We start from the raw sequence: 144,179 nt of genomic DNA on the forward strand, positions 1-144,179 counted from the left end.
TTTTCCTTTGCTTTTTTTTGGGAATGTTTGCCTACAGACGACAGCATTTTCAAAACAAACCTTATTCACGGATCTGTGAAAATGACTAAAAACACTGCACCATTCGTTCCAGGCCAGTTGACGATGCTATTTTGTAAAGAAATGCTTTGCGACTGCACACTATTAGACTGAACACAGAATATGCATGCACTTTATGCACTTTCCTAGTTTGCATAGAAGCAAAAACAGTATAATTTTAAAAAACCTGCTCTAGGAAGCCTGATTTAAGAGTTTGCATTTTCAAAAATGCCATTGTTATATAAATGAATGGTTAGCTAATGGCTAACTTGGATCATGTGTCCCTTAAAAACCAATCACATTATAGCCTTGATGTTGAGTTTGCCGAGAAGTGCTGTGAGCTGAATCACTGTCACAAAAAGTCAGTGACTTCTCTCAAAAAACAGCATTTTTTTTCATGTGTACTCTAAAAATTAGTTAAATCCAAAAGTTTCAAAAAATGTAATTATTAAAATCACTGTACTATAAAAATAATAAGACGTTTCGGTGTCTATCCAAACACCATCAGTTGTGAAAAAAAATCCTATTAATAATTTTTTTATTATTTTAATGTTTTAACACCTGATGATTTAGTTATGAATATACACAGACAGATTAAATCCTAAAGTATTGTTCAGTGAGAAACATGTTGAAGATAGGCTGTCAATTCTTTAAATGATAAGCCGTACTCTAAAAAGCTGTTTATTCAGTGAAGCCTCTCCTCTACTGAAATCCATTAAAAAAAAAAACAGCCTCTGGTCTCCTTTCTCACGTAATGCCAAAGCAGAAGTGTTAGCTATTATGCTTTTTTTGCTAAAATGTTGCAGGCTTGCCTTCTAGTGGCTTTGGTTCTATTCGTTTCTTTTTCCTTCCCTTAGGCATTTTCATATTCTCTGCATATTCTCTCCAGCAGTGATGCTATTAAAATAGCCTTAAATGACTAGAGAACTGTGCATCTAAAAACCTAAGAGCAATCACAAAAACACATCTGTGTCCCAAAAACAAAACCTCTGCCACTCAGAAATACTGAGTGAACATGTGCTGCGATGAAACAAGACACGAACGAGCTCTGCCAAAACCCCCGAGCAAGGGCACGATGTCCCCAGCCTCCACCCACAGCCCGATCTGATCTGTGCTGATGAGACCGTGTCCACGGGACGCCTCCAACTGAACTCGGCCAAACTGGAAGGTTACAAATATTAGCAGTCAGTCTTAACCAACACAGGACCTTTCTCTTTTCTAACATGACAATGCCTCTGTGTATAAGACAAGGCTCAGAAAAAAATGATCGATTGAGTCAGTGTGGAAGAACTTGACTGGTCTGCTGAAACCTCTGCTGTGACTTTAAATACAGACCTTGAGCCAAACACCAGTGAAATCATTTGAGACACCTCCAAAACTGTTGCAACAGAGATGGAAATAAAAATTTTTAAATACATGAATTACATGAATGACTTTTCCTGTTCTAAAGAAGGAGGAGTCCCAATACTTTTGTCCATATATATGTGCATAAATTGTAGGTAAAGGTTCACTCACAGTTAGAAGGAAATGGACAGTAAAATTTTGAAGACCAAAACCCAAGTAAAACACTAAAATATGGAGCAGGTACATCATGTAAACGTTCAAAATAAACCAAATCCTACTAGCCCCTCAAACTTGCTTAGTAACTACATATCTTTAATATGTAATGTTTCAGAGCATTGTTTTTTTCATAGTTCTCTTATTTTAGTTTATATATATATATATATATATATATATATATTTATATATGCTTTTGGATCACCTACATCTGCCTGCTGCTTACCAGGTAGCTAAGAGGTATGTCAACAGCCCATATCCTTACACCAGTGCCGTGCAGGCTCTTGAACAGAGATACGGTCAACCAAGACAGTTAATTCAGAGCGAGCTTAGAGCAATTCTTAATGCTCCAGCTATTCGACCAGGTGATGCACAGGGATTTGACGACTTTGCAGCAGCTGTTAACACACTGGTGGGCATGTTGAACACTATGGAAGGGCCATCTAGATACAAGCTGCAGTGTGGTTTCCATGTTGACACTTTATTGACCAAACTTCCTGTCAGTTACAGAGACTCCTTCATAGAATACTGTCTCAACCAGCACATTATCGTCAGTGGCAGTTCTAGAACTTATACATTGTGAGAATTTTCTGAGTGGCTGGAAAGGAAGTCCCAGGCCAGGGGCGTCATGCATTCATGATTTTTGAGGGGGCACATTTTGGGGGGGGGGGGGGGGTATAAGTCATTCTACAAAAGCACTGTATAACTGATATAGGCTTATTTTTTTTATTATTTTTTTTCCTTTTTATTCAAAACAATTCCAAACATGCTTAATATATCAGGAAATATCTCGTTTCTCAAATATGTGTAGGTAAACGCGCTTTGCACCTTTATAGATTGCTATTTGATCAATATATGGAAATGTAGTGTAATCTATTAACTACACATAAAAACCTGACTTTTTACTTAAGTGCCATATCATGCCATAAAATATTTTTAATACGACTGAATTTGCATTTAATGTAAATTTTAATAACAATATTGTAAGATACTTATTTTAACACTTTCATTTTACAGAGAGTAAAGAACATTTACATTATCAAAAAACATTTTCATTCAGTCTAGCCAGAGTTCAGGCACTCTCAAAAACTCCCATTAAAATCACTGAAGCACTTTACATTATGAAACGAATATCTTACTTACATTCGTACGCACATCTGCACTTTTTGTTGTTTCTGATGAGAGAATTCGCTAAATAATTCAGTCAGCGAGCAAGTGAACAAAACACTGCGTTTCAGTGATGACTCTTCTGGACGTCTCTGATTGGCCATTGCATCCATAAGCGCAACAGAATAGTTTCTGATTGGTTATCATGAAGCGTTGTATGAACGCGTCTGTCTCTGGCTCAGCGCCAGCCAGCGAATGCAGATTTGAATTTAGCAGCTGATGCTGTGCACTGAACGATCTAATCACACCGCTGTGATTGTATCAAATATATAAAAAATATTATTCTGCAATTTTTTTTTTTCGTTTGGAAGCTGCATTTAAAATCCACTTGGCTCAGAAATCTGAGGGGGCACGTGCCCCCTCACTTCGAATGGGCACGACGCCTCTGTCCCAGGCCATTCAGATATCTCGACGGGTAACAGGGCTAATGCATGAACATTACCTCAATGCTTGTGCAGCTTTTTGCAGGTTGAACCACACTCAAAGAGGATTGTGTAAAGGACCACAATAAATGCTGGAGGTGTGGACGAGGTCACAAACCAGACAGCTGTACTCTTAAGAGAGCGTGTTCTACATGTGGGGGACTCCACCTGCCTGTTCTACATGAAGTTGCAGTTGCTATGGAGAATCAGAGCATACTAACGGTGAGGACAACCAATTCTCAAGTTTACTTGGATCAAACCAGTCACTCAGTCATGCTGAAAGTAGTCCCAGTGAGACTTCGCAGCGGCAAAAGGTTTCTGGACACTCATGCAGTGTTGGACGACGGGTCTGAAAAAACAATCATACTACCTGCAGCAGCCAAACATCTGCATTTAGAAGGACTTGAGGAAGTGCTGGCTCTTCGAACAATAAGACATGACCTTGTTCACCTGAGAGGTACCACCGTCTCCTTTGAGGTATCAGCTCTGTCACACCTTAATGTAAAACACCAGATTCAAATGCTGTCATGGCTCTTTTAAGAGCCACAGAACGCCGCTTGATTAAGGACACTAACCTGGCAAATGTGTATAACAAGGAGATAGTGATGGGAAGTTCGATTCTTTTCGGTTCTTTCGGACTGTTCGATTCAATAAACCGGTTGAAAAAACCGGTTCACCGGTTCTTTTACGCTCGACGTAATGACGTCATTGGCGATGACGTAATGGCATCACGTCTATCAAACATTCAAATATATAAAATCAGTAATCATAACTTTAGTCAGTTAAAAACCTCATAATCATGAAAAGTTTACAATTAAGTTTTGCAACAACGCACCCAAATACAGTAACAGCAATAATGTGCATATGAGGATTTAAGTCTTGAAGATATAAATTAAACAAATTAGGTGTCATCAGCGCAGAAACCACTATACATAAACAATTGCAATGAATTTGTTATTAAATGAACTTACGTTTCGCCAGAATGCCCCTTCATTCAAGCCCTCGGTTTACCCGCACTCATAACATTAGCACATAATCACTCTAACCGACACGTGCTGCAGTTCAGTATCATCAGCTGCTCTACTCGTGTTCATGTTCTGTTTACTACAAACTCAATTTGTGAATGTGTCATCATTAACTATAAATACAGTACACATATTTCATAAATCATCCCTTATTCCTATTAAACATAGAGTCTTTAGAGTTCTTAATTATTGTCCAACTTCCCTGAAACCCCCTCTGGCCTATACATAATCTACAATATACAGATTAGAAACATTCATCTTAAAAAATAAAAAATAAAAAAATAATAATAATAATAAAAATGTATATAGATCTTTTATCACACTTTCCGAAATACTTTACACGCATGCGCAGTAGCATCAGTTCATCGGTTCTCAAATCGGACGCGTCCGAAAGAAACGGTTTTCGTTCAGTGTACTGGTGATCCGAAAACCGATGCAACCGGTTCTTGACTCGAGAACGAGAATCAGCTCATCGGTTCTCAAATCGGACGCGTCCGACAGAAACGATTCTCAGTTCAGTGTACTGGTGATCCGAACACCGATGCAAGCGGCTCTTGACTCGAGAACGAGAACTGCTCCAGCAGAGGGCGTGTTCGTTCGTCATCTGGCTCGGCTCGGTGTTCATCTTGATCTTCAGTTCGGTCTACACAGCAGTTCAGTCAGTGTACTGTTTGAGTAAATGAATCACTCCGTGATATTGGTTTATTCTGACTCAGAGGGAGTGTCAGTCACGTTAAAAAAGTTAACATCTTAAGTAATTTGTGGATTAATGCTTATTGGAGACGTGAACCGTTTCAAACGATTCAGTTCAATTTGGTGAACTGGTTCAACCGGTTCACTAAGAAGAGCCGGTTAAATTGAACGATTTGTTCACGAATCGGACATCACTACAAGGAGATACACAAACTTGAAGAGGCTGGATATGCAGTCCGGATAACCAGTGCAGAAGCAGCCAATTCCACTGAGTCATGGTTTGTTCCTCACCACATTGTGCACCACAAAGGCAATGTCTGTGTGGTGTTTAATTGCTCTTTCAGCCATCAGCAGACAATCTACTGCCTGGTCCCACCCTTGGTCCACCACTGCTGGGAGTCCTGCCTAGATTCAGACAGTATGCTGTTGCCATAAGTGGAGACATACGAGCCATGTTTCACCAGATCCGACTGCTACCTGAAGATCAGCCACTGCTCCGCTTTATTTGGAGGGACATGGAAAGAGAGCGCACCCCTGACATCTATGAATGGAGAGTATTACCATTTGGGACCACATGTAGTCCGTGCTGCGCCACATATGCTCTCCAGAGGCATGTCAGAGACAACACTGAGGGCAATGAAGAGGTAGTTGAGTCTATCCAGCAGTCTTTCTATGTGGACTGCTTACAGTCACTTCAGTGTCAGCATCAGGCTAAGAAACTCATTGACAAAATGAGAACATTGTTGACTACTGGTGGTTTTGACATAAGGCAGTGGGCTAGCAATGTTCCTGATGTGATTGCTCACCTACCCTCCGAAGCAAAATCAGAGGGCTGTGAACTGTGGTTGTCAGCAAATAAAACTGATCCGCAAGAGTCAGCACTTGGATTGATGTGGCACTGTTAATAAGACACTTTCAGTTACAAACACAAACCTGTCTCTACAAATGGTGAAACCTCAATGAGAACTGTTAATCGCATCCTGGCAAGCCAGTATGATCCACTCGGATACATCATCCCCTTTACTACAAGGGCCAAAATTCTGGTTCAAACATTATGGAATAGAGTTGAAAGCTGGGATGAACCTCTACCAGCTGTCCTCCTTTCAGAATGGGAGGCATGGGAAAAAGAGCTTCCAAACCTACAAAGAATAACAATACCTAGGTGTTACACACCAGCATGCAACAACACCTCCTCAATTCTTGATATACATCTTCTGTGATGCTTCAGAGAAAGCATATTGCTCTGTGGCATATTTACGGGTAGAAACGGATGACTCCATCCAAGTTGTGTTTATCATGGCGAGGTCACGCGTGGCACCTAAGAAGCAACTTTCTGTGCCACGCCTTGAACTCTGTGCAGCATTGTCTGGTGCTCAGCTTGCCAAAACACTGAATACCGAACTTACTCTCAACATTAGACAGACAGTCATGTGGTCAGACTCAACCACCGTGTTACACTGGATAAAGTCTGAATCATGCACCTACAAAGTTTTCGTAGGCACACGATCAGTGTTGATCGAGGTGGAGGGTATCTTGAATTCGAAGCCCCTGGGGTATGCATCGTCTGATATAGCGGATCCTGACCCGATTACCCCCAATTTGCTACTTATGGGGTGGCGAGATGCTTCCCTACCTCAGGCTGTCTATGGACCGAGTAATCTGCTTGGACGGCGTCGCTATACAGTCATGGCCAAAAGTTTTGAGAATTACATAAATATTAGTTTTCAAAAAGTTTGCTGCTAAACTGCTTTTAGATCTTTGTTTCAGTTGTTTCTGTGATGTACTGAAATATAATTACAAGCACTTCATACGTTTCAAAGGCTTTTATCGACAATTACATGACATTTATGCAAAAAGTCAGTATTTGCAGTGTTGGCCCTTCTTTTTCAGGACCTCTGCAATTCGACTGGGCATGCTCTCAATCAACTTCTGGGCCAAATCCTGACTGATAGCAACTCATTCTTTCATAATCACTTCTTGGAGTTTATCAGAATTAGTGGGTTTTTGTTTGTCCACCCGCCTCTTGTGGATTGACCACAAGTTCTCAATGGGATTAAGATCTGGGGAGTTTCCAGGCCATGGACCCAAAATTTCAACATTCTGGTCCCCGAGCCACTTAGTTATCACTTTTGCCTTATGGCACGGTGCTCCATCGTGCTGGAAAATGCATTGTTCTTCACCAAACTGTTGTTGGATTGTTGGAAGAAGTTGCTGTTGAAGGGTGTTTTGGTACCATTCTTTATTCATGGCTGTGTTTTTGGGCAGAATTGTGAGTGAGCCCACTCCCTTGGATGAGAAGCAACCCCACACATGAATAGTGTCAGGATGCTTTTCTGTTGGCATGACAAAGGACTGATGGTAGCGCTCACCTTTTCTTCTCCGGACAAGCCTTTTTCCAGATGCCCCAAACAATCGGAAAGGGGCTTCATCTGAGAATATGACTTTGCCCCAGTCCTCAGCAGTCCATTCACTATACTTTCTGCAGAATATCAATCTGTCCCTGATGTTTTTTTTTTGAAGAGAAGTTGCTTCTTTGCTGCCCTTCTTGACACCAGGCCATCTTCCAAAAGTCTTAGCCTCACTGTGCGTGCAGATGCGCTCACACCTGCCTGAGCAAGCTCTGCACTGGTGGCACTCTGATCCTGCAGCTGAATCCTCTTTAGGAGACGATCCTGGCGCTTGCTGGACTTTCTTGGACGCCCTGAAGCCTTCTTTACAAGAATTGAACCTCTTTCCTTGAAGTTCTTGATGATCCTATAATTGTTGATTTAGGTGCAATCTTAGTAGCCACAATATCCTTGCCTGTGAAGCAATGCAATGATGGCTGCACGCGTTTCTTTGCAGGTCACCATGGTTAACAATGGAAGAACAATGATTTCAAGCATCACCCTCCTTTTAACATGTCAAGTCTGCCATTCTAACCAAATCAGCCTGACATAATGATCTCCAGCCTTGTGCTCGTCAACATTCTCACCTGAGTTAACAAGACGATTCCTGAAATGATCTCAGCAGGTCCTTTAATGACAGCAATGAAATGCAATGGAAAGGTTTTTTTGGGGATTAAGTTAATTTTCATGGCAAAGAAGGACTATGCAATTCACCTGATCACTCTTCATAACATTCTGGAGTATATGCAAATTGCTATTATAAAAACTTAAGCAGCAACTTTTCCAATTTCCAATATTTATGTAATTCTCAAAACTTTTGGTCACGACTGTAGACACAGCCAAGTGATCCCCGATCACTTCTGGACCCAGTTCCTCAGAACATCACACCATACCTAGCAGTCGATCAGGTTGTATTGATTGCAGATTCCTAACTTCCCAGAGCCCAATGGCCTGTCGGTAAGATAACCAGAGTCCTACCAAGTAATGATGGTGCAATCAGAGCTGCTGAGGTGGACATTAAAGGCAACACATCCATCCGCCATGTAGCCAAACTGATTGTGCTACCAGAAATGCCTGAAGATTAGCTTGTTGCACCAATTGCTAAGCTGGACATTTTGTGGAGTTACAAATTTCCTGTGTAAATTTGTGGGGCGGCTGTACAAAATTCCCTGCCTCACGCATGCGCGAGTCGAGCTTGTCCAGACTTGTTTGGTGCATGCGCAAAAGTTTTCAGTTCGACAGCATCAAGCAGTAGTTTGATACAGAGTTTCCCTGGCTTTATTCCTTTAAAGTCTGTTTTCCTTTGTGTGGTATTGCTGTGCATTAATAACTCCGTAAGTAATAATATTTATTATCATAGTAGATGTGTTTCATAGTGTGTTATAGCGTAATTCAGTTTATTTTACCTCAGGAAAATGATTGCATAGATATAAATACCATAGCTGTAATCCTCACGTATATGACAAATTATTTGTTTATTTGCAATTGAAGACGCTTATTTATTTGTATAAGAGCGTTGCTTGTCATGTGTGTCAATCTAAATATTTATTTAGTCTCTGACCAGCATTTTAATAATTATTACAATGAGCACACGGGAGCGCTAGAACAGCGCGCGCACACAGTGTAATTTGACACCACTTGTAAGCAACAGCAGTCCCGGGGGGTATTCCAGAAAGCAAGGTTAACTTACCATTTGGTAAATCATAACCTCTGGGTTGATTTACCCCAAACCCGCATACCATGAGTATGTCGGTTCCAAAACACCTGAGAAGAGTTAGTTTAATCAACCTCCTACTGGTTACCCAGAGTTAATGCGCGTGCATAAAGGCATTTTCAATGGATCGCCGATTTCACGAGTCAAAATGGAAAATGACAACGAAAAAAAAAGAGCGGCATACTTTACTGAGGCGGAGTTGGAGGTTTTAATGCACGCATACGAAGAATTCAAGCCAATAATAATGAAAAAAAGCAATACGGCTGCATGGGCTAAAGAAAGAGAGTTGGCTTGGCAAAAAATAACGGACAGAGTAAATGCGTGAGTGTATTAAATTGCAAATTTTATATTGCCTCCCCTTTTATTATAGTGCACAATAATTAAACACCCCTTCCGCATCCTTTTGACTGTTAAATCACTACGAAAGCATTTGCTTTTCCTGCCATTCATTTCTTCAGATTAAAATAGTGTATATTGACTAGGAATATATGGTTTCTTATTTAATAAGGTGTAATCCTTCTGGAGCCAGAAGAACTTTGAGCCAAGTCAAAATGAAACACAAAAACATTCTGCAAAAAGGTAATATTTGATTACACAATTACTGAACTATTTATTAAACACGATTTAGTATATTCTTTCTGTCATGTAGCTAATAGAAAGAAGGCTGAAGCCCGTCTAACTGGCGGGGGCCCACCACCACCTCCCCTAACCCCATCTGAGGAGCTGGCTCTGTCCCTTAATAAAGGGCGACCAGTGGTTGCTGGCATTCCAGGGGGCACTTCATCACACACACCATGCACCACAAGTAACATGGTGACATGTAAGTTTGCCACTGTGATTTGTTCTCATTATGACTTAATAAATTACTCTCTGTCACTTATAAAGGCTTTTTGAACATGCTTAACGTTTTTATGCAGGCTTACATTATTTAACTACATATGATGTATAGGCTACTGTGGTCTTAGTTATATTGCTTTGATATTTTTTCCTGCATTATTGGTTTCTCTTTGATAATATTGAGAATTGTATGGGTTGTATTTTCTTATAGATACTGACAGAGGGATTGTATTATTGGACCCTACAGAAAGAACACAGTCTGTCACAGCTGTAAGTGTTTTGTTGTCAGGTACCTTTAGTTGCTTTTAGATATTTTTTATGTTTATTTTTGCCAGATAATGTATACTTGCATATTTCCACTTAAGGATGAAGATGACGATGAAGAGACCACATCTGCTGTGACAGAAGTGGACAATGCTGGTAGATCCACTGAGGTATGATGCACACCATTATAATGTATGCCCCCTTTTTACATTAGAGTAACAAACTGTCATTGTCCTTTCACAGTACATACCTGGGGATTTGCCCACAGATGAAGGTCCTTCAACCTCAATGCACAATCTAACCAGAGTAAGAATTTGAGTGCAGTTGTCCATATTTTACTTTTATTGTCTGACAGAATCTCATTCATTAAACTTTTTTTGCCTTCCTAGTTGCCAGCAAAGGAGCTGTATAAGGTCCATCTTCAAAAACAAATAAGAAAAAGTGACATGGAGATGGACCTTATACAGCTTCAAATTAAAAAAGCAAAACTTGAAATTGAATTACTGGAGCATCGCCTTAAGGTGAGAACTTCTGATTAATCTGTTGCATGTTAAAAGTGTTGTGTATATAAAGCATTGTAATAAAAAAACAACAAATTTTATTTCAAGCTTGTTTTGCTTCATTTTATTTCATTTTTACTTTCATTGTTTTGCAGGAAATCAAGAAATGAACTGCAGAGCAGACCAGTGCAAACATTTTAATAAAAGTAATTTTGACAAATCCTGTCTCTCAATAGTCTTCCATCTCTGTTGTGTGCAAAACCCTGTTGGGGTTCCTCTGGGCCATCTTCCTCAATCCAAGGAGGGTGGCTCTCTCCTCTTATAGTGGCAATGTTGTGAAGCACAACACAAGCCACTATGATGTCGCATGCCCTCTCTGGACTGACCCGGAGCCCACGCAGACACTGAAACCTAGACTTCAGGATCCCTATGGTCATCTCCACCTTGGCCCGTGTTCGGCTGTGAGCCAGGTTAAAGCGGGTCTGTGGTCCGGGATCAGGTTCAGGGTAGGGTGTCATTAAATAGGGCAGACAAGGGTATCCTCTGTCCCCCAGCAAGTAACCATTGTACTGTCCTGTAATGATTCAAGTGTACAATACAAATATAGTAAAAAAAAAAAAATTATACAGCAAAACATACCCTCCTGAAATGCCTGACATAATGATGACTCGCGTAAAATTCTGGCATCATGCACAGATCCTGGCCATTTTGCCTCCACATTAGTAATGATGTGGGTTGCCTCACATATTACCTATAGTTAGTGGGAAAAAGTAATGAGTTTAATGATTTTAACAAGACAAAAAATTAGGAACACAAAATGAAATTGTTACCTGCACATTGATACTATGAATGGATTTCCTATTAACATAGTCTCCCTCATTTACTGAAGGAGCTTTAATAGGAATGTGTGTGCCATCAATGCACCCAATTACATTTGGAAATCCTGAAATAGAAAGTCATATATGGAAGTTTAAAGTGTGTGTGTGTGTGTGTGCAGGATGAATACATGTATAGATATAAATAGTATGACTACATATTTAATATGCGTCATAGATTTTACTACAAAGGACAAACCTGCCACTCTGTGGAATTCCTCTTTAATAACACGCAGAGGTTTATGGCCAGGGAACTGTACAAATGTGTGTAAGAATCGTTTAAGTGCCTGACATACTGTGCGAATGGCTCTACACACAGTTGCCTTTCCCACATGCTCTGCATCGCCCACATTGTACAAAAAATGCCCTGACGCGAAAAACCGAAGTGATATGCACAGAATGTTCTCTGTTCTAAGCGCAGACCCGCGGTTTGTGACATTTGCAATATGTGGTCTCAAGAGATGTGTTAAATAAATTAACGAATCTTTTGAAAATCGATAACGCTCTTTCAAATAATCATTAGGAAATGAAAATACATCAATTCGCGGTCTTATAACTCTCTCCCGGCGAAAAAAACCTCGTATAATTTGTGCCTCCACGTCCACAGGATCGTCATCAAAAGGGCACGCCATACTCAGTAACCTTCTGAAACAAACTAACCCTGGAACATAACCTGCTACCGAGCAGGTTATCTTCAGAGAGTAAGTCCCTATGGTTACATACATACCCAGAAAGTTACCTCCATTTTTGGAACCGAAAGTTGAGGTTATCCACTAACTTACCCTTAAACTTACCCGGGTATGTCACATAACCTGCTTTCTGGAATACCCCCCAGGTCTGTTAATAAAGCTGCATTTAGTGTTCATATGTGAAAATAAGCTCTTGTTTATTTTGGTTACTATTGCCTCAGACAATTAGTTCTATTAAGCCAGCTGAGTTATAGTGAGCACAGAATATCCCACATATTTCCTTTCTCTGTATACTATATGACATTATATTGTCTGTCTGGGCCACTGCTCAGGACTATGCCCCTAAAAAAAGAAAGAAAGGAAAGAAAGCTATATCATCTGATCACACTTTACAACTTGTGAATATAAAATATAACCATATGCGTCTTTCGAAGCACAACCAAACAGGTTTTACAGGAAAAAGCCAGTTTCAGGCCCTTAAGTTTTTCTAATTCACACAATAAATATGTCAATGAAAGTTTGTACGCTGCTAACTAAACCAAGCCGTGGAGGAACAGGAGTGTTGTTCCTAATGAAGGCTGGAGCAGTCTGTGCGGGTTTGGAGCGCTGTTTGTTTGTGTTTGTGAGGAACGGCTGGGGGTCGCAGGTATAAAAGAGCTTCAGATTTGGGGAGAGAGTCTGACAGCATGTTGGGGCCCTGCGCACCACTCATATTCATCTGAAAGACAACAGAGACCTCTTGACAGAACGAAACCACATACAAAAAAATGTTTACATCCTGCAAACACTATGATTGCAACAAAAAAGCAAATCATATCAATCTCGCGTCTTTTGATCACACTTTGTTTGTGCTTTTGTCAGATGGTAAGTGGGGAATTTACTCAGGGGTGATTCCAGATATTTCGAGCGGATTCTTATGGTGTAGAGGCTTTATAAATATAGTGAGGATGTTATACAAATAATACAACTCTGGAGGTCACAACATGACATGCTAATGAACAGCCGTTCAGTCCCAGTGCAACACAGAACATTTCTGAGTCTGGATCCAAAACCTCAGATCTGGCTCCAGTATATCCTGAATGTTATTCCAGTTTGGATGCTGTTTTCCATCTTCTGTCCTGGCCCTCGATTCCAGCATCGTTTAGTTCATCAACTTTTTGTATGTCTATTCACCTATTCCTAAAATGTCATTATAAACATTATAATTTAAATAAATGGAAAACATGTTATACTAAAACTGCAAGCAAGTTAAAAATGTAATGGTTTCACTTCATTTTAAGGTGATGTTGTCACAGTTACACAAATAAGTACAGAGTATGTATTTATTATTGGTTAACGGTTCAGAGTTGCTTGAAATTATGCTTTATTATGCTGTTATTTGTAACATGTAACGATTTAAAAAATAAGTTGGCACTCAATGCATGATTGCAAGTTTACAATTCTAAATGATTAATTGAATTAAAGCTTTTGAATGGCAAAAAATATTTTATGAGTTCTGTTGACACAATCTTAATCGTTATATTAAAGTAATATATTGGGATATGTAAGCTCAAATGTATTCATATTATTTAAATAAGTCATTTAATAAGTAAAAATAATAATGAAATATTATAGTTTACTTTGGAAATTGGGCACTAGATTTCTAGTTCCCAGGATAGGACTGGACACGGTGAATAAATGTTGACATTAAGTGTTATTTATAGTTTTTTTTTTTAAACAGTATGTAAAGAACTGCTAGTGTTTAAACGATATGCACAAGACACGCACTTTTTGTTGGCATGTATATAACAGCCTACGCACCTACTCTTCACCCCTTAACCTACCAATTGCATATCAAATAAATTTTTGCATATAAATAGTAGCTACGCCAGAAAGAAACAGTAAATCGTGCAATTGAAATGCACATTCATGAGATCGGGTTAAAAATAAAATGTGTTCACACACTTCTATAAAAATCCCTTAGAACTGTGGTGAGTAACCCAAGTCTAAAACACACGGAGGCATGACCCTTTATAACCCAATCTGAAACATGCAATTGAAAATACGAAACGGTTCTGTATTTAAATGTGCATTTCTGAGATAGAGAGACGCTTCTGTGTCTCTTCTGCCAGAAGAGGGACCAATCCGCCTTCAGAAGTCTCGCCAGAAGTCCAGGCTCCGGATCCAGACGCCGGATCTTACCGACGCCCCGCGGTTTTTAATCATGCCTCTCTGTCAGAGTTTGAGAGCAGCAGGCTGACAATGATTTCCTCCGTGATTACGCACAGGGCGCGTCCCCGCGGGGATGGGGCCCCCTCTGGAGCCGTCCTCGTGGCTTTGGGGGCCTCGCTTCCATTTTCCATTATTATGTGGACTACCGGAGCGACAGCGCAGAGCGAGACCTCGCAGGTTGGTGATGAGGAGGGAGCTCGCATGTTTTGCCCGACTCTCTTTTTCCCTTTTTAGAAAATACTCAGTCCTGATTCTAAGATGAAATAGGAAAATTGACCGTCTAAATAAGTCTTTAGCTCGTGCCAGTGTACGGAAATAATTAATTTCTACTCGTTTTTCGCTTTATTAGAATTTTTGTCGCACATTTACAGCGGCGTTCGAGATCAATCGTGCAATGTAACAGATAATATCAAACATGTATATGAATGATCAGCAGATGGATGTGACATTTTAACAGCTGCTCCAAACAGACACATCTAAACCAGCAGGAATTGACCAGCACCACTGTGATTTTACCATGTGTCATGCTGAATGAGCTTTATGATCACATTAGAGGTGATATAGAAACATATGTGTGTTCTTCAGCGGGTTTCTGTAGGATGTCGCGCCGTAAACAAGCCAAACCAAGAGCTCTGAAAGGTAAGTGATCATTAAAACTGAATATTGTAGGATGTCAGACACCTTCTCACGGTAAATGCATGCGTTATACAACACCGTTTGATTCCAGCAGTGCGCAGATATCAACAACTATAAGCCCAAAGATTTGCTTATTGATGTGCAAAGGTTTAGAATGAATCAGAAACCTAAAGTAGAAAGCATGCCACTCTGCGCTGTGTTTTATGTGCTGTGTTCGTCTCTCGTTGGAGAGTTCAGGACGATACGTGCATGCTGGAAGTGATGATATAAGATCTGGATGTTAAATCGGCATCCAAGTTTGGAGTGACACGTCACGTGACTGGAGGGGAATAAACATCAGGACGTGAATCGTTTGACCATTACAACATATTTGTCGCATTGGATTTAATAACTTTCACTCTCACACACAACTCAATCAAACAGAGGATTTTTACATTTTAAAAATTTTGAATTTTGAGAAAAAAAAAGACTATTTCTGTTTTAATGATTAATTCTGACATTATGAATAAGCACTGTAAAATAATGCTATGTTATAATTCCACAAAATAGTTAAATAACTGGTTAATTATGCTTGGATCCACTTTATATTATAAGTGTCTTTATATAATACACTGTTTTTTTTCTCGTTCTCGTGATTATAGATGGCATAAAAGCAAAACTACAGAGATGCTTGTCATAATTTTGTTATTTCGTTAACACTTTATTTTAATTTGTCCTTGTTACATGGTACATATACTCACTATTATAATAACAATTAATTATTACATGCAAGTAACCCTAATCCTAACCATGCAGTACATGTAGTTAATTAATATTCCTCTATTACATGTATAATTACACTGTAACAAGAACACCTTAGTGTAACCGTTTTATCTGAATTTAAACATATGCAAGATTTAGTCCATCTTTTCTCTATTTGTTAATGAGGGATTTGTGGACACATTCATGCAAGATTTATTTGATTTGATTTATTATTTATTTTTGAAAAAGATCAAATTAGACTCTAAGGAAGAGATGGCTGCTCAGATTTGGCACAGAAGGCCTTGAGTAGCATGCTGTTACTAGTGTTATTATATTTGTAAATAATCGACCTGTAAAAGTGTCAGCGCACAGCACTAAATGTGATGAGGTCAGCGAGGGTGTGTGAAATCCTGTCCTCTGTCATGAAGACACAAGCTAGTTTAAATACGTATGAGCCATGGGTTTGGATTTTTATTACAAAAATTGTATTACCTTTTTTCTCACATGGTTATTTTAATCTATAATGCAGTGGACAAAGGTGACAGCTTTATTGCTCAAGGGAATAATTGTCCACAGGCCAAAGACATTCAACATCCGCTCATATGCAAACACTTTCTCCTCTCACACTGACATTTACTCTGAGCCGCCTGTCTGCATCACACACACACACACACACACGCACGCGCGCGCTGGCTGTCTTTGGCTGTGGTTTGCCGTGTTTGCTGTGCCACATTCCTCTCTGTCTCTGAGACAAAGCTCCTGATGGCTGTAAACGAGACATTTATGTTCATCAGTTGGATGCTTTTCGAGGTGCATTGTGAATGTACTGTTTGGATACTTGTATTGTTTGTAGGTTTCTTTACTGTTCCCTGTTGAATAATACACCATCAACAGTATCGTATGCATTTAAGTTAACAAACATGATCATAGGTGTGGGTTCCTGTTAGTTGTCCTTGAAATTTCAAATTTTCCAAAATGGGAATGTTTGGAGCAAAAAGCTTAATTTGCCTATATACTGTATATATATTTTTTAAGAACAGTAATTTCTGATTTTATTTTCTTTATCAAAAAGTATATCTATAAAGTTCTTTAGAGGTTTTTAAATTAGATCAGTATTTTTGCTCTCTCTATTAACAATACAGTAAAAATTCACATGCACAAATCAAAAATCTCAGTGTATCTGTCATAATAAAGAAAATAAAGCCATATTTAAAGACAGAAAACCCCAAGTAATTCAGAATCTTATTATATTATTATTTTTTAGAAAAAAAAAATCACAATTGCTTCGCTGCTTATTCATATTTGTATAGAAGTTTTCTTCAGTCAATCTACGGTCGCCCTAAAAAAGATAGAATTTAACAATTTAGAATTCTTAAAACACTTCTCCTAATATATACATGTATGTATTTCTGCATATAAATATACTCGGTACACACATATATTATGTAAACACAAATTTAGATTTTGGATGTGATTAATAACGATTAATACATTTCACTGCACTTATATAAGTCAATGGGGACCAGAAACCTTTAGGTTAGCAACATTATTTAAAATATCTTCTTCTGTGTTCAGCAGAAGAAAGAAACTCATAACAGGTTTGGAACAGCTTGAGGGCAAGTAAATGACTGAATTTTCATTTTTGGGTGTACTATCCCTTTAATATTTAAAGATCTGGGATGCAAAGGTAGTTATTTTAGTTTGCAGTAAGGGTGAGCCAAAGAGCACAATTATAATTTCTCCAGCTCTCCATTCTGTCAGTTATGAGCCCTAGAGTATGAAATATACTGCCAGACTCTTCGGTATACTCTAGGAAGACTGTCTGGCGTAATGTTGCTTTTGAATCACATCTACTAAATGGCAAATAACTAAAATAATAAAGTTTTGGATTGTTTAGGCGGAAGTTTACTGTATCTTTGTGCTTGAGCAGAAAGCCTGCCTTTGTACAGCTATTGGCCTTTCAGCTTAATTGTGTCAGATGGAGGAGATCTTTTTAAAGGTGCTTTTCAAAGCAGTGTTGTGCACTGTCAGTCAGTGCCAGGGACCAGCGGGGAGGTCTCGTCAGGCGTCCCTTTCCTCTGTGCCAGGAAATGAAAGTGCAGATAGTGGAGGTATAATGGAGACCGCAGGGGTAGAGCTGAAGTCTCCTCCCAGAAAGCCTAATTTCTCATGGAGCAGGTGGGAGTCTTTGTTCTCCTTGTGCTTCAAAAATCCATTTAGGTTTCCACACCTGGCATACAGGAGGAACATTTCCTGTTTAATGGGTAGAGAATGAGTCTCTAATAAAGTGACAGTTACATTTTGCAGCACAAGATCTGTTTGTGGAACACTGGTACCAGTAAAAATCGCTTTATTGGCATATAAGATTTTTTGTGATTGTAGGCTAAATGTGGGTTATTTGTATGCTACACGTTGACTGGAAAGTTGCCATTTTTACAGTACATAAAAAAGGATTTTTAGAAATCACATTAACCAAAAGCGACCGTAATCACTATATACACTGAGGAAGCACCATTTGGGGATTGCATCCTCAAATTGTGGTCAACAAGAATGAATTTTCATTCTTAAACGATCGTTCCCATTCTTAAAATGTAAAGTTGCTAAGCTTGAATCACATTGTCATTTCAACCACAGAGGAATTTGTAAAAGTTAAATAAGTATATATTTCAACTATGAATGTTTTTGCATGTTAATTCAGTGTTCAGTGTCATTTTAAGACCGTGTGAATGTATTTGGTCACGGTGGATTAGATCTGCTACACTGCTGCTGTTATTGTGCTACATTGTGCTGGATGAATAGGTATATCTCAATCCTGCAACAGATCTAGACAGGTGGTGCTGGGGGAGGTGGAGGGTTACAGTGAACATTTAAATGTTGAGCAAGCTAATCTCATTGGCTTCAGAATCAGCAGAGCCCAATCAGCTTGCACCATGTAGTAAATTATGTGATTGCCGGCTCATTGCCTGTAAAGGAATGATCAGCCTGCACCATCTGGAGTTTCATGATTTAGCTAGATACATATTATTGAATGTTCTGATGTCTCCATAGTTGATAATCATTATATACTTAGTTTAAGGTATATCTAACAGGCAATATTTTTAACTTCAGTGCTGTATGAGAGTACTGCCTTTACTTTTGACTGTTTATTTGTAATTGTACAAACATCTTATAATGGGTATTATTGTTTATTAAATAATATTGTTCAATAAATAATATTCTACATAAATAATAGTATTGGTGTAGAAATGGTCTGTGTGTTAGCGATGGGGATTTTTGTTCCGCCATTAGATGGTGACGAGACCGTTTTTAAGAGTGGGTCAGCAGTAAAGACTTTTATATTGAAAGAGAGTCAAACAGGTTTGTAAATGAGGAAGTAATTTTTTCTTTCAAGGACAGCCAACAAATAAACTGAGCAGCGCTGTCATTTGGAAATCACCCTTAACAGATGAAAGGATAGTATGACAAAGATATTCCTCAGCGGACATTCAAACTAATGTTTTATTGTGAATATGAGATTGAGCTGAAACATTAATGTTGTATCAGATGCATGGAGTCCATCTCTCTCACTTAATGCTCTACATAATACAGTGAGCTTTTAATACACTAATACAATAAGCTTTCAATGAAGCAACTCAATGTTCCTTCGTTACTTGATCAAAAGTGACGTTTTTTAATTTGTAAAAGAGGCTGGGGCTCATCTGTTAGACTGTCAAACTGAGATTTATTTTTCTTTCAAACTGATAGAGAATTTCCATACAAGGCACTTCAAAGAAATACAAGGACACTGTGCAGTTAGTGGTTTATGATGTGGATAACACAATACTGTTGCTGTATGGTTAAGGTTAATAAATGTGACATTTTATATGGCATAGTCTTTTATAACATTTCTCTGATTATGTTGCATATTCCAGAATGATACCACCTTTATACACACATACTAAACGCATTCAAATTCTGTTTCTTGAGCATGGAATGAATTAATTTATTCATCAAAGATACTTATTTTAAACAGAATGCATTACTAGAATGCATGTGTTCCATATAGAGTTGTCTTCAAGTAGTTTTCAATTAGGTATGCAAGTAAATTAAAAAGTTATTAAACAAACAAATGTAAAGCCATACACCAGAAATCGTGAAGTTTCTCAATGCACTTACGAACTTTATGACTTAGGGTGCTTTCACATCTCTAGTTCGGTTCATTTGGTCCGAACCAAGGGCAAACAATTATACATTGTAGCATTTTTCAGCTTTTTTGGTTCCTTTTCACACCACACTAATTGCTTTGGTCGGGACCAGTTGAAACGAACCAAAATGCAGTCACATGACAACATCCACATCACTCATTGGCCATGAGGTATTTCCTAAACTGCTTTTCGATTGGTCAGAATTTACGTGCGGGAAAATTCCAACATAAGAGGAAAAGCCAGCAAACGACACGGAGACAACACTACTATGGAGAGATGACTGCGCGGGCTGGTTTTGTCCCTGGCCATAATCTATTACATTGTTTGTATTAGTGTTGGGCGATATGGTCATTTTTCAAATCGTCATATCGTCAGCCCGTGAGATCGACGATACACAATATTATCGAACTGTGGCATTAAACTCAGTTAGTGAGGGCTCGTTTAATATATTGCACATACAGTATATAGGCCGTTTAGATTACTTGTTAAAGTGCAATGAAATACCTTATATCTGCAGACGATGTACGTCTGTTTGTGAATGGAGACTTTGTAATGGCCAAAACTGTATTTTGCATGCATCACATTATAGTGCGGTGCGCATGAAAATAATAACAAGGCGGCAGATTGAACTTATTATCCATAGTGGTTCTCACGTAGTTCTTCTACGTCATCACCACATAGTGTGTTTTATAAGTTAAGTGATCAGTCTTTAAGAAAAGGACTACGTGAGAACCATGCACTATGGATGAATTCGCTCTGCCGCCAACTCAACGTTTTCTATCTCTTTCATTTCATGGATTTAACGAATTATCCGAATCAAAGCGTTACAACTTCACTGACTACATGCTGTAATCCTCCTGCGCGTGCGAGGTGTGTGTGTGAAATGCGGGCAGTGAAATTAAGTGAAATAGCTGGGCAGTTTAAAAGCCGAATTATAATAAGCAGCCTAATAAAAATTAAAATAATAGTTATTATTATTATAATCTAATACATTAATAGGAAAATGAGCCTAATATCGTCTTGATTATCGACAGAGAATTCTGCTTATGTCAATATCTCTGACGATCGTCGATACACGATACTATCGTCTATCGGCACAACCCTAGTTTGTATACACCACAATATGCAAAAAATACATTTCTATAATGAAGCGCGGATGCGGCTTGAAAACAACGTTCTAATGCACTGCAAACGGCGAGCGGGAATCGCTCGTAACTTCAAGCGGAGGCGTGCATTAATTCTTCTTAACGCTGACATGCTCATGGTCATCTGACCAAATTTCTATGAGGCTCCGCACCTCCTCACTACTCCAAGTTTTTCCACGAGCTGCCGTGCTAAAGTGCAAACTGTCAACAAACACTTCCTCATCCCATAATGCACAGCGCAGCTGACTACGGCATCTGGTGTGAAAGCACCCTTACTAAAGTTATCCAGACAAAAACAGTGAGTGTGTTTTATTCATTTATTGATGTGTTTGATTATTATTAATGACATATCTGGGAACAGCAGGTCTGATAGTCTGCATTTGTACCACAAGAGGCTTATGAAGCTTGCATCCGTGTGATTTTTCAGCTAATATTGAACTTTTCAGTTGAAGAAAAGTAAAAAGAATGTGAGACTGAAGCTACCAGCAGCAGTTGTTTAAAGTATTAGCATCATACTAAATTTTAATGTCATTATTTTAACTAGCCCTTAGAAGATTCCAGCACTTCTACAAATGTGTCCCAGAGATCATCTTCACTTTTAAAAAGGTCCATTATGTGGACATGTAATGCTTTAATGTGTCCCTGCTCATTTCTGTGTGCCATGAAAGTCAACCCAGATGGTTAATGTACATGAATCTGATTTGCATGTGGCAGTGCAGTGCGTATGGATGTCTAGGAGCGGATGTGAGCTATGGTGGTTCAGTAGATGAATGCCTCCTGTCATGCATGTGGCGTTCAGCAGCGGTGAGCAGTAATCAGGTCATGAGTGAGTCCAGCGGATCTGCTGCTTCATTTGTCTCATGTAAAGGTCAGCTCTCATGTGTGTTTATTTTAAAGCTCATATGGATGGTGGTACCTGTGAGCCTGTCAGCCGTTAGCACAGCAGCGGCGCTGGTGTGAAGACATAAATACAGTACGACGGATGGAGAAAGCATCTGATATTTCAGGCCAGCAATGGTCAAACTGTGATATTTCATATTTGAGAGTTTTTTCTTTCAGATCTAAAAGATGTTAGAAAACAGGAATTTAAGATGCAGTTCTACCAACTCCTTTACCTTTTGAAGAATATGCTAATAATTTCATCAAAATAAGAGGGATCATAAAAGTTCTTATTTTATATTTAGTACTGTCCTGAATACACTGTTACACATAACCGACATCTCAATTTACACAAATTACCAAACGTTTCAAATGATTGCAGAATAATCCCCCATGATCCCTTTTATTTTGCTAAAATTATTAATATCTTGCAAATTCTGCATGGGGTATTTAAATTTATGAGCTGAAATGAGTGTTAAAAAAGATAGATTTACAGAAAATAAACACATTTTGGGATTAAGCTTTTAGAGTTTGTGATCAGTTACGTTTTTGGTTTTTGGTACAATAATATGCAATTGTAGAATAAAATCAAATTTTTTAGATCAAGTAGACGGTTTTCTTAAAGGTATAGCTACTAATTAAATCTTTAACAGTGTAATTATATTACTGTAGTAATTACTCTCTCTAAAAAGTAACCTCCACTAGTTGAATAATACAAGGATAGACATGAAACTACTCTTTTATTTATTTTAAATAAATAAAATAAATTATTCATGATGAAGTATTTAAAGGGAGAAAACGCATCAATTAAAACATATTTTAACATATGTCAATTTTTGATGTTACAGTAAATCCACTATTAGTTTACTTGGAATTGTTCTGTAGTCTATACAGGCTCTCTCTCTCTTATAAAATTTGCCTTCTTTTTTTTTAATGCTCTGGTTGGTGTTGTTCTTGAAGAGAATATGAGTCCAGGAGTGCATTAGACTGAGTGTGTGTGTGTGTGTGTGTGTGCGTGTGTTAGAGAGAGAGAGAGAGCCTGGCCGATTAGAGAAAGAAGATCGATACACAGAATGAACTTGCTGCTGGAGGAGTTCGAGAAAGGACGGGAAAGAGAAATCACTTATTCATGGCATTTGCTGTATAGATACAGCAGCACACATTTTTCAAGCTCTTAAAGGTAGAACTTGCCTCCGGTTTGGGGTCATGGTCACCCTGTTATGGTTTATTATATGATAATGACTGAATGCACATTACTTCTTGTTTATTAGACTCTGTTACAGTAGAATGAATGACATAACCAGTGACACTCAATAGAAGTATGTCTTTAAAGGTCTCCTTGTCAGCAGGACAGGACAGTGTGAGACTTGTGTACGTTAGTCTCGTTACATGAAAAGCAGTGCAGGTTTCAGACTGTGACTTTATGCTATAAACGGAGAACCAAGGAGATTGTCTAAATGCTTGTGTTTTAGAGAGTTCAGTAACTTTGCTCATTGCACTGCTTTGTGTGGTGGCTCCTGGAGAGCGGTCAAATCCTCAAACGTCCCGTTATTGATCCGTCTCAGTGCGGTACACATCAATGACAGCATCTCTAGAGGATACTTGCACATAGATTGTAAAAGTTCAAACCTTACAGCTGGTAGATTGAAAATAATCTTAAAATAACAGCTTGGTGCAGGTCATCTTTCGATGAGTTTGTTCACAGTTTGCTGATGCATTGACTAGTTATTCGCCTCAATTAACCATTATGTAGTATAATCTTTGAGTGAAACATCCATAATGCTACATGACTGCATTCATGAGTATTCATGAGTATTTTATGTAAAATGCGGTTCATTTAAGGCTGTATCAAATATCATTTCATCAGATGGTGGTGAAAGAGTAGAAGGATGCAGGAAACCTAGAATAATTTTTTTCTGAGTGCCAGTGAACCAGTTTGGCAAGAAGATGTGAAGAGATGTGTGCAGAAATAGTTGGATTTTCTCTTGCTGGAGAGTATTTGAGCATAAAGTATTAGTTGTCATGCGAGAGAGGGAATACAGAACTAAACACCATCTATCAAGAAGCTGAAATCACACCACATGTTACTGAGAAGTTGAGTATTCTTACCAAGAAGCTGCTATTTTTGTGCTTTGAGACTGTGAGCCATTAGATAGATCCTTGAGGAACAGATTCCCTGATGGAGAGAGAGTGAACGGATGCTTTGACTAGTTGATGCATTTATTTTTGTATCATAAGGGTCTGTATTAAAGTTTGTACCAACACCGATAGAAGAGTTATACCAGATTATTATTGAATATTAAGAATGAGCGGAAAAATAAGACAAAATAAATCAGCATGCTCATTTAAAGAAGACTTGAAAGTGCGATCTATAAAACCCGTAAGCATAAAGACAAACATCATAGCAAACCAAAGTGAATTTTGGTATATACTTAAGGGCTGTAGAACACGTTTTTCCATTCTAATGCGCTACTTTCACGTTTTTGTTGGCAACTGTTTTATTTGATGGCAACATGACAAAGGAGGCATTCTGCATGCTCACATTTTTCATTTAGAGTATGTGTAAGATGAACACAAACAGACATGGCTGAGCAGAATAAACCAGTCGTGACAGTAAGAACTTTTCGCTTGTGATTGTGTCCGGCTGGGAGAAGAGCCTTCTTTAAGGGTGCTTGACACTCTCCTCGATGAAAGGTGGTTTTCTACCAATATGGAAGTACAAGATGAGATTTGACACATTATTAGCACTTGTCTGTATCTTGTTCAGAGAGACCTTGATATAAGATAATGAGTTCAAAGCTAGTAAATTGGAGATGCTGTCAGTGCCACACCTAATCTGTTTGGCAGCCTTTTACAGTCAGTGATTCCTCCAGTGACTTGAAACACATATATTGAAGAATCTAGAGTACAATAATAATACTGAGCAGGAGGATATTCCCATTGTGGTCCTGGTCACCTCCCCTGGTTTATTTTGTGATGATGACCAGCAGTACATTAGGACTGTGTGATAATGGGAAACAGGGTTGATCGTGACTATTTTGGTCAAAAATGTAATATAAAGTATAACAATATTAAATAAATGTCATTTATAAATTTTTGCATTTTCATGCAAGCACAAATACAGAGAACATTGACTTGCATGGTTTGCTCACAGATTACAGCGAACAGTGCAAACGATCACGAAAGAAAACAAACTGGCCATGTTACACTTTTATTTGTGCAGAATATCGTAACATAAATCGCTAAACTCCAACATAAGTGTTTTCCAGTGTTGTCAGCTCATCAGTGGTTGCCAGTTTGGGAAGATTACTTGGCCAGATAATGTATAAATTTTAAAAGCTCTGATCGGGGGATTAATCTGATGACATCTGGCAACCTTAGCCATGAAAGCCTGTAAAGGCTTGTTACCAATGCAAGATGACGCAAATGTCAAATTAAAATGAAACATTTCAGGATAAATAACCAGTGGGGATATATTAATATTAATAAATGGAGAAATTGTGACCATGGTTAAATTGCGATTCATCATGCAGCCCTATCCCATATGTGATCTACCATTCCTGGAGGAACACATTCCAGAATTAATTTAATAGAAGATACTGAAAAACACCCCTAAAGCCAGACCTCTGGCATTTTAGGTGCTACTGAGTGGATTTCTAATCTATGTGGAGCGCTGCTCATATAAGACAAACATTTTGTTCTGGGGAATGAGCAGGACAACATTGAATTAGAGACGAACAGCCACTCAAACACATGGAGCTTTTCTTTCTCCTCTTGCTTAATGCATTATCAAATGCAGTACAACAAGAATACATTGTTGTTTCCAAAGGACAATCCATGACAATTTGTCTGCAACAGGGGCTGGTAGATAAAATTGCCTTCAATTGTCTGGTCATACTGAACAAAATCAATGTTTTTTGCTAATAAAAAGAAATGCAAGAGCAATCAATACAATTATTGCTTGAGCACAAATTATCTCTGAAAATGATGTTTTAATATGTCTGCTTGTCTACTGGAATAATGTGAGAATAGATCTTAAACTATTGAGGATCATCTCTCATCCTGTGGTCCCTCAGATCCAGACACTTCTGCAGAGATTGAGTCAAAGGATGAAGGGAAAGGCCATCTGAGGAGCGACATCTGTCCTGAGGAGGAGGAAGAGGAGGAGGAAGAGCCCCTGAACACTCTCACTCCACACAAGAGTCATCAGTGTCACCTCACAGGTAAATAATGACCACACTGTATAGATGCTTCATTAAATTACACAACTTTGCATGACGCATAGGCCAAATAGACAACAGAGAGTTTTTGAACTGTGCAAATGTAAAAAAAATTTGCACAAGCTGCTTCCTCAAAGGAGGACACTTTGCAGGATTTGTAAAGCCAGGATAAAAACTGAAAAATAATCCTAAACCGGTGGAGGAAAAAAAAAATCAACATTTCCATAAAGTGAAAATATTTTCCCTCTTAAATTGATTTCCATGTACATCTTTTTTTTACTTTTATGAATGCACATTTCCTTATTAAATGCATTGCAGCTAGAATAATGAAATGAAACTAGTCAACAAAATCCACTTTTGCACTGCAGAAGTGGCACGGAAGCTGCATCTGAAGTGGATTTAGATTAGTATTTACACACTGTTTATGCAGCTCAGAGATGCCATGAATGCATTTACACTGCAGTTGCATTTGCTTATGAGATTAATGTTTTAAATATAAGATGTACTAAATATAGTACTATAAAATGATATTTAAATATGAAAGTAGATTGTGCTGTAGGTGGTGACTGGTCTTAATGAGTGAGTCACTGATTCACTATCTCAACCAATTCGTTCAAAACAGCTGATTCATTCAGGAATGAAGCAAGTGACTTGTTGTTTTCTTAACTGCATACTACTAATACTACTATGTCTGCCATAATAAAATATGCTAAAAATAGTAAGAGTAGTGTACAGATATGCAGTTTTGACTTTAGCAATTATGAATATCTAACTGAATCACTGACTCACGCGATTCATTCATAAATGCTGAATCAACTGTGTTGATCAAGAGATGCAATGCAATGATCATTTAGATTGATTAGATATTAAATTGGGTCTCTTTCTTTTGCTGAAAATAAAAGAAAATCTTTCAAAGAATGTGGGTAATCAAGTAATAGTATTTTTTCCAATCTATGGAACTCAAATGCTACTGACAGCTGTTTGGTTACCAACAAAACATCTACAAAACATCTTTGGTTTGGTCCGTAGGTTGGAGATTTTTTTATTCAGTACTTCCGTCTCATTGATTTGGCTGGATTTGATCAGTGACTACCTCTGCTGACTTCTGCCATCAGAGCAGCCTCTCATTAAAAACCCCCATTTCTCTGACAAATAAGTGTTAATTGTTCACTACTTGAGACGGTGGTTTAAATGAGCTCCCTGTGGAGGCCAGCAAGAAGAATGTAATAGACATTTTAGAGTGGTGCATAACTGAAGAAGAGCAGAGAAGTGTGCAGGTGAAAGCAAGTTTAGAAGTAGCTCAGCGTGAATGATTAAATGAGTTGCTTCTTCAAAAGGGTCTGATTTAAAGCTGTGCTGTGATGAGGAGCTCGCGTAGTAACGTAGTAACGCGTAGTAACATATTTAGTCTTAAAAGAACAAAACACAGTAACAGCTCATGGTTTATTTCAAGACACAAATCACTAAAAGTTGAATTTTATAGAAGTCAGGAACCACATATTCATCAGGTGACATTTGTTTTTACCAAACCAGGGTTAATATTGTTAACTAAAACTGAAAAATAAATAAATAAATTTAATTTGATGTACTAAAACAAAAAAAATCATAAAAAAACTGTATAGTCACATGTATAGTCATAATATAGAGGTAAAAAATAGAATATCATGGAAAAGGTCATTCTTTTTTGATAAAAAAAGCAAATGTTCTTATATTCTAGATTCATTGCACACAAACTCAAATAATTCAAGAGTTTTTTTGTTATAATTCTGAGGTTACGACTTACAGCTTGGGAAAATTTTAAATTCAGTATTCCATTTTGATCTTGATTAGTTTGAATAATTTTGAGTATAAATACTGGGCTAGTTTAGAACATGCAATCACAATTATGGGAAAGGCTACTGACCTGACAGTAGTACAGAAGGCAATCATTAACACCCTTCACAAGGAGAGTAAGCCACAGAAGGTCACTGCACTGAGTGCTGTATCAAAATATATTCATAGAAAGTTGATTGGAAGGAAAAAGTTTGGTAGGAAAATGTGCACAAGCAACAGGGATTACCACAGACTTGGGAAGATTTTCAAGGAGCTTCACAAGGAGTGGATATAGAGAGTCACCACACTCAGACATCTTCAGGAAAAGGGCTACACCTGTCACATTCCTAGAACCTGGACTGTTGCTCAGTGGTCCAAAGTCCTTTTTTCAAATGAGTAAATTTAGCATTTAATTTGGAAATCAAGGTCTGGAGTCTGGAGGAAGACTGGAGAGGCACAGAGTCCAAAGTCCAGTGTGAAGTTTCCGAAAGTCAGAGATGATTTGGGAGCCGTGACGTCTGCTGGTGTTGGTCCATTGTGTTTTATCAAGTCCAAAGTCAATGCAGCCATCTTCCAGGAGATTTTGGAGCACTTTATGATTCCATTTGCTGACAAGCTTTATGGAGATGCTGATTTTATTTGAAATGTCTTGGAAAAGTTAATTTATTTCAGTAATTCAAATTGTGAATTAAATTAAATGCACACAGACTGTAGTTTAAGTTTCTGGTTGTAACGATAAAACCTTCATATTCATCCGGAAGAAGGAGGCGGGAACCGGCGGACGATCAACAACATTTTAATAAAGCAAAATAAACACAAAACCAGCGCACCAGCCCCTCACGGACGACTGGTGCGCGCAAATAAAACCCAAAACACAACTAAAAGCCCAGGCCTGGTCCTCTCTCGTCCTTCACTGTCGTCGCTCCAGTTTTATATCCTTCCATCTCCTCCATGGGCCTCGAGACCGGTGGGACGAACAGGTGTAGTTCATCTCCAATCACTCCCCCGGCCTCGCTCCCATGTCCCTCGGCCCCGCCCCACTCGTCACATACCCCCATCGCCCCTCGCAGGCCGGGGGGTACTCCCGAGACTGCGCTCTACTCCCCCCCCCCCCCCTCCCTCCGGGGGGGCCGCTCCCGGGGACCTGCGGGAACCTGGGGGTAGGACAGGCGAGGCGAGAGAAAAGGAGATGGAAGGAGGAGCGACAGAGACGAGAGAGGGGAGAGAGGAAAAAAAAAGAAAAAAAAAAGAAAAATTCCGGTTCCCAGACGCACCGCTGCTCGGCCCTCCACCAGCTGGGCGATCTCCTCCGCGGTGCCTGGCGGTGGCACTGGACGGCCCTCGGCGGACGGCACGACACTCCTCCGCCGCCCGGTGGACGGCGACGGCTCCTCCGGTTTTGGGCAGCCGGCAGGAGTCCCCCGTTCCCTGCTCCTCCCCGTTCCGGCGGATGGCAGCAGGCTCCGGCCACCTGGCGAACGGCGCCGACTCCTCCGCTCCCTCACGGACGGCAGCCGTCCCTCCACATCGTGGGCGGCCGGTAGCGAGCTCGCCCGTCCCCGGCAACTCGCTCCAGCCCACCGCCTCGAGCGTCCATGGCGGCACACTCCTCGCCAGCTCGTTGGCACCGCGGATTCACCACAGCGGCGAGGGATCTTCAGCAGCGCGTCCCTCCTTCTCCCGGGCTTCGGCACCACTGTAACGATATCAACCTTCATATTCATCCGGAAGAAGGAGGCGGGAACCGGCGGACAATCAAAAACATTTTAATAACAAAATAAACACAAAACAGCGCACCAGCCCCTCACGGACGACTGGTGCGCATAAAATAAAAACCAAAACACAACTAAAATCCCAGGCCTGGTCCTCTCTCGTCCTTCACTGTCGTCGCTCCAGTTTTATATCCTTCCATCTCCTCCATGGGCCTCGAGACCGGTGGGACGAACAGGTGTAGTTCATCTCCAATCACTCCCCCGGCCTCGCTCCCATGTCCCTCGGCCCCGCCCCACTCGTCACATACCCCCATCGCCCCTTGCAGGCCGGGGGGTACTCCCGAGACTGCGCTCTACTCCCCCCCCCCCCTCCCTCCGGGGGGGGCCGCTCCCGGGGACCTGCGGACAATCAAAAACATTTTAATAACAAAATAAACACAAAACAGCGCACCAGCCCCTCACGGACGACTGGTGCGCATAAAATAAAAACCAAAACACAACTAAAATCCCAGGCCTGGTCCTCTCTCGTCCTTCACTGTCGTCGCTCCAGTTTTATATCCTTCCATCTCCTCCATGGGCCTCGAGACCGGTGGGACGAACAGGTGTAGTTCATCTCCAATCACTCCCCCGGCCTCGCTCCCATGTCCCTCGGCCCCGCCCCACTCGTCACACTGGTTCTTTTAATTGTAATGATTTTGCCTCATTTAACAAAAACCCATTAATCTCAACAAATTAGAATACTTAAATGGTTAGTTCACCAAAAAAATGTCATTAATAACTCACTCTCATGTTGTTCCAAACCCGTGAGACCTCCGTTTATCTTCAGAACACAGTTTAAGATATTTTAGATTTAGTCCGTGAGCTCTCAGTCCCTCCATTGAAGCTGTGTGTACGGTCTACTGTCCATGTCCAGAAAGGTAAGAAAAACATCATCAAAGTAGTCCATGTGACATCAGAGGGTCAGTTAGATGTTGTTGAAGCATCGAAAATACATTTTGGTCCAAAAATAACAAAAACTACGACTTTATTCAGCATTGTCTTCTCTTCCGTGTCTGTTGTGAGAGTTCACGATGCTCCTGACGTATGACGCTGCTGACGTGTTTTCTGGTGCGCCCAATTACAAAGATAACACATCAGCAGCGTCATACATTATTAGATTCATTAATTACATAATTTTAATTTTTAGGTGAAATAACCCTTTAAGACAAAAAAAAAAAAAAAAATATATATATATATATATATATATATATATATATATATATATATATATTCTGGTCTCTTGTTTCTCATCTTCCTCTTGACAATATCCCTCATCTGAACTCATCTGAAAAGATGACTTTGGACCACTGGTCAACAGTCCAGTTCTTCTCCTCCTTATCCCAGGTAAGACGCCTCTGACGTTGTCTGTGGTTCAGTAAATCTCTTGACACGTCTGTGTGTGGTGGCTCTTGATGCCTTGACCCCAGCCTCAGTCCATTCCTTGTGAAGTTCACTCAAATTCTTGAATCGATTTTGCTTGACAATCCTCATAAGACTGCGATTTTCTTGGTTGGTTCCACACTTTTTCTTTCCACTCAACTTTCTGTTAACATGCTTGGATACAGCACTCTGTGAACAGCCAGCTTCTTTGGCAATGTATGTTTGTGGCTTACCCTCCTTGTGAAGGGTGTCAATGATTGTCTTTTGGACATCTGTCAGATCAGCAGTCTTACCCATGATTGTGTAACCTAGTGAACCAAACTGAGAGACCATTTTGAAGGTTCAGGAAACCTTTGCAGGTGTTTTGAGTTTATTAGCTAATTGGCATGTCACCATATTCTAATTCATTAGATTAATATGGGAGCCAAAATCATCACAATTATAAGAACCAAAGACTTAAACTACTTCATCCTGTATGCATTGAATTTATTTAATACACGAGTTTCACAATTTGAGTTAAATTACTGAAAATAACTTTTCCAAGACATTTTAATTTGCGACTGCAATTAAAATGTAAAGGATTAATAAAAACTATAAAAGTACCTCAGTGATATTAAAACCAGTGACTTTCAAAATGTGCAATTAATTTGTCAATTGATTAACTCTTACATTTAAATCTTCAAATTAATGGAAACAACAAAGTCAATATTTAAAATATTTGGTATTTTATAATGTTTGTTCAGTGGCATCTGCTGTTAATGAAGGCCAGTATCACGGATTCCCATACTCAGGTAGATTATATTTGATATATTTCCTGAACAGTGCTACAGGGAACCCTGGCTAAGGGTGTGTGAAACAAATTTCTGAATTTCATGAGAGAATGAAACACAAGACAGAACTAGTAAGAGATGTCACGTGTTGCCTCGATCAATGGCTGCCGTTGTCTCTGCCTGGTCCAGAGGAGTTTCAACTCCTCTCTGTGCACTTAAGCCATGACCACTGCATTGCGTTATGGGAATGGGCCGATGGATCCACCCGTGTCCCTGATGTGATTGGACTATTGATCGTGCTAATGCAGAACTGCAGAGAGAGAGAGAGAGATGGCTATAGGAATGTGTCCCGCAGGACTTGCTGTCTTCCACAGGAACAGGAAAGAAATAATGCCTGCACCCTCCAGCATATTCCTCATACTGACCCCTACCTGACGGCTGTGAATGCTGGTGTGGGGCTGAAGCACTGCGTCCCCGCTGAGGTTGGTAGGAACGCTCCCCAGAGGGGCTGGGATAGGAATGTTTACCCCTGAAAGCTCTCAGCGTCGGTGGGGTTCTGGCTCCGGGCCGGCTGAGGATTGAGTTTCTGCGTCTGGTTTCAGCATCCTGCCGCTTCAGCCGCTGCTGTCCTCAGGGAGGCTGGAAATGCAACAGCTGTCCATCTCCGCATAAACGCTCAGCGATAAAGCTCCTCAAGGTCACTAGCATGGGCTTTTAACAGATACCTTCTGTGGAATTGTAAACTGTTGTGAGGCACTTTTCTCTGCTCATGTATTTAAAACATAATCTCCTTTTAAGGGTTTGTTGCTCATTATTAAGGGTATGTTTAAGGATTAAGCTTAAAGGAATAGTTCACCCAAAAGTGAAAATAAACTGAAAATGTCCTCACCCTCAAGCCACCCAAGATATAAATGAGTTTGTTTCTTCATCAGATTTAGAGAAATGTAGCATTGCATCACTTGCTGATCAGTGGATTCTCTTCAGTCAATGGGTGCCATCAAAATTAGCTTTTGTCTTCACAGATATTAACTGATGGACTGTGGATTATTGTGATGTTTTTATCAGCTGTTTGGACTCTCATTTTGACGGCACCCATTCACTGCAGAGGATCCATTGGTGAACAAGTGCAACATTTCTCCAAAACTGTTGCTATGAACAAACAAACTTATCTTGGATAGCCAAGGTACATTTTGAGTAGATGTTTATTTTAAGGTGAACGGTTTTCAAGGTTAACTAAAAATGATTGTTTATATAAAAATTATTAAATTTGAAACTTTAAATGAAAACATTGTTCAAGTAATTTGATTTAAAAATTGATTTAAATTTTCAAATAAACAGCCTTATCAGCAGGCAGAATTCACTGAACTCCTCCCATTATCTTTTGAGAGTGAAAAATGCACCTGATTAAGGTTTGGGGAACTGTTTAAATGTGTAATGGATCTGATGAACCCACAGGCTAAGGATCCAATTATGAGAGGCTTATTGATAAAAGATAATACAGTGTATGAAGTAAAAGTTGAAGTACTCCTGTCTACTTTTAAATCTTCTTAAAGTGCTATAGTTTAGTTTGTTTCAGTTTCATATTCTCCATTCTAGTGCTTGAGTGTGTATAAAAGAAGAGAGGAGTCTAATATGACTGAGAGCTTAAATAGACCAGAGCTCACTCTGACATTATGAGAGATCAACTGGACAGTAATCTGAAGATTAGTAATTGTACACATTAAACATGCATGGTTGCATTTAAAATTTGTTAGCAACATATTTCATATTCTATCAAAAGATTTCACTCAAATCAAAGTGTGCATGTATTTGTGATGACAACACGTTGTATAAAAAGTGTTAACATTTGTAAAATGTTCAAATAAATGAAAATACAGTTGTTTTTATTTACTTTCAAACTGCTACAGCAGCAGAGAAGATGCACTTTGCACTAATTTGCTTGCTTATATTTTACAGTTGTGCTCATAAAGTACACTGTACAGATGTGGACACAGTCATAGTAAATTCAAAGTGTTTTAGCTACTTTTAGAAGGTGCAAATAACATTTAATAATTTCTCTGTGCAATTACCCATATTTAACGTGTGAAGACTGAAGACCATCAACTGTACCTTTGCGACTCCATCGTGCAGGGATATAAGTATTGCTTTTTATTTGTCCTCTTTCTTACTCATTATTTCACTTCTGTTTTCAGTTTTTATAACAAATTCTTACTACTACTACTACATTTATTCTGTACACTGTTTTTCAGTGTAGGTCAAGACTGCATGGAAGCTCCAGATTTGTCTAAATAAAATATCAATATTTTTATCATTCCAACAGATACAGATACAGATATTGTCTTTTCTGCACACATTTCAGGTATCGAATCTACTGTGGAATTTAGAGGTTTATGGAGTCACCCCAGCTTTAGGCCATCAATGTGTGTGATGTATTCTGCAATGACAAAAAAAAGTGCTTAATGGGAAGGTAAATTCTAGAAAATGTAGGAAAAAAAAAAGTCCAACCACAGTTCATAAAACAACACATAATTTCTGCCATGACAGGTTGTAGGATCGTCGGCCTGTGCTAGGGTCACAAATGAATGAACTCCTCAGTGATGAATCCATCACTTCAACAATTCAGAGATATTGGAGTTATCTTGCACTTGGCAGTGTTGTTATGAATGTGTATCTGAATGTGTGCCGCAGTCTGAGTGTGTTCAGTGCTGCCCATGTTAAAGCCAAAGTGTCATTAGATATTCAAAGCAGCTCCAGTCTCAGGAGACATATCTATTCCTCTTCCTTGTGCTCTCTCTCTTTCCGTCTCCTGAGCATCCTATCCTGCTCCATATAAACTATTCATTGAGCTTTGTCAACCAGCCATAGCTCATCTCTGTAAAGACGAAAATATAGAAAAACAGGTGAGCTATTTTTCTATCTGTCTTTCTGAACTTGAGGCAGTGGCCAAAGAGTTTCCACTTTGATTCCTACAGAGTGCATTACTGGCATTTTGTTCGGGAAGTAGTTTTTCCCCTATGAATCATGAAAAACTGATTTTGAAGCAAAAAAGTAAATGAAAATCAGACACAAAGACAAAGGTATAATACAAAACTCTAAACGTAATGGCTTTAAATAATTACAATTCCATGAAACATCAACAAACGTGAATTGAATTAAAAATGGAGAAATATAAACATTATTTTTAAATTATTGGTTGTCTAATTGGTGGCCATTTTCGGCACTTCATTGGAACGGGTGGAGCTAAAGATCTCTTTTAGTGCACTTCGCTCACTGCGACTCTCTGATTGGTGGAATGTTCTGTAGAGCATCATGGGTAATGTAGTTTTTACAAAACCATATACTAATTAATGCAAATAGATGGGTTTAACAAAAGCATATACAATCAATAAAAACATTGTCCTGCTTTTAAAATTGTAATAGTTCCCTTATTATTCCCTGTTGAGTTTTTACTTCTTAAACCTGAGTTTTGCACTCTGGCAACCGTGATATCACCAAGTACAACATGTTCCTGGAGCAACATTCCAATCAACCCATCAGAATTGAGATGTAAATTTTCAGAAAATATCAATTTTAGACTTACAATCAGGGTTAGGTGCTTCTACAACCTTGTTAAAAAGCTATCATTTCCCACTGAATTTAGGAATACATTTTGGGTAAGGTTAGGTATAGAGGTAGGGATTGGGTTAAGTCTATATTTTTGGATAATAATGTTGATCCAGGATCATAAAAAGATGTTGATCCAGGAACATGTCTTGCTTGGCAAAATCACGGCACCATTGCACTCTATTAGAAGCAACTTAACAAATGTGAAGAAAAAGAAACTCTCTGACTGATTGCAAGGCTTTCTCGCACTGACAATTTGTTAAGAGGCACAAATGATTGATAAATAAGAGCTTAAGTGTAGTTAAGTGGAATATAAGTGAGTTCATGGGAAATTATAAGAGCAGATTTCAAGACAGAATGCTATGTTTTTTGTTTGTTTTTGTAAGTGCGGAATACATATAAAGTCCAAGAACCTTCAACACAGTCCAACCTGATCTCATGATGAAAGCATAACTGTGGGAACTTTTTGGCAAGATGCGAAATACGTAGAGCCATGTACGTTTCGTTACACATTCAATGTGAAATTTTGCCACTAAAAGAGTGTTTTTTTTTTACCAGAACAGATGAATGTACATATGGTAAGTTTTATGTGACGTTGGTTTTGTGTCACTGCAGTTATGACTTAAAATGTCCACTGAGTTGTGCCATGACACTCGTTCTCTTTGTCATTTTAAAATAATGTACAATTTCAAGCATGCCGTTTCAGCATGTTTTTCGATCTCTCATTGAGCAAGCTTAAGTCTAGAAAGTGAAACATATAGAGCTGTAATTATAACATTGATATCGAAAATGATTACAAGTGCTCACTGTTTTACTGCCTCTAGTGTTCATTTCAGTTTGAAACCATGGTTAGATGCTCTTATTGGTACATATTTCACGTCTTGCGAAAAAGTTCCCACAAGTACGTTTCTTCATGAGATCAGGTAGACACAGACTGATCTTGCCAAATTAGTTCTTCTGATATAAATAGAGCATTAAAATCACATAATCACATAATTAGAACTTACAGTACACCTTGAGTATTAATATAATGTGTTCTATAGGTATGAAAGTGTGTAATATGATTACTAGTATATTTGTATTATTTTTTTTTTAAACCCTGGCTAAATGATCATCAGATCACGAAGTGTTTAATAGATAAGACAGTAGATTGCTGGTCTTAATTATTTAATTAGTGGCACAAATTACCAGGCATGGACATGTATTAAAAAACACAAAGTAATAAAAGAAAGAAAGAAAGAAAGAAAAAGAAATCAACTCTACTTTCATTGAAAACTTAAACCGCTTAAGCCTGAGATCCTGCCAAGGAATCACCCATTCCTTTCAGTAGAGCTTTCTAGCTTCAAAACACAAAACTAATTGCGAACATATTTGGAGTGGGTATTTTTCAACATTTCTACACTTTTTTTCCAAATACACTCCTATCTTCAAATGCAATCCAGCAGCCCTATTTTTAATCCAGAAACCTTCATGCATGTTTGCAAGCACACTGCCTGCACTCAACACATTTGTCGACAGGTTCCTCGTCCCAGATGTTTGTGCTCTTGCTGAGTTTGTTCGTGTGTCTGGAAGCCGTATTAAAAGTTTATAAGTCTGTGGCTGGCCGAGACTGTGCTGGTTTGCTCTCTCTCTGTCCTTGTTTGGCGTAAATAAGCATAAGAATATGTTCAGATTCAGACAATGTGTTCTGTTGTGAAACATTTATTGGTTCATGAATCATCTTGGACATTTACTGTAATTCTTAAAGCGGTCATAAGATACGATTTGAATTTTTTCTTTTATCTTTGGAGTGTTACAAGGTGTAACTTTGATTCTTGCTGTTGCCGCCGGTGCTATCTCATGGAGACTCTGTTTCGTTGTGAAAGCGAAAATAGTTCAAAAACAGATAGATTCAAAAATAGAACAGTTCAACCCAAATATTCAGATGTGTGCAGCATATTTTATGGAGGACTGTTTCCTGATCCTGGGAGAGAAGACTACAATGCCAGCTGTTCTGACTCAGAGTCTGTAAGTACGTTTACATATGTAAAGAATTTGCCACTGATGATTCAAACGTGAGTTTTGAGCAGTGTAGAGCAGCGGTTCTCAGTTCAAGTACGCATGTCCCCCTGCACTGCACATTTTGTATGTTTCTCTTATCGCTTCAGACGTTTGTTCTATTTGAATGTAAGTGACCTGCGAAGTGGAGGTCGCAGGATATTCTGCCATGATTCCAGTTTGAATCGAACGTATATGTTCCATTCAAAGTGGATAGACCTAAACGAGACGTGAATCTAAATTGTATTTATTTACAGAGGTATATGATTAGTCTGTGTGTAAAGACATTGTGCGGTGCAAATCCGTGAATGAAAACTTCAACAGATTTCCCCTGCTCAGGGAGTAGGGGGCAATGAACACTGTGTAGGGACCATGTCAATGGAAACACAGTTCATGCACAGAGCTCACTTCTAACAAACTGTTTATCTGAATTAGGTGTGTTAACAAAAAGAGACATGCAAAATATGCAGAGCTGGGGCGCGCGAGGACTGGAATTGAGAACCGCTAGTATAGAGTAGCACTAGTTGTTTGTCGTTTCTCCAATTAAAAATGCAGACATGGTTTTGTTTACATGGCGCGATGCAATGCAACGCATAAAAACACAGTATAAGTCATTATAATCCGGAATTATGTCCCCACTGGATGCAACAAATGGTTCATTTGTAATGTTTTTATTTGTTTTTGTCTTGTGGCGCCGGTGTTCTGACCTGGATATGCATCACAGTATAGTAAGGGGCGTAACATTTCCGTCACATGCTTGAAGTATTCAGCCAATCACAAAGCACTGGATAGCTGGCCAATCAGAGCACACCTCACATTTCAGACTGATGAGCTTTTTAAAAAAAACAACACGTTTCAGAAAGGCGAGGGATAGATGAGCAACAGTGATGTACATTATGTGGAAAATAATGTTTTTTAACCTTAAAGTGCATAAACACATTGCAATAAACAAAATAATATTCTTATGATATGACCCCTTTAAAAGTCTAATTCAAGTATCTGTTTAGCACTGCTGTTGTGTCCCCATTTGGTAACACACAACAGTCTCATTTCTCTCATTTCTCCTGTTCTGTCTTCTCTTCCCTCTGGCCTGCTCAGTATTCTGCTCTTGTCCTGTGTTGAATGATTTTGCTCAGACACGTCTAGCTCTAGGTAAAGGGTCCCCAGAGAGCGTGCTCTCAACCCCTGGGTCGCTGCATCATGAATACATTACGATCTTCCTGTTTTCATTAGGTTGCCACAACAGCACTTTCTGAGCCAGTGGCCAATGAAGATGGCATCAATACCACCTCAGTTCTGGTCCTCAATCAGACAGCAGACTCTATAGCTTTTCCATTGTAATTTTAACAGCATTTGCATGCTTTGGGTCAAAAGACCTTCTCTGTTTACAATCTGCTTTCCATTGTCTTTTTTTAAGCATATGCATAAAACATGGCATCTCAGGTAGAGGATGTTGTCCTGTAAATGGCCAGTGTGTGCACGCTCCGAACACTTCACTGAGCAATCTGTCAGCATGTCAGCAACACGTTTTGTAAAAAGCTTCCAGTGGGAGCCAGGGGAAAAGATCGCTCCTCCCAGACCAGAGAGGAAATGCTCCCCCCTCTCTCATTGTGGTGGTTTTTCTAATGCTTGTATGTTCAGCCCAGAGCCGTCTCTTTCCTCCTCCCCTGAACTTAAGAAATTTGAACTGTGAGACCCTTGGGGGACTTCCAGCTCTTTTCTTTTTCTTCTTTTTCTGCTACTTCTTCCTCTCTCGCTCGGATGAAATGGTGGCGATATATTGTAGCTGGTCCCCAAGCGGTCTTCTCTAATACCTGAGTTTCTATAGAAACTGGAAATTACCGGCAGGATCCTTCGGGACTGTTTTATCCACAGCTGGATGAGGGAGGCCAGAGCAACGGGGAGGTGAACACACGGCTGAAATGAAGGAACTGAGTGACTGGGGCCGTGGGGCTTTGGCTTGTCTGTGGGTGGGGAGTCTTCACATGAAGGGCTCTTTCTTGTTTAATAAACTTTCAGAATGGTATCATGGGTAGACAGCTCCACAAATACCCGAGTGTGTTGCCTTTTGTCTAAGCGGAGCTTTATGTGTTTCTGCAAATTAGATTTTTCAAACTGTGACTGCCTTCTCCACACCCCATACCCATGTCTTCTGCCTCTTAGTATGCTGTCATTTTTCTCAATCTGTTTACTTCTCAGTTCGTCTTTCCCTCCCTCACCTCAGTAGTGTATTTTTGTTGTTGTTGTTTTGCAGGTTTGTCCGCTGCACATCAGCAGTAGTTTGTTTAGGTGCAGTGCATGTCTAGACCACTGCTGCATCTTGACTCAGAACAGTTCTTGCGGTGCCAAGTGAATGCTGATATATTTAACAACAGCTGTATTAATAGGGTGATCTTATCCTTGCAGAGAGTTCATGCTTTTGTCAGTACATTAGGTTTGTGTTTCATATCATTGCTGTAAGCTGAGGGATACACATAGCAAAACAGTCCTAGAACTTCAGATTTTGGAGGACCTGCCTGTGATTTTCAAGCAATCCTGAGGAGCTGTGTCCCAATTCAGGGGCTGCATCATTTGAAGACTGCAAATATCATAGTGGTGCAAAAAAAAATTGTCCTATTTCGAAAGTTCCTACAAATGCAACCTTGAAGTGCATCCTTTGTTTCCCAAGCCATGAAGGATACAAGAAATGAATCCTTTTTGGCCCTGATCTCGGAGGCGAACTTTGCTACAAAATGTTAAGTTCCTTCCCTAATCAGACACACCTGCCTGTAATTTTCATGAAATCCTGAGGACATAAGCTGTGTCCCAAATCAGGGGCTGCATCCTTTGAAGGCTGTATTCAAAGACTGAATCATCACAGCGGATCGACGGATACTGTCCCAATGCAACCTCAAAATACGTCCTTTGTTTCCTGTGGTATGAAAGATACAATGAATGGATCCTTTACAAACAATATCTTAAATGCATCCATCAAAGGCTGCATTAGAAGACTGAATGCTTCTCAATTTCATGACAAAGGCTGTCCAAAATGTAAAACTCCTTTAAATACAGCCTTGATATGCATTGTTTCTTGATATGCATCATTTGTGGCTGATACTATTCCAAGATTCACTGTACTGGTGATGACAGGTTTTTTTTTTCAGAAAAAAATGGTAGATTTACACTTTAAAAAGTAGTTGAATATCTAATGTTACAAAAACGGCTTAAAATACATTTAAATTTAAACTTATCTTATACATCATACTTTATATTATGTACATAAATGGACCAAGGTGAACATATGGAGAGTTCAGATGAAAAAAATAAGTGCCATTTGTAACACATGGATCAGACTCCAATGTGTAGGTTTAGAAATGTCACTTAAATGGCAATTAATAAGTTGTTTTCATTGCCATTAAAGTGAAATATCTGAACATAAACATGCTGATTTTAGAAAAAAAATTCAGACAGCACTTTTAGACATAACTCTTCATATTTAGACAGATTATGATTTTGGTTCCAGCCCCTGAATTGGGACACATTTATAGGTTCACATTTATATTTTTCAGGTGTGTTTGATTAGGGATGGGGCTAAACTTTGCAGCACAGTGGCCCACTATGGCCGGAGTTGCCCGTCATTGATCTAGTCCATTTCCACACCCTTAGGACCAAGATCGTGACCAAGGGATGTTGGTTGAGAAGAAAACATGATTAATTTATTGTGGCTTTCCTTTCAAACACTGAGACATGCTGAGTAGCCATACAAATTCTTGCATATTCTTTTTAACGTTGATGATACTTTGTCGACTTGTAGTTGAGGTTTAATTCTTCAAAGGCCCAGATACAGAACAATGGCTTTTTACATTTTGAGACCCAGATCAAAAGGGTTTAAGATTGTGACCACTAGTCCTCTATTGGAAAATTGGGTCCATTTGGGACCAGTCTTATGTAGCCAGACCTTCATACTGACAGCAGAAGGTCTGGGCTCCATTGTAGCTTTCATTGGCAAGGAGCGCCCAAGAGGCCTTATGGCAGACAAAAACAGTAAAGCAGCAATCACAGTTTTGTTTGTTTAGTGCCATGTTTAGGAGTGTGAAAATATAAAGTTGGTGACCCTACAATAAAAGATTAGCATTCAGCCAATAAATCATTCATTCAAGAATGTCATCTTCGGTCATCAAGAGTCTAGGCTGTGAACTTACTGACATACTGACACTCAGACAGGTTTTGGGGTTTGTAAATAAGTAGATGACAAGTAGATCTAAATCAATTCTGATCCTCAATTACTGAGAGGTGGAACTGACATCTGGGGTTTCAGTTCAGTTGTATCAGCTTGCTCAGTCTGAAACACACTCATATATTGCATTTAAAATGCTTAACACCATTTCAGCGTCTGCTTTTATTTGTGGATTACTTTGCATGTACAGTTCATCATGCACAACTATTATTGCCTCAACCATCAAACATATGTCCTTCATTACTTAAATGTTAAAATCAGTAAAAGAGTGTACTGTAGCTCTGGAATAGGGAAAGAATTGGGGACCAGAATAGGGGACAGTGATTAAACCCTGAAGAATAGATGTAATTACAGTCAGTTATAACATGTCTATGTGTTGATGCGGTCTCCTGCATCCAGTGTTTTTTGACTTTGAAAAGTGGTCAGGGATGTAAATTATGTAAATTATTTGTCTGGTTTGTTTAAACAATAGATCCAGCTTCTGGATGTTACAGAAATAAATAGAAATATGCATTGTATGCAATGAAACACCCCACCTTGATGATGTAAATATGTATTCTTTGTTTTAATTGTCCTATCTGTTGTTTGTCTGTACTTCTGAGGAATAAGGGAGGGAGAGATGAATATGACTTTGGAGAAACAGAGATGTTTGTTCATCTGGAGTGGATTAGAGTGTATGCAGTGAAAGAGACGGAGAGAAATCTGCAGTTAAAAAGACCAAAGCAGAGCATCAGTGTGTGGGTCGGGTTTTCCCCACATTGTAGGGACCGAATGTCCCCTCAAGGATAATAAAACCTGAAATCAGCTAGGTTATGGGAAGCAGCCAACGGTCCCCTTGAGGAAAACGGCTTAATAAACATACTAAATAACGTCTTAATGAAAATGTAAGAGTGCAGAAAGGTTTTTGTAAGGCTTAGGTTTTGGCTGTAGAGGAAGAAGACAGAAAACATACTATCAAAACAATAGAAGTCAATGGAATTTCCTCACCATTATACAAACATTGTCTATTGCAAAAAAATAAAAAAAAATAAACTTAAAAAGTTCAGTAAGTGATTTTTTTATAAACATTGTTGATATTTGGAATCACCAAAATAAACACACCTCTACCCATAAGGGTCATGCCCTCATCTTAATAGCTACGCCTCCAAATACTGTACATGAACACACCATGCCATAAAAGCACCTCCCCCATTATGAGTGGACACGCCCCTTACTTTTGACTGGCTAAGTGTGTTTGGGTGCTCAGTCTGTTCCAAGTGTTTCTCAGAAATCCCTTACTGCACAAGCATACTTTTAAAAAGAGCATATTATAGCAAATATATACCTTCAAAGTACACACTTGCATAATATATTATTTCAGAACTACTTATCACAACTTATTTGCATTTAAGTGGTACTGAATTAGCTTTGACGTCTTGAAAGTAAAATGTTTCTCGATCCTTTTAATAGCACTTAAGCACAGCTGTGTATCTAACATTGGCATCATTTATAATGCACATGATAAATATTTAAAGTGTATGACTGCTTGATGCATTAAAAAATAAATTGTGTTTCATTCTTGCAATAATGCTCTTAAATATTTATTGTTATTCCTACTTAAATGCACTTCCAAAAATATATTTTATTTGAAATGTCAAAATATGGTCTATCCATCCATCCATCGATGGATCATATGCATGTTAATACAATCTCATATTAAAATGGCACTACTATTAACTAATATTCAATTACTGTATCATTTCTATTTTAGTAATTTTCTTTTCTGATCATTAGTCATCAAATGCTCAGTGAACTTAAGGTCAGCTTTAATTTAAGCAAACAGAGACACTGCATCTCATAAGTCCTCAGAAAACACATCACTGTCATTTGTGTGATCTTTGACGAGGAGTTCTACCCACCTTTGTCCAAATCTAATCATTAATGAATGCAGTGTAGTGTGTTCAGGCTTGGCGGTATGTCAGTGTATCTTCACACTGATGGGGAATGCATCTTGACATTTCAGACAGGAGTGCATGAAAAACATGCTGTTCGCCTGACATTGTTTTCTTTCTGGCCCTTCTCTCCTCTTTCTCTGCATGTTTTCTTTCTCTTGCATTAGACGTGTTCTTCTATTGTTTCACATGCGATGTGTGAAACTGCAATAAGTATTAATCAGATTAATCAGATCCAGGGTGAAGGGTCAGGCAAACTGTGCTGAGTTTTAATTGTTCTTTTTTTAAAGACTAGACGTCTAGATTGCCAGTGATGTTGCCTATCTTCTGATACTATAATCTTCCCATTTATGCAGTTTTATGCATTATCACTTGACATTTACCTTCTTTCTCATATAATGGGAGGTGCTTGGCTCATTTTGTCATCGGAGTCATCAAATATGGGTAAATTATTTCATTTTTTCATCAGTTCAAAATGCAGCTCATAATCATTTTAACTGGAGGGGGAAATGTTAAAGGAATGGTTTCCCCAATAATGAAAAATGTATATGCTTTAATTCACCAATGGATGCTCTGCAGTGAATGGGTGCCATCAGAATGAGAGTCCAAACAGCAGATAAAAACATCACAATAATCCACAGCACTCCAGTCCATCAGTTAACATCTGGAGAAGAAAAAGCCTGAAATCCAGAATTAAGACACTTTGAACTAATATGAATCGATAATCCATAATAACACTTTCTCCAGTGAAAAAGTGGTCTGTTCTGAATCAGCAGAGAAATCTGCACAGATCAAGCACCGTTTACAAGCCAAAACAGCTCTAAACAAATATGTGGCTAGATTTTGATGTGAAAGACGTCAGGAGATGCACTGTTTCACTGGAGGAAGCATTATGGATTATGGACTCCATGGTTTAAATGTAAAATACTTTGAATGATTTGTTTCTCACAAACACACAGACTGTGGCCTCACAAGATATTAATTGCTGGACCTGACCGCAGTGGTTTGGATTACTTGTGGATTATTGTGATATTTTTATCAGCTGTTTGGACGCTCATTCTGATGGCACCCATTCACTGCAGAGGATGTTGTTATGGGACATTCTCACATTTACTGCTTATAGGTTTCAGACGTGCTGCGTTTGGTCTCGTACTCTATCGCATAAGTTGTCAGTGTTGTGCGCTTGCTTAGACCTTTGTTGTGATAAACAGTAAAGTACGTTCAGCTGAATTTAATTTCCATTTTGTCGGGTTTAAAAAAGATTAGTATACCGCGGCAGCGGTCGTGGCAGCAGTCGCAGCAGCCCTCCAGTTAAGCCCTCCTCGTGTGAAGACTGAAGAGTGTACAGACCATCGACTCTACCGTGCGACTCCACCGGGCAGGGACACCGGCAGGGAATATAAGTATTGTTTTGATTAATCTCTTTTTCCTTCTCCTTGTTTCATTTCTGTTTCAGTTGTTTTTTGTTTATAACCAAATCTTACTATGTGTTTCCAGATCCCTACTATCACTACCACTCGCAAAACACACATCACACAATGTAGACAGCGCAATCTTAACAACCTGCACACTTTGCCTATATCTGCTAATACACTACTTTCTTTTTCTATTGGTCTTTGGAATTGCCAGTCTGCTGTAAACAAAGCCGATTTCATTACTTCTATTATTAGTCATTCAAAGCTTAATCTCATGGCCCTAACAGAGACTACACCTGCAGCACTCTCCAATAATTTCTCATTTTCCCATTCCCCCTGTTTGACTGGAAGAGGTGGAGGTACTGGTCTGCTCATCTCTAATGATTGGAAATTTAATCCTTTACCATCTTTGGGTATCAACAGCTCCTTTGAATCTCATTCAGTTACTGTTACCTACCCTTTTAAAATACATTTTGTAGTTGTCTATCGACCCCCAGGACCACTGGGTAACTTTTTGGATGAATAAGATGTGTTGCTCTCAACCTTTTCTGAGGATGGTACTCCCCTAGTAATGCTTGGAGATTTCAACATTCCTCTAGATAAACCTCTGTTTGCTGATTTCCACACTCTGCTTGCCTCTTTTGATCTCAACCGAGTGTCAACTACTGCTACTCAAAAATCAGGCAACCAACTGGACCTTATTTATACACGACACTGCTCTACTGATCTTGTTCTGGTTACTCCACTGCACACCTCGGATCACTTCCTCCTCACTCTTAACCTCAACATGGTCCCTGATACATCACTTACCCCTCCACATGTCATCTTTCGACGTAACCTACGCACACTTTCACCCTCCCGGCTTTCTGCAATGGTTTCATCTTCACTTCCTTCCCCTAAACTGTTTGCATCTTTGGATGCTAACAGTGCTACTGATAATTTCTGCTCCACTCTTACATCTTGTTTAGACACTGTTTGCCCCTTATCTTCCAGGCCAGCCCGTAACACCCCTTCTGCCCCTTGGTTATCTGATGTTCTACGCGAACACCGTTCTAAGCTTAGAGCTGCTGAAAGGATGTGGCGCAAATCCAGAAATACTACTGACCTTAATATGTATCAGTCACTCCTATCTTCTTTCTCTGCTAATGTCTCCACTGCTAAAATGACATACTACCATAACAAAATTAACAATTCGTCTAACTCTCGCTTGCTTTTTAAAACATTTTCCTCACTTCTTTGTCCTCCTCCTCCCCCTCCTGCTTCATCTCTAATAGCTGACGACTTTGCAATGTTTTTCATTAATAAAATTAAACACATTAGTGCACAATTTTCCACACCACAATCAGTCAAGCTCATATCATATCAAGCAAACATACACTCATTTACATCCTTCTCTTCACTCTCTGTGGCAGAAGTCTCAAAACTCATCCTTTCTAATCACCCTACAACTTGCCCGCTTGATCCTATTCCATCTCATCTCCTTCAAGCCATTTCTCCTGCAGTTGTACCTGCACTCACTCACATCATCAACACATCAACTGGTGTTTTTCCCTCATCATTTAGACAGGCACGTATAACTCCACTACTTAAGAAACCCAACCTCAAACCATCTCTTTTAGAGAACTACAGACCAGTTTCCCTTCTACCTTTCATTGCAAAAACACTTGAACGAGCTGTGTTCAACCAAGTCTCTACATTTCTCACACACAACAACCTCCTTGACAGCAACCAATCTGGCTTCAGAAGTGGACATTCAACTGAGACTGCCTTGCTCTAAGTTGTTGAAGCTCTAAAACTGGCAAGAGCAGAATCCAAATCTTCAGTACTTATCCTGCTTGATCTGTCAACTGCTTTTGACACGGTTAACTACCAGATCCCCCTATCAACCCTACTGGCAAAAGGCATCTCAGGAACCACACTTCAATGGTTTGAGTCTTACCTATCAGATAGGTCCTTCAAAGTATCTTGGAGAGGTGAGGTGTCCAAGTCACAACATCTAACTACTGGGGTGCCTCAGGGCTCAGTTCTTGGACCACTTCTCTTCTCTGTCTACATGGCATCATTAGGTTCTGTCATTCAGAAACATGGCTTTTCATACCACTGCTATGCTGATGACACTCAACTCTTCCTCTCATTCCATCCTGATGATCCGACGGTAGCTATTCGCATCTCAGCTTGTCTAACAGACATTTCTTGTTGGATGATGGACCGTCACCTTCAACTCAACCTTGCCAAGACAGAACTGCTTGTGATTCCAGCAAACCCATCGTTTCATCACAATTTCACCATCCAGTTAGGCACATCAACCATAACTCTTTCAAAAACAGCTAGAAGCCTTGGAGTTATGATCAATGATCAGCTGACTTTCTCAGACCACATTGCTAAAACTGTCCGATCCTGCAGATTTGCTTTATTCAACATCAAGAAGATCAGGCCCTTTCTTGTTCTGTCCAGGCTGGACTATTGCAATGCTTTCTTGGCAGGTCTTCCAGCCAATTCTATCAAACCTTTACAATTAATTCAGAACGCGGCAGCAAGATTAATTTTTAATGAGCCAAAGAGGGTACATGTAACACCTCTGTTTATCAATTTGCACTGACTTCCAATAGCTGCTCGTATAAAATTCAAGGCATTGATGTTTGCCTACAAAACTACCACTGGCTCTGCACCCATTTACCTTAATTTGTTACTTCAGACTTATGTGCCCTCTATAAGCTTGCGTTCTGCAAGTGAACGTCACTTGATTGTGCCATCCCAAAGAAGCACAAAGTCACTTTTACGGACTTTTAAATTAAATGTTTCCTCCTGGTGGAATGACCTCCCCAACTGAATCCGGGCAGCTGAGTCCTTAGCCATCTTCAAGAATCGGCTTAAAACACATCTCTTCCATCTTTATTTGACCCTCTAACTTTAACACTCAATATTCTAATTCTATTCTTAAAAATAATCTAACTACCTTTCTAATCTTTTTGTATTCTATTTTCTTTTCATTATTTATGCAATTGTATGTGTGCTTCATTCGTCTCCTTTTTATTTTTATTTTTCAAAATAAGCATTCAATTTTAATTAAAACAAACTTACAGACACAGGGGCACTGGTGCCCCTCGGGGCCCCTTTAGAGCTCCTTTAGAGCAATAAATGCTGTCACACACTGTTTGCCATTTTGAAGTTGTGGAAACAAGACATGCTGAGAAAAGTGTGTTTGGTGTGAAACAACCATATGAACTGCTCTGAGCAGTTGGAGTTTGTTTGGCTCATCCATCTGCTTTTTTTATTTGGCTGTCTGTCTTGCTTGTAGTCAAGCGCAGACTGTTGTATATGGCGTGAATCAGTGAAGCGGGCCGGGCCGGGCTCTGCTGGGGGACAGATTGGCCTCCCCCCGGTGGGCCGCGGGGGACAGAGACCCAGCCAAGGCCCTGGGGCAGAATCGCCTTCCTGTTTGCTCACTCATACCTGACATGCTCAACAGCACTTCCACTCCCTGAGCGCTGCACACTGAGACAAGCTCAGGGACGAGCTGCATATCGCAGGAAGGAGCTGATACAAAGACCCTGATAAAGCCAAGAGAAGAAGACAGGATTAAGAAGAGCTGGGCGGTAACCAGTAATAACAAGATTGCGATAAAATTTAATTTGCAAATGATGACAGCAGTGTCTCATATATCTGAATGTTCTGTGTGTCTCTGTAGTTTCACACAAACTCAAATTCCCATGCTGCTCACAGTCTTTCAGTGTCTGCACCTCGATATATGAACTTTAAACTTCACTATGAACCACCAAAATAAAAGTCTGGATTAAATTAAAGAAAATATGACACAAATGTATTACTATTGTATAGTAAAACATACCTCTCAAATAACAACATGTATAACATATAATATATGATATTCCTTATGTGACCTGTGCTGGCCAGCTGAGTCACAATGAGTTTATTTTCACATTTTATGTTAAAAGACCTTTAAAATGATTTGTTGGAATCGGACGATAGAGTCAGCAAAGTCAGTTCTGAGAAAAATCAAGTTGAATTTTTCTGAAGGTTCCATCGGAAAATCACCAGCACCGTTGCATTGCTTCTTCCAGTTACTTTCTTAATATTGATTACTATATTATTAATGACAATATAGCCAATTTTTATTTTATATTTGTTATTAGAAAAAATAAACACAGATGCAAAAGCAACAACTAGAACAAATATGAGAAAGAAACAAATAGGACTCCATTACTTTTTTCATTTTACATTCAAACAAAAGCATTCAAGTAAGAAAAACAAATAATCAAATGTGAAAATTACTCCAGTGTGTTTATTATAAATAAATTGATTATGGAAAACACGGAATTTAGGGGGGAAAAATCTGATGGATTTCATGGAGCCCTAGCTACTTCTTTGTGGAGTTTCATTGTGAACAAACAAGTTATGTTTACATTCATTATCATGATCTACCAAACATGAGGAAAGCATTTCCTTCCCCATTAATGATAAATTAATATCATAGTAAATATTGTGTAATATGTAAACACACACACACACACACACATATATATGCATCATATGTCATGATTGTCCTATGAACAACAGTCAATAAAAATCTCTGCACTCAGCTTTCAAAATTATTATTTTTTCAATTTTTAATTTATTGAGGTAATGGAAATGCATTTTTATCGATATAAGGCTTTGGCAGTCTTCTTAGTCTTAGGTTCTTGATCATTTTTCCTCACACAGTAAATCTGGAGAACAGAAGGAGTGACTGTCCTAGTTTTCACATCCCTATCTGTCATTTGTCTGGTCTTTCTGGGTGTCCACCTGTGCGCTGTGATTTCTGGGACACTGACCAAGTGTTAGAGTGTATGATCAGGCACATGGCTAAATGTGGACAGACTCGCTGATGCGCTGCTGCTCTCCTGTGGTGGACAGGAAGCTGTGGATGTCAGACACCAGAGCTCTGATCTCACAATACCCTTTATTGCACTTGTAAGTGGAACCTCCATTTGTTACCTTAAAAAGCTATTTATCTGATTTACTGTAAACCATAAAGATTAGACTTGCTGGTATAAATTAAGGCATATAGGTTGGTTCAGTGATCATAAATCAAAATTTTGATATATTTAATATATAAATATATTTAAAATGTACTAAATTTGTACAAATGCAAATCATTATAAATGTGTAAGGAAATGTACGTATATAAATACAAGTGTAAATAGATTTTTTTATTTTTATTTAGTAGATATTTGTTTATTATTAATGTATATCAGTACATTTAGCAGTACTTCAATAGAATAGAATTATGCCATAAAAACACACTTAAGTCCTACTTAAGTCTTACAAAACCAGTCTTAATTCAACTCATAGCATATATATATAATCCATCACTACTTTCATATTCACGTCTCATAAAATAGGTAGAAAATGTTTTGAAACTATTTTACTGGTATGGGAACAAACTCTTTTTCTAGTGATTTTTGGCTTGATGATGTTTTTCTCAACGGTCCGGGAATTTAGGTCAGCATGATGCAATCACAGCTGAAGAGTCAGTAACTGGCCTCCTAAACAAGATTAAACCATCTCAGCTGTAGCCTGTTAGAAATGATGATGGATGGAGATATGAGGAGGAGGCCTTTAGCTGAGCTTTCAAGTCAAATACATCAATGTATTCTTATATTATGCAAATAAAGTAGCCTTTTAAATTTTGAAACCTTATGTTTAAAGAATATTTCAGGTTAAATAAAGTTTCAAACTCTTGAGGTGGCCAGTGTGGAGCACATTCACTTATGCCATATTCCATATGTGTGCCATTCCATATATCTTTTTCTGTGAATCGTCTCTGAATATGAATGTGATATTATGATGGTGCACCTTTATTTAACTGTTGGATGAAGAAACCGCAGATATTCAGGACAATTAAAGTACATTATTCCATTGCCAAGCACTCATAAAGCTAATGTCAAAATTGATTCCAGCTGTGCAGAGTGGTTGCTTTGAGAGCTACATACTGTACACTAAAAAAACAGCACCTACGTCAGCCCATAAGATGGAGGTCTTCCTCTGTAGAAGTGGCAGGATGTTGGACAGCGATGCTGAGCAAGGCTTTGGCAGGCCAACAAAGACAGACCCTCATCTGTCGGGTGTAGGTTTTCAGGACCAGCATTCCCTTTGGCAGGCACACAGAGGCCACTGCCATGAGCCGGGGATGAGGACCCATGAGACTCTGGCTTTTATTTGCTCAGGCAGCTAACGTCCTGCACATTTCTCGTCTGAGTGAAGGAAGGAAAAAACAAGACTAGTAAGAGAGACAAAAACATGCTGTCTTTTTGCCCTGACTCTGATCCCATCAGTCAGTGTTCACACTCTTGTCTGTGAGCACTAGACAGTGCTGATGTTCGTGTTTAATCGTGAAGTTTGCTGATCAGGAATACGTTGCTTACGTATTTCATTGCATAAAATTTGTGATAAAATTTTGTCTGAACAAAATTAATAAAAACAAGTATTTGTTCATACTTTTAGTGCAGAATGTTCCAAACGGTCGATAGGACAGGCGGAATTATTCAGAATGTGTATCTTGGCCTGAGCTGCATAAAGCTTCGTGTTTAGAGGAACAGCAGGTCAGCCTGCATTGTTATCTGTTTCCTGAAGATATGCTGCCAAGGGATAAGTGCTCATAAATGCATGTTACCGAGGCAGATCCTGAGGTAAAAACAATGGAAGAGACATGAATATGTGAGTAGGTTGCTTGAAGATGTTTCATAAATCCTAGCCATTTCCCCATTGTTTTTTTTCTTTCTCAGCACTGACTCTTGGCAGTTTATTGGTTGGCAATTCACTCTGTTATTTAAAGGTATATGGACGTTGGGTTGATGGATTGTTTGAAAAACTAGCTGGTTTTAAATAAGGTGTGTATAACACATGGACACTAATAAGCATAGACCTTCATATAGTAAATCAACAGATTATAAACTAAATAGATGTCAAAACTATAACCTTTTATTTAGTTCAGAAGTAATCTTCTAAATTGGAGTCCTGAATGCTCATGGGTTAATGTTAATCCTTTATAGGCATGCAAAAGTTCATAACCAAAATAGTGTGGGTGCACAATATTCAACAGTTAGAGGCTTTTATGCTGCATCTATTTTAAAAAGCTAATTTATCTGTTCTGACAGACACACGGAAGTGGATATCTCACTATAGAAATTCAACTCCAGACTCCAGAAAATATCAAGTATTTAAATAAATATACATACATACATACACTAGTCAACATTTGAAGTAGATCAAAACCTTTCATCAAAGTTGTCCTAAAACCAAAACTTTTTGGATCCACCTCAAATGTTGACTATTATATAGCTACCGTATTTTCCAGACTATAAGTCACACTTTTTTTTCATAGTTTGGCTGGTCCTGCGACTTATAGTCAGGTGCGAATTATTTATCAAAATTAATTTGACATGAATCAAGAGAAAACATTACCGTCTACAGCCGCGAGAGGGCGCTCTTTGCTGCTCAGTGCTCCTGTAGCCTACACTGAGCAGCATAGAGCGCCCTCTCGTGGCTGTAGACTGTAATGTTTTCTCTTGGTTCTAAATAAATATGACATATAAGTCGCACTGGACTATAAATGTTTTTTTCCTCATCATGACGCATTTTTGGACTGATGCGACTTATACTCAGGTTTGACTTATAGTCCGAAAAATACGGTACACATTTCATGGGGTGTACTTACTTTTTCACACCAGACATTTACAAGTCTGACAGTGATTGTCTTTGAATGTACTGTTCAAGGTGGAGAATTTGTACACAAATGGCACTTAAGTTTGTCATTCCCATAGCTGACTATAAGCAACCTTTGAATTGATTGCACACATTTTTGGATATATACTTCAAGTAAATCTCCACAACCCATTAGAACCACTCATGCACAGAGCAAATTATTAAAAACATGACTGAACGTAGTGTTAAAGTCAGGTTTATTTGAAAAGGACACATAATAATATACATTGTTTCAAAGCAGATTAATTGTTTATTAAGAAAATATTAAGAAAATATTGCATACAAATAAGAACAGTTAAGAAAGTAATTTTTTCTACAACATACTCTACTTAAATAAGTATTTGACCTAATGCATAATGAATCCTTTTTTGCTTAAGGAAATTAAGGCAGGCATGCAAATTAAATATATTTTCTGTAGGCCCTGATGATAGTTTGAAAGACCAGCATAGTTAGAATAGCAGTAATTATAAGTACACTAGTAAATGCGTACCAAAACTAATATAATTTTGAATGGATAGATTTCTCACAAATACAGTTTGTTACAAAAGAGACCTATTGTTGCATCTGTGTACCACCAAACAGTAAAAAGGTAATGCATTCTGTCTTCTGGTTATTTTTGACAGATGGAAATTATATAGAAGATGACCCATCCTGCTCTTGGCCTGCATCATCGCCATCCAGTAAAGACCACACGTCTCCAGGCCATGTCGATGACTATGAATATGGTGAGGATGAAGGAGGTGCAGGCCTACCCTACCCATGCCAGTTTTGTGCAAAATCCTTTAGTCGCCTGAGCTTCCTTAAGTGCCACGAGCAGAATCACAGAGATAAACTTCCCTTCAGCTGCACATACTGCAGTCGCTTGTTCAAGCACAAGCGCAGCCGTGACCGACACATAAAGCTTCACACAGGTGACAAGAAGTACCACTGTGGAGACTGTGACTCTGCTTTCTCACGCAGCGATCATCTTAAGATCCATATGAAAACACACGTTGCCAACAAACCCCATAAATGCCCAGTGTGCCGCCGGGGGTTCTTGTCCACCAACTCGCTTCACGGACACATGCAGGTGCATGAACGTGGGAAGGATGGAGAGAATACAAGGTCCCCTCAAGAGTGGAGGTTAAAAGAGACTCGCAAATGCAGCCGCTGTGAGGAGGGTTTTGACATGCCTGAGGAACTGCAGAAGCACATTGCAGAAAGCCACCCAGAGTGCTCTTCTCCAGGAGGGAGTCTCGAACCTGGCCTGCGGTGCATCTACTGCCACGAGCCATTCAGTGATGAAGGGACACTTCTGAGCCACATCAATCAGGTGCATGGGAGAGATACAAACATCAACATGTGCACTGTTTGCTCTGAGCAATTCCCTACTGTAGAGGAGCTTTACACTCACATGGATATCCACCAACTCCCAGAGTCCAGCAATAGCCCGTGCGTGTTGCCTGTAGGTTATACTTCTGTTTCAAGCACTACTCCAGATTCCAACCTCTCGGTTGACAGTTCGACCATGGTTGAGGCCACTTCTGCAATGCCCAAGACACGTGGGAGAAGAAAGAGGGTCACCCATAATAACATGTATGGGCGATCTGCCAAACAACCAAAAATCGAATACAGCTGCATTTACTGCAACAAACAAGTTTTCTCAAGCCTCTCTGTGCTGCAGATTCATCTTAAGACCAAACATGTTGACAAGCCAGAACAGGCTCATACCTGCCAATATTGCTTGGAGATCCTTCCATCCCTTTGGAATTTGAATGAGCACCTGAAACAGATCCACAGAGCTAAGGATCCTTCGGGTGTACTGGCTAACCTGTCTGAAGACCAGCTGCAGTGCAATTTCTGCCCAGAGGTTCTTGGAAACCTTAATGCTCTGCAAGAGCACATACGGTGCTCCCATGGCTTTCCTAATCCAGTCGCTAAAGAAAGCAATGCATTTTTTTGCCCCAAGTGCTTTATGGGATTTTTAACTGAGACCACTCTAGAAGAACATGTCAGACAGACGCATTGTGACTCTGAAAGCATACAGTTTGATTCTCCTCTGGCAGTCACTCCAAAAGATCCCATTGTGGAGATCTACTCCTGCTCTTACTGTACCAACTCCCCCATTTTTAATAGTGTCATGAAGCTTAACAAACACATAAAGGAGAACCACAAGAACATCCCTCTTGCTCTCAATTATATCAACAATGGGAGAAGATCTCTGCGAGTCCTGAGCCCCTCATCTCCGGTCTCTGTAGAACAGGCCTCACTTTTCAAACAGAACAGCACTTCCTTATGTTCAAGTGAGTTCATCTGTAACCAGTGTGGTGCTAAGTACACCAGCTTAGACCTTTTCCAGACACACCTAAAGACCCACCTTGATAGTGTCGTGCCACAGCTAACCTGTCCACAGTGCAACAAGAACTTTCCTAACCAAGAGTCTCTTCTGAAACATGTGACTGTTCATTTCACCATCATGTCCACATACTACATCTGTGAGAGCTGTGACAAGCAGTTCACATCTGTGGATGACTTGCAGAAGCACCTTCTGGATATGCACACCTTTATGTTTTTTCGCTGTACTCTCTGCCAGGAGGTGTTCGACTCTAAAGTGTCAACTCAACTCCATCTTGCAGTGAAGCACAGCAATGAGAAAAAGGTATACCGATGTACTTCCTGCAACTGGGATTTCAGGCATGAAGCTGACCTTCAAATGCATGTCAAACATAGTCACCTTGAAAACCATGGTTGTTCACACCGTTGCATCTTTTGCAGTGAGTCATTTGGTACTGAAGTAGAGCTACAGTGTCATATTACTACCCATAGCAAGAAGTACAATTGTCACTTTTGCTGCAAAGCCTTCCATGCTGTTTATCTGCTAGAACGTCACCTTCGTGAAAAGCACTGTGTGTTTGAGGGAAAGACCCAGAACTGCGACACCAATGGATCCACGTATGGTAGCGGTGATTCTGTTGCCAAAGATGATGGAGACTTACAGGCCTTTCTGGCCAACAGCCATGGAGGAACTGTTGCAGGGGAGTCACATAACAGTGGGGATGGCAGCGAAGAAGACTTTGATACCTCAGAGATCATGTATAGCTGTGACATCTGTGGTGCATCTTATACCATGGAGTCTCTCCTAACCAATCACCAACTTCGTGACCATAACATTCGTCCTGGAGAGAGTGCTATACACAAGAGGAAGGCAGAAATGATCAAAGGAAACCACAAATGCAACGTCTGCTCTAGAACCTTTTTCTCGGAGGGAGGACTTCGGGAGCATATGCAAACGCACTTAGGGCCTGTCAAACACTACATGTGTCCTATTTGTGGAGAGCGCTTCCCTTCCCTACTTACTCTTACAGAACACAAGGTCACTCACAGTAAAAGCCTGGACACCGGAAGCTGCCGGATCTGTAAATTACCTCTTCAGAGTGAGGATGACTTCCTGGAACATTGTCAGATGCATCCCGATTTGCGCAATTCTTTGACTGGCTTCCGCTGTGTGGTCTGCATGCAGACTGTCACCTCAACTCTAGAACTCAAGATCCACGGCACCTTTCACATGCAAAAGACTGGAGTGGCATCTATGAATCAACCAATTGCATACTCAGCTGCCACAGAACTTCAACACAGTCAAATTCAAAAATTTGTCAGGTGTGCTGCATGTCTCAAAGAGTTCCACTCTAAGCAGGACTTGGTGAAACTTGACATTAATGGTTTGACATATGGTCTTTGCACGCTATGTGTCAGTGTCGCTGGTAGCAAGAGTTTGAGTGTAAATGGAGGGAAGCCGCTGCATCAAGGGGCTCAAACCTCGATGGGTCCTGCTGCTGGATGGACCCATGGGGAAAGCCTTAGCCCTGGTCCTGTAAAGGGAAAGACTGCCTGTTCTTCCTCATCGTCTTCATCAGTATCACCTTCTGTTTCCAAGACCCGCTGTACCAGTTGCAATGTTAAATTCGAGTCAGAGGCAGAGCTTCAAGCGCACTTGCAGACAGTGCACAGAGACCAAACACCAGAAGCTGCTCTGTTACAGACCCCCAATGGCTCCCCCATGTCACGAGTTAGCCCAACCCAAAGTGACGAGGTAAGGTGTGCCTTTCAGTAAACCTACAGTGCATGCTCAGTATTTGCCATTGGTATATTAATAGTGATATTGGGATTTTTTTTATTGGTTTAAACCAATAACATAATAATGGTTATTTTGATGTTCTCATTTAGACATTCTGTTGACTATAAGTAACTTTGCTACAACATGTCAACTAACTCTCATTGATGGGGGACTATCAAAATAAAGGGTTTCCAAAAGGAGTGCAAAAGAACATTATAAGGGACATGCATTTTCTTGTTTCAGCATCATACTCCAACACAATTAATTACTACTTAGTGTTTATTTTTCCCACTCTTTAGAAGAAGACTTACCAGTGCATCAAGTGTCAGATGGTCTTCTACAGTAAATGGGACATTCAGGTCCATGTGGCTAATCATATGCTAGGTAAGACTGTTTTGGATCTGTAAGAAGTGGCTAAACATTTGTCAATTCAATGTCAATGCCAATTTTGGGAATTGCTATTAAGTGTGACCATGTAACTTGTATTACTGGAATACGACTCTTGTATTTAGTCAAGAATAAAACATAAATGTACTCAAATATTTCAGTTTGAGTGTTTAAAAAAAAAAACAGGGAGCAAAATTTCAGGGTGGAATGTTTGTGTATTTGAGGCAAATAACAGATTTACTGTAGTCAAGGGTCTTATGTGGTTATCCCCCTAACCTGTTCCTTATTCATTAATTTATTCATTCCTTTTCATGCTTTGGTGTGTTTTATTGAAAAGGAAAATGTGTCAGAACAGAATTGCCTCTATGCTGGTGAAGCATGTTCCATTTTTATTAGTAGATATAGAAGCTTTACATTTTCAATTTGTTCTGCTGAAACCCATTCTGTTGCAGTCTCCTATGAAGTTTGTGTAAATCTGTAATTCCCTATAAACCAGCATGTGTCAAAACTCCAAAGAGAAAAAACAAAGGCCTGATTTGAGAAGCTTTAAATATATTTTCCCTTGAAAAAGGGCCCACATTCTCATATTAATGGCCATCTGTAACGATGCAGTGAAACGGGGCTGCAGGGTTATCTGCGCTCAGCTGTCAGTGTTATTATGCTATGTAATGGAGCGGGTACTATAATCTTCGGGGTGTTGTTTCTAGGCACATGTCCCTGCTATATTGCCATCCATAAATTTAAATATGTAGAGAATGGGATGCTATTAAGCATGAGCATAAAAGCTAGTAGGTCCTTGTAACCTGGCCTTGTGGTTCGTAAATATAAAAAGGTGTGCTTTGTTTTCCTGGCAGATTTGATTCACAGTCATTAATATTGCTGATTTCCACAGAGACATTTTCCAGAAGGCAGTCGGATAAGTTAAGGAGGTGGAGGTAGGTGTGAACTGGACAGTAGGGACTGATCTTGGCCACAGGAGCACTAAAGTGTCTGTGGATAGAAAATCACAGTGTGATCGGCCCAAATCCAGATTAGCTGTTTAGTTGGTTAGTCTTTTGTTAAAGATGTAGAAAGGCTTCCTTTGGTTTGATTTGTGTGCATGATCCAGCCAATGACACTTGATCAGGTCAGCATAACCCCAACATATTTGAGATTTTATGAGATCAGGCAAAAAGAAAAGGGGCAAATTTCCATCCTCCTCTAAAGCTTTTGCCATGTTGGTGGGCCACGTTCTCAAGGACGGTCACACATAGGGTGGGGGTGGCTGATTACAGTAGCTCATGCTCACACAGGAAACACATCCAGCCTTGTGTTTCTCTGGTGCACTGCTGGGGGGGAATGGCCTGGGCGGCCCAGCCAGAGTAGGTGGGTGAGGTGGATAGCAGAGAGCAGTTGGTGCAGGCTTGGAGCAGTGTAGGATGCACATTTGTTGTCCAGCAGGCCACTCTGTGTGAAGCAGCGCTGTGGGCTGATGTCCTGCTGAAAGGAAAGAGGAGAAAATCTTCTGAATAACGAAGAGGAATGAAGTGGATAAACTGAGCAATGGATTACTGTCGATGACCTTTATTGTGGTGTGTAGCTTGTCCTGTTAGTGAGTTGGTTTTATTTAAATAGATCATCAGATTGATGCTTGCTTCATTAATGCCAGTCAGATAAAAAAAAGGCATTTCTTTACAATATTCTATCTCATTTTGTTGACCTTTCTAAACAGGCACTCATTTGAGCAGATCCTTTCACTCAGTAAGAATAAAATATATATTCACACTGTGTGTGTGTGTGTGTGTGTGTGTGTGTGTATCTTAATTCTTGAATGAATCAACCATTTGAACGAATTGGCAGATTTAGTTTCTTATTTAGAGTATAATTTCATTAAACAATAATAAAAATAAAAACATTAAAGTTATAGTTGTAGTCTAAATGTTTGTATAATACATTTTATGTTAAATCAAATAAAATATTTATTTCTAAAGTTTCAGTTTGTAATGTCTACTTGATACTTTCTCATTTAACACAAAAATAGCTTTAAATAATCTTTTGTAGGTGTTTTCACAGTCAAATTTATTTTGTGATTAATTAATGGACATCATGCAATTAATTGTCAAAACAATTTTATCGACTGACAGCCCTAATATATATATATGCTGTCAAATGATTAATCTTGATTAAATGCATCCAAAATAAGTTTTTGTTTACATATGTTTGTACTGTGTATATTTATTATGTATATATAAAGACACACACTTTCACATATACAGTACAGACCAAAAATTGGACACACCTTCTCATTCAAAGAGTTTTCTTTATTTTCATGACTATGAAAATTGTAGATTCACACTGAAGGCATCAAAACTATGAATTAACACATGTGGAATTATATACATAACAAAAAAGTGTGAAACAACTGAAAATATGTCATATTCTAGGTCCTTCAAAAAAAGCCACCTTTTGCTTTGATTACTGCTTTGCACACTCTTGGCATTCTCTTGATGAGCTTCAGGAGGTAGTCACCCGAAATGGTCTTCCAACAGTCTTGAAGGAGTTCCCCGAGAGATGCTTAGCACTTGTTGGCCCTTTTGCCTTCTGTCTGCAGTCCAGCTCACCCCTAAACCATCTCGATTGGGTTCAGGTCCGGTGACTGTGGAGGCCAGGTCATCTGGCGCAGCACCTCATCACTCTCCTTCTTGGTCAAATAGCCCTTACACAGCCTGGAGGTGTGTTTGGGGTCCTTGTCCTGTTGAAAAATAAATGATGGTCCAACTAAACGCAAACCGGATGGAATAGGATGCTGCTGCAAGATGCTGTGGTAGCCATGCTGGTTCAGTACCGTCACACCTCCTCCTCCATGCTTCACGGTGGGAACCAGGCATGTAGATTCCATCCGTTCACCTTTTCTGCGTCGCACAAAGACACGGTGTTTGGAACCAAAGATCTCAAATTTGGACTCATCAGACCAAAGCACAGATTTCCACTGGTCTAATGTCCATTCCTGTTCTTTAGCCCAAACAAGTCTCTTCTGCTTGTTGCCTTTCTTTAGCAGTGGTTTCCTAGCAGATATTCTACCATGAAGGCCTGATTCACACAGCTCTTAACAGTCTGCTGCTAGAACTCCGTGTGCCATTGACCTGGTCTCTAATCTAAGCTGCTGTTAACCTGCGATTTCTGAGGCTGGTGACTCGGATGAACTTATCCTCCGCAGCAGAGGTGACTCTTGGTCTTGCTTTCCTGGGGAGGTCCGCATGTGAGCCAGTTTCTTTGTAGCGCTTGATGGTTTTTGTGACTGCACTAGGGGACACTTTCAAAGTTTTCCCAATTTTTCGTAATGACTGACCTTCATTTCTTAAAGTAATGATGGCCACTCGTTTTCCTGTACCTAGCTCCTTTTTTCTTGCCATAATACAAATGCTAACAGTCTATTCATTAGGACTATCAGCTGTGTATCCACCTGACCACTGTTGTGAACGTTACTTCACTCACTAGTGGATCTCAGTTTTCTGGAGGGGATGTAGATTCGTAATAGTGAATGGAAGTAGGCGGGTGCTGAGCCTGTGGCTGTTCTATATGCAAGCATCAATGTCTTGAACTTGATGCGAGCCGCAACCAGTAGCCAGTGCAAGGAGATAAAGAGAGGTGTAACATGGACTCTTTTGGGTTCATTGAAGACCAGTCATGCTGCTGCATTCTGAATCATTTGTAGAGGTTTGATTGTGCTTGATTGAAGTCCAGCCAGAAGAGCATTGCAGTAGTCCAGCCTAGAAATGACAAGTGCCTGGAAAAGAATTTGTGCAGCATGCTCCGTTAGAAAGGGCCTGATCTTTCTGATGTAAACCTGTGCAACCAATGCAAACCTGCAAGATCAAGCAGTCTTTGCAATGTGGTCTTTGAAGGTCAGATGGTAATCAAAGGTTAGACCAAGATTTCTGACCAAAGTTGATGGGGAAATTTTAGAAGAGCTGGATGGAGAAATCATACTGTAGAGTTGGAGTGGCAGGGAAGACAAGAAGCTCAGTCTTTGCCAGGTTGAGCTGTAAGTAATATTCTTTTATCCATGCCAAGATGTCCGCCAGGCAGCCTGAGATCCATGCAGCTACCATTGGATCATCTGGTTGAAATGAAAGATAGAGCTGTGTGTCATCAGCATAGCAATGGTAGGATAATCCATGTGCCTGTATGATGGGACCCAGTGATGGTGTGTATATAGAGAAGAGGAGGGGTCCAAGAACTGATCCCTGAGGAACCCCAGTGACAAGTTGATGTGCTTTGGATACCTCCCCTCCCCAAACCACCATTAAAGACCTATCAGTAAGATATGATTCAAAACAGAGAAGTGGAATCCCTGTGGTGCCCAGTGATGAGAGGGCAAACAGAAGGATATGATGATTGACAGTGTCAAAAGCAGCAGATAGATCCAGCAAAATAAGAACTGATGATTTGGAATTCGCTTTTGCAATCTGCAGTGCTTCTGTGACTGAGAGTAGTGCAGTCTCTGTTGAATGGCCACTCCAGAAACCTGACTGGTTAGCATCCAGTTTTTTTGTTCTGTGAAAGAAACAATGATATCTGGTTGAAAACAACTCTTTCGAGGATTTTCGCTATGAAGGGAAGGAGAGAGACCGGTCTGTAGCTAAGTGTTTAATGTAGGTTTTTTTAAGCAGTGGGGTTACCCAACCCTGCTTGAATGCAGTGGGGAAGGTGCCTGTGAGGAGATGTGTTGATGATGTGTGTAAGTGCTAGTAAAAGTGTAGGAGAGATTGCTTGAAGCAGGTGTGAGGGGATTGGGTCTAGAGGGCATGTTGTAGGATGGCTGGAGAGGAGAAGTTTTGATATTTCTGCCTCAGTAAGGGGACAGAAGGAGAAGATGGGAGTGTTAGCAGTGGGTGTGGTTGGTTTGAAGTCCTGTGTGTGTGGGGCTAAGAACTGACTACTTATTTTTCTGGTTTTGTCTGTGAAGAATGTGGCGAAATCATCAGCAGTTACAGAAGTGGTGGAGGGGGACAGAGGAGAAAATTTAATGTTTTGAAGAGATTACATGTGTCTGGAGCGCAGTTGATCTTGTTGTGGAAATATGAATATTTAGCAGTATGGACTTCAGCAGAGAAAGATGAAAGCAAGGACTGATACATCTTCAGGTCTGATGGAACTTTTGATTTGCACCATTTTCTCTCTGCTGCCTTGAGTTTGGTCCGGTGCTCACAAAGAACAGTGGATAACCAGGGGCGATAAGGGGCAGCCCGTGCTGGCCTGGAGGAGAGAGAACAAATATCGTCTAGACAATAAGTTAAAGTAGAGCATAAAGTGTCAGTTGCTGCATTCACATCCAGAGATGAGAAATCGGTAGGTGAGGGATGAGAGGAGGATACTATGGAGGAAAGATGGGAGGGGGAAACAGAGCAAAGGTTTAATCACATTTGTGCGTGCTTGTAGTGGTAAGTTGTTTCAGATCAAATGAAGCAAGGAGTGAATGGAAGTCTGTAGCATAAGGCTTGTCCAGATGAATGTTGAAGTCGCCAAAGTGTAAAAGTGGACTGCCGTCCTCCGGGAATGAGGGCAGGAGGCCATCCTGCTCTTCTAGGAAGGTGCCTAGAATTTGCCCTGGAGTTTTATAGGAGCTGTTACAGTGATCGCATGAGATTCAAATGAGTTATAATTGCATAGGGGAGAGTGGGTTGAGTATTTGCAATTGTTAGAAATGAGAAGACCAGTGCCCCCACCCCGGCCAACCTGATCGGGGCTGTGAGAAAAAGAGAAATTGTTAGAAAGAGCAGCTGGGGTTGCTGAGTCTTCTGAACAAATCCAGGTCTCAGTCAAGCCCAAGATGCTGAGTGTGGAGTTTAAGGGAAAAGCAGAGAACAACAGAGAAAGAAAGAGGTGCATTAGAGGATGTAGGGTTAGGATGCAGGTTCGCAACATTGCGTTGCCATCTGCGTGTGACATTAGAGCATTTTCCAGAGACAACATAAATGTTTTGAAACACATGATAGAGGTGAAAAACAAAGGACAGAAAAGGAAACTGAGTAAAAGGAAGAAAATAAATACAACCCAAATTCCGGAAAAGTTGGGACGTTTTTTAAATTTTAATAAAATGAAAACTAAAGGAATTTCAAATCACATGAGCCAATATTTTATTCACAATAGAACATAGATAACGTAGCAAATGTTTAAACTGAGAAATTTTACACTTTTATCCACTTAATTAGCTCATTTAAAATTTAATGCCTGCTACAGGTCTCAAAAAAGTTGGCACGGGGGCAACAAATGGCTAAAAAAGCAAGCAGTTTTGAAGAGATTCAGCTGGGAGAACATCTAGTGATTAATTAAGTTAATTGATATCAGGTCTGTAACATGATTAGCTATAAAAGCTTTGTCTTAGAGAAGTAAAGAGAAGAGTCTCTCAGAAGTAAAGATGGGCAGAGGCTCTCCAATCTGTGAAAGACTGCGTAAAAGAATTGTGGAAAACTTTAAAAACAATGTTCCTCAAATTGCAAAGGCTTTGCAAATCTCATCATCTACAGTGCATAACATCATCAAAAGATTCAGAGAAACTGGAGAAATCTCTGTGCGTAAGGGACAAGGCCGGAGACCTTTATTGGATGCCCGTGGTCTTCGGGCTCTCAGACGACACTGCATCACTCATCGGCATGATTGTGTCAATGACATTACTAAATGGGCCCAGGAATACTTTCAGAAACCACTGTCGGTAAACACAATCCGCCGTGCCATCAGCAGATGCCAACTAAAGCTCTATCATGCAAAAAGGAAGCCATATGTGAACATGGTCCAGAAGCGCCGTCGTGTCCTGTGGGCCAAGGCTCATTTAAAATGGACTATTTCAAAGTGGAATAGTGTTTTATGGTCAGACGAGTCCAAATTTGACATTCTTGTTGGAAATCACGGACGCCGTGTCCTCCGGGCTAAAGAGGAGGGAGACCTTCCAGCATGTTATCAGCGTTCAGTTCAAAAGCCAGCATCTCTGATGGTATGGGGGTGCATAAGTGCATACGGTATGGGCAGCTTGCATGTTTTGGAAGGCTCTGTGAATGCTGAAAGGTATATAAAGGTTTTAGAGCAACATATGCTTCCCTCCAAACAACGTCTATTTCAGGGAAGGCCTTGTTTATTTCAGCAGGACAATGCAAAACCACATACTGCAGCTATAACAACAGCATGGCTTCGTCGTAGAAGAGTCCGGGTGCTAACCTGGCCTGCCTGCAGTCCAGATCTTTCACCTATAGAGAACATTTGGCGCATCATTAAACGAAAAATACGTCAAAGACGACCACGAACTCTTCAGCAGCTGGAAATCTATATAAGGCAAGAATGGGACCAAATTCCAACAGCAAAACTCCAGCAACTCATAGCCTCAATGCCCAGACGTCTTCAAACTGTTTTGAAAAGAAAAGGAGATGCTACACCATGGTAAACATGCCCCGTCCCAACTATTTTGAGACCTGTAGCAGAAATCAAAATTGAAATGAGCTCATTTTGTGCATAAAATTGTAAACTTTCTCAGTTTAAACATTTGCTATGTTATCTATGTTCTATTGTGAATAAAATATTGGCTCACGTGATTTGAAAGTCTTTTAGTTTTCATTTTATTAATTTAAAAATTTATTTATTTATTTATTTATTTAAAAAACGTCCCAACTTTTCCGGAATTCGGGTTGTAGTACTTAAGTGCATTGCCTGTGTCATTGAAGTCGCGCAGGTAAAGTCGCGTGTCTTTACACTCGTTAGTTTTCACACAAGGATGCTGAATGCTTCCACTGAATGCTTCCGCTGATGCGTCCATGTCAGTGCACAGACATCATATAAATACATAGTCTAAGATACTAAAGTGAAAGCAGCTGTGGCTGCCTTTGAATTAGCACAGGCAATAGCCTATAGCAGGGCAATTCCTTCAAATCGAGACTACAGTTCACACTTAAATGCAGAAAGGGAGCAGTACAAATTACACAGGCTCCTTCTTAGCGGAGGGCAATTATTATAATCACCAGTAAATGCAATCAAAAATGCAAATGCCAACGAAAATACAAAGTAGAAATAGGCAGAAAACAAAATTGTCCTTCCTAGCAAGTAATAATTTGAACTGCAGATCTATAAACAAGTATTACGCAAAACACTCACGCGCAGCCGTTCGTCTCTTCTGTAGACTAATCGCTTGTCCCATTAAACATTACATTTACACTACATTCATAGTTAATATATTTTAAATGTACTGCATTGAAACAATAATTAAAAATGACATAAGTTTCAATAGAAATGACTTAAAAATATATATGTAAGTTTACTATAAAAGTTTCTCAGTAAACTCAGCAGTACACTTTAACCACATTTTAAAAACAATAACATTTATTGTGAATTTACACATAAAGATGCAATCAAGACCTATCTAAGAGGGCATATAAACATTTAAAATATATTTCAACTATAATACATTTTCTGTTGTAGTAAACATTCATTATCTGAAAATATTACATTCGGTTCATATATTAAAATATATTATTTCCATAATAAGTGCTTACTTTAAATGTGTGCTGATGTGTACTACTTCGCAAGGGCACACAGCAACTGTTACACATGACTTGAAATACATTCTGTAGATTTTTAGAGGTCTCTGTGTTTGTGGCGTTACTTGGCTCAGTTTAGTTTTTTCTAGTTTTCCTTATTCTGGTGAACAGGATGTTGATTAGTGAACTCTCTCATTGAAGTCCTTCATGATGCCCTCTGGCTGCAGTCATGGAACCCTGTGGAATGTTCTAATAAGATTCAGGTGCTTCAAACCAGTGGACACACGCCAGATCTTTCCCAGCTCCCATGGTTTATAACTGACCTGGCTATAAAATAAATCAACACCTTGAGCTGAACTTCATCTGAATACCCTATGGAGCTTTATATTCATATGGACTATAAAGTTTTTTTTTTTAAAGCAACTTAAACTTTATTATGATTGGTTTCATACTAATTTTTTTTTTTTTTTTTTTGATATTTAAGTTGAGTTGGAACAGTTGGCTTGTGACAAATGTTAACATTTTGTACATGAATAGCCTAAACATACAGTATTGTAAGCAAATACTTTTTATGTAACCCCACCACCATAATATGTAGACTTCAATATTTTGGTAAGAAGTTTCTCTTCACCTGTTATCTTCGCCACTAGCACATTGTGAATTGACTCAGCCTCCTTTGTCTCTTTTGACAGGTATTTTTTTTATGGATTTTGTTTTCTAAAAATCATCATTCATGTTCACCTGAAGAAAGAAAGTCATATTCATCTGGGATGGCATGACGATGAGAATTTTGTATGAATTATATTTTTTTTGGGGGGGAATATCCCTTTAATTACAGAGGAGAACAGTGAAAGTGTTAATGTAAAACATTCTTGTGATAAAATGAGAAATTAACCAAAGGTGAAAAATTAAAGTTAATATCATATAACATGGTTAGTTAAATGTTTTTATTATGCATAATTTTCAATCAAGCAATTTTTAATTGTGAGAATATATGGTTCAATTGTGTGCATTTACAGTACATAAAATAATAGCTAAGACGTTACCCATAGCAAGACAACAAATAATCCATTTTAGTAAAAAAATCTTTGTAATGTGATTTTTAGCATCTTTCATTTCAATGCTATGAACATAATTATTCATTTGAACAATTCGAATAGTGTTAGTGTGAAAATTTGGTTTCTTGAAAGTTCATATAGAGCCTAAAGTGCCTGTAGTTGAAGAAACACCCATATACAAAATAAATAAATAATCTCCACTGATTAGTTTTGTAGCTGCATGGTGTTGAAATGCCCTTGAAAGATGATAAACAGCATTTCATTAACCATTTAGCACCCCCCCCCACTCACACACACACCTTGAGACTCAAACCTGAAACACTCTCTTTCTTTGATTAATTTTTTTACATTCCTAATTACTAATTAACTTTAGAGATTTCTTATGTAGTTCTCCTTCATTGTGGTGCATGGAGGACAACAGATCATTAGCTTCAATAATGAATGTGGATGGGGCAGATAATGGCCTGTGATATGCCCACACTGACAGCTGGAATCACAAGACAATGGGCTGTGTGAAATACAGTGAGGGGGTTACAGAAGGAGCTGGAAGCTTCTGTTGCTCAAATGTTTCATATGTTGATGTGAAAGGTTTATCCATTTAATTATTTCTTAATAATTAGACATATTTAGATACATTTCATTATTATTGTTGTTGTTGACAGCAAGTTGACAGAATCGTGTTGTTGTCGGAGCATCAGAGCTCAAATCACACACAGGCTTTGCACACATACAATTAAACTCTTTTTCTCAAATATGACAGATCGCCCTTTTTCATCTCATTGCTGCAACAAACATTTTTTATTGTGTTTAGACATGAATTTAAGCATATGCATATAGAAGATATTGCACCTTGCAATTTCTGAAGGCCTTTGTTGTTGTAATATCTTTCATCTAAAAATGTTCAGATCTACTGAAACGTATATCTAGACAAACATTCCCCCGAACAAAACATTACTGTGGAAAAAAGTGCATGTTCATTTGGGAAATCATTTAGAACTTAAAGTCATTTTCAAGGTTCACCAGTGTGGCATGCTCAGCATTTCCCATCATTAAGAGCATGAAGTGTTAATTGCAGTTTGATCTCATTAGTGATTAGAGTCATTTTGTTTGAGCATCTGAACTTCTCTGATGAAGACTCCTTGCTTCTTAATGGCAGCGTTGCCTGCCGGTGTCTGCTAACTCTGCCGACTTTAGGGAAAGATGCTTACGCTGTAATGATTATTATCATTATGAAGTATGAAGGTGCCAAGCTTTGGTGACCCAATTGTTCATTAAAGCAGGTTTTTTATTTTTTTTTTATTTTTTATTTTTTGTAGCCGGAGTCTGAGTATCCCCCCATGAGCAGACCTCCACCTGTGCAAAGTCCATCTCTGTCCACATGACAACATTAGCTCTCTTTCGAGGTCTCTTTGACCTCGACAGAAGTCTTCTTCATATAATATGATCAACATCATAATTTGTTCAGAATAAACATCATTTAATTGCATTTTTGTTAAATGTATTTGAATGGGAATATTTGCCCTGCCAACTCTGCTCTAAAGTATAATTTTAATTAAAAATGAAACAAATCTGTACTCATCTGCTGTGAACAAAGTGTATGTTATTACATACTGCAGTTAGTTGAATAACTGCCTGTAGGCTATCTAATATCTGTCTATCTACCTTGCTGATGCTGGCGCCATGCTCTGCTGTTTGAGATACAGGAACCTCGTTAAAACGCAACACCAAGTTAAAAATAGATTTGCAAATTAACCCTGCGAGCCAGTGCATTCTTTAATGATGGGCTTTGTTTAGGTGTTTTCAAATAGGAAAAAAAAGATGCATTCTATTAGAACACTTGTCAACTAAAATACTGTTAGTTTAGACTGAAAGTTTAGTTTTTCACAGCAATCATAAGTTGAGAAGAGCTCTATTTTAACTCCTCTGTCCATTTATACCAACACAAGATTGCATTGCATTCTTTCAACTATCCATGCATTTCTTAAAAAAAAAGATTAATATAATTATCTATCTATCTATCTATCTATCTATCTATCTATCTATCTATCTATCTATCTATCTATCTATCTATCTATCTATCTATCTATCTATCTATCTATCTATCTATCTATCTATCTACAGTGCCCTCCATAAGTATTGGAACAGTAAAGACAAAATTGTTCTGTTTGCTGTGGAGTCGAGAAATCTGTAAATATGATTAAAAGATGAAAATGAGACAAAACTACAGAATGTCACATTTTATTATTGAGTGATTCAACACAAAGATGTTTTACCAGCTAAGAAGATCAGCACTTTGAGAGTTTCATCTCTCTATCTGATGTGAGCAGAAGTATTGGAACAGTTTCCTCACAGGTCTTTCTAAGTGTTCAGCTGTGTCCTGCTGCATTAATTATTCAGATATTAAAAGCAGGGAATGTGTCTTATTAGTTATATCCATTGCTTCTGCCTTTCAAAGTCTTGCATTCAATGATGACGCACACAAACCAGGATAAATACGAGGAAGCCGACTCTGAAAGAAAAGCAAGCAATTTGGATGCTAAAAGACAAGAGGAAGTCAGTTAGAACTATAGGAAAAACAAAGGGCATGGAGAAATCAAGAGTTTGGAAACTACCGGCGATATCAGCAACCAACGATGACCTGATCAGCTGAGAAAAACAACTGTAGTTGATGACAGACAAATCATAAAAGCTGTGAAAATGAACTACAAAATACACGTCTGTAAAATCACCAACAACCTCAAGAAAGCTGGGGTGATGCTCTGTCAATCTACAGACCGCAGGAGAGTTTGACACAGAATTACAGAAGCTACACAACAAAATGCAAACCTCTGATCAGCACCAAAAATAGAAAGGCAAGATTCTTCACAAATGTGAGCCAAATGTGAGTTTTGGTTGAGTTGATGGACCGAAGATTAACCTTTATCTGGTGATAAGTGATTGGAAAGCAAAAGTGTGGAGAAAAAAGGGAACAGCAAATGATCCGAAGCATACGACCTCATCTGTAAAGCTTGGTGGAGGTGGTGTCATGGCATGGGCATGCATGGATGTCTCTAGAAGAGGACCTCTTAACTTTAATGATGACTTCATGTATAATGGCAGTAGCAGAATGAATTTGGAAGGGTACGAAATCATCTTGGTTACCATTATTCAAGAAAAATCCACCGAACTCATTAGAAAGCACCTTATATTGGATCAGGACAATGACCCAAAACACCCTGCCAGTTCAGTCAAGGATTTTATCAGGGCAAAGAAATGTAAAGTCTTAGATTGCCCAAGTCAATATCCAGGTTTGAAACATACGTTTCACCAGCTGAAGAGGAGACTAAAGACAGAAACTCCCCAAAACAAGCAACAGTTGGAATTGGCTGCATTAAAGGCTTGGGAAAAGCACTTCAAAGCAGAAGACCAAGAGTCTGGTGATGTCTATGGGTTGCAGACTCACTGCTCTGATTACATGCAAGGGATCTGCAACTAAATAACAGCTTTTACATCTGCCTTAAATTCATCTGTTCCAATACTTATGCTCACATCAAAAAGTGGGATGAACTCTAAAAGTGCGGTCCTTTTTTATTTGGTAAAACATGTATGTGTAGAAAGACCTAATAATAAAATGTGACATTCTGTAGATTTGTTGCATATTCATCTTTTAACCATATTTACAAATGTCTTGACTGCACAGCAGAGAAAGCAATTATATCTTTACTGTTCCAATACTTATGGAGGGCACTGCATTTATAAAAAACAAGTAAATGTTCTTTGGAAGCCATGTACAGAACTGTCAAGGGAGCAGAACCCTTTCAAAAGGTGCTAATATGTACTTTTAAAGTATTAAAGGCAGGGTAGGTAAAAAAAATGTATAAATTTGTTTAAACTTTATTTATATATCAATACATAATTAAAATGTAAGTACTCTGAAAAAGAAAGTATAAAAATCGAGTGACTGTAGACCTCTCACGACTGTTTTAAAGACAGCTCATTATTTCCATTCACTCCACCCCCTCCCTTCTGGGCTCCTTCCAAAGCCTCTACTACGGCCCGCTAAGTAATGTTATGTTAGCTATATTACGCAGCTACGTGTGCTAATGACACATGCTTCATGAAAAAAATATGTATGATCAAAATACAAAAAGAAAGATTTACCTGTCCAGCAGAAATAAAGCCATCAAGGAGTCACTTTTCAGCCCCTTGAGTTCCCTCAGTTCTCGCCATCGCTGGAAAGCCACGCCGATATTAACTCGCGTTTTATTTCTTTGTTTATCCAAAGACTTTTTGTTCATTGCCTTTTCTTGTACTGTTACTGTCTTCCTTTTTTTGCCTGGTTTGCCTTCACTAACTGCATAGGCTGGTACTGTGAAATTTGCTTGCTGTTTCTCTGCCATTGTTTTGGTATTCCTAGGATCCGTGCCTGTTGAATCAAACGTGCTGTTTCCTCAAATCAAACGTGCACGCGCAAGTGGGCAGGTCATGTGTGGCAAAAGGGTGGTTGCCATGGTTGCGAGAGAGTGACAGTCGCCTAAGCCAATCCTATGTTTCGTCCCGAAATGGAAATAATGAGCTGTGTTTAATACAGATTAAACGGTCTAGAGTCACTCGATTTTTATACTCTTTTTATCAGAGTACTTACATTTTAATTATGCATTGATATATATATAGAAAGTTTAAACAAATTTGGAAGAAAGTTGTTTATACATGTATTACCTACCCTGCCTTTAATATGTAGGCCTACTTCAAAACTCCTAATATGTACCTTTAAAGTACCAATATGTACCATTTAGGGGTAAATAATGTTCAGTGATGCACTTTTTAGCTTTTGTGTCTTTGGTTATGTACCTGAGGGTTGTGCCTTTTATTTAATTTTTTTCTGAGAGTGTTCCTCTGTCACCTTTTAGATAAACACATCCTTCTACATGTTTAATACCTGTAATAAAAACTGATTAAGATGTTGATTAAGATTTAAATGACCATTCAGCAAAAGAGGATGATAAAAATAAATAAGTATAAGGGAGGGGATCATAAAAAATGATTGCAGTATTACTGTGTGTTTGTCGTGTTGTTAGGGTGCTTGTTCTGATAGCCCTGTCAGGGCTTATTTTGCTGTAATGGCTGTCTGTATAATCACTTACATACCTGTCATGTGTATACAGTTTGCCTTTCGATTCTTCTCTCCTGTGCTCTGGGCTCTGGGTCCTGACGAGGCCAGACTGCCGGTTGTTTGCCAGCTCGTGTGTCCGTGTGGAATTGAGGTGGTGTGAAAGCGGCGTCCCAAGCTGCCTGTTTGCTTGCCTTCATCAGCATTCCACCGATGAGAGTAATTAAAGCTCAAATTAATTCTGCTGTAAGCAGACGAGCCGCTGAATAACTGATATTGGAGGCGCGGTGATGAATGCGCCACATCAAGGGTGAAGCCCTGGAGACACTGCAGAAAAAAAGACATCTCCCTTTGTCTGCTCTCATTTTTACACTGGCTCAGTTCCATAACCTAGTGAGCTGCCTTATTGCCTTCATGGGCAGCTGCCTTCTCAGTCCTAACTGAGATGAAACCTCAGGTTTGGAACACTATTATACATAGGTAGCATAGCTAATAAATAGTTCTCGTGTGAACGAGTGTAGACTCACTTTACGAATGATTGTTATATAGTTTGAAGTCTGCGTTTCTGAGCTACTACCAAAACAGACACATTGAAATCGACTGTACAGAAGAAATGGAAAACCATTCTTCCAAAAGGTATTCCCTCTTTCTGCGTTTTGATGATGTCTAACACATTGGTCGAAAATCTTCCATTGGGTTGAGATCTGATGACTATGAAGGCCATAACATGACCCATGCCCAGTGGAGCCAACCCATGCCAACAAAATTCACCTGACTTCATAACATAACCACCAGATTCCCAAATTTTTCCTATAATTTGTCACCTGTCTTTGAATATACTTGATGATATGTGACTTGTGCTGGCAAAATGAGTCACAATGAGCAAATTTTCAAAAAGTAAGTTATTTCTATTTTCTCATTCTCATTAAAAGACCTTCATAATTATGTATGATTGGTTGAAAATTGGAGGGAAAATGCCTGAGCTACATCTGTTGATAGTTAAAGTTTTCTGAAATTTCCAAAGCAAATTCACCAGCAACATCGCATTTTTTCCTCCAGTTCTTTTCTTAATAATAATAATTACTGTATTAATAATCACAATATAGCAATTTTTTATTTGGTCTTTGTTATAAATAGGAACAGATTAAAAAAACTATACAGATATAAGAAAAAATACTGCATTTCATTTTGCACATACATAAAAGCAGAAGAAAAACAAATAATCAAATGTAAAAAATAAATAATAAATTGATTATTAAAATTACAAAAGCAGTTCAATCAAGAGCAGCGAGTGATTTCCTTTTTTCTTTTATTGTTAGATTAACATTGAGACAGACCCACGGTAAGACCTACTGTAATGCACAGATCTAATATAATGTTACACGTTTTCCCCAATAGCTCCCCAAATGTTTACCTAAGACATAATAGATTATGGCTGCGTGAAAACTTAAACACTGTTATTCTGTATATTTATCGCGATAACGTGCAGTCGGAAGTGCCGATGATATTCAGCGTGAGAAGCAAGCGGAGAAAAGGTACACCTCTCAGAAAATATAAAAATAAAGATCATTTTAAATGTTTACTGTGTGGAGCATTGGTATCATGAGGGCTTCATGAACGTATTTGTTAAATGAAAACCTCAAATTTGATTAAAATTGACATTCACTTTTCTTTGCATGTAACTCAAATTTAGCCTATGCGCAATCCGACTCATTTTGCCAGCACAAAAAGCACCTTACCCTGTTCTGCTGGAAAACTGTGGCCAGATGGAGGAATTTGATTATGCAGCAGTGGAAGACCAAATGATCTGTTGGATCCAGAGTCGGTCTGTGAGAGAGATCGTTTGGGGGGAGTCTAAAATGGCCTTCTGGTGTGAGTGGGCTAGCCCTCTTTCCAGAAAGAGGCAGCCGCTGGGGTGCAGTAATGTAGAAGCCCTTTTCCAACAGCCAGCTGGGCCATTTAGGAGCTGCTATCCCCACAGCAGACACCCAGCAGCCTCCGAGCAGCTTGACTTCACCATATGTGTAGGTTTTTTAATGCTCCACCTGGTTTCCCCGGAGGAAGTCGCGCCACTGGGATCCTGGGAGCAGGTGAAATGCTCTTAATGCAGCCAACAGTATGAGAGAACAGCCTGATGCGGATGACCTTGGAGGCTGTGCCTGCACTACAGGAACATGGCCAGTTGGATGTTTTACTCCACACAACCCATATCCTAATATCCAGATCTGTTTCTACTTAAAGTGCCCCTATTATGCCATTTTTAAGGTTGCTAATATTGTTTTATGAGACTCCTAAAACAGGTTTAAATGCATGCAAGGTCAAAAAACTTTCAAATTTGACCTTATTTCTAAATTATTCATAAAATGACTAGAACGAACGAAGCAGTTCAAAGAACCAGTCTCTCTAAACCCCTCCTTTCCGCGAGCCCTCACTTCTGTGATTGGTCAGATTGGGCAGTCCTTTGTGATTGGTCCAGAGCCCTAAAGAGATCTCTCTGCGGCTCTGGATTGGTCTACTGCTTACAGCACATGTCGGAAATGAAACGCCAATTGCCATGACAGAAAGACAGCCCTGGAGATTTGTCAATACATAGAAAAGATTGTATGGATTGTAGCTTACCAACTCGAGCCGGAGTCTGATGATGAAACGGTTGAAGTGGTTGATTGCCATGAAACTGATTCACAAACATGTAGGACAAGCAGGACATTTCTCAGTGGTAAATGTCAAGTGTTGACAAGTTTGTGGTTATTATGAGATGTGATCAACCACATTTACTCTCACAGTGTAGGACAACAGCTTCTTCTCGAAATGATGTTAATCACACAGAAAGTTTAGTTTGTGGGCAGGCAAGTTGGCGACGTAAAACGTGGGCAGACATTATGCAAACATGTTACTTCATGACGTATAGCCATAACAGAATAAGATTCCTGATGACTCGTTTAGGCAACTGCAGCCGACTCTTTTTTTATTTTTTTGACAGATAATAACTTTATCTGTCGGCTTCACAACTTTGCAGATAGTTTATGTTCACATACATCTACATGACACACTGCATGAAAGGTAATGGGTGAAAAGGCATAACAGGGGCACTTTAAAACACTGGAGATAAGAGTATAATTCACCCCCTCCCCCCACCCCCTGACATACCCAACAGCATATAATCTCCAAAGACCTGAAGTGGGAACTCTAAATGCTCTCAACAGTGGAAAAGGAACTATTACACAGCTTCTGAAAGAGTACTGAATGTTTGGATCAAAACATGGCGAAGAAGCAGAAACAAGCGATCGTGTATGTAAGCATATGTAAAATAACGCAATCATTAAAAATGAACAAGAATATAGATCAAATCTGCCAAACATGACCTAATGAAATGTCAGTCCAGGAAGTGGTATAGGGCCATGCAAGCTTTGGATGTGTTGATGGAAGTGATTTATTCCATCTGGGTTTTGATCATCAATCTGAATCTGATCAGGACATAGTCTTTATGTGCAAAATCTGGCTTTTTTTAAAAGAAACTTACCCATATTCAAGTTTTTATAAAATCAGAATCAGAAGCTAGAATAAAATGGCATTGTTTTTTTTTTAAGTAGAGGCGCTGTTTTCTTCAGGTATTACTTTTCAGGTATTCATACAACAAAAAATTGGGGGCAATTAATTTTTTTGTGAAAAATATCATCAATTCTGGCAGTGGCTGTCGACTTGTAACTTTTGGGTATTTTGATATCAAAAAACAAACTGAGGTCAAAAAACCCAGTTGAGGTGCCAAAAAGTAACATAAAAATAACAATGCATTACTTTTCACAAAGAGTAACTAAGGCAAGGCAAGGCAAGTTTATTTATATAGCACATTTCATACACAATGGTAATTCAAAGTGCTTTACATAAAAGAAAGTAAAATAATAATGAAGAAATATAATAACAAGAATAAAACAAGCAATTTTAAAACTTTTAAAATTATTAAAATTAAAATTAATTTAAAACAGTTAGAAAATGATTTTACATAAAATAAAATAAAAAAACATTGAAAATATAGTGAAATCAGTTCGGACATTGCACAGTGCTCATTCAATAAATGCACAGCTAAACAGATGAGTTTTAAGTCAGATTTAAATGTGACTAGTGTTTTAGCACATCTGATCTCTTCTGGAAGCTGATTCCAACTGCGGGCAACATAGTGACTAAAGGAGGACTCCCCTTGTTTTGTGTGAACCCTTGGTATTTCTAACTGACTCGATCCTAATGATCTGAGTGCTCTGTTAGGCTTATATTCAGTGAGCATATCTGCAATATAATGTATCTAATGGTCTTTTTGGGAAGGCGGGTGAGGAGCCCATTACAATAGTCCACCCTGCTGGTGATGAAGGCATGAACAAGTTTTGACTTGAAACAAAAGATCTAATTCTTGCAATGTTTTTTAAATGATAGTATGCTGATTTAGTTCCTGCTTTGACATGACTACTGAAACTAAGGTCTGTCTCCAGAATCACACCAAGATTCCTGACTTGATTTTTAGTTGTTTGACCCCTAGAGTCAAGGTATGCATTCACCTTGAAAACTTCATCTTTGTTTCCAAATGCAATGACTTCAGTTTTTTTTTCCTTGTTTAACTGAAGAAAGTTCTGGCACATCGACAGTGTCAAACGCAGCACTGAGATCTAGCAATACCAGCACCGATATTTTGCCAGAGTCACAATTTAAGCGAATATCATTTATTATCTTAATGAGTGCTGTCTCTGTGCTGTGATGCGGTTGAAAACCAGATTGAAAATTGTCCATGTATCCATTTGAGTTTAAGTATTTGTCAGGCTGATTAAAAACTAACTTTTCTATAATTTTGCCTATAAAAGGAAGATTAGATATTGGTCTAAAATTGCTCAAAATGGTGTTATCAAGATTGCTCTTTTTCAGGAGGGGCTTAACAACTGCAGTTTTTCAGGAGTTTGGAAATGTCCCAGAAAGAAGTGAGGCGTTCACCACTTCTAAAAGATCTGCTTCTAAGCAGTTAAACACATTTTTGAAAAAAGATGTGGGAAGTGTGTCAAGATAGCAGGTTGACTATTTTAGGTAATGCACTATGTCTTCCAGAATTTTGCTATCAGTTGTTTGAAAAATCGACATAGTATCTTTTTGATATTGTGGCCTAATCTGTCTGACCTCTGCATTACTTGAGGATGTGCTAATCGCCTTCCTGATATTGATGATCTTCTCAGAAAAGAAGGATGCAAACTCATTGCATTTGCTGTCTGAGAGCATTTCACTGGGAATCTGACTTGGGGGGTTTTACAGTCTCTCAACAGTGGCAAAAAGAGTACGAGTGTTGTTTAAGTTACTGTTTATAAGGTTTGAGAAGAAATTCTGTCTAGCTGTGGCTAGTTTTACATTAAAAGCATGAAGGCTGTCTTTATAGAAGCTATAGTGAATTTCAAGTTTTGTCTTCCGCCACATCCGCTCTGCTTTTCTGCATTGTCTTTTCATAGTCTGAATTGCTGTTGATCTTCTCCAAACTGATTTCTGTCTGTTTGTTTTCTTACTGATTATTATTGGAGCGATATCATCAATAACATTCTTAACTTTTGAGTTGAATGAATCAAGGAGAGTATCAACAGAGTCAGCAGAAATGCTTGGTGTTAAAGATATAGCCTCCATAAATAGTACACTTGTGTTCTCGTTAATGCATCTCCTTCTGACAGAGACCGATCTAGATTCAGTTGTAGCAGACATCAAAATATCAAAGAAAATATACAAGTGATCAGATAGTGCTATGTCCTTAATAACAATGGATGAAATGTTTAGACCCCTACTCATGATTAAGTCTAGAGCAGGGGTGGGCAACAGTTTTAGTCTGAGGGCCACAGTTACTTTGGCAAAGTAAACGGAGGGCCACACTTTGGACAATTGCAATTAAACATAGTTACATGATTAAATGGTACAAATTAATGCAATGCAAATATGTATAAGGCTACTCTACAGTTACTTTGACAGCCTATTTCAAGGCCTGATACTTATTTTTGCTAGGCCTGTCTGACCTAGGCTACTCTAAGGTTCAATAACTGGATTTACTTTCAAGGATTCATTTCCTACACTACCCTGCATATTTTTCAACTGTCATTCATACCAGCTGTAGCTTTCAAGATAGAAAACTATTAACAAAACTGCAAATGTATGTGTGCAAGTTACATTAACATACAGTCTGTAGGCAATCTGGCTTGGAATTATCAAATTTAATTGAGGCTATATATCAGAGGGAGACCTTCATCACTGAATGAAAAACACAGGGCTTAAAGTATTCCGGCACCATGCCGGATCTCCGGCGTGTGGCCGTGATGAAAAAAAAAGAAAAATATTTGAGAGCCTGCGCATGCAGTTTAATATTTTCGAGCCAATTTATTTCTTATACCAATCATATGAGAGGAACGCAGCTTTAACTAACGTTACAAGCCTATTAGACGCAGAGAAGGGCGAGTCCTTGCAACACAGGATGATTGACGCCCATACGTCAATGTCACGTTAGCGTTTTCGGAGAAAACAAAAATGGAGCGCAAGTTTATGAAGCCTGGGGATGATGTCCTAGACTCCTAGCAATAGATAAATAAATAAATGGCGCTTTTTGGCAGTTGGTGCAAGAAACTGAGAGAGCCCGGGGCTTGTTTCTGCATGATTTGCTCGAGGAAGCTACTGTATGCCAGCAGCGGTAAGAAAGTGCTTGCTCGTTATGATTTATGTCGCGTTCCAGGCAACCTGTAACCCGTGTTTTTCCAACCTTAAACCTGTGAAAGTGCACTGGAATGGCAGTCAAACCCGTGACTTCCCACCTGTGAACTCGTACTAGATCGATGTACTCCGAGTTCTGACGTCACACAGCACGCGAAACAACAGCGCCTACCGGGATGCAACTATTAGCTGACACACCGTTGTCTATGACTGACCATGTCTGCGATTAAAAAATACGTGTGTGCACATTTATAGCAGAAAATTATTTGTCATTCAGATTTTCTCAGCCACTGGTCACCCTGTGTAGAAAACTGGCAGAAGACAAAAAAGCGTAAACTAGACTGTTGGTTTCAAATCAACATGCGAGTTACATCCCAGAAAAAAAGTGATAATAGCCTTGATTTCACTTCTAATCTTCAGTTTAGCAGTTCAGTTCTTTAGCACTTTGAGCACTTAATTCGGTAACACTTTAGAATACTGTTTCTTACTTACTACATAACTAATAAGGAACTATTGAAGAACTAACAGGTGATTATTCATTAACACTTAACTCACTACTGTTAACTACTAAGGAAGATGTGTTAATTAATCAGTATGTAATATAATTTTATGATTATCTTAAGTAACAGTTAGCTAATCAATAACTAATGTATTCTGTCAGACCTCCTGAAGAACTACTATTAATTATCTACTAGTTAAGGGTCAAGAAAAATAACTATGAAGTAACTACTAATGAACAGTTGTACACAATTACATTGAATTGTGACCCTTTCATATAAATGTTATTAGCAATATTAGTAGTAGTATGAAAATGCAATATTAATAAATGCAATACATTTTATAGAGGTTTTGCCTATGTAGTAAATTGTTTTGTGAGTGTGTTTTGTAAGAAATCAGCCTCCAATAGGAACCTCACCATGACTCCAGTGCCTTGCGATAACTTACCTTAGTTTTTATATTTTATATACAGTACTGTATGTGTGCCTCCTCAGCATATACCACATTATCATTAATTAAATTTCTGTATGTAAGGCAAAGCCTGAGGAAAAGTGAAAATACAGGTATCCAATTTGTAATTAATAATTATAAAATAATTATGCAGGACTTATTTTGAACCTGAAACATTAGGCCTATTCTAAAGTGAAAATATTGGGAACCCATTAATAATTAATAAAGAATTATCAGATAATTCCTGAAGAATTACTTAGAATCTGAAACAGTATTCTAAAGTGAAAACATAGGGAACCCATTAGTAATTAATAATTAATTATCAAATAATTCTGAAGGACTTATTTTGAACCTGAAACATTAGGCCTATTCTGAAGTGAAAATGTTGAGAACCCATTAGTAATTAATAAAGAATTATTCAGCTGCAACGTGATCTCATGAGAATACGTGTGTATTTTTATGTTAAATGTGGTTCTCTCACACGTACATTTACTTACGTTTTCATGCACATAAAAACATACAACCTTCACGTATTTATAGCAGTAAAACGTACAAATACTCACGTGTTAGCAGCTAAAAAAACGTAAATAATCTAACGTAAAGTGTGAATGTATATGAATTCCCATGTATTAATATTAAAATCGTGGCTTTAATGATTTAAATCTGTTGTATTTGTCATATCAATACATGTTTTTAGTGAATTTATTGAAAGCAGTTTACTCATCTACTTAATAGGAAATAACATTTCTGTGCATGCTGCAAACTCGTTTCGGGGATTACATAATGTTAAATGAGACTACACTTTGAAACCTTAAAATGAATACAATTTATGTAATTGTTTAACCATTTTGTAATATTTTGCTGTGCGATTTTCTCTTATCCAATGACTGGCATTACAACCATAGATACACAAAAGCACAGCATAAAATTACAAATCACATCCATTTTATTTGTTTGCTGTACTCCATATCTTCTTTAGAATCCAGATATTTGCAAGGAACATATCCAAATTCAGCCCTTTATCAATCGATCTTCATCTTCATTCTCAGCAACAGCGACCGTCACAGTCAAAGCCCACGCTCGTTATGATAATATGATTCGAGATTTCGAATTTGAAAATAGCGCCAGTGCGCCACACTTGAGAAACGTTACGACATGGTTTACGGCACTGATATCGAACTCTCATTTGTTCTCACCTTATTCGTCACAGATTGCGACATGTCGTGTTTCAGTTGATAGACATTTGAAATCAGTACTGCGCCAGTGCGCCTTCACGGAGAGAAGATTCATAATTTCACGGATTAATAAATTAAATTCTGCTCTGTACCTTATAAAAACTATTACCTCCAGAGAGGACTGCGACTGGAACTCATTATCATTTGAACTACTTTTGATACCACTTTTGATATTTTCGCAAAGAATAAATGATTAATGGTATGTTTGTTTGTCTGTTAGTTGTTTATTTATAACAGTAACGTTATGTAGTTTTAAGAAATGGTTATGGGTAGGTTTAGGGGTAGGTGTAAGATTAACATTAGTGGCTCAAAATAACGTTTTAATGTTATATTTTTTACTAAAATTGTGTTTTATTATGTTTTATTATTTTTACATTCTGTATAAAATGGGTAGGTTTAGGTTCGGGTGGGGTTTAGGGATCTTACATTTATAAAAAAAAATTATAAAAAGGAAAAAAAAAATAATAATAATAGATACGCATTGAAAAGCAGCTTCATGAGCTTCTATGGATAAATGACTGGTCAGAGAAAACGTTCTATCTGTACGTATTTGAGGTTGTTTTTACGTAAATTTAGTTACGTATCGAACCTGTAATTACGTCCAGATAATACGTAAACGACACTAAATACGTAAAGGCACATACGTATTGGACAGTTTTAATTTACGTCTAAATATGTACGTTTTGATTGTGAGATCAGGCTGAATTATTAGATAATTCCTCAAGAATTACTTAGAATCTGAAACAGTATTCTAAAGTGAAAACATAGGGAACCCATTAATAATTAATAAAGAATTATGAAATAATTCCTGAAGAATTACTTAAAATCTGAAACAGTATTCTAAAGTGAAAACATAGGGAACCCATTAGTAATTAATAAAGAATTATCAGATAATTTTGCAGGACTTACAGAATTCTAAAGTTAACATATTAATTAATAATAATAAACTACATCATTTAGACTAAGAACAACCTATAAAAGTAATCATAAACTTTGTAAAATTCTCTCATCTGTTTATTTCAGATGAGAACATTTCTTAATACAGCGTATTTTATTCCATTTTAACATGTATACTGCCCACATTTGAACTAATTTAACAAACCTTTCATAATCAAAAGTTAAACATTTAAAAAGCAAACAAAATCCATATGTCATTTCCATTATAGGCTAATAAGTGGGCTGTAACAAAGTTGCTACTGTAGTAGTACTTTGTACTTGTCCTTTTACTGAAGTAGTTTTGAAAATGAATAGACCTACTTATAATTTTACTGCCGTAATATTTTATTGGGGTATCTGTACTTTTACTCAAGTACTTGATTTGTGGGACACAGCCTGATTATTATAGTGTGTTTTTTTGCGTATAACTGTTCAGTAGTAGTTATTTCATAGTTATTTTTCTTGAACCTTAACTAGTAGATAATTAATAGTAGTTCTTCAGGAGGTATGACAGAATATATAAGTTACTGATTAGCTAACTGTTACTTAACACAATCATAAAATTATATTACATACTGATTAGTTAACACATCTTTCTTAGTAGTTAACAGTAGTGAGTTAAGTGTTAATGAATAATCACCTGTTAGTTCTTCAATGATTCCTTATTAGTAATGTAGTAAGTAAGAAACAGTATTCTAAAGTGTTACCCTTAATTCTTTAAGCACTTGTTATTGTTTAGAAGAAAACACTTTATTTGACATAGTACTTTTAAATAAATGGTGCCAAACATAATCATTGAAGAGATTCATGTCTATCTCTGTCTGTTTACCATTTTTTTAAAGCACTTTAAGCTCTTGTTACTGAATTTTTGTTACCATCGTCAATATTTGAATTAAGTCTGTCTGTGGAGTTTCTCTCCAAACACAACCCCCCCCCCCCCCCCCCCCAAAAAAAAGTTCAGGCTCAGGATTTTTTTCCACTTTAACCCCTGAAAACATATTCAGTTTTCAGTTGTGATTATTATTTTTTTGTAAATATTCTGCCTGGCATTTAAGTTGGAGGACAATCTCATGGCTTTTTCTTCCCTCTCCTTTGCGGAGAAATTCACGGCATAATTAGCATGTTTATCATTGAAGTGCCTGCTAATATTATATTCTTTAAAGACAGCGATGCTCTCCTGACATATCAGACAAATCACCTTTGAGCCGACGTTCGTGACGAAATATTTTGACGTCCATTCTTTATTGAATGCTCGACATTCAGAGTCAACTTTTCTCTTTTTTACTGCACTCATTTTGCGTTTTTTTATGCCGCTGGTCATTTAGAATTTGTTACTTTGAGGAGTGAAGAAGAGAAGTAAAGGTGCAAATTGTAATTTCACACAGCGACATCTGTTGGATTGTTTTTAACCCCTTTCACGTCAAAGATCACAGATTATTGTTGTTCAAAATTCATTACTCGTCAAAATATCACACTATTACTTCTGGACAATCTGAGCATCATTTTAGAAACTTCAGAAAGGTTTAAGACTCCAGCTTCGATATTTGACCACTGTTTATGATTAAACTGGTTTGCAGTGACATTAATTTCTTAATTTTTGCCAGGAGTGCAAAATAATTAATCTGTAAAAAATCGTTAGTTTGAATAGAAGTCATTATACTCACACAACATTTATTCTCGTCTTCTCCGGTTTATTTGTGTTCAAATACATAAAAAATACAGCATCCGCCAGGCCTATTAGTCCAATGGTGCGCATATTTGGAGAAATAATGATTAGTTATCATGTTAGTAAAATATTTCGTCATACAGAAAAACATTTTTATTCATTTTTCACTGAATTATGCGATCTGAAGAGCTCAAACAGCGAACGCAGCTACTGTAGATGTGTCTCCTCTTCCTGATTTGCGTCAGACCTGTCAATCATCTCACGTCACATGGTTCATCATGCATGATAACTAAGCTAAAGTGACATTTCTTCACTGAAACAAGAAGCTAATAAATGCACGATTTAAGTATTTGTACGATTATGTGTTTTGTGTGTGATTTTCGTGCGATTTGGGGTTTTCATATAAATAATGAATGTCCAAATTGCCAGTGCATCGAGCGCATCGCGGGGGCCGGATTGAAGCAATATGCGGGCCGGATCCGGCCCCCGGGCCGTATATTGCCCATGTATGGTCTAGAGTGTGTCCACCTTTGTGTGTGGGTCCAATTACATGCTGAGTCAAGTCAAAAGTGTTTAGAACTGTTATCATTTCTTTTGTAGTTTTGTTTTCTGCATTATCTATGTGAATATTAAAATCCCCTGCAATAGCAAAACAGTCAAACTCTGAGGAAATTATTAGGGGTGCTCCGATCACCATTGGCCGATCGTTATGCGCATCTAGTCAGTAAAGCCGTTTCTCTAATCAGCGGTAAATTCCATCAGGTGCGTAATTTTACATAGAGCAGCTGTTACTACACAGAGCCATTGTTAACTGAGAAGCTGCGCAAATCCACGTTCATTTTCAGTGTTTATTTGCGCATCTTCTCATTTAACAACGGCTCTGTGTAGTAACAGCTGCTGTATGTGAAACCATGCACTTGAGGGAATTTACCGCTTATTAGCGAACCGGCTTTACTGATGAGATGCGCATTAACGATCACCGATCGTGATCGGAGCACCCCTAGAAATCATTGATAGCATTTCTGTGACCTCTTCAACAAAGGCTGGAGAGTATTTTGGAGGCCTGTAAATAATAATGAACGGAATGCGTGGAGCACCTTTCAGCACAATCCCTAGATATTCGAAAGACAGGTACTGACCAAATGACACTTGCTTGCATTGATAGACATCTTTAAATAGAGCAGAAAGAGGGTTTGGGCCCTGGCGTTGAGGCAGTGGTCGAAGAGCTCTCGCAGGAGCAGGGACCACAGGCTTTGGTGGTTGTGGGGCCCGCCGTTTTTTTGTTGATATCTGCGGGCTTGCAGCAAATGAGTGAGAGAGTTTAGTCCCAGCATACACCAATTCCTCCATTTTCTGTGAGAAGCACAGAAGTGGAGATGCAGGAGAAAGTGATACTGATGTGAACTGATCACATGTGTCTGGTGAGATGGGCTGTGTCTCTGGTGTTTCCGGTGACTGTGATTTGTTGTCCTGGCTTCCCTGGCTGTTTTCCAGAAAGTAATCCCTGGGTGCTGAATCTTGTAGCTGTTTTGATACATCACAGTCAGTCTGAGGAGGTCTGTGGGCAGGGCTCAGCCGGGATAGTGTCTATCAGCAGTGCTTGTTTTGGCTGCATGGTGTTATCAGTGTCCTTGTGGGATATGTCAACCACATGATGACTCGGACCCGGTGTGTGTGTGCTGAATGGATTTAACTAAGCAACAAAATTAGTTACTTTTTAGGGAGTAACTTAATATTGTAATGCGTTACTTTTAAAAATAACTTTCATAACACTGGTCATGTGTGCTAAGAGAATGATTAGTGATCCTTTAATCAGCTTCAATATTAATGGAAATGGGCTAAGAAAAAAAAAACACACACACTAGGTCCTCTAGCAGGCACTATATCGTCTCCAAGAGATTAAGTGGGAGGTTAGTTTGCTGGGCATGGGATTGACAACAACAGACCTACAGGAAACTCTCACACATCAGTTCCATGCTTTTTTATAGGCTTTTGCATCGGGCTGCAATGGCACACAAAACCCATAATAGTAATTACAGAAGAAATATAGCCGCAAACAGCAATTATCAAGGTCCATGCACAAATGGCTCATGTAGACTATATAGTTGAGAATACAATGGCCTTGTCTCTTTTATATTACAATATACAGAAATATTGTCCCTTGAGTTTATTTGGACAACAACATTCAGCTATGTCTGCCAACTTGACAAATGTGTTTTTAGTTTCATTAAGAAATATAAGTATTAAGGTAATTTGGATATCTCTGATTTATTTGCAAATTCATTAGACTTTGATTAGATCGATGAAAATAAAATCCAAGCATTTAGAGCCAAGGAATCAGAGGGATGGAAAAATTGTTTTTAGCCTTAATTCTAACCCAAATTTGAGTTGTTGGTGGAGCTATTGGGTTCGAGTTAATTGCTGTGGTTAATGTTCAGATTGTCCTCTATCAAGTGTGCTAAATTTCAAAATTTTTATGATATGGATCTATGGTTTTACATAGACTTGATGAAGTAGAAGAAGAAATAGTTGCATCTACTGTGCATTTCACTTATTACTTGTTTCAAGTTACTTTTGCAAGTAATGCAAGTTACTTTGTTTTCCCATTTAGTTTTCTAAAAAAGTTAAACAGACTCTATACTACAGCGTGTTATTTGAAAAGACTTCCAACTCCATTTAGGCTCAAGTGAAATTGAAAATGCATTAAGACATTGCAGATTGTATATAGAAAGGCTGTCTTCCCCCATTTTGAAGGCTGCATGAGTTCACCTCAGTGCCGTTTGTATTGGTATGTTTTTTTTTGCTTCTGCGTGGTCTTCTTGACAGGTCTGGCAGCAGATCAGAGCTAGTTTTCTACTGGCAGGAGTCAGGGGAAGCTGATTTCCTCCAAAGCAAACAGTCATCTGAGTTGAGGCTTTTCACCGGACAAGCAGCACACGTGTTCATGAGCACATATGGAAAACGGGTGACTGTAGAGTGGAAAATGGAGCTATTCACACAATTGTCTTTATTAATCGACAGCAGTTCCATGAGAGCCTTGTTTTTGCAGCTGTTGCCTCCATTGCATTGGATATTTTGCTGCTTGTTCCTCTCACAGTGCCCACATTACTCAACCTGGTCAGCATCACATTAGGCAATCTGATCACATGTACCCTTCAGGTACCTCATCACCTGGAATTTACCATGGTAATCTGGCCCTGACTCAAGTGAACTGTTTCCCTTGAGATGAGATGTCAGCCGCTCTGAGTACACATCCAGTGGGAGTGAATTACTGAAGTCTTTCTTCTGCTCCTGTGTTTCGTCTATAATTGTGTGTGTGTGTGTGTGTGTGTGTGTGTGTGAGTGTAATTGCAAGCGTAGAGGGAGTGTGTCTCTCAGTTTTGTGATTGTGAGGTGTAGACAGCAGCCCGAGGGCTCCCCCTCGCCTGCCTCGCCTCACACATCAATACAAACACACACACAACACATTCTCCCACAAGGGCGCCTAGCCTCAAAATCACCGGCTAATGGGAGCCACTGCAGTTTTCATGCACAGTTTTGTGTAAATGTGATGCCAACAGAAATTTCCTTCATGAAGGAAAGGAAAAATACTGTTCATTGCATCATTGCTGCATTTGATTCATCCTAAATTGATTATTTTTCACTGTATTTCTTTAAAGACCCCATGAAATTAAAAGAGTTTGGGGGCGTTTAGTTCTTTTATATTAGGTGTGAAGTATATAAAAAATATAATTAAACCTTTTTGGGAGTACTACTTGCACACAATGCAAAATTCTTACTATTAAGCCTAAAAAAGTGTCACTATTGATGAGGACTGCATGATCTTTGAATAATAAATGTCTTTAAATACAAAATATTTAAAGTGTATCTAAAGCATACTTGCCATAGTTCCTTTTACTTTAGCACAATCAAATACACTTCATATCTTTAGTTGTAAGACAGAACAATTAAACTGCATTAAGTACAAAATTAGTTGTTCTAATTTAGTAGACATTTAGTTTACTATGTCTACCCAGGATCAGGAAACAGTCCTCTATAAATTGCGCTACACACATATGAATATTTGGGTTGAACTGTTCTGGAGCAGTGATGTAAATACAACTTGACCACTGATTTCTAATTGTGTCCTCTTTTGGAAGGCCAAGCAAAGTAGTTTTGCTTTCACAATGAAACACACAGCGTCTCTACGACATGGTGCCGATAGCCGCAACAATAAAGTTACACCTTCTTTGCGTGAACATTTGGGCGGCATTATGCAAATCTTCCCACATCGTGACATAAACATGTGGAGTGGGTTTGAACAAGGAATTTTAGGAGGATGTGGACAGGTATTAACTTTTAGAAAGCATGAGTATGTTTCTTGACATTTTTCATGTTTGTCCAGTCTGTAAATGTGACAGTTTAAATGTTTTTTTTTATGAACTACGTATGATATAGACAATGCAGGCCTCCTCAATGCATAACCCTTTCATCTTAAGAACTGCAATACATTCTCTTGATATCACAGAATTGTTGAATTGATTCTATTTAGATTTCACATATTCCAAGGTATTAGGTGTGCAGCGAAGCCATTACATATTCTATTACATTATTTTTTCTTGTTATTCTTCATATGTATTCTTTATGCTTATACCTCATAAAAATGTTTTCTCATGAGATCGGGCTAGATAATCTGTCCAACAAATATCTTTTTCAATTATTTAATAGATATATCCAATATATAATAATAGATATATCCCAGGGAACACATGATAGGAGAAAATTGGTAGCCTGAATGCACTGTAAGTCGCTTTGGACAAAGGCGTCTGCTAAATGCATAAATGTACATTTAATTTAATATAATTTGCATTTGAAATAATTATTCATGGCTGTTTGAATCTTTTATACATTTTTGGATGCATTGCTACTGAATGCATTACTGAATGCAAAACACTTAACCGCAATTGTACGAATTGCAAAAATGGTCTCTATGCCATTCAATTATTCATGGTTCAATAGTGAAATTAATTTAACTATAGCATTTTTGTTGTTGTTGTGATTATTCAAGATAAACATACATCAGGTTTATGCAAATGTGTACAGAAAACGTAAAAGGCCTTCAATGTTTACTCATTTAAATGCACAGAATAATCATTCAGTCAGGATGTATTGTATTATGCTATAAAATTATTTTCATACATGGCTGCTTCAGGTGGCTGTATTTCTGCATGTTCTATAGCACGACACAATCTGAAGCATGCTGTCTGATATCTGTGGTGTAATCTCACAGGACCTGCTCCTGCATGCCGTCTCATTTATTTGGCATGCTGCACAACAATCTGATTTGTTTGCTAATTGTGTCCTGTCCTTTATCTGATTGGTGCTCTTGCCTCTTTTGAATTGTGAAACTATGGCAACAGGCATCAGTGGGGCGGCTACAGAACACGCGAGCCAAAGAAAAAATCAGCCCTGTGCTGCAGACATTTTTGGTTTTGTATGGTTATTATAATCTACATGTGGAAGAGACCGAATTTAAATAATTTATAGATGCAGTGATGATAGTTACATGAGATAAATCTGTGATTTGCTTTTGTCCCATGACTGATGCAGCAAATGTTCCCTAGAGTCTAAATGGCTTTTATTGAGCATGTTTGATGCAGGACTGATGTCAGCTCTGCAGGCATGTGGCTTTCATTCATGTAATTATGTACACATGTCTCGCTTCTCATTTCTGAGCAATTTATTCTCGATTTCAATGAATACATCGGAATAACTGAACTGAAAGAAAAGAAGATAGTGAGAAAGAAAGGGCGTGCAGTGGGGAGGAAGTGTGAATCTGCTGTGTGAGGCAACATATCGTCCCACGTTGATTCATCACATCTCCCTGTTGGATTGTGAAGGGCTGTCTAATGAAGTTCAGACCGTCAGAATGAAGGGACTAATTCTGATTTAACTGAGCTAATGAACTTCCTCTCTCCTGGTGTGAGCGGCTCATGGGGCGGCCGACAAACTGATGGAGAGACACTGCGAGAGGGAAGAAAGAGTGTGTGAAATGCTTATTTGGTGTATTGCAACGAATCATGTGTGCTCAGAAATTATACTAATGCATGGCTTTATGTATATCTGGTTTTGTATGCAAGCAGGATAAAGATATGTTTAAATTATGTCTACATTTCTGGCACAAAAGCACTTACCAAAAGGTTTCCAAATAAAGCAGTACTTCATCTTGGCCACATGCACACTGAAAGGAAGTGAACACTGCATTTAAAGGGCTGGGATTGTTTACCCAAAAAATTAAAATGTGTCATAATTTACTCACCCTCATATCATCCCTTTTGAAAATACAGCATATGTTGGTTATGTATGTCTTGAAGCATGGCTGCTGGTTTCAGTTGGTGTTGAACACAACAGAAGTTATTTTGAAGAATGTTGGCATCTGAACAGTTTCTGGTCCCCATTGACTTTTAAAGTATTTTTATGGAAGTTAAAGGGGACTAGCGACTCACACTGGTTTGGGACAACTTGGGGAAAGTAAATAATGGACAAATTTTAATTTCTGTATGAACTGGATGATTTTATTCTTCGCTTTATTCTGGATAATTTTATTTGGCAAATGGTGAACTGTGAGAATTCTGCTTTCCTCACAAATCTCTGTTTTTCAGAAGAATTCATGACTTCATACCACTGAATCTAAGATAATTAATGTATTAAAATTCATCCCCCTACTCTACAATGGCAATATGCTAATAATGCTGATGATCTTTGGTCCTCATAAACACACACCTAGAGCATCTCCACTAATTTCAGAAGGAGAACGTGGGAGTAAATCACATTATGTCATGTTCGGTGTGTGAGAAATAATGAAGTCCTGAACAAATGATTCTTTGACTGCAGACAACTCGTGATGCTTTGCTCCCCTTTGTCTTCATTAGATGTGAAATGTCAATCTGGCATGCAGATCACACGCAGAAACATTACAGCATTCATAAATCACGTATAGCTCAGACCCATCATTAATCATCAGTGTTTGATTTGATAAACTCTCTGTAAAGTCCTCCGACGCTGTTTTCATCGCTGAATGAATAAACACAGGGCGGTCCCACATGAGCTGCTGAACTCATGAGGGAAATCACACACACACACAGGAGGAGGAGGAGTCTGGGTTTAATTCCCAGGGCTTTAATCAATGTTAATTTGGCTCATTATGTATTAATAGATGCACCACTCCCTCAGTGAGCTGTTCTCAGGTCAGTATCTGCTGCCCTATAGCTCCAGCATCACATGTATCCATTGCAGATCAGCCAATCCCAGAATACATTGTGACAAAGCTTTTAATTTTTTTCAAATATAATTTTTTTTTTATTTGAACTTTGTTAATCAGTCTTCAGTTCCTTTGCCCTCATGTGATCAGTGTGTTCATGTGTTCAGTGTGTCTTGTTCTGATTAGTTGTTTTAGTCTTGTGTCTTGTTCCTCATTTGTTGGTTTATGTCATGTGACCCTTAATGTTTAGTTTTTATAGCCCTCATGTTGCCATTGTCTCTTGTCAATCATTGTTTGTGTAACCATCTGTTGGAGAGTCTGTTCATGTTTTGCCAAGTATGTTTTGCTCACTGTTGGATTTTAATAAACTCCCCCTGAGTTCATCACAACTCGCCTTCAGTGGAATATTCATTAACAATATGTTATATTATATATGAAAAAGTAATATTTAAAAAAATATATGAATATTTAGTTTACAATATTACTGTTTTTGACTGTATTTCTTGATCAAATGCCTTGGTGAAAACAAGAATCTTCATATATTTCTTATATTATTGATCCCAAACATTTGAGCAACCATGGGATATACATTAAAGGTACAGGTTGTAGAACCTGCCACTAGAGGGCGCACTACCAAAACAATAACAATCGCGTGGTTTGATGACGCTAAGAACGAGCGTGGAATGATGGGATTTGTTGTCTCCTACCCAACCACTGACGGCCATCAATCAGACGATATGAAAAAGATTACCACTTGTTCAACAAATATATACACTTGTGTACATTCAAACACAATAATTGGGCATACATAGCAAATACAAGTTGAACGATTTGTGCTAGTAGATTACATACAAAGTCAATGCAAAGACACGATCAGACTATGAATCAGACGCGTCCTCGCGCGGGTCTAGAGACGCGATCCCCCGCGTTTGGCGTGTATGCCCCATAATACTAATCTTGTTGATCGTTATAATAGCATACGTTTTTTTGTAAAGATAAGAATCAAAACAACTCACCTGTCGAGTAAAACACAAGCGAGATCGGCATCTCTTTCTAGTTGAGGTTTGTTGACTCTTCTTGGGTCATTTGGTTGGCCCATACGCTTACGTTCACGGGAGCTGTCCTTGTCGACAGAACCAGCGGCAGACGGTAAACAGTAATTATGTTCCATAAATAAGTAACACAATCCACCATAAAACGTGCAAGAATTAAATAAGGAATTGCTTGAAGCAAGCTAGTGGTTTGCTGGATGCTAGACACTGCTTCTGCGTTTGTCCACGACACTGTTGTCATGTGGTTTCTACGTCAGTAAAGGCTGTAACAAAGGGTAACTAGCGTCATTGACAGGCGACTGCACTTCCCCGTGTCACTGTTTAGAATGGGAATTTTCTCATGATTTACAAGTAGTTGAACACATTAGAGATACTGTTAGTAATCAGCTGGACAAAATATATAACACTAGACTAGTGGTTTTTGGATATTTTACTGCAAATATCTTAAAAATTGTACTTTTAAACCATTAGCGTCATCCATACAGATGAGCAGTATCAAAGAATGACTGATGTAAATGTGTTCCTCTTGTTATGTCTTTTATGAGCAATAAGGCAAAATCAAATGACAGTAGAGTTACACTGATATCTAGAGACCATAATATTGTCTTAGGGGTTGGCTTTATTGAATTGGGCCAGTAAGCAGCCATGCAGACAACATACTGTAAGAACCTACCAGCATTGCCCTGGCAGTCGCCCACAACACACAGCATAGTCAAGGTGACCTTTGCACAGGAAAAGTTAAAAATGAAGTTTTATGTGTGTTGTCACCGGTCTGGTATTGTGTTTGGGTGCTGTAGGTGCATTTGAAGATCCTGTCACAGTTCACTCTATGCTGAATCCCATCTGTGGCCACCTGTGTTAACGGCTCCTCTGGGGTTTGATGGGCTGCAGCTGTTCCCATGTGACAGTGCAAACCCATACGCTCACACAGACCTTCGAGATCAGACCAGCTCTGATATCACTCAGAACATCCACTCCACTGTATGCACACAATGACTAATTGTGCTTTTAACACAGCGTATTTTCCCCTTATAATTATTCCAGGGAGTCTCATTTGATCACATTGTAGCTTTACAATTAAAACATTAAATATGTACGCTAAATCAGTTATTTAGTCAGTATTGTCATATGTTTATCCAATAAGGTTATGACTTGGTCGGAATGTAATTGAGTTTACAGTTGTGCAGAGTGCAAAAGAAACTCATTCAAAAATATGTAAAATAATGTTGTGATATAAATGTTGACTTTGTTTGCAAAATCAAAAATGCATTAAATGATAATACAATGTAGACACATGTGCTTAATTAGTGTTTCATGTTTATTCTTAACCATATTTTATTAGAAGAGAATTTAATATGAATGTTTAAAATATACTGCAAATAATATAGGCCCGGTTTCACAGACAGGGTTTAGGTTAACCCAGGATTAGCCCATAGTTCAATGAGGACATTTAAGTAGCTTTTAGAAATATCCCTTAGATTAAAACATTATTGGTGTGCATCTTGAGGCAAAACAATAAATCTGACATATTGTAAGATCACCCAAGTGGAAAATTCTTTCACAAGACATGCATTTTAGTCTGGGACTTAAGCCATGTCTATGAAACCGGGGGATAGTGTGTTTGCATTGTGAATCTTTCAGACGCTTCCAGTGACACAGGCTTGTGTTTGTGTTTTTCTTTTCTTTTCTCAGAGGAAGGTCTCATTCATGAATGTAAACTATGCAGTCAAACCTTCGACTCTCCAGCGAAACTGCAGTGTCACCTCATCGAGCACAGCTTTGAGGGCATGGGAGGCATCTTCAAGTGTCCCGTCTGCTTCACAGGTACGTCTTTATGTGTATGTGTGTTTGTGTACAAGTTTGTTGCTACAAGCAATCAGGTTTTCAACAATAACAACAGTCATAGTTGTTTTCCACATTTTAGAGTAATAGTAAAATCATCAAATCTATGAAATAACACAAATGGAAGTATAATTTCATGCATTTTAATGAACATTAAGATTTTTTTTTAGATCATGAATAACATGAATTCAGACATGTGTGTGGAGTCTTTGGCTGGGAGTGTGGTATTGTGAGAAGAGCAGGACTGTGTTAGTGGATGTTGCTGTTAATGATCTGCTCTGTCTCTGGATGTGAAGAGTGGGATCAGACCCCATCCTGAGAGGAAAGTGTCTCATCTCTGGTGTCAGCAGGGTTAACTGTGCACAGAATGCAATCCCAGAGTTCACCGAGGCTGTTTGCTGCTCAGCGCACAACGCTTCTTTTCAAACTCTTTCAACTGTAGTTTAAGTCAGGTTTTCACGAACACCTGGATGTTTATGATAGAGCTGCATTCAAACAATCACAACTGATAAAAGTTTGTTTAGGAATTCGATAGTTCTGTCATCATTTACTATCTTTACCACAAGGTTAACATTACTTCGCAGTCTGTAAGTAATTGTTACATTGTCTTCTTATGCAAGCCAAAAAAATCTTTAAAAGAGAATTTGAGATTTGATCCAAACCAACAATCCCTGAATAACAATTTTTGTCAGTTTGAAGCACGTTTATTTTTGAAATTTAAACAAAGGTACAAAACTATATATTTGCTTTTGAATTGCCAGTGATGACACCAAACCATCCAGTACATGGATAGGCCATAGGTCAACTCATTCAAATAAAACCAAGTTTTAAATTTTTAGAAAAAACAACAACAACATGATGAACAAATAAAATACATAACTTCAAATGACATTTGTAGTTTCTACAGCAGTTTTCTGTCATTTATAGCATTGTTTCACAGACCTAGCTCTTAATACTGTAGGTTTATGCTTTATGCTTTTCTTCATGGAGAAAATGCTTGTTTGAGTTAATAACCTAGCCCTAACCCAACAGTTTGAGAAGCCCTGACTCAGGAGTGATATAGAGCTCTTACAGCTTATACAAACACTTTATCTTGATGTATTTCTCTATTGCCGCCACAACAACGTGCTTCAATTGTCTCTCTCTCTGTCTTTCTCTGCTTCTCTCATTATTATTGACTTGATCTACTGGGCTATTTTAATTTATTTGGTGTTGGTGCCTGACAGACTGGTCCCACCACGTCTCCTTCTGCGCTCATATTGATCATGCAGCAGACAGAGAGAGTGAAAAGAAAGCAGCTTTGTGAGGACGGCATCCGCATGAAGGTTGAAACTAAATATATTTTCAAAAAAAAAAAAAAGAACCTGTATGGGTCAGAGTCAAATATAATGCATTTAATATATAAAATATAAAACACACCATTGAGGACTGGAGCTGAAACTAAAAGTCAAATCTAGTGTGAAACCAGTCTGCGATTCGAGTCTCATTTACGCTCTTCACTGAGCCGAATATGATGGGCTCTAAATTCAGCTCGTTCTGTCAGGCCTCTACAGGCACAAATAATGATCGCAAGCAATTGGACTTCAATTCACCAGTGGAAAATCTGAAATTATAGACAGTTTTATAGTATTATTTCAACACGACCAGTTTTAATAGAAGCGTTTGTTTGGGGACTGCAGCCTGAGAGAGTGGAGTCAGGCATGAAGGAATGCGGATGGGGAAGGACATACGCAGCGTGATCATGCAAAGCGATGGAGGATGAGAGAGGAGCGAGGGAGGAAGGAGGTAAAAGAGGAGTCGAGGAGCCATCCAGAGGCAGCGGGGAGATGTCAAAAGTGTCGCTCTCGCGGGACACATTTGACAGCTATGTGAAGTCAGGCAGCCTGCAGCTGAAAGTAGCTCCGCTCACCCTGGAGGAAGCCGAGCACAGAACAAACACTCGGCATGCCACTTATGAGCTTTTGTCTCACTTTACACAACAAAACACTACAGTTTTACACTCAATTGTGTGCACAATAATGCAGCCCGGCCCTGGGTTTGTATGTGCCCATCAATAAAAAACAATAATTCTTGTACAATACGTTTAATACAAATGATACCAAATCATCAAAAAGTAAATATGCTCAAATTACACCTTTTTAAAATAAATAATATGTATCTTTAACATTATACAGTACGTTTCAAATCACTAATTGATTTCTTAATATTGAGTTATTTGAAAGCCTCATTATAAACAAATGAAGAAGAACTGTACATCCCTTATGATAATAATAATAATAATAATATAATCCATCAGAATTCTACACCTTTACCTAGAATTAGAGTAGCACTCTAGCATTAACATGCATTAGGAACATCCCATAATCCCATTATGCACATTCGTGATCCTTGCTGTAAAGTGTGAACTACTTGTTTGTATGCATGTTATTACTTTTATATAACTGTAAAAGACTATTTCCTTTTGAACTTTATTTAAAATGTGAATTAGGGATTGGCTTGATTTTGTCCGTTGGGAAACGGTTGGATTGTAGAAAGTGTTGCTGATTGTTTCAAGGATTGACTTTATTGGCCAGCCCTTGCTCACACGTCATCCTGTTCGTGATGCACAGCGATAAATCATTTATAATAACCTCTGTAATATTGCATTAAAATATGAATGGTCAGTTTTGAATCATCTAATGGATTAAGGAACATTAACAAATACAATGTTATTGTAAAGTTAAACTCTAGTCTACCATTGTACTGTTAACCATTCTCCAAATCACGTCCATCTCTTTCTCTCTATATTATCACTCATTTATGCTCATATGCAGGATCTCAAACCCACAGATGCACGTCCAGATCGTTTTATCCGTGTAAGTTGAATTAGAAGACACAGATTCTCATTGACCCTAATAAAGCTTGCATGGGAGCAGTGAACATCAAATTTGGGTCTAAATCCAAAATCCACATGGTGGCATGAAGGCAAAAGTTGTTTATCCCTCGTAAGAAATTCAAATGAAGACCAAAACTCACTCTTTACCTCAGAGACACAACCTGGCGTGTTTGTGTGCATGCACGACCAGCCACCCTTAACATATGGGTCTCTGAAAACAAACAGCATGTTTGAAGTTCTCCTGTGAGAATAAGTGCATGCTCACACACACACACACACACACACACACACATTCAGCAGCTCTATGGCTTAATTAAAGCACACAGACGCACTATGTGTTTTAAGTGCCATTTCAAAGATTTTACGTGACTGAAATAAGGCTACGCATAAATAACAAGACTGCATGAATATTAATAATGTCAATATAATTAGCACTGTTGACTAATAGAGACAGTGTTTCCAGATTTGGGAACGACTGCAGTTCCTGTGCTTGTTTATGTCTCTAAAGTGGCTCTAAATAAAGCACATCATTATTCCTCACTGTTCACTATGACTCAAAACACTGACCGTTATCCAGCCTGCCAAACCCTGGATGCTTCCAGCTGGACGGTGAATCAAAGCTGCATTACAGTCGCAGAGTGTTTTAAGCGAAAGAGTTGTGCACAGGTGGCATTGCTTCTCCCATGATGTGAAGGACTGGAAACATTCGGGTTTTCCAGCATCTCGATTCACTCATTCGTAACAATACTTCTTTCACATGCTGCCAAACTGTAAAATCTGAGCAAAATCAGAAAACGTTCAGAACATGTGTCTTTCCTGAGTTAAACGGAGTAATATTACGAAAAAAATAACCAGAGAGAACTTCCTCAGTGTCCTCAAGAGTGTTTTACCATAAAAACTATTATATGAACTGTAGAAATACTACTGTATAAATGTTGGCTAATTGTTTGCTTACTGTATGTGATCCATCAGAAACAGGAGTAGAAACTGAATTTGAGTTTCAGACATTATGGTATTCAAAAAGATTTAATTTGCTTTCTGCACAAGTATTTTTTCTTGTATTTTACTGTACGTACAATCCCGATCAAAAAAGAAAAGAAAAAAAAAAGACACATTGTCATAACTACTTTCCACATTTTTTTATAATAGTAAAGTCAACCATGAAATAACACAAACAGATTTACGGGAATTATGCAATGAACAAAAATATACTTTTTTTTTTCATCAAGGATACCTTAATTTAATGAAAAGTGAGAGTAAAGATATTTACAAAAAAAGCATATATATATATATATATATATATAGAGAGAGAGAGAGAGAGAGAGAGAGAGAGAGAGAGAAATTGCTGTTCTTTTAAACTTTGTGTTTATCAGAGAATCCTGAAAACATACCTTTCCACAATATGTAAAGCATGTTTTCATAACATTACACGATATTAATATTTTTACTGTATTTTTAATAGAGCAAATGCAGCCTTGGTGAGCAGAAGAGATTTTTTTTTTAAAACATTAAAAGCTATTTCATGTTCAGCAAGGCTTACATTTGTCTACAGAACTAATTTCAAGAAATGAAACACAGGGCTGTGTGTCAAAAAGTTCTAAGATGTAAACAGGCAGTGCGTTTGGAAAGATGTTTAATGCATGTGTTGTGTCTCGTTGCAGTTTTTGTGCAGGCCTGTAAACTGCAGCAGCACATCTTCACCGCACACGGACAGGAGGACAAGATCTACGACTGCTCACGGTGCCCGCTGAAGTTTTTCTTCCAAACCGAGCTTCAGGTGAGATGAACTGAGAATGAGGATGCCATGCTGAGGTCACATGACCATCACAACCTTCTGCTTGGCAGAACAAATAAATCAAGGGGAGGAAATTCGACTGTAAATATATTGGGAGTGTTTGCAATGGCTTTAAGCCAAAAACTCGACTTTGCATTATCAATGTTAATCGTATTCAGTATGATGCCCTTTTCCACTGTCAGATCAGCCAGTGAAACATGAACAACACTAAACCAAAGCAACACTGGGGCAGCTCTGTAGCTGTAACATTGTGATGCAGCAAAAAGGAAAGATCAGTGCAACCAGGCACTTAATTATGTAATATTGTACAGTATAATGATACATTTCTTTAGCAGCCAGCTTAAATGATTTCTTTTATTCAAATTGACTGAAAATCTAAGATCAAATTGGAATATGAGAAAATAAATTAATCTCACTATTAGCTATGAGTTTGTTAATAATACTAACTAATAGCTATTTTGCCTCAAAAAAAACTCCTCATTTGTATGTGCTTTACAATTACTAATAAACAGCTTATATGCTAGTATTATATATGCTAATAAGCAACTAGTTAATAGTGAAAATTGGTCCCCAAACTAAAGTGTAACAAAACATTTTTTTTAAAGGTTTACATCTGTGCATGTTCAACTGTCATCGCATCATTTTCCTGCAACTTTAGAGTAATTAGTCACATGGAATTTACTGCTCTGTTGACTGTCTACAAAAAAGACACTGAAAATGTCTACTTCCTTTATCAGCTAAGCATGAGTAGTTGAGCAACTGCACTGCATTTTCCAGATTTTATAGATCTCTTTAGCTGAGAGCTGTGATTTTCTCATATTCATTTTAAATCTGTCTCCTCGTCGTACAGTCTGCTTTTACTCTAAGTGTTTGTCACCCTTGCCCAGCATTCATTTTTCATTTTCTTTCATTGTAAGAATAAAAATACCTTAACTGTTTCTGTAATAGCTATACAATGTGTCAAACCAAAGACTTTAGTGAAAGACTTCACTTTGAAGAAAGCAAGAATGAAACTAGCTAAAGATTAGCTAAAGATTTAAAAAGCTTTAAATGATACTAATATTCTGCCATGTGCTTGTATATATTTGTACAAAAAAAATATATATATATAGATATATATATATATTGCAAATTTAGTTCAAATTAGTATTTACATCATGTTAGTGGAGGTTTAGAAATGTTATATATAAGATCGTATTATATATAGACCGTATAATTTTGAGATCCATCTTTTCACACTATGTACAATGATTATTACAGAGCTAGTAACCTTCACAACACTGTATGTCAACTACGTCGACTGTTAGGTTAGGGTTAGTATAAATTGATATGTACTTTCAAAGTCACTCAATTCCTCAGGCCAATGCATTAACCTCTGACTAATGCATGACAGCAACAACATGAAAAAGTAAATTTGTTTCCCCTGAATGTTTTGAACAGCCTTCACAGCAGACAACACAACTAACCCAGTTTTCTAACCATAGTTTTCTATCACTCAGACTTTTGACGTTAAATCTAAAGTTCTAGCTTACAGTTCACACTGAAGCACAGCAAGAAAAAATAAACAAAGCTTTTGACTTCAGGTTTAAGATTGCTTAGATGTTTTAAAGTATGATTCGTACACAAAAGTGTAATGAAAGCTCGGATATTACCCATGAGTGTCTCACGGATGCCGGCAGATCAGATACAGACAGCAGCAAAGTGCAGAGTCCTGCGAGAGTTTGCGTGTGTGTTCGTGTTTGTTCCTGCCTCTGGCTGGGTCTGAAGTGTGTATGCAAATACCTCGTCTTGAGACACTGACAGACCCTCGCTGCAGTCTCTGCATATCACTGCTGGGAGACACACAATCCAAACAAACACTTTTGATCTGTGACACACTTCTGCTTCCTGTAAACTTCTTCTGAACTTTTTACAAGCCACTCTGCTAATGTGAAATAAAATATGCTTTGCTTCAGCGTTGTCAGGTGAATGTTTCGTTTAAAGTCATTTAGCAGATTACTATTATTATGGCATTATTGGGGAGAGTCAATCTTGGTCAAACTGTAAAAATTCTTCCAGTGGGACCAGTGTTGGCAAAGTTACTTCAGAAATGTAATTGATTATTTCAAGTTGCCCTATTTAAAATGTTATAAATAGTGTAACTATTGTAATTACTTTAATAAAGTAACTGATTACATTTGATGACATTTTTTATTGCTTTTCTTCATTTCAAATGAATGTTTTCAGTTGTTAATCAACTCTCAGACAGGTCTAAAGGTTTCAGTGAAATCTGATGTAATTGGCAGACAGAGAACCAATCAAAAGCAACAGAATAGCATCGCTTTACTAAATGGCTTTTAAAAGGCAAGAGGCATTGTGCACATCAAATCCAGCCATCCATCCATCAAATCCATATATCCAGCCATTCATCAAATCCATCCATCCACCCACTCACCCATCCATCCATCCATCCATCAAATCCATCCATCCATCTATCTTCTGGCACTCTTCCCTGCAGAAATGGCCAACAGTGCTGATTTTTCATGGTCAAATCGTTCAGTCTGATCTGTAAATACGGTATCCTTAAAAAAAAAGTATTAATTAGACTAATTTCATCACAACTGTATTTGGCTGCCTTGTTAACATTTGTTAATTAAGCCAAGTATTCACAACAGTTTCATTAGGCTACCCAGCAATTGTTGTTACTATAATTCAGTACAGGCTACAAAGAACCACATCTACAGTCAATTAGAAGCAAAAATCCAGAGTGACGACTTACTGAACAGTCCGGCAATACAAAGTCCTGTACCTGTACCTGTACCACAGCAGAGACATTCAGGTAGAACTGACAAACTTGGCAACACACTTGGAAATCTGAGGATGTCAACTTTGGATGTATATTGTTTGAGCACAAGGAAGAAGGTCTCAGGAATAGATGACAATCTCTCTGGGAGGAGATTAATCTCCTATGACAACTCTGATTTAGTTCCCCAAAATGGAGTTCCTAAAACAAAATTAGTTCCTACAATGGAACAGCCATAAAGCATGAACTACTGCCAATTGTCCTAGGAACTATGAAAAGGTTCCTCCAGTGTGAAAGCACCTTTATAATCACCCCCAGCAGTGTGCATAGACTGCTGATACTGACTTGGGATCTCTAAGAACACTTTTTAGAATTTACTCACCAGGTGGATTAGATTATTTTTTACAGTACATCCTCAGTGGAATTCCTATTTTGGAATTTCCTTTGGAATCCTTAATTAGTGGAGAAAAGAGACGTCTCTCTGTCAATGTTCTGTTGTGTGGCTTTGTAGAGAAGAACTGCTTCAGGGTATCTTGTGACAAAAGCATACCAGTAATTGGAAATTAGAGCACTTATTGGCATGAGTAAGGGAATGAGTCTGAACTGGAGAAGGATGAAAATGGGCTGTCAGTTTAGTTGGTTTTCCTGTCATTTGGGATTTGATGAAGTGGATGATGGCCATACAAGGCATGGTTTTGGGAAGTTGAGCAGCATGGCTTCCTTTTGGATGTCACACTGCTGTCGCAGGCTCTATTGGGAAGATGCCCTCAGGCTGTTGCCCCTCTGATGTTGTCTTCTGTGGGAAGATTGGGATCCTCTTCCCAGCATTTATTGCCTCTACAAACAACCAGCTCCAACCTGGGAATGTTGGGTTGACCAGAAAGCAGAACTGGGATGTAGAGAAAGGTCTACACATTTTCCTCTCTAATAACCACAAAATGAATTCCAGTGATGTCCTGCTCAACTCCTAAGGCTTTTTCTGGTCCTTAAATGTTCTCTTTCTTGATGAAGGATATTGCCTGCAGGTGCTCCCGACTTGTTTCTCCATTGTGCTGATTACGCTTACCAGAGGCTAGAGAAATATATTACGGTCAAGGTCAAACATGTTGGTTAATCCACTGTTGCATTTCTTTGTTCTCTCTGCGCAGTGTGAACACATTCTCATCTGTGCAGAATTAAGAAACTGTTGCAGTGTTGATTAACTTGCATTGTGTTTTGTTTTTCAGAACCACAGTGTGAGTCTGCACCACAGCTAACAACAGAACCACCTGGAAGATAATCAAGACCCCAACATGACCCAATAAATATATGAACATTGCATTTTTCTGTTGCACACAGTCAAGCAATTATAAAGAATGAAGGCCGGGGGTAAAAGATGTTTGACATTCAGTGTTTCAACAACCTATTTGTAAGTAATATCCTTCATGTTTTGCTTTTACTTTTCTTGTAAAGAGTCTTGAACTTTTACTGTTAGAAATAAATGTGTTTGAAGATTACAAAAGAAACCAGATTGAACAGATATGAGAAAGTATTTGGGCTCAAGATGATATCAGGAAAACTGAGCCATCATCAACAGCCCAGCCTGCCTCATGTAACCAGAACATCAAACTTTTGAATGAAATATGAATAATGATATGTTGAAATTATGCAAAACCAGAACAATTCGAAATCAGCAGTAATCCATTCCAAATGATCTTCTGTTTTCCTGAGGTAATTTCTCACAGTTAGGCAAACTGCTTTCTGTCCATGTTAACTTGTATATTTCTGTTTTTGATGTTTAATGCTTGCTAAAATCTGGATGTGTCTGGAATGTTTCTTTCTATATGAAAGAGGGCGAGGACATTTATTCTCTGTTGTCTCCATTTGTCTCATTGGGTTTTGCTTACACAAATGCTGTCAGGAGCATGTCACGGCTGACTGATGTAACGCTCTACTCTTACTGTATAACGTTGTATCTAATATGTACAGTATACACCAGTTTTACATGAAATTAAATTGACATGCACTTTTGCAACACTCCATATACTTTTATGGATGTTCCTATATTTTGAGCTGACCCTACACTCTCGATAAGTGGCAACTGGACAATTTGAAATTAGACTTTTATTATATGTCATGTCAATAAAACAAAATGGTTCTATAAAAATATTAAATTAGGTCCGATTTGTTGGACCTTTTTTGTGTTCTCATGTGATGATTAACATTAACATTAAAATTGTATGAATATGTGGATTTGCTGTGCTTTTCCAAAAACGTTTCATTACTGTGTTTCTATGTGTTTGTGTTTTTCTTTTTGCAAACATCAGCAGAAGAATGGAATATTTGACTTTACACAGTTATCTTAAGGAAAAAACTTAACACAATGCCCATTGATCTGTTACATTAACCTTAAGAAAATGATGAAAATATAAAAAAATGTCAAACTAGGTCATTTTGACCCCAGTAATTTAAACCTCAACAATATAATTTTTTTTTTTTTTTTTTTTTTTTTTTACAAAGGTTTGTGTCTCAGGTAATTTATGTCTTTGTTGACTACTTAAATAGCCTTTTAAGTTGACATCTAAGCAAACAGCTTCTGACAGCTTCTAGGAATGAAGCGAACTCTGGCAGGGATGCCGGAAGTATGGCTTTGAGACGCAGCGTCTTGTTCCCTTCGGAGAACCATGGTTACATACGTAACCTGGGACGTTCACCTTCAGGAACTTGAGCTGCATCCAAAACGCTATGGGAACAAGAATGCCCACGCCACCAGACTTGCAAGTCCCTGCCTAGTGTGCATACAAGGAGCACAATTAAGGGAAGAGAAAGAAGAGCCATAAGTGGCTCACAGATCTAAACCATAAAATCTGATGAATGTGAGGGGCGTGGACCGTCCAGCTGCATTGCAGATGTCCTGTATAGACACACCTGACAAGAAGGCCTTGGAGGCTGCCCTACTTCGGTCAAATTGAGTCTTGACTCTCAATGGTGTGGGGAGATCAGAGGACTCAAGGTTTTAGGATAGCATCCTGATCAACCACTTCTTCTGGCCGGAGGCCTCAGCCTCAGTGCACTGCAGAGGAAACATGTAACCAGAGGGTGTCTCCCCACTGAATGGCCACCAAGAGGGGCACGGTAGACTGTAATGGCCACCACATAGATCCTCAGGATGGAGTAAGTCAAACCTGCAGAGAGAAGGGCCTGCAGGAACTCCAGAACTGTCCCAACTGGGCAAATAACTGGGTCGTGCTGGCAGTCTTCGCACCAGGAGGTGAAAGGTTTCCACCTAAAGGTGTACAGTTTCCTCATGGAGGGAGTTCTGGATTGAAGGATGATCTCAGCAACCTCGGTTGAGAGACCAAAAGCTACAAGATGTGCCCCCTCAGGGGCATATTGCATTTTGCCCTTCCAGTGACAGCATTCCAAAGGCTTGCTGTTGCTTCTCCTTTTGCCTTGTAGACTCCTGCCAAAATGAGCAACCCAATGTAGGCTTTCAAGTTTGTCATTTCAAGTACATTCTTTTCAATTGATGGTGTGATGAAAAGATGAAATGCTGATTTTATATCTTGGACATGGCTGACAGTGTATCTAGTGGGCCCTGGAACCATTTTAATGACATTAGCAGCACTAAGTCTATATGTTGTTCAGGTGGTGAGCGGGACCATGATAACTTTCCATTTTTGGAAGGTAATGGGTTTGTGGGTGGTTGAGAGACAACAGGAGGGTCAACATTAGGAGTCTCATTCTCATCTGAGGAGGATGCCTCATAATCAGGGTCCTCAATATTATCATCGGTCTCAGACACATTCTCCTCTGTCACTTTCACTGTCAAAATCTCAAAATCTCATTGACAGAAAATCTTTGCTTAGATGTAATTTTCAAATGAGAGAGATGGAGAACATATAGAGCACACAGAGCACAAAGAGAAATGGTTTAGAATGCTTTTGTTCATGCTTTTATAATGTTTGCTCCTCCCCTTTGTTTGGTAAACCATGAGAATTATGTTTTCCCCTCCCCACGGCACAGGAAATATCAAAGTTCTCACAACAATGATGTTTTCCCCTCCCCTACGGCACAGGAAACATTACAGTTCTCATGAGAATTATGTTCCATGTCATGTGAACTACTTCAGATACGGTTATGTTAGGTTAGAGCCCTAAAAGAGGGGGAAGTTTTTTGAATAAAATATTGAATATGTAAAATTATAATGAACATTATATAATTATAACATGTTATAGTGACCTCAATAAAACAACCAAAACAAATGTGTGTGAAATTTTTATATTTCTTATGTTTTATACAGCTAAAAGAGCCTGGGGTCAAATTGACCCCAAGGAACACCGATGCTACAAAATGTGTACAGGACATTGAAAACATATCAGCAGGTTAATTTTATGTTTACAGATATGTCCCCATTAAATTAGGAAAATTCATTAAATCTGAGGAAAATTAATTTTTTTTAATAATGTATTTACAGACGTTAAATATTGAATGGGGTCAGAATATTTGACTTTACACAGTTATCTTAAGGAAAAAACTTACACAATGCCCATTGATCTGTTACATTAACCTTAAGAAAATGATGAAAATATAAATAATATATATATGGTGGTGTTGGCGCAGTGGATAAGACACATGCCTTTGGTGTGAGAGACTCGGGTTCGAATCCACTGTGAGACACCAACGTCTCCCTGAGCAAGACACTTAACCCCTAGTTGCTCCAGAGGCATGCAACCTCTGACATATATAGCAATTGTAAGTTGCAAAGCGTCAGATAAATGTATATATATAGTAAAAAAAGAAAAATTCTGCAAATTGCCCTGGACTGAAGCTGCATGTGCAAGGAAGATTAGCTTCAGATGAGGAGAGATTCAGTTTGGATTTGTGGGTGTCAAGGCTTTTTGGAAAGCTTTTGGTTTTATGAATGACACAGAATGCAAATATTGCAACATAATCCAATAAATGCAAGCTACTCTAGGACAGTCATTCTTCTTTCTGAATGCAAATCTGACAAGCTTTACAGAAGGTCTGATGTGCTGACGGACATATAAGATGTGAGCTTAATTTTTGTGACATGCTGTTTCATGCTGGCCTGGAGAACAGGTAACTTCAGGAATTCAAAATCCACATCTCTTCCACATCTCCCAGTGTCCATTAACATGCTTAAGAAAAACAAGTTTTGGAGATGCACACAGGTAAGAATCTGTGCTTCACTGGCATGAATGTGAGGATGTGTTCTCAGAAACTTCATCAATCAAAACATTGCAAGGTCTGCTGTGTCCTGATGGTCTATCTCTTAATATATACAGGTTTATCTCAATAAATTACAATGTCATGGAAAAGTTCATTCATTTCAGTAATTCTGCTCAAATTGTGAAACTTCTATATTAAATAAATTCAATGCACACAAACTGAAGCAGTTTAAGTCTTTGGTACTTTTAATTGTGATGATTGTGGCTCACATTGAACAAAAACCCACCAATTCACTATCTCAACCAATTAGAATACTTCATTAGACCAATAAAAAAAACATTTTCAGTGAATTGTTGGTCTTCTGGTAAGTTCATTTTCTGTACATGTACTCAATACTTGGTAGGGCCTCCTTTTGCTTTAATTACCACCTCAAATCAGTGTGGCGTGGAGGTGATCAGTTTGAGGTTTCTTTGACAGTGGCCTTCAGCTCATCTGCATTTTTTGTTCTCTTGTTTCTCATTTTCCTCTTGACAAGTTTTACAAATTGAGTTGAATTACTGAAATGAACTTTTCCATGACATTCTAATTTATTGAGATGCACCTGTATAACAAAGATTGATGGCCTAAAATAATGTATGTTAAAAGTGTCTTGTGAAGTAACTATTAAGCCATGTTGAACTTCATGCATTTGAGAGTTCGCTAAGACAAATGTGTCGTGACAGTTGCTTCAGTTCAAACACGTGAACCGATTGTCGATCTTTTCATATACATGTAAAGCATGAAATGAACATGAATAAACATAAGAAATTATTTTATGTCAACCGCAGAACACCAAGTCCACCAAAGTTTATTTACTCTCCTGTCTGATTTGTGGTTAAAGTCGACATGAAATGGAAATATCGATTGTCTTTTTTTGCTGTACTGTGACATCTATCTAAGTGCAACGGCATCTGAACGGCGGGACTTGATTTCATCCTTCGTGAATTTATTGGATTGTTGGAAGTTGGGGAGTGTTGCTAACAAAATGGAGGCAGATCTGAAATCCAGCTTTCAGTTAGTTGTGAGGGGATTTCTCTCCACTGGATTCACCCGTGACACTCTAGCATGAACACATTTTTTATTTATTGAGGAAGACGATGACAAGGATGATCAACACCACAAAACATACCTAACAGTGCTCGATTCGTCCATCAGGTTAAGTCATATTCATAAAAACATAGTTTGCGATGTTTTAAGAGTAGAGTTGTGGTAATATTCTTATGTCCTTTCAATTTTTAAGGGTATTGTACTCCCCCAAGGCTTGCATCAGCTCTGCTCAATGCATTGATTTCTATAAAGTGAAGCATCAGCTTCAGTTTTCCCCTGTAATTTATCCCAGCGTTTAGCCCTCACGTCACTAGCTCCGCCCTTGCAGAGTGGGAAGATGACATGAAGCGATGCGAGGTTAGCTGTTTTGATAACGTCTCAGGTTACGTATGTAACCATGGTTCCCTGAGTAGGGAACGAGAAACTGCGTCCTCTAGGGATTGCTATGGGGAACACCTCGTCGTGACCCGTGTCTCAAGCATACATAGAAAAAACACCAACGAGTTGGACGACTACAGCCCCTGATGTCACTACCGGCACGACTATGGATAAATAAGCACCGGGAGAACATGTCATTCACTTCTTCGTCTGAAGCTTGCGTCCGAAGCATGGCAGGGAGCTAGAAGACCCAGTGTCTCATTCCCTACTCAGGGAACCATGGTTACATTCATAAGCTGAGACATTCCCTTTCAAGGGAACTTCGAACTGCGTCCTCTAGGGGTCGCTATGGGGAACAGTATACCCATGCCGCCATGCTGAAGTGAGTGCAGGCCAGAATCATGGCAAAGACTAAATCAATCTCACGTGAGAGGAGAACTCCGAATTCAGAAAGAGAGTGGTGCACTCATAGGCGACCCTTTTTGGTAAAGGGGAGTGCTGCTAAACTACCACGAGAACTGCCCAAATAGCCCCTCATGTCGAGGGAAGTGATGCTTGAAGTGTATAAATAAAGATACACTGGCAGAGTGGAGCCTGGAACCAAGGTCTAACCACCTCAAAGAAAGGGAATGAAGCTGAGCACATAACCCTTACCGTACAGGATTCCAGAAAGTGCACAGAGTCTTGTGTGCACACTTACCACTTATGTGGATTTTAGAAAGAGTGCAAACTGCTCAATGTGCACACTCACCACCATATGATTTTCAGAAAGTACACCGAGCTTAGCGTTTGTACTTAAAGGGTTATTTCACCCAAATATAAAAATTATGTCATTAATGAAGCACCTCATGTCGTTCCAAACCTGTAATACCTCCGTTCAATCATCGCCAATGACATCATTACGTTGAGAACAAAAGAACCGGTGAGCCATTTTCTTCAACCGTTTTATTGAATCAAACTGTCCGAAAGAACCGGTTCGCGGAAAAGAACCGAACTTCCCATCACTACTGGTGATCCAAAAACTGATGCAACCGGTTCTTGACTCGAGAACGAGTAAATCTTTAGTTCGTTATTTGGCTCGGCTCGGTGTTCATCTTCAGTTCTCTCTTCACAGCAGTTCTGTCAGTGTACTGTTTGAGTAAATGAATTACTCCGGGATACTGGTTTATTTGAACTCAGAGGGAGTGCCAGCCAGATTAAAAAAAGTTAACAGCTTAAGTCATTTGTGGATTAATGATTATTGGAGATGCAAACCGCTTCAAACAATTCAGTTCAATTTGTTGAACTGGTTCAAGAAGATCCGGTTACATCGAGTGATTTTTTGCGAACAGGATATCACTACACTGCAGTGAATGCGCTCACAACAGACCCGGAAGAGAAGACAATGCTAAATAAAGTCATAGTTTTTCCTATTTTTGGACCAAAATGTATTTTCGATGCTTCAAAAAAATTTAACTGACCCTCTGATGTCACATGGACAACTTTGAAGATGTTTTTATTACCTTTTTGGACATGGACAGTATACCGTACATACATTTTCAATGGAGGGACAAAAAGCTCTTGGACTAAATCTAAAATATCTTAAACTTTGTTCCGAAGATGAACGGAGGTCTTACGGGTTTGGAACGAAATGAGGGTGAGTAAATAATGACATCATTTTAATATTTGGGTGAACTAACCCTTTAAAGCTTCCTAAGCATCGCAGAGGTGCTGAACCGCACGGGAGAAGCAAGCTCAAATTTATTAACCTCTGCCGAGGGGAGCCTCACCTGAGACAGCAAATACAAGAAGATTTCCGTAACCGCCACTTCCACTACCCGCTAGATGCATCAGCAATAAGGGATATCCAAGAGACCAGGAAGCCCCTCAGGGTGACCTGGCGGGACATCCATGAAATTTCTTGCAGTGCCGTGCCGTGCCAGGCCTGATGATCAAGAATGCTCCCGCAGAAACCTGTGACTTTGGCCGCCTGATACTGGAAATAGCCAGAATCATGGCTATCATAACGGCTGGACATAATGCTGACGAGTGTTTAGTCAACACTGTAATTGAGCACTGCAAAGAAAACTCACAGAGTATTAGTACACACATAACCACCAGCAATTTGATACATACATAAGTATATATAGAATGGGTTTCATTCTCACCCAACCTAAGCATCACTCTCATTCGGACGAGAACACTGCCTCGTCAGGATCACATACCTTACGTCTTGCCTTACCTCCCCGTGATCCACGATTCCTCTTACCCCTACCCGCAGGTGGGGGAGGAGCATGAGTCGTGACACTAGCCTTCTGTTCCCATCTTTGATCCTCAGATCAAGACGGGCCAGGACCCCTATGTTGTTCGGGCTCAGACCTGGACCTTTATGGAATGATGAATTTGAAGGGACCTGAGCACGCCTTCGCCTCCCTGAACTTCTCGACTTCCATCTCAAAGGAGGTACCGAAAAGTTCGGAAGGACGAAACCGGAGCATCGAGAAGAAATACCCTTTCTTTCTTCCCGATGTCTGCCAGGTTCACCCACAGATGTCTCTCCATTACCACCATGGCCGCCATAGACCTTCCCATGGCGGAGGCGTCCTGCTTGGTAGCACGGAGAGAGAGAGAGATCTGTGGTGCGGCGCAGCTCGGCTACCTGATCAGGAGAAAGGCCCTTGCCTTTATCCAGGTCCTGCAGCAGATCAGCCTGATATGCTTGAAACACCACCATCGTATGCAATGAAGCTACAGCCTGACCTGCTGCTTCGTAGGCCTTGCCATTTAAGCGAGATGTATCCTGAAGGGGGTAAGATGGCAAGTAGGGAGATTTAAGACAGGACGTCTCCCCCACAGAAAGATAGCTAGCCAGCATCTCTTCTACAGGGGGCATCCTCTCATAGCCGCTTTCGGCATAACTCGTTTGCTCAAACTGATGGATGCGAGAAGAAAATGGCCTCCTCCATTCCTTTTCAGCCTCTGCATGGAGTTCAGGCAAAAATGGAAGGCTCACCTGAGTTGGAGGGCTATGGTCAGAAAAATAACGCTCATCGAGCTGACCTCTTGGCGTCCAGCTTTGCTGTGGCGCGATCCATAACCTCCAACAGCTCTATATACGCAGGGCAGGAGGAATGAGAAGGCTCAGCCTCAGCTTTGTCGCCACCCTCAGACATCTCCTGCTCTTCCTGGGTGGAATCAGGCAGAACACTAACCTCAGTATCAGAAAGTGTCCTCGTGAGGTTCACTCTTATCCACCGCCGACAAGCTCGAAAGGGAAAGTCCCACTCTAAAAATGTAATGTTAAAATGCCCAACTTTACAGCAGAAAAAAACATGTTTTCAGCCTGGTGCAAAAATTGATTTTGGTCTATATAGCTAATTATAGCCCTTCATGATAACTGTGAGGGGGGTGAATTTTTTTATAACTCATCTGTTTAAATTATATTAAGCCTTAAAGTTCTGCATAATTAAGGGCGTGGCCACTTGAGTGACAGGTGAATTGCCACTGCTGTCACAGCCGTCACGTTAGGTGGGCGTGGCTTCAGCAAACAGCTCCCGCCCTTTTGCCCATTTTCGATTGTCCGGGAGAGTAGCGCGGCGACGCGCTGCCAAGATGGCGACGGCTCGCTCTGCACACTTTAGGCTTCAAAAACTCTCTTCAGGAGTCTACGGGTGACGTCACGGACTCTACGTCCATGTTTTTATACAGTCTATGGTTCCAACGCATACAGGATGTGTTAACAACGCGATAACGCGTGAAGTTCACTCACCCGCTTAGCCGAAGCAATGGCCAAGAGAAATGCTGCCTTCAATGAGATCCTCTTCAGATCGCTCTGCTCTAGAGGTTCAAATGGGGGCAATGTAAGAGACTTTAAGACTAGGCCCAGGTCCCATAAAGAAACCCTAATGGCCTGAGGGGGGCGCAGTCGCTGAGCACCTCTAAGAAACTGAGTAACCAAGGCATGAAAACCCAATTGCTGACCATCTATTCTTACGTGATGTGCTGAAATTGCAGCCACATAAACTCTTAAAGTAGCAGCTGCTCTATTCTTTTCTAATAGTGACTGCGGAAAACGTAAAATCAGAGGAACAGGGCAGTGCTCTGGGACCACTGCTTGCTCCCTACACCAATCAGAGAAAAGCTTCCATCAATAGGCATAAGCACTCCTGCTGGAGGAGATCCTTCCAAGGATCCCCGTCTAGGAGCCTGTACATCACTGGAACCCAAGGTCTCCCCGGCCAGTTTGGCGCCACTAGCAGCAGCCTGTGGTGCTCTTGAAGAACTCTGTGAACAGTCATCGGTATCGGGGGAAAGGCATAGAGTAACCGATCTGGCCAGGCGTGGGCTAGAGCATCCTGCCCCAGCGGACTGGATTCCTCTGCTAGTGAGAACCAGAGACGAAGTTCCAGGGTAATTATATTCTCGCCCTTTTCCCGAGGACCCCATTGTCCTGTGACTGCTCTGTGTTACCAGACTGCCCCCCAGCCAGTAAGGGACGCATCGGTCTGGACTATTTTCCCCTTTGAGAGGGAATCATGCCCAGAACAACCCCCTTGGTCAGATACAATCTGCTCCTCCAAGACTTCAGGGCCCGAAGGCATCGCTGTGTCACCTTGATCAACCTGTTCTTGTGCCAACTGGGGTTCAAGTGGAGACTGTTCACCCATCTTTGAAAGGGGCGTAGTGAAAGGAAGCCCAATGGTATGACTGCCGCTGCTTCCGCCAACATACCTGTGAGCCTGAGGAAGCACCTGAATGGAAGTCTAGCATGCCTCCAAAACCTTTGAAGGAGTAGTAGTATATTGTCCACTCGTTGTTCTGATGGAGTGGCTTTCATTGACTGTGAGTCCAGCGTGAGACCTAGGAACCCCACAGACTGACTTGGAATTAATCGGATCTTGCTGAAATTCACAGAAAGGCCCAGTTGAGTAATATGTGCGAGCAGCTGTGTGATTTCTAACACTGCCTGCTCCTGAGAGAGGGAGCAAAGGAGCCAGTCGTCCAAGTATGGAAGCACCTGTAGCCCTGTGGCTTGGATTGGAGCCAGTGCGGCCGCCATGCACCTGGTGAAGACTCGTGGCGATAGAGAAAGGCCGAATGGGAGGACACGGAATTGATAAACCTGGTCCTGGAATGCAAATCGGAGGAACGGCCTGTGTTGAGGAGCAATTGGAATATGGAAGTAAGCATCCTTTAGGTCTACCGTAGTAAACCAGTGCTGCTGCTTGACCGCCTGAAGAACATCGGTTAAGCGCAACATACGAAATGGTAAGATCTTGAGGAACTTGTTGAGGCCGCGAAGGTCGAGTATGGGCCTTACACCGCCATCTTTCTTTGGAATGAGGAAGTAAATGGAGAAAAACCCACCTAGCTGTTCTGACCAATCTACTGGTTCGATGGCACCTTTCTCTAGGAGTTTTGCTATTTGCTATTTGCTATTTCTCTAGGAGTTTCTCTAGGAGGACGCACAATCGCGAGACACCAACAATGCTTCCTGTTGCGAAGCTGTGAAGAACGGAATCCAGTTTTTTTTTTTTACATAATCTACGACCTGCATACATGCACGCGAGAAGATTATAGGGACAGTCTGCAGGAAGTCACGGGGTTAAATAGGGGAGCGGTCATCCTGGTCACGGGGACATTGTTTGTATTAGACTCAACCTATGCTTTTGCAACGAGAGCACTGCCTCTGGCGGTCAGGAAGAACGAAATAGAATGGAGCTTTTTCATAGAAAAATGCTCACAATGCCTGCAGATTTGCCCCCTCAAGAACATCGCGTGCGTGCTCTTCACCCAAACAAACGATAAAAAGACTGTGTGTGTCATCAGGTGTCAAATAACGTAGACACGGATGCACACCCTGTCTAAATGCCTTGCTAGTGGTCACCATGATAAACAGAAAAAGATCGCTCTTACCAGTTCGTTCAGATGCACACTTCAAACAAAACAGTCAATGAAGACAAAGAAGAGAATTACGTGTTCTCCCAGCACTTAATTATCCATAGTCACGCCGGTAGTGACGTCAGAGGCAATCGCGGGCCAACTTGTTGGTGTTTTTTCAATATATACTTCAGACACGGGTCCTGATCGGGGCGAAGTTCACAGGATTTTGTCCACAGAATGATAAGAGCACATGTTTTAACATATCATTTTATTATTTCACACAAAGTATTTTAAGTTGTGGGAATTGTTCCCAGTGGATACACACACACTAATAAAACGTGTTCCTTAATTGCATTGAAAATGCTTTGCACCTGCAAAATGAATAAATGTAAATGGTTTGATTCTTGATATTGGATATTGAACAATGTACCTGGCATCAATGAAATTGCTTTCTGTCTGCACTTTGCATGTCCTAAAGTAATACAACCAATTGAATGAAATATAAGACTTTGACTGTAGCAGTGATTTAGTGTTTTCTCTCTCTCCAGTGGCACATATGCTAATAAGCTTCCCTGTTTTGAGAGAGTTATTCATTTAGACTTCATATAAATCTCTCAAACATAACTGCCCTTTAGCAAAGCGCTCAACCCCAGGCTGCCCTGCGGTCCTAATAACTAGCTGCCTCATTTAAAGGTAGGATTGGCAATTTTTTCCGGAAATATATATATATATATATATATATTGTTATACTAATTGATATTCTCTTCACATAGCAATCAATAATTAAAGTATTCTAAGTATGAAAATAAAAACATCCACTGTGGAAGGCTCATAGCCATACATTGTTCATCCAGAGCATTGCATCTGATCTGAATGCAATGATTGGATGCCCCACCTGTCTGTCAGCTTATTTGCATACCTCTGCACAGCCTATAGTGAGAGTTTGGGGCGAGGCTTCTGCAGCAGCTGAGCCAGAGGCTGTTTAGCCAGTTTGGAAAAACAAATTCAGATTCCTTTACAGAAGCACTAGTAAAATTCAAAGACTTCAAAATCAAAAACACATAGACAGACAACAGGGTAAAACAAGGATAAACACTGGCAGTGTTTTTACAAGATGGAGGAATTTGATGGAATGATTGGGCTTCAATCGATATGACGGACTTGCTGAGTTTTTTCTTACAGGTACGCTAAACTCAAATTCAACTAACTAAAAGTTAAAAGTATTGCTAATATTTTGGAGCTTTTATTGCCTGCTTTTGCCTCTTGAGACATGACTTCCCTTACAGAGTGGTAAGAGCTGTGTTTTTGTTTATTCTTGTAGTTATGCTAGTTTGCGCTAGCAGTTCAGAAACTGCCTAGACTAGCATTTAAAAGATTTAATCTGCCCCAGTTGTTTCTTTATTAGTCTGAAAAATCTGTATTATTTTCGGTATTTGTGATCATGTTTCAAGCAAATTTAAAAAAATTAAAATATTGGGATATCTTTGTTTTATGAGGAAATGCTTATCAGCTCCAAAACGTTATTTGTTTGCATAATTAATTTGCTGATATGAACAGTTGTGGATATTAGTTGTCAGTATTGTTTTGATCTATAATTTGGCCACATAAATGTGCACATAAATACTCTAAACCACAACAACAATTATACATGTGCACTGTTGTGCACAACTGGATTATAAAACAAATCAAAAATAAATGTTATCATTATCATTTCACTGGTAACTGGTCACTGGTAACTGAGTGTTTAATAGTTGTTGTGTGTACAATGATTGTACACTAGTTATTGTCCGCAGTGGATTCATACACTTCTACTGATTTAATATCAAAGATTAAAATTTAATGACATGAGCTTTTATATATGATCTAGGCGGTCTGTGAAATATAGCCATTATAAAATTCAGTTTGTTTGACTTGCATTGTTGTGTTAGAGACATTTTTTTCTATTATTATATTCTTATCTTTGTTGTTCAGAGACATTTTTTTTTCTAAAAACAGCTCTTCCATCCAAGTCCCCAAATGCTCACTTTAGATAATGATAAACAGTTTATTGTTAAAGTAGTTTATTGTTCATGACAAATAGCACCCGTGGAAAAACTGCATTATTCTTTCTTATTATCTTTTCTGTTTGTCTTTTATTCTGCTTTTCTATTGAAGAAAGAAAAGGAAACTTAATTAAGTATGGAACAAAATGGAGCAGCATCTTTCTAAACTCTCATATCATTAAAATGGAGATGAGTGTTAAAGAACAACAGAATGATGTCTTGTGTGAGATATTTATGGGATATGTTATGCAAGTATGTCACATTACTCTGTATGCTTCATGTCATTATCACCTCTTGTAGTGATTTTCCTCAGGGACCCACTGGAGGAATGACAAGTGCAGCAATGTATCCACATTACAGGGTTTTTTAATTGCTTTGGTAAGACTATACTGTTATACTGTTTGTGTAAACCAAATGAAAGCATAAGATCAGTGCGATCAGTGGAGTTTTTCTTTTGCAGTTTTTTTTTCATTCGTATTGCAGGTTCATATTGCAAGTGTAATTAAACAGTCACTTCATTACAAACACTTCAAAAGGGATTACAAAACTTTTAATTGGACTTCATTGGATAATTGAAATTATTCATATTTAAAGTGTCATTAAAAGCATATCATTTCTTAGAAAAACTTACATTTGTCAGACTAATAGTTAATACATCATTCTTCACAAAACCTGCAAGCATTGTTTTTAAGTTCAAAACATACAATTCAAACATTAAAGACATTGTAGCCTATTGATTTTCACTGTCTAGAGATGTCATTGAATATTATTATATCCAACCATCTTTTATTATATTCACATAAATGAGCAAATGGTTTACTGATATAAACTAGACCATGATTAAATTATTGTGCTGAAATACAAACTATAAAATATATAAATTCAGATATGTTGTAGATTTAAAACAAAATTTTAAAACTAAATGAACCAATTTAACAAACGCATTGTGAATGGCTGATTTTATTAGTTTTAGACCACCCCCAAAAATGTAGTCAGATTGTGTAATGATCACAGAGGTTCAAGTGAAAGATAAACAGTGACATCTAATGGATAAATTCAGTCAGCAAAACCAACCCAACAGAAGATCCGTCTGTCTGCCTGTATACAAGATTAATGCAGACTGTAATATGTTAGTTATTCATGTATTTATTTTGAAATACTGTAGTAGGCCTACACAATACAGTATTCAACAGGAAGTGTGATTATGTCACTATAATGTGATGTTATTGCATGTGTCTGATTTCTCTGCTTGAGAACATTGTCATAAATGAGTCTCTCATTTAGTTTTATCACACCCTTTATTGTCACGAGTTCATTAATGTTTCAACTTCAGTTTATACATACACTACCAGTCAAAAGTTGGAACAGATCAACACACAAGAGACCTCAATAAAAGTTTGTGCAGAGCTGTTAAAGTCTCTGGAGAGTCTATAGAGAATATATATAGATATGTGTAGCATTTTGGCCACTCCTTTATTCCCATTTGTGTGTGGGGCAGTTTAAATACTAGTATTATTTTAAAATATGGAAATAGTAATAATAACTAAGCAGTTTAACAATTTAATATTAATTCATCAAAATCTAAATAATTATACAAGCGTTTCTAAATAATTCCTAGCAGAACAATAGCTATAATTATAATTGAAATCATAGATTAACAATAAGTTTGGCACAGACTTAAGAAAACCACGTATTACACAAAGAGCTTATAAATAATGTAAAATGCAAATGCTAATATTATAAAACCTGAACATCTACTGTCAAATTGAAGTATATGTGTGTAAAATGATCAAGAATGCAAAATTATCACTATATAACATTTAGCAGACATTTATAATACTGAATATATGTTGTTCAGTAAGAACACAGATTTGATAAAAAAATCTTTTTTTTTTTTTTTTGCAGGTGAACAAGGTAAGAAGCAGACTTCGTTGCACTAGGTAACTAGTTGACTGTAGGCATTGACATCAAACATCGAAAAAGTGTTTGGTTAAAAAGAAACTCCTACAGGTTTCCAACAACTTGAGGATGAGCAAATGATGACAGAATTTTCATTTTAGAACTATCCCTTTAAAGAGTCATGAAATACTAAAACATTTTTAAGGTGTACTGTATGTGTGCTGCACATGATGGAAGACATTGTTAGCATTTATATACATATATCTAAGAGGTAAGCCACAAAGCAGGAAGATGTCTCTACACCTCTGTGATTGGCTTATTACCTTGTCATTGTGACCATGCCCTCTTCTTGCACTCGCAATCATTGCACAAAGCCTGAGTGGGTCATACTGCAGAAAATGGACTAATTACAAAGTAAACAACTCACCCACTCAGAAATCATCACTACCCATCACATATGAATCAAAATGATGAAATCAGTGAGCTGCTTAATAAAGAGCACTCAGCTCGATTAAGCCAATGTCTTATACGCCACTTGAAGTTGTATCAGACACGTTCTACTTGGCATAAAAATTCAAGACTATATCTAACATCATGTTGATTCAGTCTATAGCACAGATCTGCCTATATGGTAAGAATCATAACCTAGACTCATTGGAAAAAACATGTCTGTAACCACATTTTTGCAAAACTCCTATAAACATACCTACATATAATTCATTGCAGGTTTTGTTTGAAATTAACACTAGTGGCAATAAAACATCACACTAAGTAAAGTTGATTTATAAAGACTTATTTTAACATAAGTTTACTGCACATCTGTAGTTCCCTTACGATACTTCACTCATACTGCGTCTTGCTTAAGACACTATGGGGAAAGCTCCTTTTACTCTGATGACTGAAGCATTTCTCGGCCATTGGTTCGTGCAGTGAATTAAAAATGAACCACAAAGGCCGCCAGAGCCCGCCAGAATGGGTGGGGCCATCTGGCTATATAAGCAGGCATTTTTCCATAGGATCCTCAGATTTCTTCTCTTTCAGCGTTGACTGCAAGATCTTTGGTCTACGAGACTACGAAGCCTTCGCTGTAAACAAGTCTCACAGTGGATCAAGTCCCCCTTCTTGCTCGAATTTCAGATGCGGAGGAGCAGTTGGGCTCGCCATCTGCACATCCAAGCGTGACCAGCACAGGCATGAATGCCAAACTGTTCCACGTCTTGACTAAAGCTGTGGAGGAGCTGGGTTTTTAATACCACAATACAACACTTCTTGCCAAAGCGCTCCAGTTCTGCCACTGCTTACAGCTCAGCAGCACGCGAAGACTGCACCTCCAGCTGCTCAATCGGCCAGACGCTATCCATTTGCTAAGTGCCAGGGAACCTGGCTCAGCACCTCAGGCATCTTCCTGATCTGCAGGGCAGAAAGAGGAAGGGGCTAAGTCTCGCTACAGCCGGACCACCCCCCAAGCAGCCTCTGTCATGCCTCCAAGCACCCCATTCAGTTCCGAGTGAACTCTGGGCCATTTCAAATACTGCCCACACAACTGATAAAAAACAAAAAAAACATTTTCAAAAAGAGAAAAAATTTCCACTTCCTCTTATCATGAGCATTGGGTCCCAGCAAGGTGGCCTGTCATTCGAATCAATCCAACCTCTTGCCATACGGCCGAGGCTTGGCAGGCCATCCCCGGAGTGGCAGACTGGGTTTTGGGGATAGTAAAACAAGGTTAAGCACTTCAATTGATTCAAAACCCCCAGTATTTCAGATTGATTCCTCGACCTCAGACACCTGAACCGCACCCTCATGAAACGGCCGTTTACGAAGTGCATTGATGCAGCTCTTTCCCCACTGAGACAGATGGGAATCCACATTCTTAATTACCCCAATGACTGGCTTATTCTGGCCCAGTCGGAGGACAAGCTACTATCTCACAGTTCCTTCCTCCTCAGCCACTTAGAATGCCTGGGACTCAGGGTCAATTTTGCCAAGAGTACACTGTCCCACAGCCAATGGATATTGTTCCTGAGAACAGTTCTCGACTCAGCCCAAATGAGGGCTTTAGTCACGCCAGAACGTGCACTGGTCATTCAGCAGCTCGCGGCCTCATTCAAAATTGGAGCCTCACGCCCTCTCATGGCCTTTCAAAAGATGCTGGCTGAAATCCATGTTCCGTCCCACACCTGGTGTCTTGGATGTCTTTGTGTCAAGGTGGAAAGACCCTCAGTGGATGGAAGGGGTGGGGTGCGACTGCAAACCGGCTTTCGGCCATTGATCGAAAGAGGAGGCTCGGCTTCACATCAACTGTCTGGAAATGCTAACAGTATGTTTGTGCATTCGCACCTTTCTGCCGGACCTAAGGGGACACCACATCTTAGTCCATTCGGACAGCATGGCGGTGGTGTCCTATATAAATTGCCAGGGCAGTCTATCCTTGAAGCGCTTCTTCATTCTTGTAGAATGCCCTGTGGAATGGGCTCAGCTCAACTGGCATTCACTGAGAGCAACGCATGTGCTGTGCAGGCTGAACCAGGGCGCAGACATGCTATTTCAGAGCAATGTCTCCACGGACGAGTGGATGACCCACCCACAAATGGTTCACAGAATCTAGGAGATTTTCAGCAATGTCTGCTAGATTGTAAAAAAAAATATGCAGTGTTAAATACGTATTTTTACATTTGTTGTTTATTATTATTAAAAATAAAAAAAATTATGTAATGTCCATTTTATTAATTTCACATTTAATGTTGGAGGCATCCAAGTTATTTGACATATTAGATTGTTTTTATGAAAGTAACACAATAGTTACTCTTCCTGGTAATTGGTTACTTTTATAATGATGTAATTCAGTTACTAACAGTTAGTTAATAATTGTGAGAAGTAACTAATGACTTTAACTAATTACTTTTTTTAAGTAACTTGCCCAACACTGGTCACTACTATTGCAATATAATGCTGCTTCTTCCACCTTATGACAATAGATTTACACTTCAAATTAGTCTGTCATCAATGGCAGTAGCTCATTGTAAAGGTATGAAAAATGTCCTTCATTGTGTTTGCACTAATACATATTGCTGCCTGCCAGCTGCAATCACCAATAAAACGTTGTTTCATATTTTTTTCTATATCGTCATGAATATCATTATCAAATATTCTTAAAATATTGTGATATAATTTTGAGGCTATATCGCCCACCCTTACTGCAAACTTGCACTTTTCAAAAGTGTGCATTTTATGGCATACAAGTTAAAATTAGTGTCGTGTAAACACCCCTTACACCACAAATACAGTCTACAGACTTGTATTGAACCTAGAACATTCCTTTCCATACATAGGCACTTAAATCCTCTTTGTACATGCTTGTTCAGTACATGTGTGCTGTCCTCTGATCACTCAAACTATCTGTGTGTGCTGGATGAATGGGCTGTCAGCGGTATGTTGGACCTCTGTCGTGGGCACAGGATCTTGAAGAAGGCTCTTCGGAAGCTGCTGTGGCACAGCGGGTACAGGAACGGGTTGATCGCTGAGTTCAGCCACAGCAGCCAGAATGTCACCTCATACCAGTGATGGGACACACAGTCTCCTCGGCATGCTGCTCGCACGATCATTAACAGAGTGTATGGCGCCCAGCACACCGCAAAAACACACACGATTATGGCCAGAGACTTAGCAATCTTCTTGTCCTGCCTCAGACGTGAACGCTGGACGCACCGCATTGACAGACCGTCGTTCTCCGAGCGCTTCTCGCCGTCTGCTGTGCTTTTCTTCTTAAGCATCATGGAGTTCCAGCAGATTCGGATGCTCGTGCGTGCTTTCTCCCCGTACAGATTTGTAGCGTCCTGGCTCTTTGGAGAACAGGATTCTTTCTTGCTGCCAAGTCTCCTCTGACGGATGTTGAGGTAGATACTGATGTTGAAGAAAGCCACAGATAAAAATGGTGAGAAAAATTCGACCACTGAAGCAGAAAGCAGGAAGTACCAGGTGTAGTAGAACTCAGCAAAGCACTCATTGTCTGGCACGCGGCTCTTGCCTGTCAGCTGCTCCCAGAATAAGATGGCCGGTCCATAGAGGAGGAAGGCTAGAATCCAAACCACTGCTATCTTCACCACTGCAAAGTGGGTCATTCCTTGTTTGGCACGATAAGATACCTAGGATCAGGAAAGAAAACAATGGAAAAAATGCATTTAATTGGCAGAAAAAAATGCAGAAAACTGAGAACTATAGAGATGCATGCATATAACCACATACTGAGCCAAGGAGTCACAGTACATATATCTGTTATTATGGTTAGATTGATCTTAGAATGCTGTAAATCATGCATGGATAACTGATAAAAGTAAACTTTGGCTGTCAATATGAAAACTTTGCATATTGCCCACTCACCTGTTGGTCTTTTCATGTTGGTCTAAATGAAAATGCAAATTAATTTTTTGCCACTAGGTGCTGCTTTTGGAGCGGTAAAATTAGCTGTTTCCCAGGTAACGGCTGAACTCAATGGCAAAGCAGCACTGCGCTCACAAACATTGCTTTATCAGGCAGTACAGTCAGGCATGATGAAATGAGAATGAGACCAATTGGAACGATCACTACAGATTAGATCCTATACAGGTATTCAAGGGCAGGCTCTAAAATGGTTTAGATCCTACCTGTCCGATCGCTACCATTTTGTTTATTTAAATGGGGAGTCATCTCATTTATCACCAGTAAAATATGGAGTGCCACAAGGATCTGTCCTAGGGCCCCTTCTATTTTCAATATACATGTTGTCCCTTGGTAATATTATTAGAAAATACAGGATTAGTTTCCACTGTTATGCTGATGATACTCAGCTATATATCTCAACGAGACCAGATGAAACTTCCCAATTATCTAAGCTAACAGAGTGTGTTAAAAATGTAAAAGATTGGATGACCAATAATTTTCTCCTATTAAATTCGGATAAGACAGAAATATTAATAATTGGACCAAAAAACAGTACACAGAACCTTGTAGATTACAATTTGCAACTAGACGGATGTACTGTTACGTCCTCTACAGTCAGAAATCTGGGTGTTATATTAGACAGCAACTTGTCTTTTGAAAATCATACAACCCGAATTCCGGAAAAGTTGGGACGTTTTTTAAATTTTAATAAAATGAAAACTAAAAGACTTTCAAATCACATGAACCAATATTTTATTCACAATAGAACATAGATAACATAGCAAATGTTTAAACTGAGAAAGTTTTCAATTTTATGCACAAAATGAGCTCATTTCAATTTTGATTTCTGCTACAGGTCTCAAAATAGTTGGGACGGGGCATGTTTACCATGGTGTAGCATCTCCTTTTCTTTTCAAAACAGTTTGAAGACGTCTGGGCATTGAGGCTATGAGTTGCTGGAGTTTTGCTGTTGGAATTTGGTCCCATTCTTGCCTTATATAGATTTCCAGCTGCTGAAGAGTTCGTGGTCGTCTTTGACGTATTTTTCGTTTAATGATGCGCCAAATGTTCTCTATGGGTGAAAGATCTGGACTGCAGGCAGGCCAGGTTAGCACCCGGACTCTTCTACGACGAAGCCATGCTGTTGTTATAGCTGCAGTATGTGGTTTTGCATTGTCCTGCTGAAATAAACAAGGCCTTCCTTGAAATAGACGTTGTTTGGAGGGAAGCATATGTTGCTCTAAAACCTTTATATACCTTTCAGCATTCACAGAGCCTTCCAAAACATGCAAGCTGCCCATACCGTATGCACTTATGCACCCCCATACCATCAGAGATGCTGGCTTTTGAACTGAACGCTGATAACATGCTGGAAGGTCTCCCTCCTCTTTAGCCCAGAGGACACGGCGTCCGTGATTTCCAACAAGAATGTCAAATTTGGACTCGTCTGACCATAAAACACTATTCCACTTTGAAATAGTCCATTTTAAATGAGCCTTGGCCCACAGGACACGACGGCGCTTCTGGACCATGTTCACATATGGCTTCCTTTTTGCATGATAGAGCTTTAGTTGGCATCTGCTGATGGCACGGCGGATTGTGTTTACCGACAGTGGTTTCTGAAAGTATTCCTGGGCCCATTTAGTAATGTCATTGACACAATCATGCCGATGAGTGATGCAGTGTCGTCTGAGAGCCCGAAGACCACGGGCATCCAATAAAGGTCTCCGGCCTTGTCCCTTACGCACAGAGATTTCTCCAGTTTCTCTGAATCTTTTGATGATGTTATGCACTGTAGATGATGAGATTTGCAAAGCCTTTGCAATTTGACGTTGAGGAACATTGTTTTTAAAGTTTTCCACAATTTTTTTACGCAGTCTTTCACAGATTGGAGAGCCTCTGCCCATCTTTACTTCTGAGAGACTCTGCTTCTCTAAGACAAAGCTTTTATAGCTAATCATGTTACAGACCTGATATCAATTAACTTAATTAATCACTAGATGTTCTCCCAGCTGAATCTTTTCAAAACTGCTTGCTTTTTTAGCCATTTGTTGCCCCCGTGCCAACTTTTTTGAGACCTGTAGCAGACATTAAATTTTAAATGAGCTAATTAAGTGGATAAAAGTGTAAACTTTCTCTGTTTAAACATTTGCTATGTTATCTATGTTCTATTGTGAATAAAATATTGGCTCATGTGATTTGAAATTCCTTTAGTTTTCATTTTATTAAAATTTAAAAAACGTCCCAACTTTTCCGGAATTCGGGTTGTATTTCCCATGTTACAAAAACTGCATTCTTCAATCTTAGAAACATTGCCAAGCTACGAAACATGTTATCTGTTTCTGATGCAGAAAAGCTAGTTCATGCTTTCATGACCTCTAGACTGGACTATTGTAATGGACTTCTAGGTGGTTGTCCTGCATCTTCAATAAACAAGCTACAGGTAGTCCAAAATGCAGCAGCTAGAGTCCTTACGAGGTCAAGAAAATATGATCATATTACCCCAATTTTACAGTCTCTGCACTGGCTACCTATTAAGTTCCGTTTCAGTTACAAATTATCATTACTTACCTATAAGGCCCTAAATGGTTTAGCTCCTGCGTACCTACTGTAACTAGTCTTCTACCACGCTACAACCCATCACGCACCCTAAGGTCACAGAACGCTGGACTTTTGGTAGTTCCTAGGATAGCAAAGTCCACTAAAGGAGGTAGAGCTTTCTCACATTTGGCTCCCAAACTCTGGAATAGCCTTCCTGATAATGTTCGGGGTTCAGACACACTCTCTCTGTTTAAACCTAGATTAAAAACACATCTCTTTCACCAAGAATTCAAATAATGCATCTCTTAAATTGTGACTGCAGTTGTATCTGATCAAATGTGCATTTTTATTCTTTAGCTTGGGTTAAACTAATTAATTTTACTTTGTTTGAACAGCAGCTATGCTAATGATGTCTCTATTTGTTTCTCTGTTTTGCCACGGGATTTACATGGATTTACACAAGGATTTACACAAGCTCCAGTCTGGATCCAGAACACCTGAGAAGAGATGATGCTGACCCTCAGAGGACCTCAGATGATGCTAACCCTGAATCCACAAACAGAACTAACAAATATTGCTACAAGTGTGACTGCATCATATAATAATTTCTGTTAATAATGTTCATCGTCTGGCTGACTACGTCTTGTATTAACTTTTTTCTGAAAAATCCTGTCATACACGCACAAACTGACAGTCACCACTTATAAGCTACTACTAAATATTGTAGAAAAGTTATTTTCTGTAAGTTGCTTTGTAACGATTTGTATTGTAAAAAGTGCTATACAAATAAACTTGAATTGAATTGAATTGAATTAGCATAACACAAAGGAGGGGTTTGGAAAAAATTATCTTTGAGCAAATGGTTTGGGAGCCGTTGAGCAAGTAAGGTAAAAATAAATGCATATTATAAGACAATGAAAGTCTATTTTGACCTTGCATGCATGTCAACCTGTTGTTGGGAACTCCCAAAACCAAAATATGAACCTTTCATAACCCATAATGGGGCACTTTAATACTCAAATATCACACTTAAATACAATGAAATAGTCCAAAATAGAAGCCAATGGGCTAATAGGCTTCTAATTAAAAATCAACTCTTGGCATAATTGATTTCAAGACAACAAAGTGTGGTATTGCTCCACTAAATCGTACACAGAAGCTGTACATGAAAACGCACAATAGGGAATGAAGACGAACACTTTCTTTTGCTGGTACACACATATTAGAGTATGTGTGTGTTGTCAAAGTGCTGCCAATGATAGCATGAATCTTTCCTTCTCTACTGCCTTTGATTGAAGCTGAAGCCGCAGTCTGTGAGATCAAACATGGCTGTCTTGCAGATTAAAGGCAGACCTTACGTATTGTGATGTATGTTCGTATCATTACTCTGATGTTAAGAGCTTGTGTGGGAAAACAAAACCAGACATTTCAAGGACGCTTTCTGACCTGAGTCTAAACAAACATCAGAGAAAGCTTTGAAGTAAATATTCCACAATATTTACTGCCCTATAAATCACTGTTCCAGGGGCATCTCAGGATGTTTCTTTAGTTAGACTGATTTAACCCCACAATAAAGATTTGGGAAGATCTTCTCATGCAACATCCATTCAAATATGGCTTTTGGTCAAAAAAAAAAATTAAAAAATTAAAAGTCCCAACCCACCTGTTGCTGCCTGATACACTTGAAGTTACTTTGCACCACTTTTAATATAAATATTAGTGTAGACATTGTTATTGGAGAGCTAATGATATTTGAAGTAGTGCACTTAAATATGCAACTAAATGCAATACTAAATGTTTAACACTGTGTAACATCATTGATCCTTTTAATTACAATGTTTAATTGTAATTAAGAATTAAGGTTTAAGGATGAGCCATACATTTTCAATAGGAGACAGATCTGCTGGCCATTCTAGCATATTCACTCTGTCTCTACAAGACCACGCTGTTGTAACACAAGCAGAATGAGAGCTGGCATTGTCTTGACCTAATAACCATGGACTTCCCATGAAAGACATCATCTTGATGGCAGTATATATCTCTGTACTAACCCAATATATGGCTCCATGTCAATAGTACCTTTACACATATACCAGTCATCCATGCCATTTGACCTGATGTACCACCATACCAGATGGGACAGATGTTTGCTTTTACCACCGATGAATGTCTGGATGGTCCCTTTGGTCTTTGGGACTTAGAACTCGCCATCCATTTTTCCCAGAAACACGTTGAAATGAGGACTTGTGATGAGAGTGAAATGTGATGAGAGTATTTTTGACCATCTGGCCCTGAGAACACGGAAGCATCGCTGCATTTAATTAATCTATAGCTTTATCCTAGAATAACAGGTATTCAAGTTGCAGTTCTTGATGAAGCAGCAGACTGTATTAAGTGACAGCATTTTTCTGAAGTACTCTTGAGCCCATGTGGCTATATTTAACACAGCAGCATGATGGTTTCTTATGCAATGCAATCTGAGGGGTCAAAAGCTCATCCAACTAAGGTTTCCTGCCTTGCCCTACATACCTGTATATGTACATATACTGTGATTTCTCTGGATTCCCTGAATCTTTTCACAATATTGTGCATAATACTTGGTAAAAGACCTAGATTCTTTGCAATTTTGCATTGCGAAATGTGATTTTTTATTTGTTTGACACTACTCTCATGAAATTTGTCACAAAGTGATGAGCCATGATCCAGCTTTGCTTGCAAAGACTGAGATGCTCCTTTTATACCTTGACCCATGGCCAAGTCACCTGCTAACTGAGAGCTGTTTCAAAACAGTTTAACATGGATATTCTATAACCTTTACACTTTTATTTTGCCTCTGTCCCAAATTTTTTGGAGTGTGTTGCAGCCATCAAAAACTAAATGTGTTAATATTTAAAATATACATTTACTTTGGTCAGTGAAAACTTTGGAAATCTTTTCTCTTTACTTTTGTAAATTAAATAAAATTTAAAGAGAATGAACAAATCACAGATTGATTAACAAATCACAGGTTCATTATTGGGGTTTTAAACACAGGTATTTTTTTTTTTTTTTTTTTTTGCATTTTACTAAATGTCCCAACTTCTCTGGAATTAGGGTTGTAAAAAAAAAAAAAAAAAAAAAATAATAATAATAATAATAATAATAATTATGTTATCTGAATCCTTGAACTGGTGAAAAATCCAAATAAAGTATTTTGGTTTAAAAAAAATTAAATTAAATGCTAAAAATACTCAAGGTAGTGCACTTAAATATGCAGTTAAATGAACTTATACTACTACTAACAAATAAATGTTATCTGAGTCCTTGAACGCTTGTGAAAAATACAAATATAAACCATATAAGTCATTTGACACAGTACTATGGGCTTAAGCTCTATTATGGTTGTGCTCTTTGAAGCACAGTGGTTTTTCTTTTGTGATGTGAGCAAAGATCAAGACATCACAAAATAAATAATTTAAAAAGCTAATTAAAAATTCCTTTAGTTTCTCCTTTAGAGGGTAGGTGTGTTAATATGATCTTCAGTGTCCTTTAGTGAGATAAATGAAAGCATACTGGGATAAAGGTAAATGTATTTGGCTTGCTGGCCGTAATGGATCAAAATATCATACCTGCTTTCTTTGCTTTGTATTTATTGTGCACAATTCACCGGTGCATGCTATGTTAAAATGATAATTATGTTTTTATCATATACAGACCACTTTTTACAGTCCAATTATAAATTATGGATCTATTTTAGACTTAGTTCAGTCTTGCTGTAAGCTGATTCCCTACAACATGCCACAGAAGTTACTCTGATTTTTTCTTTCTTTTTTCTTTTAAACTTCTTAAATACCATTGGAAACCCAAAAGCCATGCAGATGGACAACGGTAAGTCTTCCATCCAGTCAGCCCACTGCGGAAGTGGAGAGGCCTTTCTCTTGGGTACTACACTTTTGAAACTCTTGGGAGATGACACCCTTCACCATTAGATCACGATCTAAATCATTTCAAGGGTGTCATACACATTCCCAGGATGGCACTGACCCATTATTCTATGCTGAATTCACACAAGGGAGATGCAGTTTGAAGGGTAAGACAGAACAGGTCCTTGTTCATGAAGAATTTTTTTTTTCTATTTTTTTTTTCAAGTGCATTATCCATGATTAACAGATCTATCATTTTCACCAGTCTATAGCCAATGAAATAGCCACCTGAACCAGGTGGAGAATTATCATTCAGGGGAAATCCAGCAATAAGTTCTGAACCACATAATAAACAGAGTGGGATCTATATAAAATGAATGAACTCAATGAAATTAGTCCCAATGTTGAAAAAAAAATCAAATAATAATAAATAAAAAATCATTACATTTTCCAGTCGATAGGACTTGTAGAAAAGGTAATTCCAGGATGCACACAAGTTTTAACACGAGAAGATCCTCCAACATGTTTACTCTGCCAAAACCCTTTATCTATCAAACATGTTTTATTGGATTGTTTTGGTTTTAATCCTTTGAGAAAACTTTTTTTATACAATTAACTCTTTTGAAGAGTTTTAATAGAGTTGTCAAATACTGTTTTAGTACAAATAAATTGTAAAAACATGATATAATTCAGTCAGAAATTTTCTGGCTATGAAAATAGCCATACAAGCTGGCATGGTGTTAAACACATCAAACAAACAATATGAACCAGATAATAATGCAAAAATGTTTTAAAGGAAATATATATTTGCGCGTTTACATTATACTTCAATCAAGCCCTTCTTTTACCTCATGCGATGTTCTGCAGTGTAACGGGAACCAAGGAAAAAGAGCTCTGCCAACCACAACACAGAACAAAAACTATTTTTGGTGGTTATTACACAAGCAAGAATTTCATATTCTTGACCATTTCTAAATAATACGTGATATTCTATAATAGTCAGTGCATCCAGGTTCTGCTTTCATATGAGCTTTCATATGAGCATGTATTTATACTTTCTGCCAGATGTCATGAGCTAAGACTGCTGAATCACAATAAATACATCACTATAGTTTCCTTCATATTGAAAATATTGGCCATAAAATTAGGGCTCACCGCTTTTGTAACGGAGAGATAGCGGTCATAGCTGATAAGCACGATGTTGAAGACAGACGCAGTGCAGAGAAGATAGTCTACGACCAGCCACAGCTTGCAAAGTCCTTTACCCAGCATCCATTTCCCTGTCAAGATGTAGGGCATATACACGGGTATGCAGAAGGCACCTGTGGGAAACACCAATCAAGAAAGCAATATTATCGTCATTCTGAAGAGTCAAGCTGAATCATTTTTGCAATTCATATCTGTTGTTACAGCATTTTGTCCATGTGTATGTTAGTGATGACTCTGTCAGTCGTGTTGCTGTGGTTACACAATGATTGCAATTTCAAGAGCAAACATCAAGTCGCATTTACAAAACGACACAGTCAAAAGAGGTCCATTATCTATTGTAGTAGAGATGATGCATGAGACAACTGTCAAACCAAACAGCTTTATGTTGGTCAATGTGATGTGAATGTTTTATTTATTAATTTTTTTGCTCTAAAACGAAATTCCAGATTGCATGGATTCCTATTGAAATGGCTTAGTTTAAATTTCCTTAGTTATTACTTGAGTGTATCACAAAAGTGTTTGTCATACTTGTGCGTGGTATTGAATCTGAGGCTGAAGTCAAGTAAAAACTCTACAATAATGTATTTTCTCAGAAAAAAATAATAAAAATCTATGGTTATGAAATGCAGACATTTATACCTGGGGTAAAATTTTGTACTAAACAACAGTGCACTATAATAACACACTTTGCCAAAATGCTTAATAATTTAAAAATATTAAAGTGTGTGCCCAATTTCACGGCAATTCATGCATATTTTACGAGGTGGTGAATTCATACATCCACACTCGTACAATTTCACATAATTTTTGCTAAATCGTACGTATTTTAGGAGTTAGGCAATTTGTATGAATTTATACGATTGACCTAACCCTAACTCCACCCCTAAACCTGTCACTGGGGTGTTCATAAATCTTACAAAATCGTACAAGTAAGGTCGTACGAATTTGTGCAAATTAGCCACCTCATGAAATATGTACAGTATGAATTGGTCATGAGATAGCATTGCAATGTATTAACAGAATAAAAAATTAAAAATGCAATCTTTTAAAAAGTGTAACTATTCTTAAAATCTTACTACTAAGAACACATATATTTAATGCAAATGAATGTATTCGATGTAATGACACTTCAGGGACCAATTCACACTATTAACTAGGCATCTTTGCTGTTTATTAGTCATTATAAAGCACATATCAATGCCTTATTCTGCATGAACATATTCTAGGTCCCTTAACTTTACCCCCCAAATTACCTTTCTAACTATTAATAAGCAGCAAATGATGAGTTTACTGAGGCAACAGTAACAGTTAATAGCTAGTAAAATAGTGGGAATTTGTCCCCAAACTAAAGTGTAAATGATGTAATAAAAATCACTTATGAATGAGAAATCTGTACATGTTATTCACTAAAGTTGCATAAAAAATGAATCTGAGGCAATATAGTCTCCAGCAGTTAGAGGTGATCTCTTGTGTAATGACTCATTAAGATCTGCATCTGCAGATTTATAACAGCAATATAGTGGAGTAAAGTAAGAGTTTATTAGAGTGCTATAAAAAAGCTCCACCCAAAGTGCGTATATCCAATCAAAGACAATTAGTCAAGGTTTGCACTAATAAAAAACGTATATCCAAGACTCATACTTGATTTGACTCGTGAATCACGCACTCTCTGATGGACTTTCATGCATGCTCGGAAATAAAATGTGCACAACTTTAACCTTTAGGGGTACAAGAGCTTGTGGCACCTACCTTCAAAGGGACACCTTTCTACCTTATTTACCCTTAAAGGATGCATATTAGTATCTTAGAATAGTAATGTCAAGTCAAGTCAAGTCACCTTTATTTATATAGCGCTTTAAACAAAATACATTGCGTCAAAGCAACTGAACAACATTCATTAGGAAAACAGTGTGTCAATAATGCAAAAATTATTGTTAAAGGCAGTTCATCATTGGATCCAGTTATGTCATCTCTGTTCAGTTAAATAGTGTCTGTGCATTTATTTGCAATCAAGTCAAGGATATCGCTGTAGATGAAGTGTCCCCAACTAAGCAAGCCAGAGGCGACAGCGGCAAGGAACCGAAACTCCATCGGTGACAGAGTGGAGAAAAAAACCTTGGGAGAAACCAGGCTCAGTTGGGGGGCCAGTTCTCCTCTGACCAGACGAAACCAGTAGTTCAATGTGTTCAATGTGTAATGTGTACTCTTAAGGTACTGTAGCAATATCTACTTTTATGGCACTATGTTTAGATTTAACCCCAACTGTTTTTTTTTCTTTCACACAAGCTGTTTGTGTTCATTTAGTTTGTTCAACCAGATACAGTATAGCTGTACCAGTCTGATTTGCCTAAAAGGGATTTCATCCAATTACTTTTTAGCTTTACACTATTTGTGTTCCTCAACAGCATCTATAGTAGTTCTCAACTGCTCACAGATTTTGTCATCACAAGAGCAGACATCGGTGGACTCATGATACACTGCAGTGATTAATGAGATTAGAGCTGTTTTTAACACCAAGATATGACAAGGCAAAATTCCAACAGAATAATACATGGGGAGAAAAATGCAAAAGCACTTAGAAGTAGACAAATCCACTGACAGAGAGCACAGGTTCCCATGCAACCTACTGATGAAATTATTAAACATGTAATATATTGTTTTTTAGCCAAATACAGTACATGCACTTTGATGTAATGAATAAGGGAAGCAGAGCTGGACTCATTTCACATGAATTCGCTACTTACATCACATCTCTTTCAATGTTAAAGCAGACATCTGCAGACTCCTTTTCCCCTCTGAATTTCATTGATTATTGGATTGCAGTATATATATATAATTATTATTATTACTCAAAGCTCTGGAGAAAGTATTAGTCTATGCAGACAGTATTAAATAACTTGTTTTTCAAAGTGAACACGTTCCAATCAAATACTTTTAAATTCATAATTCAGACAGACCACTCCTGCACATTGTTTGACCACATCACTTTGCACCAAATGTTGTTCTCCCTAGAATAACACCAGTCACTAGGGAATTTGACATTGATGGCATAACCGACTACGTTGAATATATTGTTAAGCCTATTCAACTTTTCTGTAAACTTTACTCACCAACGAGAAAGTCTGAGATTGCCAGGTTCAGCAGGAAATAATTGCTCTGTTTGCGCAAACTCTTGTCCATCTTGAAGGCGACGATGACCAACGCGTTTCCACACACGATCACAGCAATCAGAATGACCATCATGACCGAGAGCAGCGCGAGCGCCGGACCCTCGAAGCCCGCGTCTCTCCTCACGGCGGTCCAGTTACTGACCGTGTGTTCACGGGTCATGTTGGGATGGTTACCCATCGAGAGCTTCGCGGTCTTCACTTCGAGCTGGTCTCTTTCATCTGTCTCAGGGAGGTTCACATGCATGGGTCTGGTAAATGTGTCGAGTGCGCGCAGTTGACGCCCCTCGCCGTTCCCACGACGCGCGTCAAGAGCGATTCAGAGCCACTTTCATTCCATTCACTTTAGTGTTCTGATTTACTGACATCACTTAAAACCGTGGTAATATGTGATGTAACTCAAGGAATCCCATTAAAGAGCATAAAGAAACAATGGACTATATCAATTATTTTATATTAAGCATTCAGAATTAAACTCTCAGTGATGATGGCCTTTGCACAGCTATTAATGTCAGCTGGGCTATTAATGAAATTAAATTTGAAATAGAAAGAAAGAAAGAAACAGAGAAAATATTCTCTTTCGGCTTGAAAACAATGCACTTTCATCCAGGAAACTAGTTGCTTATGTTTTGGACACATTTCTGGAATACAACAATTAAAATTGCTTTCAAAGTATTAATGAAAAATCACGTTGCGTTTGAATAATCAAAAATAATTAAGTTTGTAACTTTAATCTCAAATTCCTTTAAGCAATTCTAAGAACATATATATATATATATATATATATATATATATATATATATATATATATATATATACAGCCTACAGACCAAAAGTTTGGAAACATTACTATTTTTAATGTTTTTGAAAGAAGTTTCTTCTGCTCATCATGCCTGCATTTATTTGATAAAAAATACAGAAAAACTGTAATATTGTGAAATATTATTACAACTTACAATAATAGTTTTCTATTTGAATATACTTTAAAAAAAATAATTTATTCCTGTGATGCAAAGCTGAATTTTCAGCTTCATTACTCCAGCCTTCAGTGTCACATGTAACATCAGTCGATCACATGATCATTTAGAAATCATTCTAATATTCTGATTTATTATGAGTGTTGGAAACAGTTCTGCTGTCTCATATATTTGATCAATAAAAGGTCTAATAATATATATATTGTTATAATATATTTTCTTTACTATCACTTTTTATCAATTTAACACATCCTTGCTGAATAAAAGTATTGATATTATTTAAAAAGAAGAAAGAAAGAAAAAATTACTGACCCCAAATTACTGACCAGTAGTGTATATTGTTATTACAAAATATTTATATTTTTAAAACATAGCTTCTTTTTTTTTTTTTTTTTTTATTCATCAAAGTATTCCCTAAAAAAGTTTCACATGTTCTGAAAAAATATTAAGCAGCAGAACTGTTTCCAACTTTGATAATGAATCATCATATTAGAATGATTTCTAAAGGATCATGTGATAATGATCCTAAAAATTCAGCTTTGCATCACAGAAATAAATGATAATTTAAAGTATAATAAATTTAAAAACAATTATAAGTCTCCAATTACATAGTCTGTAAGGGACCTTTCACAACAAGCATGTTGCAATTAAGCAAAACACAGACAAATTGTCTAGTTACACCAAGTGTAAAATCAGTATCCTTTGGGCTGAACTTCAAGTTCAGGATTGTAATTAGACTGTATTACTGTAATTAGACTGCTAGACACAGGAATCACAGATATTAACACTCACTGAACACTTAGTCCCTGCTAAGTACAATCTTAGTTTTAAATACAGTTTGAGCACTTGATCAGACTATATGTTTATTCATCGGCAGGTCACATTTACAAATGAAAAATGTTACAACATTTTAAAAAGATACTTTTTTGAGTTGTATTTTCATATATATATATATATATATATACACTGTATATCAATCAACCACTGCTTTACACCTGCTTTATGCTGTATAATGTGTCAGCCGTTGAGGTACATACAGAAATGAAGTCTTACTTGTTGATACGACCTGGAGTGTGTAGCAGGTGTTTTGTTTGCATTGTGCTCTTTATGTTGATTATAACTACACCATATCTTTGGTTTGTTGGGAATAGCTACATAATTATTCTGACAAAAAGCCTGTTTTTCCATGACTACCACTAAAATATAGTAACATGTAAATTTCAAAGTACATGATCTTAGATGTTTCAGTAGTGTTTGGATTTTCAAACCCATTAAAATCATGCAAATAACACCTTTTTTCAGGAGCCATCCACTACCATTGGCGTTCATTGATCTCTCATTAGGTGTTATATACATCCTTAATATAATTTTGCATAATTGTTAAGATTTCACTGAGTGTGCAGAGGTAGGGCGTGGGCAATAACACTAGTGCAAGTGTGCAAAATGATATTCACATAGTACGAAAAAGTATTCGCATTGAAATGAAGCCCCATTAGTAAGCTGAACCCCCACTGAGGGATAAAACAGTTTAGGAGCTTAGGGGATCAGCCTTCTCCCAGTGCAATCTTCACAGCAGGTTACTGATTGAGGAGAGGGCAGAAGATGATGTCAAGCAATATTGTTTGGCATTTAAAGGCTTTGAAACCAGTTGTGAAAAATCTGTTTTCCAGTCATGTGGTTGCCCTCTTTTTTCATTTGGTATTTGTCCACTGTGAAGAGAAGAGTCGGGTAAATTAGTTATTCTAATGGGAGTAAAACAGCACCAACATAATAAAAATTGCCCTTTTTTTTTTTTTTTTTTTACATATTAGCTATATAATCAAGAGTGCTGTTGTACTGAATATGAATATGGCTGTGATTTGAAAATAACTGTGCTGATAGCCAGTATATAAAATAATATAAGGTAACTAGACTTAATATTTGACTGGATTGATTTGTTCAAAGCGACCAATTTATTGAGGACTTTCTAAAAAAAAGAGGAAAGCTTGACTAAACATGGGCTGCGTCCCAATCCCTCTCCATACCAGTGGATGAGAGCTTGAATTTGAATGGTTTAGTGACCCCTGGAATACAAGTTCCTTGGAATTTAAAGTCCTTCTACCACAGACTTCCTGTCAGCAATTTTCGCTATACACTATCAAAGTTACTTAGATAACATTTTTTCTCAAATTCCGATGTTTGGCTAACTGTATAAATGACCTAATAAAATTTATGTGTGTACATGACAGAAAAGGAAATCTAAGCACATTATACACTTCAAGAGGACAGCAGCACAACAAAACATGACAAGAACTGTTTCAAAAGCTGTGTTGGTGATGTTGTTAGCTGACTTTACCTGCCCACGGTTCATCAAAGCGCAGTGCAGTTCTTGAATCATTTATCTTGCAGAAGCAGCCATTGTAGCTCTTTTGCCAGCTGCTGAGACCCCCTCCAGGAGCGATTGGGTGCTGACATTTTTCCCAGACCCCCTGTAGACTATTAGAGCTAATCTTAATTAAACGTAAGGGCATGCCAATGTATTCACAGTATTTTTGATAGTTAAATGTCAGTATCTCCTGCTGTGTGTGCTGTCAGAGCCAGTGGACCACACCCAGCCATTTACCTGATATGTTATGCCAATATACTGGATGATGCTAGTGCACTTACACTTTAGAAAAAATGTGTCAGTGTTTTTCCTTTTCTTTTCTTTTGTCCATCCATGAAGAGCTGTTGTTTTAGACCCTAATGACATTCAAAATATCTTCTGGCATATTTATAGAGAGCGAGAGAGAAAGTGAGAGAGAGAGAGAGAGAGAGAGAGAGAGAGAGAGAGAGAACAATAGAGGGAATGTTGAAGAAGGGAATCTGCTTCTCACTCTTCTCTGCAAAATAATTATTTTTGGTGCTCCAACTGTCCAAGTTTTATGATCAACACACCATCTTTTTCAAATTTTAGTATGTTGTCTGTGTTTATAACTTAAGCCATTGCAGCCCTATTCGTTGATGTTGGCTTGGTGAAGTCCTTCAAGGCGAATATTTAAGTTTTTTCTCACATTTCCTGCAGTAATTCTCTGTTTGTTCACATCCTTTTTAGCGTTTTATGGTTACTATCATTCACTTTCAGTTTTTGCCCGCTATTTTCCTTCGCTGATATTTAACTATACAGTAATAAGACTAATAAATTGTTTTTAAAACAGCCTTTTTGTCCTTTTTGTACAACACAGTCAATATGTTGTCACAGTTAATTCATGTTACTCAGCAGTTCTTCCTATCATGTTGATATAATGTTGATCTGCTTATGTTTTTGCAGCTAGTTAATGTCCAAACATATCAGTTCTACTATTGAGTCCTCCTATAAACTGCAATGGGCTGTGGACGATATTAAGCGTTTACACTGTGCACAGATCCATACTTTAGAAATCTATAGGAGATATTAGACCATGGCATACTATTTTGAGCACAGTTTGTTTAAGGACACATATTTTAATAAGTCACATATTTTAACAAAATGCATTCGGGTGCTCACAGAAGAGATGAGTTTTCAGCTGTTTCTTGCACATTGTCAGGGATTTGGCTGTCCGGATTGTGTCCGGAAGATCAGTCCACCAGCAAGGAATAGTGAATGAGAAGGTTCTGGAAAGTGATTTTTTGCCTCTCTGTTATGATACCATGAGGCACCGCTCACTCATCTGGGTGCCTGACTGGATGTAGACTCATAAGAGGGAATGGAACAATGTGGTTGTTCTTTACACAAACATCAGTGTCTTGAACCTGATGCAAGCAGCAGCTGAAAGCCATTGCATAGAGATAAGGTGAGGTGTAACATAGGCTCTTTTGGTCTGATTGACCAGTCTGCTGCATTCTGCATCATTTGTTGAGGTTTGATTGCACAGTCCAGCCAAAAGAGCACTGCAAAATCCAATCTAGAAATGACAAGGAACGAGGAGCTGTGCAGCCTGCTCAATTAGGAAGTGCTCTTACTGATTTTGCGCAATGCAATCTCTCATGACCGAGCTATGCAATGTGGTTTTGAAGGTCAGATGGTCATCAAAGATCACCCAATATTTCTGTCTGAACTGGTTGGGATTATTGTTGATACTCTTAATTGTGAACCATCCGAGTGACTGGGAAGAATAGAAGTTTTATCTTCGTTATATTGATTTGCAGATGATATTCATTGTGTGTATATGTAACAAATAATTAAAGATGTTGTATTATTGAAAATTAATGTGCACACAAGGTGGTAATGCTAAGAGTGTGTGTAAATTTTCAATAATTCAAGGGTCTATAGTCAATTATTTATTGAATACAAATGGCATTGTTGAATTCTTGACTCTGATTGGTTGACACATGCTCATATATCATTTTATATATATATCTTTACAGAATATGACATACTGTACACAAAACATCTAAAACATAATTTCTTAACTTAATGCTTGACCAGGAGAGCACAAACAAACTCCTATCATCATCAACACTTATAGTTGTGTGAAAATAAGTCATGCAATGTCTGTTCATATGGCATGTATAACCTTCAAAAAGTATTTGTTCACTATTTTTATGCATAATGGCTACCCCAGTGCAATGCTAACACACATGCATACATATATATAAATTTTTAAATAAATAAAATAAATGTATGCATTTAGCAGACGCTTTTATCCAAAGCGACTTACAGTGCATTCAGGCTATCAATTTTTACATATCATGTGTTCCTGATATATATATATATATATATATACAGGTGCTGGTCATGTAATTAGAATATCATCAAAAAGTTTATTTATTTCACTAATTCCATTCAAAAAGTGAAACTTGTATATTATATTCATTCATTACACACAGACTGATATATTTAAAATGTTTATTTCTTTTAATTTTGATGATTATAACTGACAACTAAGGAAAATCCCAAATTCAGTCTCTCAGAAAATTATAATATTGTGAAAAGGTTGAATATTGAAGACACCTGGTGCCACACTCTAATTAACTAATTAACTCAAAACACCTGCAAAGCCTTTAAATGGTCTCTCAGTCTAGTTCTGTAGGATACACAATCATGGGGAAGACTGCTGACTTCACAGTTGTCCAAAAGACAACCACTGACAACTTGCACAAGGAGGGCAAGACACAAAAGGTCATTGCAAAAGAGGCTGGCTGTTCACAGAGCTCTGTGTCCAAGCACATTAATAGAGAGGCGAAGGGAAGGAAAAGAAGTGGTAGAAACAAGTGTACAAGCAATAGGGATAACAACACCCTGGAGAGGATTGTGAAACAAAACCCATTCAAAAATGTGGGGGAGATTCACAAAGAGTGGACTGCAGCTGGAGTCAGTGCTTCAAGAACCACTACACACAGACGTGTGCAAGACATGGGTTTCAGCTGTCGCACTCCTTGTGTCAAGCCACTCTTGAACAACAGACAGCGTCAGAAGCGTTTCGCTTCAAAAAGGACTGGACTGCTTCTGAGTGGTCCACAGTTATGTTCTCTGATGAAAGTACATTTTGCAATTCCTTTGGAAATCAGGGTCTCAGAGTCTGGAGGAAGAGAGGAGAGGCACACAATCCACGTTACTTGAGGTCCAGTGTAAAGTTTCCACAGTCAGTGATGGTTTGGGGTCCATGTCATCTGCTGGTGTAGGTCCACTGTGTTTTCTGAGGTCAAAGGTCAACACAGCCGTATACCAGGAAGTTTTAGAGCACTTCATACTTCCTGCTGCTGACCAACTTTATGGAGATGCAGATTTCATTTTCCAACAGGACTTGGCACCTGCACACAGTGCCAAAGCTACCAGTACCTGGTTTAAGGACCATGGTATCCCTGTTCTTGATTGGCCAGCAAACTCGCCTGACCTTAATCCCACAGAAAATCTATGGGGTATTGGGAAGAGGAAGATGTGATATGCCAGACCCAAGAATGCAGAAGAGCTGAAGGCCACTATCAGAGCAACCTGGGCTCTCATAACACCTGAGCAGTGCCACAGACTGATCGACTCCATGCCACGCCGCATTGCTGCAGTAATTCAGCCAAAAGGAGCCCCAACTAAGTATTGAGTGCTGTACATGCTCATACTTTGATTTTTCATTTTATACAACAAACCAATCTTTTGAAGGCTTTAAATGTGTGTTTTGTGTGCATTTATTGAGTCTGTTTACCTGCCAGTCATCTTACTCCCCAATGCTTTCATCTAGTGCACGATGTCCACATCACAGTAGTCAAGCAATTATAGAAAACCCACTTGTAACTGGGGGAAGAGCTTCAGAGCTCTTGTTGTTAATGGGAGTATTGGTTGTAGGTTTGATTATTTAACCCATTTGTACAATAATAAAATGTCCATCTTAGAATCAGTATTCATCACATTTACTTGTTTTTAATATACAATAATTTGATCTCAAATATAAACAATGTCACTGTTTACATATTATTATACACATATCAGCTTATCTGGACCCAACTTAGCAAGTCGTGATCAGTGTTGCAAAAAATAAAAATAAATAAATAATAAATAAATAAATAAATCCAGACCTGCCATTATTTCCCGCTCTCTATACAGTATCACTTCCTTCTTAATGCAGGTATAAATAATATTCAAACCAATGTGCCATGTAGCCTTTGAACACCACCTTCAGGTTGTTATGAGCATGCATCAGTAAGCAACATACGTGTGTTTGCGCGTTGTTTCAAGGACACGCCCACAATTTAGGAAATATAATTAATATTAATGAGGCACCACCCAGTGGAACCAAATGTTTTAGGAAATGAAAAGAGCTTAACACCAGCCTAACCCGCTCCGTGATCACGTCAGATATAGGGTGTGGTATCTATATCACCCTGAAAGTTTATTCTCATTTTGATCTCAAAATTGATCTCAACAGTTTTCAACAGTTTTTCACTTAAAAGTGATTGTACCTGGTTTAGCTGTTAAATCATTCTGTAAAAGACCTACCGCGAAACCGAAAGTGAAAGTAGATCTTTCAGTCTCTGGAGAGTTTTGCTTGGTGAGCAGCCTACTTTTATGAAGGTACGATGCATGTTCTCCTTTATGCATTGTTTAAAATGCTAAAACTGTAACTATGTAAAATTGTCTCTTAAGACGATGTAGAAATCACTCGCTTGACCAGTAGCGTAATAATATTGATTAGCATGGAATGTTAGCTGCCATATTCAGCTATGTTTATAGTGGCACATTCGGTTTTTTCAGTGGCATATTCCAGTGGATTGTGGCTTTTGCCACTGAAAAATGCGGAATGTGACATCTCCAATAGTGATTGGCACAGGCCGCTGTCAGCCGGACATAATGTAGTAAGCACGCACTTATAGCACGACGATATTTAATTGATTGTACTGTATATATTGCTTTTTAAACGTATGCTTTGGGTGTTCTATATTGGAGCTAATTTATACAACAACCATCAGGGTTCTCCAAACTGCAAGGTTTAAATCTGTCTCTGTATCATGTCCCGATGTGTTAACCCACATGGAAAGAACCTATATAAACATATGTTTTAATATAGGTTTTGATATAGATTTTTAATATAGGCCTATGTGACATTTATAAAATTGGCTGTTCTCCTATATGTACGTACATATATGCACATATGTAGGCCTACATATAATATAGGAAAACGGCCAATTTTATGTCACATAAATTTGGCCGTTTTCCTATATTATATGTACATATATGTACATATATTTACTTATAAGTGCTGCTTTTACATCGCGGTCAGTTTTTGTTGTGTTTATTTAGTTATTTGAGAGGAAGGCGCGCAGTATATTCATCCAAACCCAGCTCAGCAGCTTAAGCTTCTCGGGTTATTTACATATGCATCGACAGTTCAGTTGAGCTTTGACATTTTGATTTTTTTGGACCCACAATCTAACAAAAACAAAAACAAAAACAAAAAACAATCTTTGCTTTATTTATTTTTACTTTATTTTTTTTTAAACCCTAAATTTACAATGTAGGCCTTCATACAATACATCGCTAAAGACTATATCGTGGCATAGTTGTGACATCAAAATCTGTAAAACTATATAATAGGTTTTTCCATGGGTTTTATTATGGAGGTTTTTTAAATTGTGAGTAAAATAAGGTCTTTGGTAGATGTAACTTACCGTAATGAAACTTTTTATGCTATATGTTAGTTGTCATGTTATTTTACTGATATACAGATGTAGATGTGCCATCAAACAGCAGCATGTGCCAGTGGCTTTAATGTGTCATACACTGTTAAATGTTTAAATTACCATTGGTTATTATTTTATTATTGTGATGTTTTCAGGGGGGGAAGCACATATTTATTTGCTGGGGGTGAGCTGACATAACAATTTCATTTTGTATGATGATGCTCTGTATTCTCCAGTCACATTACCTTTAATATTCATGGTTGAATATTCTTGAGTGAAATTTTTACATTTATATTACTTATAACCATAATTATATCACACTATTAAATAATTTAACATACAACCCGAATTCCGGAAAAGTTGGGACGTTTTTTAAATTGTAATAAAATGAAAACTAAAAGACTTTCAAATCACATGAGCCAATATTTTATTCACAATAGAACATAGATAACATAGCAAATGTTTAAACTGAGAAAGTTTACAATTTTATGCACAAAATGAGCTCATTTCAATTTTGATTTCTGCTACAGGTCTCAAAATAGTTGGGACGGGGCATGTTTACCATGGTGTAGCATCTCCTTTTCTTTTCAAAACAGTTTGAAGACGTCTGGGCATTGAGGCTATGAGTTGCTGGAGTTTTGCTGTTGGAATTTGGTCCCATTCTTGCCTTATATAGATTTCCAGCTGCTGAAGAGTTCGTGGTCGTCTTTGACGTATTTTTCGTTTAATGATGCGCCAAATGTTCTCTATAGGTGAAAGATCTGGACTGCAGGCAGGCCAGGTTAGCACCCGGACTCTTCTACGACGAAGCCATGCTGTTGTTATAGCTGCAGTATGTGGTTTTGCATTGTCCTGCTGAAATAAACAAGGCCTTCCCTGAAATAGACGTTGTTTGGAGGGAAGCATATGTTGCTCTAAAACCTTTATATACCTTTCAGCATTCACAGAGCCTTCCAAAACATGCAAGCTGCCCATACCGTATGCACTTATGCACCCCCATACCATCAGAGATGCTGGCTTTTGAACTGAACGCTGATAACATGCTGGAAGGTCTCCCTCCTCTTTAGCCCGGAGGACACGGTGTCCGTGATTTCCAACAAGAATGTCAAATTTGGACTCGTCTGACCATAAAACACTATTCCACTTTGAAATAGTCCATTTTAAATGAGCCTTGGCCCACAGGACACGACGGCGCTTCTGGACCATGTTCACATATGGCTTCCTTTTTGCATGATAGAGCTTTAGTTGGCATCTGCTGATGGCACGGCGGATTGTGTTTACCGACAGTGGTTTCTGAAAGTATTCCTGGGCCCATTTAGTAATGTCATTGACACAATCATGCCGATGAGTGATGCAGTGTCGTCTGAGAGCCCGAAGACCACGGGCATCCAATAAAGGTCTCCGGCCTTGTCCCTTACGCACAGAGATTTCTCCAGTTTCTCTGAATCTTTTGATGATGTTATGCACTGTAGATGATGAGATTTGCAAAGCCTTTGCAATTTGACATTGAGGAACATTGTTTTTAAAGTTTTCCACAATTTTTTTACGCAGTCTTTCACAGATTGGAGAGCCTCTGCCCATCTTTACTTCTGAGAGACTCTGCTTCTCTAAGACAAAGCTTTTATAGCTAATCATGTTACAGACCTGATATCAATTAACTTAATTCATCACTAGATGTTCTCCCAGCTGAATCTTTTCAAAACTGCTTGCTTTTTTAGCCATTTGTTGCCCCTGTGCCAACTATTTTGAGACCTGTAGCAGGCATTAAATTTTAAATGAGCTAATTAAGTGGATAAAAGTGTAAAATTTCTCAGTTTAAACATTTGCTACGTTATCTATGTTCTATTGTGAATAAAATATTGGCTCATGTGATTTGAAATTCCTTTAGTTTTCATTTTATTAAAATTTAAAAAACGTCCCAACTTTTCCGGAATTCGGGTTGTATTTATATATGAAGTCTCTGAGATCTCTGAAATCTCAAATGTGTTAAATAGAAGTTAAAAAGGAACTATTCAACTCATAAAACTACAACTATTTATATTTTGTATCAGAAATGTGTTTTGTGAGCAACATTTATCAGCCATTGGTGATGTTGGATGAAAGTGCCCAAGGAGCTGAAGCACTGCATGCTGGTTAGAAATTATGTCCTTCTTGAGACGGCCCTAATGCCACGTTACTGTGACATTTTGTTATCAAAGTGCCATGAGAGCGAATCTTGAGAAGTTGGTTGGCTTTAGGCTTGTGTGAGCAAAATCTGTGCAGAACCAATCACTGATGATCACCGCAAGAATAATGGCAGTTATAAAATGGGATTGTTTTCACAT

The 144,179-nt window shown here is 38.6% G+C and overlaps 3 protein-coding genes across 8 annotated transcripts in view; 2 read left to right on the plus strand and 1 right to left on the minus strand.

The window, feature by feature from the left end:
* The first annotated feature begins 14,415 nt into the window (after positions 1-14,415).
* On the plus strand, positions 14,416-103,360 carry LOC132096881 (zinc finger protein 521). 5 transcript variants are annotated; one of them, XM_059502551.1, is made up of 7 exons: positions 14,416-14,575; positions 26,060-26,206; positions 53,503-56,948; positions 57,272-57,356; positions 93,491-93,622; positions 98,177-98,292; positions 102,319-103,360. In XM_059502551.1, the coding sequence occupies exons 3-7, from the start codon at positions 53,859-53,861 to the stop codon at positions 102,346-102,348; spliced, it is 3,453 nt and encodes a 1,150-aa protein (XP_059358534.1). In that variant the 5' UTR covers positions 14,416-14,575; positions 26,060-26,206; positions 53,503-53,858; the 3' UTR covers positions 102,349-103,360. The 5 variants fall into 5 exon arrangements, with proteins under 5 accessions (XP_059358534.1, XP_059358535.1, XP_059358531.1 ...); XM_059502548.1 differs by lacking the exon at positions 14,416-14,575 and adding an exon at positions 14,906-15,037; XM_059502552.1 differs by lacking the exon at positions 26,060-26,206.
* A 17,320-nt stretch (positions 103,361-120,680) lies between these two features.
* On the minus strand, positions 120,681-132,985 carry LOC132095897 (histamine H3 receptor). The gene is made up of 3 exons (XM_059500991.1): positions 132,713-132,985; positions 129,549-129,715; positions 120,681-121,676 (listed from the first exon to the last, which is right to left on the minus strand). The coding sequence occupies exons 1-3, from the start codon at positions 132,948-132,950 to the stop codon at positions 120,927-120,929; spliced, it is 1,155 nt and encodes a 384-aa protein (XP_059356974.1). The 5' UTR covers positions 132,951-132,985; the 3' UTR covers positions 120,681-120,926.
* Positions 132,986-140,493: 7,508 nt separating this feature from the next.
* Positions 140,494-144,179, plus strand: part of LOC132096882 (NACHT, LRR and PYD domains-containing protein 12-like) — a 15,526-nt gene continuing 11,840 nt past the window's right edge. For both annotated transcript variants that reach the window (XM_059502554.1, XM_059502555.1), the window contains exon 1: positions 140,494-140,749. The gene's annotated coding sequence lies outside the window, so the exon portion shown is untranslated. The remainder of the gene's footprint in view (positions 140,750-144,179) is intronic.

Source organism: Carassius carassius, chromosome 20 (genome assembly GCF_963082965.1).
Source record: "Carassius carassius chromosome 20, fCarCar2.1, whole genome shotgun sequence".
Classification (NCBI taxonomy): domain Eukaryota; kingdom Metazoa; phylum Chordata; class Actinopteri; order Cypriniformes; family Cyprinidae; genus Carassius; species Carassius carassius.

Coding starts and splice junctions, on each gene's coding strand:
- LOC132095897 (XM_059500991.1), bottom strand. CDS start 132,950: ATGGGTAACCATCCCAACATGACCCGTGAACACACGGTCAGTAACTGG. Junction 129,716..132,712: donor AATCTCAGACTTTCTCGTTG/GTGAGTAAAGTT, acceptor TGTTTCCCACAG/GTGCCTTCTGCATACCCGTG. Junction 121,677..129,548: donor ATCTCTCCGTTACAAAAGCG/GTGAGCCCTAAT, acceptor TCCTGATCCTAG/GTATCTTATCGTGCCAAACA.
- LOC132096881 (XM_059502548.1), top strand. CDS start 14,923: ATGCTGAATGAGCTTTATGATCACATTAGAGGTGATATAGAAACATAT. Junction 26,207..53,502: donor TCATCAGTGTCACCTCACAG/GTAAATAATGAC, acceptor TATTTTTGACAG/ATGGAAATTATATAGAAGAT. Junction 98,293..102,318: donor TCTTCCAAACCGAGCTTCAG/GTGAGATGAACT, acceptor TTTGTTTTTCAG/AACCACAGTGTGAGTCTGCA.